Source organism: Heterodontus francisci, chromosome 25 (genome assembly GCF_036365525.1).
Source record: "Heterodontus francisci isolate sHetFra1 chromosome 25, sHetFra1.hap1, whole genome shotgun sequence".
In the NCBI taxonomy this organism is placed as follows: Eukaryota; Metazoa; Chordata; class Chondrichthyes; order Heterodontiformes; family Heterodontidae; genus Heterodontus; species Heterodontus francisci.
This window is the reverse complement of record NC_090395.1, coordinates 58,748,657-58,890,221: the sequence shown is the minus strand read 5'-3', so window position 1 is coordinate 58,890,221 and position 141,565 is coordinate 58,748,657. Positions and strand designations below refer to the sequence as shown.

At 43.0% G+C, this 141,565-nt stretch overlaps 5 protein-coding genes across 10 annotated transcripts; 4 read left to right on the top strand and 1 right to left on the bottom strand.

Moving 5' to 3' along the window:
• Positions 1–2,776: 2,776 nt before the first annotated feature.
• LOC137384106 (coagulation factor X-like) lies at positions 2,777–12,443 on the top strand. The gene is made up of 4 exons (XM_068057713.1): positions 2,777–2,951; positions 5,880–6,031; positions 8,908–8,938; positions 12,164–12,443. Exons 1-4 carry the CDS (start codon positions 2,888–2,890, stop codon positions 12,325–12,327), a joined length of 411 nt encoding a protein of 136 aa, XP_067913814.1. The 5' UTR covers positions 2,777–2,887; the 3' UTR covers positions 12,328–12,443.
• A 10,950-nt stretch (positions 12,444–23,393) lies between these two features.
• On the top strand, positions 23,394–32,293 carry LOC137383894 (coagulation factor X-like). Its single transcript, XM_068057267.1, has 6 exons — positions 23,394–23,550; positions 24,837–24,997; positions 26,216–26,240; positions 27,958–28,113; positions 29,573–29,608; positions 31,907–32,293. The coding sequence occupies exons 1-6, from the start codon at positions 23,484–23,486 to the stop codon at positions 32,074–32,076; spliced, it is 615 nt and encodes a 204-aa protein (XP_067913368.1). The 5' UTR covers positions 23,394–23,483; the 3' UTR covers positions 32,077–32,293.
• An 11,871-nt stretch (positions 32,294–44,164) lies between these two features.
• On the top strand, positions 44,165–51,305 carry LOC137384105 (vitamin K-dependent protein Z-like). 2 transcript variants are annotated; one of them, XM_068057711.1, is made up of 5 exons: positions 44,165–44,316; positions 46,034–46,194; positions 47,242–47,266; positions 48,392–48,505; positions 50,783–51,305. In XM_068057711.1, exons 1-5 carry the CDS (start codon positions 44,220–44,222, stop codon positions 50,935–50,937), a joined length of 552 nt encoding a protein of 183 aa, XP_067913812.1. In that variant the 5' UTR covers positions 44,165–44,219; the 3' UTR covers positions 50,938–51,305. The 2 variants fall into 2 exon arrangements, with proteins under 2 accessions (XP_067913812.1, XP_067913813.1); XM_068057712.1 differs by lacking the exon at positions 46,034–46,194.
• A 3,924-nt stretch (positions 51,306–55,229) lies between these two features.
• On the top strand, positions 55,230–59,373 carry c25h1orf74 (chromosome 25 C1orf74 homolog). Its single transcript, XM_068057266.1, has 2 exons — positions 55,230–55,473; positions 56,529–59,373. Exon 2 carries the CDS (start codon positions 56,545–56,547, stop codon positions 57,355–57,357), a length of 813 nt encoding a protein of 270 aa, XP_067913367.1. The 5' UTR covers positions 55,230–55,473; positions 56,529–56,544; the 3' UTR covers positions 57,358–59,373.
• A 617-nt stretch (positions 59,374–59,990) lies between these two features.
• On the bottom strand, positions 59,991–105,053 carry traf3ip3 (TRAF3 interacting protein 3). 5 transcript variants are annotated; one of them, XR_010977484.1, is made up of 16 exons: positions 103,440–105,052; positions 90,300–90,450; positions 88,895–88,967; positions 88,455–88,479; positions 86,894–86,923; positions 86,540–86,635; positions 84,449–84,520; positions 82,147–82,287; positions 81,454–81,591; positions 78,635–78,779; positions 71,762–71,824; positions 70,431–70,490; positions 70,238–70,350; positions 69,054–69,167; positions 64,437–64,621; positions 59,991–60,733 (listed from the first exon to the last, which is right to left on the bottom strand). XR_010977484.1 is itself a non-coding variant. In XM_068057264.1 (16 exons), the coding sequence occupies exons 1-15, from the start codon at positions 103,845–103,847 to the stop codon at positions 68,240–68,242; spliced, it is 1,704 nt and encodes a 567-aa protein (XP_067913365.1). In that variant the 5' UTR covers positions 103,848–105,053; the 3' UTR covers positions 64,315–64,376; positions 68,193–68,239. The 5 variants fall into 5 exon arrangements, 3 of the variants coding, with proteins under 3 accessions (XP_067913364.1, XP_067913366.1, XP_067913365.1); XR_010977483.1 differs by having other exon boundaries at positions 64,437–64,618; XM_068057264.1 differs by lacking the exons at positions 59,991–60,733; positions 64,437–64,621 and adding exons at positions 64,315–64,376; positions 68,193–68,314 and having other exon boundaries at positions 103,440–105,053.
• Positions 105,054–141,565: the final 36,512 nt, after the last annotated feature.

The window sequence follows — 141,565 nt, the reverse complement described above, 5'->3', positions numbered from 1 at the left end:
TCTGAGTCACCAGATTCTGGGTTCAAATCCCACTCCAGGGCTTGAGCACAAAAATCAAATCTGACACTCTAGTTTCAGATTAGACGTTAAACCCTATCTGCCTGCTTGGGTGGATGTAAAAGATCCCAAGGCACTACATTGAAGAGCAGTCATTAACACATTGCTGCTTGTGAATGTTTGCTGTGCGCAAATCGGCTGCTGCATATCTTACATTACGGCAGTGACTAGCATTCATAAGTACTTAAATAAAAGCAAAATACTGCAGATGCTGAAAATCTGAAATAAAAACAAGAAATGCTGGAAATACTCAGCAGGTCTGGCAGCATCTGTGGAGAGAGAAGCAGAGTTAACGTTTCAGGTCAGTGACCCTTCATCAGAACTTCTGAAGCCTTCTTGAACTGCTGCAGTCTGTGTGGTATTGGTACACCCACAGTGCGCAGAGTTAACGTTTCAGGTCTGTGACCTTTCATCAGGGTTCTGATGAAAGGTCACTGACCTGAAACGTTAACTCTGCTTCTCTCACCACAGATACTGCCAGACCTGCTGAATATTTCCAGCATTTCTTGTTTTTATTTCAAAAGCACTTCATTGGCTGTAAAACACTTTGAGACGTCTGTTGGTTGTGAAAAGTGCGATATAAATGTAAGTCTTTCTAACGTGTTTTTTTAAGTTATTGAACGTTTCCGAGGATACAAAATTATTGATAATTTCCCAGGAATTAGTGTATGAGTCTTATAAATATTTCTAAAAGAAACTGTAAACTGCATGTAAATAATCCATGATATAGGTTAGGTGCAGAGCTGCAACAGTGTCAGTGTCTATACTTGAATCTCAGTCTTTGGTGCTTCCAGGGCTGAGGGCAGCCTGGACTGCTCTTCTGCTCCACCTGGTGGACAGTTATAGCATAGGATTGATTGAAGCCTGGGATAATGCTTGTATAGAGCAAAAGATACCAAATTAATGGACTGAATCTGTTGGAAAACTAATGTGCAAACTAATGTGTTTATTAATGTGCAAATTGACTTGCAAAGCTCCAGAACTTGCTGATTAACCTTATGCTGTTGTACTGCTTGCTTCACATCAATGGCATCTCACCCTTAGCACCCTTCCCCCTGTTATTTCGAAGAACTTTCTGCATTTCCTCGAGAAGTCCTCGAGGCGGCCAACATCCCCAGCTTATACACACTACTGAGTCAGCGGCGCTTGAGATGGCTCGGCCATGTGAGCCGCATGGAAGATGGCAGGATCCCCAAAGACACATTGTACAGCGAGCTCGCCACTGGTATCAGACCCACCGGCCATCCATGTCTCCGCTTTAAAGACGTCTGCAAACGCGACATGAAATCCTGTGACATTGATCACAAGTCGTGGGAGTCAGTTGCCAGCGTTCGCCAGAGCTGGCGGGCAGCCATAAAGACAGGACTAAAATGTGGCGAGTCAAAGAGACTTAGTAGTTGGCAGGAAAAATGACAGAGGTGCAAGAGGAGAGCCAACTGTGCAACAGCCCCGACAAACACATTTCTCTGCAGCACCTGTGGAAGAGTCTGTCACTCTAGAATTGGTCTTTATCGCCACTCCAGGCGCTGCTTCACAAACCACTGACCACCTCCAGGCACGTATCCATTGTCTCTCGAGATAAGGAGGCCCAAAAGAAGAAGCTGCATGTGTACATTAATTGCCCATTAGACATGCTGCAAAGTTAAGCCTGGTAATTAAGAGTGCAAATACCTTTAACAATGTGATAATTGTTAATGCAATGCCAATCAATGCCTCTCGCTTAGAATGTCAACAATTTAAACTGTGACGTCTCATTCATTCAGGTAGTAAATTGTCCTGGGAAATTTTAAAAATGTCAAATTTAATTTTTTTCGAAATTTTCCTGTTGCTGTTTCTCTCTCCAACCTTTCTTTCCCTTTGTTTCTTTTTCTGTACCTGATTTCACTCTGGTTCACCCTCCTCAATCATTCCCGTTTCTTTCTCGCTCCTTAAATCTTATTGGTTCAGAAGATGCACTGATACATGGCTCACTGAGGTTCTAGATACTCTGTTGCCCTCCCCATGCCATTATTGGCTCGCACTTCCAGCAATTTGCTGTGTAAAAACAATGTTGAGCTGAAGGATGTAGAAAAAAACAAACTAGTGTTGTATGTTGCAAGATCTGGCAAAGTGGAATATATGCTACAATCACATTCTATGTAGAAAACAGATGGTGGTATCACAGAGCAATGTGAACAGTGACCAGAACTCTAAGTCTTCTACGTGGCGACATATACAAACATCTTAATTGGACGGCGAGCCCGCCCTCTGGCCACTAATTGGTCAATTTGGGGAAAATCACTTGGGTGACTGTTTCCCACACAGTGCAGGGTTGTGACCCCCATTTGACCCAATGTCAGGGTCCTGACCCAAAACCCAAAAGCCTGCCCATGCAGTTACATCGCTGATCAGCCATGATCTCATTGAATGGGGGAACAGGTTTGAGGGGCTAAATCGCTAATTCCTGTTCCAATATTTCTAAAACAGCTACAAAGAACATTCAACCTAATAGATAGTTATTGACTCATTCAGTTAGTTACGTGGGGGTCCAGTGCAATTGTGTGCCACGCAGCGCAATTAAATCACCAAAAAATATAACAGTGGTTTACTGATGCCTGCAGTATTGATGATATTGTGGCAGAATTGAGGTTTCCCTCATTTTGTCCCCAATGCAGCTTCAGAACATACATTGTTATTTATTAACTAAAGTATTGGGAATTAAAGCCAAAAACACGGCTAAATAAAGAATGAAAAAGCAGACAGAGAAGGGCTGGAATCACTTCATACAGCTTTGGTCTTCACTCTCTCTGTGGTTCCTTTTTATATAAAAACAGTTTGAATCTTAACCATTATGGCCATTTTCAAGAGTGCAATTATCCTGTTGGTTTTCTCTGGCTGCTGTTCAGCAAATAAGGGTAAGTTTTATAACTAACATTTTAACTGTTTGAGAGGGATTCTGAGGATAATGTTTCTGTATCAGTGCAATTCATTAAGAGTAACTACTATTTATTTTATAAGTCCGAATTCTAAGCAATTATCTTATTCGTAACTTAAATTCAGCACTAGAACAATGGTCGGAGCACAGGTATTGTGTTACTAACTAGGCAATAGGACTGGATCGAAAACCCCAAATTTCAGTGAAATTTAGTAGAGAGTGGCTCATTTAGGATTTTTTAAAAGCTTAATTGAAAGTCATAGAAAAAAAAAGTTATGTTCTTTGAGCACATGCGCAACACAGGAGTGCTCCTGGCTCATGTAATACCAAGGATTAAATTACCAATAGGAAACTGAGGGTGGTGGAATGGGACCAATGAATATTCAGGGCCAATTCAAAAATGTCTTCAAGACAAAACTTGCACTTACAATATCTTTCACTTCTTCAAGATGTCCCGAAGTGTTTCACTGCCATTGATATACTTTCAAACTTCAGTCACTCTTGTAATGTTGACAAATGAGGCAGCCAATTTGTGCACAGCAAAGTCCCACCTATAATATTAAGATAAATGACCAGGTTATCTGCTCTTTGTGGTGTTGCTTTGGCCAGTCATAGCCAGATCTGGTTGGAACACATCAAGTACTGTCAGGCCCTGCTGTCCGATGACCAAACTGCTCATTACTCCAGGATCATCCTGGAATTCAAAGATAACCCCTGGCTTCTTTTCTCCATTAGCAACCCGATACCCTTGCCCCCTCACCTAGCCTCCAATAACAAGTGCGAGTAGCTGAATGACTCCTTTGTCGGTGAGATTAGGCTGTCTCTGCCCCTTGCCCATCTAGCCCTAAGCTTGCATCCTTTTCCAGTTTCTCTTCTTTCTCTCCTCATGCTCTCTCCAAGTGCATCTTGTCCATGAGACCAACCCCCTGATCGCTTGACCCTATTCCCACTGAACTGCTGACCACCCATCTCCCCTTCCTGACCCCCATACAAGCTGCACAACCAAATTTTAAACAGTTTTAGCCGAGTTGCCATCTTCAAAATAGCTTCAGCCTGTGTACGCTGAGAAATTGGCCGACTGTCCCAGCCAAAGTTATGGCGGAAGATCAAGGGAATCATAGGGAAATTCTTACCACGTATTGACATGAGGAAAAACAATGACCCAAATGCGAGAAAGACCTTGCATGTCTCAGCTGGTAATGACTTAATGTCACAATCTGTTCAGGTCAATCGTAGCTTGAAGGCTCTTTTCTGTTCTCCCACCTAGCCTTCAACAGGCTTTTTGTACATCGTAAACAGCTGAAGACCATTATGAGGTCGGTGTTGGGACCCTTGCTACTTCTGATATATATTAATGACCTAGACCTTGGTGTTCACAGGGCACAATTTCAAATTTGCAGATGATACAAAACTTGGAAACATTGTGAACTATGAGGGAGATAGGGTAGAGTCATAGAGTTATACAGCACAGAAACAGGCCCTTTGGCCCATCGTGTCTGTGCCGGCCATCAAACACCTAACTATTCTAATCCTATTTTCCAGCACTTGACCAGTAGCCTTGTATGCTATGGCGTTTCAAGTGTTCATCTAAATACTTCTTAAATGTTGAGGATTCCTGCCTCTACCACCTCTTCAGGCAATATGTTCCAGATTCCAACCACCCTCTGACTAAAATTTTTTTCCCCTCATATCCCCTCTAAACCTCCTGCCCCTTAGCTTAAATCTATGCCCCCTGGTTATTGACCCCTCCGCTAAGGGAAAAAGTTTCTTCCTATCTAAATGCCCCTCATAATTTTAAATACCTCAATCAGGTCCCCCCTCAGCCTTCTCTGCTCTAAGGAAAACAACCCTCGCCTTTTCAGTCTCTCTTCAGAGCTGAAATGCTCCAGCCCAGGCAACATCCTGGTGAATCTCCTCTGCACCCTCTCCAGTGCAATCACATCCTTCCTGTAGTGTGGCGAGCAGAACTGTACACAGTACTCCAGCTGTGGCCTAACTAGCGTTTTATACAGCTCCATCATAACCTCCCTGCTCTTATATTCTATGCCTCGGCTAATAAAGGCATGTATCCCATATGTCTTCTTAACCAACTTATCGACTTGTGCTGCTGCCTTCAGTGATCTGTGGACAAGTACACCAAGGTCCCTCTGACCCTCTCTACTTCCTAGGGTCCTACCATCCATTGTATATTCCCGTGCCTTGTTAGTCCTCCCAAAATGCATCACCTCAGACTTCTCAGGATTAAATTCCATAAGCTACTGCTCTGCCCATCTTATCGGCCCATCTATATTGTCCTGTGAGCTAAGGCTTTCCTCCTCACTATTTAAGATGCCACCAATTTTGGTGTCATCTGCGAACTTACTGATCATACCTCCTATATTCACGTCTAAATCATTAATGTACACTGCAAACAGCAAGGGTCCCAGCACCGATCCCTGCGGTACACCACTGGTCACAGGCCTCCACTCGCAAAAACAACCCTCGACCATCACACTCTGCCTCCTGCCACTAAGCCAATTTTGGATCCAATTTGCCAAACTGCCCTGGATCCCATGGGCTCATACCTTCTTAACCAATCTCCCATGAGGGACCTTATGAAGTCCATGCAGACTACATCAACTGCTTTACCCTCATCTACACATCTAGTCACCTCCTCGAAAAATTCAATCAAGTTAATTAGACACGATCTCCCCCTGACAAAGCCATGCTGAGTATCCCTGATTAATCCCTGCCTCTCCAAGTGGAGATTAATCCTGTCCCTCAGAAATTTTTCCAGGAGTTTCCCAACCACTGATGTTAGACTCACCGGCCTGTAATTACCTGGTTTACCCTTGCTACCCTTCTTGAATAATGGTACCACATTCACTGAATGCTGAGGGGTAAAATTGTTTTTATGGTTCTTCTTTAGTCTTTTTACAGAAAGCGGCTGCTGATGGAGTCCTGGCCAAGTTTATTTCTTTTACCTCTGAGATTAGGGAAGGAAATCTGCAAAGGGAGTGTATTGAAGAAAGATGTAACTATGAGGAGGCGCGAGAGATTTTTGAAGATGGCAAGAAGACAGTAAGGACTGGGATTTAAAGTTTATTCTCATGTACTTTTTTCATATGAAATGTAATTTTATACAAGTCAAGGAGATACTATGTAAGATTTTTGGGATGTTCCCTGTAACAAAACCAAACTAAACCGGAGCTGATAGGATTAATTTCAAGTTGAACCTCCTGTGCCTTCCTTCCTGGTGAATTAGTTCATGATAGCGTATTGGATAGGCTAGTGATTTGTCTCGGCAGTACTGAGTCGAGACCTATACCTGACAGCGGGACACTGAAGCATCCCGACAAGAGAAAATTCTTTTGCCATTGATGTGCAAGAATATTATCTGTTTACTGTAGGTAGAAAAATTGGCATTTGTGGGAGGAGCAATCGGGTAAATTTTGCACTGGCAAATGCACACTGTTCATGTCATCGACATGGGTCACAGACCTCCTGGTAATGAGTGAGTCCTGCTAGTTTAAATATTATCCATGCATCCCTTGAGTGAACTGAGCAATGTGCAGGAAGCAGGGACTGGGATGTCACCAACGTGAGTAGGCACAGGGATGAGGCAGAGAACCAGGTTATTTTGTGCCCTGATTTTCGCTAGGCCTGAGCTGTCCAATGGAGCCAAGCTGGAAGTGGAGGAGCCTTCTGGTGTTTCAAAGTGCAGGCCTTATTGGTACATTCATTTGGGGACATGCTGGAGGTGTGTTTTCACCGACCTGGCATTCCATCTGTTACCCCTTTGGCAGGAGCCCCACACTGGGCATCACTAAGAGTTGCAGGAAATTGTTTTCGAACGGTCAAGGACTTGATGATATTAGTCCTTGTTTTGTTATTGCTGTTTTTAGTTTCTTGTTGTTGCACCATTTCTTCGGTTTGGATTTTTTACCTGTTTGATTGCACCTTTACTGCCGGAACCCCACTGTGGAAAACTTTTCACCTGATATAGGTTGTCCTCACTGCCTCTGGAATTAGCAGTGTCCTGTCTCACCTCAGCAAAATGCACAGCAGAAAATGGCCTGCTTTAAAGAGTTGCACTGGCACATTTTTGCTGCTACCCAAGAAATCCCAATCTCTGCATTTCCAGTCTGTGGCATGAAATGCCCTGGAAGTGCATGGCCCAGTTGCATTTAAATGAGGATTGCTGACCAATGTATAACTAACCTAGAATACCGTCATTTATAATATGATGCAGCTAAGTGCTAAGTTGCCACATTTGACAGAAGAGGGACATGGACTGAAGGTATGCAAGTGCCCAAGGCTGAAGGGGACCTGCAGGTGATGCTGTAGGAGATGCTTCAAAGGAGGGTTGTCACGTTTGAACAACAGGGCACCCTTTACAAAAGTGGGGCATGTGTGGGATGAGGTCACCTAGCAAATCAATGTGATGTCAGTGGGTGAGGAGGCCAGCCAATCAGCTGCTGAAGAAGTTTTCCACCCTTGGACGTTTTCAAAAATAATTGTATTCCGAATTTGGCTGCATCAAATGAAATGTTACGCCTTATTACTAACAGGCATTTTCACCTCCAGGAGCTGCACCGCGACTTTGTATGTATTATGGAATGCAGCCTTAATCACACTATCACAAGATACCCCATAGTCACGTATGGCATGCTTAACATCACTCAAAGAAACCTTGTGAAGTTGTAGCTCACCTATGAGAAAACATGGGGCTATTAATGTTTGCATTATGCATGCTACATACAGGGGTCACGAATATGTAGAAAAGCAGGATGGTGATATGCATTGCTACATCAGGGCTTTTAAACCTTGCAGCACTTTGTTTGTGATTGCAGGAATAAAAAGTCCATAAGAGATGCAAGTGTGCCACCACCTGTATACTCCAGTGTTGGGTCACTGGCAAGGGTGGCTGATGAGGGCTTCTGGTTCAGACCAATCTGTTGGGCATCCCCACTGTTGGTCTTTCTTCAAAAGACAATGACACAAGAGAATGTCCAATGGAAAATCCATTGTGGCATCATGAGAATGGATGTAAAGACAGCACCACCGAAATAGTTCCAACAGTTCTACACAACAACACAGTGGCAACAGAGGAAAAAGAAACAACAGAAAAGCTTTAGCAATGACCTGATAATGTTGCAATCTCACTGCTGGCCTCTTTAAACTAATTTCATTATGGGTGTCCACCTGGCAAAGCTGGAACATCCAGCTCACTTGAGCAGATAAATGGACAGAAATTATGGACATGCAAGAAATGTATCATGGTGCCTTCGTGTACACTTTCACAAACATCCACCTACAAATTACTGATGGTTTCCTACATTTAGTGTAACCCAAATTGAAGACACAAAGGACAGCGATCTAAACCCAGTCTTTCAATTCACAGAATCCAATTTACAACCAAAGAATAGGTGTTCCCAGTCACATAATCTATCCTTTTGAGTCTAATTTATTTTATATCAGGCTGGTAAACAGGATTTGGCAATAAAAGATTTCCCTGGTTTTAGGGGGTGATTTTGTAATCCGGTGCTCTGGAGTGGGGAACAATGTTCACAGTGAGTGTATCTCACTGTTCCACCAGCTTAATCTTAGAGGACAGAAAATCATGGGCTGTAACATCTGCCCAAGTACCGCTCCAACTTTTAGCAACAGATTGAAGAATCACTCCCTTTGGAATTTCCTCCCTAACCACTAGCATCTTTCCATCATCTTCTCCTTTTTAAGACCTCACTCCTTCTTAATATATTTCTCCTTCTTTGGCTTGGCATCCATTTTGCATTCATCTCTGTGAAATTCCTTGAGATGTTTTTCAACCTTAAAGAAGCTATATAAATGTAAATTGTTGATATCATGGTTGTTAACGTGTTTCCAGGTATGTTTTTATTTGTGATTTACATTTCCTAAAGCTCTGGAATTAAAAATCTATCTTTCCTTTGTAGGAAATCTTCTGGGAGAACTATATTCATGGAAGTATGTATGATTATTTTGGTTCACTAATTTAACATAACTGGGGAAAGATTGAATGTGGACACGCTAGAGAAATTGTGTGATTTCCCCCAAATGTTTTTAGTTTAGCAATGATTCCAGAATAATCTAGTTTTAAAAGTATGGACTAAATGAAACTTGCTTCTAAATAATACTTGAAGATGGAATAATGACAGAGACAGCAAAATCTTAGCAGCCAAGAAACTTCCAGTCACTGTGCTGTGTAAACATATTAACAAACAAGCTTAATAGCACAGCGAATTACAGGAAGGTGTCTTTAATTTAAGCAATGAAGTAATTGCTTGGTTTTGGGTTTCAAATATGATATCTGATCCAAAGGCTTGGATTTTAGCCTGAAGGTGAGTTCCACGCAGAAGGGGCTGCTGTTGTGAGGCCAAGAAACTGTGAACAATGGGTTTCTTGAATATTCTGTGGAATTTAACTGCTGGGTTCCTTTAGGTGGGGCTCCAGCCCACAGGCAGCCTGATTGACATGCTGAAGGCCTGTCTAGTGCCTGCTTCATGGAGAGTCAAAGCCTACAACACTGCATATAGGTGAGGGAGTGAGAGAGCGAGCACGGGGAGCAGTCCAGATCGTGGGAAGGGGAGGGGGAGGGTGAAGCAGACGTATTGTGGTGATGGGGGGAGGGAGGGAAGGATTTACTGGCCTAGAAGGCCACAAGCAGTGCTGTAAAGGCATGCCTCATGGATTCAGCCTCTTACGCCTCCTTTTAAGTTGCTGAGGAAATCTGGCTATCTGTGGTTTAAAAATAGAATGACTGTTAAATTGAAGGCGCACAGACACATTATAATATTTAAATGATCAATCCACTTCCCGCAAGCAGGTTGTTTGTCCACCCCTCGTCCTGCCTACGTTAAAACCGAAAGTGGGCAGGCTCGGTTCCTGTTCCTGTTCCAGATTATTTCCATTTTAATGTCTGACACAGACCCAACCAACCTGTTTTATGAGTTAAGATTCAACCCAAATAGTGACAAATTGTAAATACTCTTGTGCCAGATTTATGTCCCAGTTACAGAGTAGGAAGTGTTTACCTTCAACGATGATAATTCCTAATTAGAATACTTACTTCAAAGTTGAACATCTTTAGAGCCTTTCTATGAACTTAATGGGGAAAACAGAGCACTAAATCTTTATTCTCTGTGCTTCCAACTAATGGGAGTACCTCAATCAATCAGCAGTTACTTATTTTGTCCCAAATGATAAACTGGGTAAACACTGTTGTTATAGAGTCATAGTGCTGGATTTTTCCATTGGCGGACGGGACTTCGCCACCAATGTAAATGTCAGTGGCGAACCCATTTCTGCCTAGCTCAGGGATCCAACACGCATTTTACAGATCCCTGAACTTTAATTGTCCCGAGGTGGGATTTCCACCCGCTTGAGGGAGGAAGTCCCGCCTCAGAGCTGCGGGCCAGCAGCTCTTAGTTCCAGCAGCACCACCAGGAGCGGTGGCCAGTGCTAGGACTGCAGCCCAGCTGATGCCATGGAGCCAGGACCTCAGGTAAGTTGGGCTTGCCTCGTCGGGGGAAGGTGGTCAGTCATGGCGGTGAGGCAAGGATAGTCATTTGGGGGGAGTGGGGGGGGGGGGGCGTCTTGGGTCCCGGGGGTGGGTTGGGAGGCGGGGGCTCTCAATCGGGCACGCTGTGCCCGACTGCCATGGCACCCTCCCCGGCATGCGGAAAGGCCAGCAGCTATCACTGGGCCGTTTCCACCCTCCCGGCCCCCCGCTGACCGCCGTAAAGTTGACCGGAGGTGGGAGAGGGGCGGAAAGGCCTCTTGAAGCCTCCCGCTCAATTTTATGTCGCGCACCCCCCCCCCCCCCCACCATCTGCCCCCATGCAACCATCCGACCTGCTGGGGCGGCGTAAAATTCAGCCCATAGATTCATAGAGTTATACAGCACAGAAACAGGCCCTTCGGCCCACCATGTCCATGCCGGCCATCAAGCACCTATCTATTCTCATCCCATTTTCCAGCACTTGGCCCGTAGCCTTGTATGCTATGGCATTTCAAGTGTTCATCTAAATACTTCTTAAATGTTGTGAGGGTTCCTGCCTCTACCACCCCTTCAGGCAGTGTGTTCCAGATTCCAACCACCCTCTGGGTGAAAATTTTTTCCTCAAATCCCCTCTAAACCTCCTGTCCCTTACCTTAAATCTATGCCTCCTGGTTATTGACACTTCTGGTAAGGGAAAGAGTTTCTTGCTATCTATCCTATCTATGCCCCTCATAATTTTGTATATCTCAATCATGTCCCCCCTCAGCCTTCTCTGCTCTAAGGAAAACAACCCTAGCCTATTCAGTCTCTCTTCATAGCTGAAATGCTCCAGCCCAGGTAACATCCTGGTGAATCTCCTCTGCACCAGTTCTATTCCTGAACACCGCTGTAGCCTCTTTTTCAGATGGGCAGGAATGAAGTGCATCATCCACTCACAGTTCTGCTCTAACTGATATTTGTGCCCAATACATTTGTAGTGCAGCTCCTTGGAACAGCAGTCTTGAAGGTTGCTGGGACCTTTTTAATAAATTCATCATGGAATTAAACCATTATAAATCAATTCACTTTCCCTAGAGTTTATGGATGCAAGAACTGAAAATGGCTTCCATATACCAGAAATATTTTCGAGATATGCATGCGAGATGTATGCAATTATATAATCTACACACATGCTCAGACAGTGATGAGAACATAGTGCAATGGGTAGTAGAGGGGTATATGGCAGTTGGTATGGGGCAACTCATGTTGTCTGACCACTGCCAGTTTATACTGGTGTCTGAATCATCACCATCCGTAAGAAGCTTGAAAGATTTGAGTTTGAGCTTTCATGCTTTCAGCTTTGGGTAATATAGTTTATGAAGGTGGTCATTTGACTTAGATGGTCATCAAAGCATGTGAAATAGCACAAAACGTAGGTATAGCTTCTAATGCACTACCAGTGATGAGATGTAAGGCATAGCATACGTCCCTAGATTATAACAGTAGACATTTAGGTTTGGATTCCTGCAGTTTTACTTTCAGTATCTGCATATATTTCTTTATTTATACATATATTCATTTTACATCACAACTAGATCACTGTCATTATACAAAATTCAATTAAAACTTCACACCACTATTGTAAATTCATTCTATTGACAGTAACTGTGCCTTTGGTCTGACTAACAGTAATGTTCTGCTTCTATTTTCAGGGAATTCAGAGCTAGTTCCCCTTCTAAAAACTGCAAAGCAAATCCTTGAAGATCAAAGTAAAATTAATGAACTTAAAAAGAAGCTCACAGCAAAGAAACAGGAAATCAGTGCCTTGGAAGATAAATTATTAGCAAAGTTAAAAGATTGTATTGATGGTAAATAGAGGAAAGGCTTTTTATTTTCACTGTTGCAATTTGTTAAGGTTGAATGAAACTATTATGTTTATGTTGATTTTGTTCTGAAAAGTTTTATCGATCAATAAAATTTTGATTAACCCTGTTGGATGTGACAAGTGATATTCATGCCACACAAATGCCAGGCAAAGACCATCTCCAAAAAAAAGAGACTCTAACCATCTACCCTTGACATCAGAGGCTGGGAATTCTGCGGCAAGCCTGTACACCATCTACAAAGCACAAGTGTGATGGAATACTCTCCACTTGCCCGGATGAGTACAGCTCCAACAACACACAAGAAGCCCGACATCATCCAAGACAAAGCAGTCCACTTGATCTGCATCCCATCTACCCCCTTAAACAGTTACTCCCTCCACCACCTATGCACAGTGGCAGCAGTGTGTACCATATACAAGATACACTGCAGCAACTCACCACGCTTCCTTCATCAGCACCTTCCAAGCCCACGACCTCTACCCCCTAACAGGACAAGGGCAGCAGACACATGGGAACACTACCAACTACCAAATTCCCCTCCAAGTCACTCACTATTCTGACTTGGATCTATATCAGCATTCCTTCATTGTTTCTGAGTCAAAATCCTGAAATCCCTAACAGGCCTGTGGTTCTGGATAACATTGTTCTTCTAGATAATTGTATACACCATATGGGCTGAAGTGGTTCAAGAAGGTGGCTTGCCACCACCTTCTCAAGGGGAAATTAGGGATGGGCAATAAATGCTGGCCTTGCCAGGATGCTCACATCCCAAGTATGAATAAATAAATATTGGAGAAGGAATGTGTTTGGGCCTATTTCACTTGTGGCTTTGCAAGTGTAGCTTTAGGAATCGGTGCAGGCTGAAGCTAAGATTTCATTGATGGAATTTTCAAAGATTCTGTATTGATGGAATTGTAAAAAATATCAACCAGAATATTATTTTTTACTCATGCTTTTTCTTGAACATTCTAGTCTGAGTTCCCTATTTAACAGTTATATATGTGCTTTTTTATAACATGTATTACTGACCTCTACATGTGTTAAATTTCTGAATCAATTTGAGTAGAGATGCGATTTGTCCAAAGACTTCATTTATGAAGTGAATATGTAATATGTGAAAATACAATTATCCATCAGATCAATGCTAACCAGTGCAAATAAATTTAGAATACATTTATTCTAGTCAATTGCCTTACTTATTCCTACATTACAACAATCAGAGCACAAAGTAATTCATTGGTTGTAAAAGTAGTTGGGGACATCTTGAGGTTGTGAAAGGGATTATATAAATTCCAATCTTTCCTCCTTTCATTAATCTAAGTGGCATTCAAACACCATGCCTCCTGCTCTTTAATGTTGCTAAAGTTGACTTGTAAATAAGGTTGCGGCAGATCATATCAGTCTCCAAGCCTAATTCTGGAAGCTCCAGCACCTGAACTGCAGATCTGAAAATGAGCGTTATCTTAGTCTTCTGTAGTTAGGTTCCAAAGGGCAAGGATAAACAATGCTAGTGAGGAACATGTTTATAAAATGTCTAAAATCAGGGCAATACACTCTAAATGTACCTGCTGGTCTGTTAAAGTATCAGCAGATAATACTAGAGGCAACCAGATTATTAGATTATTTAAATGACAACTATTCTATTCTTGATTTTGAAAACTTTGGTAGCAGAACAATTCACAGTTGATACTAGGTTCATAGTCCTCATGGTTCAACACACTTTTACAGAGTTTAAAAAACGCTACATAAAACATAAGAAACTGTGAATGTGACGAGGTAAGGTCTGGGTCCAAGTAACCAAGTATAAACAACAAAAAACACATTTGCAAGTTTAAACAATATGAAAGACATGCAACCTATTTTTTTTAAAGAAAAAAATCTTCATTAACAGGTTAAAATTACAGCTTTAACAATTAATAATTTACAAAAGCATTGGGTTCTGGTAATAGCATTGAATGGCACAAAGCACAAATATTGATCAAGTAAATATTTATCAATAGGAGCAATTGACATTGACTCAATATGCTCAGATTGATCCTAATGCATTGCATAAAATATTACTTGCTCAAGGGCACAACACAATATCTAAGAGCCTAAAATGATAGGAAAAGTGAAAACAAGCCATCTGTCTAAGAAGGTAATTAATATAGATTACTTTCATCTCCTTTCTGTATCACTGCCATGTTTAGATCCTTCTACTCCTTGCATATCCAATTGGTCTCTGATAACTTAGCCAGTTGGATATGCATCCATGTATTGCCTATACTCTGGAAATAAAAACTGATGACACAAATGCTCATGTTTCTGTACCAACAGCCAAGTGAACCATGCAGCAAAATGAGTGTGCATGTGCTTGTGATAACCAGCTGAAAGGTTGCCAGATTGCTTTGCATTCTCCCTCAGTTCAGGAGCACCAAGGTGTGAATGAAGTCTTATGAACATTCATTGTAAGACCAAATACTAACTATAGACGATGTGTGGGGACCCATACCTTGCCAATTTTTATGAGTCTGCATCTGCATCCACAATCAAAGGACTTGGGAGACAAAGAAAGAATGCAAGCATGAAAGGAAATTTATATAGTGCCTTTCATGACTCCAGGGTGTCCCAAGGCACTTTACAACGAATGAAGTACTTTTAACACAAGAACATAAGAATTAGGAGCAAGAGTAGGCCATTTGGCCCCTCAAGCCTGCCCCACCATTCAATAAGATCATGGCTGATCTGCCCCAGACTTCAACTCCTCTTTCTTGCCAGCTCCTCATAGCCCTCAACTCCCCGATATTTCAAAAATCTATCTATCTTCTCTTTAAATACTTTCAGTGATCTAGCCTCCACAACTGTTTGGGGTAGAGAATTCCAGACATTCACTACCCTCTGAGAGAAGAAATTCCTTTGCATCTCAGTTTTAAATGAGTGTCGCCTTATTCTGTAACTATGTCCGCTAGTTCGAGATTCCCCCCACTAGTAGAAACATCATAGAACGAAGAACAAAGAACAGTACAGCACAGGAACAGGCCATTTGGTCCTCCAAGCCTGCGCCGATCTTGATGCCTGCCAAAACTAACACCTTCTGCACTTCCGGGGACCATATCCCTCTATTCCCTTCCTATTCATATATTTGTCAAGATGTCTCTTAAACGTCGCTATCGTTTCTGCTTCCACCACCTCCCCTGGCAGCAAGTTCCAGGCACTCACCACCCTCTGTGTAAAAAACGTGCCTCGCACATCCCCTCTAAACTTTGCCCCTCGCACCTTAAACCTATGTCCCCTAGCAACTGACTCTTCCACCCTTGGAGAAATCTTCTGACTATCCGCTCTGTCCATGCCGCTCATAACTTTGTAAACCTCTATCATGTTGCCCCTCCACCTCCGTCGTTCCAGTGAAAACAATCCGAGTTTTTCCAATCCCTTCTCATAGCTAATGCCCTCCAGACCAGGCAACATCCTGGTAAACCTCCTCTGTACCCTCTCCAAAGCCTCCACGTCTTTCTGGTAGTGTGGCGACCAGAATTGCACGCAATATTCTAAGTGTGGCCTAACTAAGGTTCTGTACAGCTGCAACATGATTTGCCAATTTCCATACTCTATGCCCCGACCGATGAAAGCAAGCATGCCGAATGCCTTCTTGACTACCTTATCCACCTGCGTTGCCACTTTCAGTGACCTGTGGACCTGTACACCCAGATCTCTCTGCCTGTCAATACTCCTAAGGGTTCTGCCATTTACTGTATACCTCCCACCTGCATTAGACCTTCCAAAATGCATTACCTCACATTTGTCCGGATTAAACTCCATCTGCCATTTCTCCGCCCAAGTCTCCAACCGATCTATATCCTGCTGTATCCTCTGACAATCCTCATCATTATCTGCAACTCCACCAACCTTTGTGTCATCCGCAAACTTACTAATCAGACCAGCTACATTTTCCTCCAAATCATTTATATATACTACAAACAGCAAAGGTCCCAGCACTGATCCCTGCGGAACACCACTAGTCACATCCCTCCATTCAGAAAAACACCCATCCACTGTTACCCTCTGTCTTCTATGACCGAGCCAGTTCTGTATCCATCTTGCCAGCTCACCTCTGATCCCGTGTGACTTCACCTTTTGCACCAGTCTGCCATGCGGGACCTTGTCAAAGGCTTTACTAAAGTCCATATAGACAACATCCACCGCCCTTCCCTCATCAATCATCTTCGTTACTTCCTCAAAAAACTCAATCAAATTAGTAAGACACGACCTCCCCTTCACAAAACCATGCTGTCTCTCGCTAATAAGTTCGTTTGTTTCCAAATGGGAGTAAATCCTGTCCCGAAAAATCCTCTCTAATAGTTTCCCTACCACTGATGTAAGGCTCACTGGCCTATAATTTCCTGGATTATCCTTGCCACCCTTCTTAAACAAAAGAACAACATTGGCTATTCTCCAGTCCTCTGGGACCTCACCTGTAGCCAATGAGGATGCAAAGATTTCTGTCAAGGCCCCAGCAATTTCTTCCCTTGCCTCCCTCAGTATTCTAGGGTAGATCCCATCAGGCCCTGGGGACTTATCTACCTTAATGCTTTGCAAGACACCCAATACCTCCTCCTTTTTGATAATGAGATGACTGAGACTATCTGCACTCCCTTCCCTAGGCTCATCATCCACCAAGTCCTTCTCCTTGGTGAATACTGATGCAAAGTACTCATTTAGCACCTCGCCCATTTCCTCTGGCTCCACGCATAGATTCCCATCTCTGTCCTTAAGTGGGCCAACCCTTTCCCTGGTTACCCTCTTGCTCTTTATATATGTATAAAAAGCCTTGGGATTTTCCTTAATTCTGTTTGCCAATGACTTTGCATGACCCCTTTTAGCCCTCCTAACTCCTTGCTTAAGTTCCTTCCTACTGTCTTTATATTCCTCAAGTGCTTCATCTGTTCCTAGCCTTCCAGCCCTTACAAATGCTTCCTTTTTCTTTTTGACTAGGCTCACAATATCCCTTGTTATCCAAGCTTCCCGAAACTTGCCAAACTTGTCTTTCTTCCTCACAGGAACATGCTGGTCCTGGATTCTAATCATCTCAACATCTACCCTGTCAAGCCCCCTCAGAATCTTGTACATTTCAATATGATCACCCCTCATTCTTCTAAACTCTAATGAATAAAGGCCTAACCTGTTTAACTGTTCTTGATGTCAACCCCTTCTTCCCAGGAATCAGCCCAGTGAATCTATTTTGAACTGCCTCCAATGCTGGTATATCCTTTCTTAAATACGGGGACCAAAACTATACACAGTACTCCAGGTGCGGCCTCCCCAACACCCTGTACAGTTGTAACAAGACTTCCCTATTTTTAAACTCCAACCCCTTAGCAATAAAGGCCAAAATCCCATTTGCCTTCTTAATTACTTGCTGCACCTGCATGCTAACTTTTTGTGTTTCATGCACAAGAACACCCAGATCCCTCTGTGCTGCACTTTTTTTGAGTCTCTCTCCATTTAAATAATAGTCTGCCTTTTGATTCTTCCTACCAAAGTGCATGATCTCTCACTTTCCCACATTAAACTCCATCTGCCAAGTTTTTGCCCACTCACTCAACCTATCTATAATCCCCTTGCAGATTCCTTATGTCCTCATCACAACGTGCCCTCCCACCTATTTTCATATGGTCATCAAATTTGGATATGTTACACTCTGCTCCCTCCTCCAAGTCATTAATATAGACAGTAAATGATTGAGGCCCTAGGACCGATCCTTGTGGCACTCCACCAGTTACATCTTTCCAAACTGAAAAAGACCCATTAATCCCAACTCTCTGGCTTCTGTGAGTTAACCATTCCTCAATCCATGCTAATACATCACCTCCAATACTGTGAGCTCCTATCTTCTGCAATAATCTTTTATGTGGCACCTTATCAAATGCCTTCTGGAAATCCAAATACACTACATCTACCGGTTCCCCTTTATCAACTCTGCTTGCTATATCCTCAAAGAACTCGAGCAAATTTGTCAAACATGATTTCCCTTTCACAAAACCCTGTTGACTCTGTTTGATTGTGTTAAGCTTTTCTAAATGTCCTGCTATTTCTTCCTTATTAATGGACTCTAGCATTTTCCCAACAACTGATGTTAGGCTGACTGGCCTATAGTTTCCTACTTTTTGTCTCCCTCCCTTCTTGAACAGGGGTGGCATATTAACAGTTTTCCAATCCGCTGGGATCCTCCCGGAATCCAGAGAGTTCTGGAATATTTTGACCAATGCCTCCACTCCCTCTGCAGCCATTTCCTTTAAAACCCTTGGATGTAGGCCATCAGGTCCTGGTGACTTGTTTGCCTTTAGTCCCATTAGTTTGTCAAATACTTTGTCCCTCATGACAGAGACTGTTACAAGATTTTTCCTCCCATTAACTCCTTGCTTATCTGATATTTGTGGGATGTTTATAATGTCCTCCACCGTGCAGACCGATGCATAATATTTATTTAAATTATCTGCCATTTCCCTGTTCCCCATTATTAATTCTCCAGTCACATCCTCCAAGGGTCCCACGCTCACTTTAGCTACTCTCTTTCTTTTTATATACCTGTAGACGCTCATGCTGTTTGTTTTTATATTTTTTGCCAATTTACTTTCATTATCAATTTTCTCCCTCTTAATTAGCTTTTTAGTCATCCGCTGCTGGTTCCTAAACAATTCCCAATCCTCTCGCCTACCAGTAGTTTTTGCCGCTTTGTATGCCTTAGTTTTGATTGGATACTCTCTTTGATTGCGTTTGTTAACCAAGGGTGGTTCATCCTTCTTATCGAGTCCTTCTTCAGAGTCATAGAGTTATATAGCACAGAAACAGGCCCTTCGGCCCAGTGTGTCTGTGCCGGCCATCAAACATCTAACTATTCTAATCCCATTTTCCAGCACTTGGCCCATAGCTTTGTATGCTATGGCGTTTCAAGTGCTCATCTAAATACTCCTTAAATGTTGTGAGGGTTCCTGCCTCTACCACCCCTTCAGGCAGTGTGTTCCAGATTCCAACCACCCTCTGGGTGAAATTTTTTTTCCTCAAATCCCCTCTAAACCTCCTATCCCTTACCTTAAATCTATGCCTCCTGGTTATTGACACCTCTGGTAAGGGAAAGAGTTTCTTGCTATCTACCCTGTCTATGCCCCTCATAATTTTCTATACCTCAATCAGGTCCCCCCTCAGCCTTCTCTCCTCTATGGAAAACAACCCTAGCCTTTTCAGTCTCTCTTCATAGCTGAAATGCTCCAGCCCAGGCAACATCCTGGTGAATCTCCTCTGTACCCTCTCCAATGCAATCACATGTTTCCTCTAGTGTGGTGCCCAGAACTGTACACAGTATTCCAGCTGTGGCCGAAATAGTGTTTTATACAGCTCCATCATAACCTCCCTGCTCTAATATTCTATGCCTCAGCTAATAAAGGCAAGTATCCCACATGCCTTCCTAACCACCTTATCTACCTGTGCTGCTGCCTTCGGAGATCTATGGACAACTACACCAAGGTCCCTCTGACCTTCTGTACTTCCTAGGGTTCTACCATCCATTGTATATTCCATTGCCTTGTTAGTCCTCCCAAAATGCATCACCTCACACTTTTCAGGAAAAATTCCATTTGCCACTGCTCTGCCCATCTTACCAACCCATCTATATCGTCCTGTAATCTAAGGCTTTCCTCCTCATTATTAACGACGCCACCAATTTTCGTGTCATCTGCAAACTTACTTATCATAACTCCTATATTCACGTCTAAATCATTAATGTACACTACAAACAGCAAGGGTCCCAGCACCGATCCCTGCGGTACACCACTGGTCACAGGCTTCCACTCGCAAAAACAACCCTCCACCATCACCCTCTGCCTCCTGCCACTAAGCCAATTTTGGATCCAATTTGCCAAATTGCCCTGGATCCCATGGGCTCTTACCTTCTTAACCAATCGCCCATTCATTTACACATTTAGTCACTGCCTCGAAAAATTCAATCAAGTTAGTTAGACACGATCTCCCCTATCAAAGCCATGCTGACTATGCCTGATTAATCCCTGCCTCTCCAAGTGGAGATTAGTCCTGTCCCTCAGAATTTTTTCCAATAGTTTCACAGCACTGACGTTAGACTCACTGGCCTGTAATTACCTGGTTTATCCCTGCTATCCTTCTTGAATAATGGTACCACATTTGCTGTCCTCCAGTCCTCTGGTACTTCTCCTGTGGCCAGAGAGGATTTGAAAATTTGTGTCAGAGCCCCTGTTATCTCCTCCCTTGCCTCACGTAACAGCCTGGGATACATCTCATCTGGGCCTGGGGTTTTATCCACATTTATCCCCCTAAGACAGCTAATATTTCCTCCCTTTCAATGCTAATATGTTCAAGTATATCACAATCCCCCTCCCTGATCTCTACACCTACATCGTCCTTCTCCATAGAGAACACAGATGAAAAGTAATCATTTAAATCCTCACCTATGTCCTCCAGCTCCATACACAGATTGCCACTTTGGTTCCTAATGGGCCCTACTCTTCCCCTGGTTATCACCTTGCCCTTAATTTACTTATAAAATGCCTTGGGATTTTCCTTTACCTTGCCCGACTTTATCTTTTTGACCAGGATAAATTTTTGCTGAGCGTTAAGAAATATTTGCTTAAAAGTCTGCCACTGTTCATCCACTGCCCTTCCTCTTAGTCTATTTTCCCAGCCCGCTTCAGCCAACTCTTTCTTCATACTTCCGTAATTGCCCTTGTTTAAGTTAAGGACACTGGTTTGAGACCCGAGTTGCTCGCCCTCAAACTGATTTTGAAATTCATAACCATTTTGTGATCACTAACCCCCCCAGAGGATCCTTAACTACGATATCACTTATTAATCCGACCTCATTACACATTACTCGATCTATGTTCCCGGGTAGGTTCTGCAACATATTGCTCTAAGTAACAATCCCTGATGCACTCTACAAATTTGTCTAACGTATATTACATGTAGGAATCCCAGCAGCCAAATTTTGCCCAGCAAGGTCTCTCAAACAACAATAACATATATGATCAGATAATCTGTTTTAGGTAAAAACAAAATACTGCAGATGCTGGAAATCTGAAATTAATACAGAAAGTGCTGGAAATACTCAGCAGCTCTGGCAGCATCTGTGGAGAGAGAAAGAGAGTTAACGTTTCAGGTCTGTGACCTTTTAGCAGAACTGGCAAAGGTTAGAAATATAATAGGCTTTGAGCAAGTGAAAAGCCTATTGTACTTCTTTCAATTTAGTATACTGTATTCGCTGCTCACAACACAGTTGCCTCTACATCAGGGTGACCAAATGGAAACTGGGTGATCACTTTACAGAATACCTCCGCTCAGTCTGTAAGCGTGCTCCTGAGCTTCTGGTTGCTTGCCATTTTAATTCACTATCCTGCTCACGCACCAATATTTCTGTCCTTGGCTTGCTGCAGTGTTCCAGTGAACCTCAACGCAAGCTCGAGGAACAGCACTCATCTTCTGATTAGGCACTCTACAGCCTTCCGGAATCAATGTTGACTCAATAATTTCAGAGCATGACTGCCTTCATTATTTTATTTTATTTTGTTTTAATCCTTTTTTAACCATGGGCCTGCCTTAAACTTGTTTTTCAGGTTTTTGCTTTTGGACAGAGCTGTTCATTATTCTGCCATTAACACTCTCTCTGGACTAATGCTTTGTCTTTTCCTACAACTATTAGCACTCCCTTTGCCTTTGTTCCATGACATCTTGGTTATTTAATCTCCCCTGCCCTCTGCCCTATCACACACCTTCCCTTTTGTTCTTCTCCCCCCACCTCCTTTTCATTTGCTGAAAGTCTATTACACTTCTAACCTTTGCCAGTTCTGATGAAAGGTCACAGACCTGAAACATTAACTCTGTTTCGCTCTCCACAGATGTTGCCAGACCTGCATTTCCAGCACTTTCTGTTTTTAAATCTGTTTTAGGTCTTGGTTTTATACCTCCATAGCTGCATCTTCAAAAGGAGCAATAATGTGCCTCGCCCTTCTTACTTTCATGCTTATGTGCCAAAAGGAAAACATGAGTTTGGACAACATGCAGGTCACATTTAATTGCAAACAGCAGCTCTTTAAAAACTACTGATTGACTGGATAACCCTCCCTGTGAGCCCGGGACATTTCCTGCACAGGGAGATGTGGAAATTAATAAAATGAGCCAGCATTGTGAAATGGCAGGAAGTGAGTTGTACAAGCTATATGTGTGCTATGTCCAGAATGTGCAGGAATCCTACCAGCACCGTAACAGGACTTTGTAGTTAGTCCCACAAACCTGCCTAGAAGGACAAGGACAGCCGGCACATGGGAACACCACCATCTGCAAGATCCCTTCCAAGTCTCACATTGTCTGGACTTGGAAATATATCGCCGTTCCTTCATCATCACTGAGGCAACATCTTGGATCTCCCTCCCTAACAGCACTGTGGGTGTACCAATACCACACAGACTGCAGCAGTTCAGGAAGGCAGCTCACTACCACCTTCTCAAGGACAGTTAGGGATGGGCAATAAATTTTGCCCTTGCCAACAATGCTTTGCAGCCTCTTATTAAATTCAGATTGGTAAAATCAAATAAAGTCAAAATAAATGTAAATGCCTTAAAAAAATCAATTGTGTTGCACAGAAAGAACAGACATCAGGACCAATAATAAAGAGGAGAAATGCTGGAAGTACTCAGCAGGTCTGGCAGGATCTGTGGTGAGAGAAGCAGAGTTAACATTTTAGGTCAGTGACCCTTCATCAGTTCTTTTGCTTTTACTTTAGACTTCAGGACAAGTTTGCTTTATTGTACCTGAACCATTACAATTCACAGGACATGCAAAAGTTAATAATCAACAGCACACCATTGCTCCTAACCTCTACCCTCAATTCAAACAAGAAAAACAGGAAGTGAGTTGCTGACATCCCAGTGTCCATAATATTGAAGAGGCTTTTACCAGAATTAGGGTTTTGTCAACTTAATGCTGAAGTGACCTTATGAAATACTGTGTTATTTATTAACTAGATATTTGCAATAAGTAAAAGCCTGAGCGACATTGCAAATAATGAGAGATAATTGTGCAAATCATCTTGTTTAACACGGGTTCTCAGTTATTCTCAGACTTCAGAAAGCATTTTGAAATTAACATGAATGTCATTTTGAAGTCCGAAAAAATCTTTTTGCTTCTAATTTGGTCCTGTCAGGTGAACTGCTGTAAGTAATTATAATTGTGACTTATTAACACTTACTGAGATGATTTCTTAAGATAGAAGGTTTTTGTAACTACTTTTCACCAAAAATATCTCACTATTAATTGATTAGTTAAATGTATTGCTGAAAGTAATTTTTGGGGTCCTAGATATAGTGTGCGACTTATTGTAACTCTTACTCTCACCGACCGTATGTGGTACTGGAGCATTTACAGTCCTGTAAGCAGGAAGCAAACTGGAGGCCAGTTATACTACACATTTTACATAAACAGCCAATTGAATTTAGGCAAGTGACATGAAACCATCTGTAAGAATTAATCTCACACCACTTTGGCTTCATACTAGTTGCAATAATATTGAATCAAAATGATGTTAAAAAATTCTCAGGTAGCCCAAAGAACTTACTAACATCAGAAAAAAAAAACTTCCTTTTTGACTTTTGTTTAAGGAAAGGTATTCAGCTCCATTTTCCATTACTGGAGAATAATGAAGAGTAATTATATACTTTGGGTCTGACACCTCCCCATCTCAGTGGGCACTGGCCTCAAACTGGAACCTGTGGTATGACAACACCCTTTTAAACCTTTGGTATCTGACCAGCATTTCAGTAAAAACTGAAGATAAAATGAGTTGCTTGGATATTTCCTAAAGCTTCATTTTGCTGTACAGCATCATATGTATAAAATGACAATATTTATGTTGCAACCAGAATCTGCCTCCTGAAGCATCTTAGAACCCATCTCTTTTGGTGGTTCCCAGATTCTGTGAAGTCAGAAGTGGCATCTCATTGATTTGACGACAATGTTGGCATTGGTGACAGTAAAGTAAATGTGCTTTTATATACTCATTCATGGTATAGTAGGATTTTGGTCTCTGCCCATAATATCTCACATGGGGACTTTCTTGTGTTGGCTGGCAAGGGATATGGGGTTAGGGCAGAACAGTGGAATTGAGGTAGAAGAACAGCCATCATCTTATTTTATGGTGGAGCAGGCTCGGGAGGCTATATGACCTATTCTTGTTTTGATTTCTTCTTTTTATGAAGGCACAAGGAGGGCACATTGATAACTAATTGGTTCATTTCCAGTTCCTCTTGTGGACCTCCTACTGGCTAGTTACAGAATAGCATAGGAACAGCCCTGAGTCACATGGCTCACTGGAATTCTGTGTATGGTTAATTTCACAGTTACATTTGCGATAGAAACAGCAAAGAGAAGACATTTTTGCATATGTAGTTACAATGTTGCCACATATTGCAACCTGAGGAATGTTCATCCCACTATGATTTAGTGTTTTTGCAGAAATCACATGCCAGTACCTTCCTGTCCCGGACCCGGAGGGCTAATGTTGGCCTGGAGGAAGTAATGCAGAACAACCAGGAAAGAGAGTGCTTTGAGGAAAAGTGTTCTCCAGAAGAAGCTCAAGAGATTGCTAGAGATAATCTGAAAACTGTAAGGATGGCCACTAAAATGATTCTACACAAATTATCTACTCCAGAGAGTCGGTTCCATCAGTGTTTGAAAGCATAAAACACATGCACCTAGAAATTGGGCCATGTAACACCCATTTCTTGGACACTAGGTTGCCCATTAAGGCCCCCAAAAGGCAGGCAAATGCACCATTGTAGGTTGCTCCCAGGGAAAGCAGCCTACCTGCAAATGGAGCCTGTGCCTGCTTCTCCAAATCCTACATCAAAGAACCTGACTGTCACTCTCAACCCTTGCCCCCACTCCCCATGATTGCCCCGACCAGACCAGACTGTGGCCCTGATCAGACTCGAGCACCAACTTACCTGACAGCTGTTGTGCTGTTAGCAACGGCCCGATTTTTCTTTACACTTCCCTGGCTTTATGACAATGAAGTTCAAGTCTCAATATCTTAAAAGGCTCAGATCTCACCAGGCCGGACCAGGGTACTTACCCTTTGCTTCCAGACTTCCTCAGCATGCCCAAATAGGCAGTCCTGAATTTCGAGACCATAAACAAAGGATGTTGGAGAGGTACCAGTAAGCACACTAATATTTGTCATAAAATCTAAGTCTAGAAATTACTGTTGCTGATATTAGTGAACAAACGTATGACATGTTTGTATAGATCCCTTTCTATTTTATTTTGGCCAAGGCATTAACTCATTTAAAACAGATGGATTATCCTTACATTAAAGTAGTGGGCAAAGGAACGTCAGAGGACATTTGCCTGCTAACATCTAAGTGTGATCTCTAGGATATAATTAGATGACAATTCGGGGAATATATATAAATGTTATCATATTCTGACTTTATTTCCAATATGTCCTCACATCCTCACTGTTTAATATATTCTGTTGCTGATGGGTTACTTTTATTGTCATTTGTTTCAGGAGCTTCTTAATAATCTACTGCTGGACGATTTATCTCTTAGAGCAGATTCATACATGGAGCCTCTTAATAAGAGGGTCTACTGTACATAAGGGGACCAATTTTATGAATTCAGGGAGCTATACCCATTAGCCACACATACTGGCAATTGGAGGGAAAATCATTGACGATGAACCCATAGTTTCCTAATATGTGGGACCAGTGGGGAAGACTCCCAAACAATACAGCACATTCGTAACATCCCTCCTAAGATATTAAGAAGCATGCATCCATTTGTTGGCTGCACATATTAAATTCAATTTTTTTTTTGCAGGAACAGTTTCGGAAAACACATAACGGTATGACTTTTTTTCTGTAATAGTTCAGTGCATGGATCAGACATTGAATATATTTATTATTTGAAATATCTTTGCGAAAATAACAGGCAGAGAAATTTCATACGAAAATATTAATATGTTCATTCCTAAATATCACACTGCCAGATTTTGACCCTTTTAGATTTGTTAGTGAGGAGAAAACGATTGCTAATTTAACCAATTATTTGGGATTAACTTTCTGATTGGATATTTCAAATTTTCTGCATTGTTAAACAAAGGAGTTTCTTTTTACTGTTAGATTTAATATTATTTTTAATATTTAATGGATACTCAATTTATTAAATTATTTGCCGCAAGGGAATTTCAGCAAGTTAATTTTTTTTTCTATTTTAGAAACTTGTTTCAAAAATGTGTTCTTTGGTGGCATTCATGGATCACAAGGTTTGATTGGAGGAGTTACATCAATGATGATGGAAAGTTTGTCAACGAGTGATTGAAATAACTTGCATGTAGCTGAACTTTATAGCGATCCACACTGTGCCCCCTAATTTAAGTAAAGGTTGGGAATAGAGCATGCGATAGCAGAATAAGGGGGTGGGTGAGTCTGCAACTTTGTGAGACGTGGAGGCCTGGTCAATTTGAATGGCCTGTTGCCACTTCCATGTTTGTGGGTTTCCTGGCCCATTGATATATATGTGGGTCTCTCACCCACCCAAATGATGCAACTTCCAGTCCAAGATCTGACCACTATTGAAAGCCCACCTCTTCACAAGAGACTGCATTCAATGAGGTATTACATTTCAGCAATTGTTTGCCATTAGAACTAAGTCTGGAGATGGCTGTAAAGTGGGGAGATGTTCTCTGATGCCTTCCTGGAGGTCATGATATCTGTTGTGAGAGCCAGGAAAGATGTGCTTTTCGCTACAAGCAAAAAGAAACCTGGTGCCATATCTAAGGTGGTGAGGCTTGAGGTAGCTCAGGAAGTCAACAGCAGAGTGTGATGCTGAAGACGTGGATCCAGTGCAGAAAATGTGTCCATAAACTCACTAGTTCAAGACAGGTCAAAACAGGTCCTTCTTTGCCCAACGCTTGAAATGCACCTACTTACACTCTCTCTTGTCCCTCCTACACCATTCACACCCATTCTTTCCCCACTACCAATAACAAGGGTCCACTGTACCACCTCTCATCCTTGCTTATCTCTCACTTCCTTCCATCACTGCTGTCACTCTTGCCATCCTCATCTTGTCTCCTCCAGTTTGCTCAATCTGCACTCCCTCTCAGCAAATCAGCTCAATTCATGCAGGTAGCCACCTCCGGCAAACACATTACATCCCTGTTCCTTTAAAATCTGCCTGATTTTCCCTTTCAGCTTATGCACTGCATCCAGAAGTAAACATCCTTGTTAACCACTCAGAAGGCTGTCCTACCCTTTTTGCAGGAGAAGAGAGTGCAGAACATGAGGGAGAGGACCAGAACAGGTGGAGGTCCACAGGATTGTGTGGAAGTGTGCCTGGCGGTAGAGGAGTCACTAGTGATAAAGCAACATTGGTGATGGTGAGGTTGACAGCTCAGCAGAACAGGGTGACCGATTTTAGCTGAGTTCCTTTCATTTGCAATGACCAATGCATCTTCAACCAATTTCAGCAACTCAACCAGTATGGCCAAGTGATTCATGTTTAAATTTACTTTTCCTTGTCACCATTATTAAATCTTCACCCTTTCTTCTTTTCTCCAGGTACTTCAGATGAAGACCAAGATCCCCTGCCTAGAGGGGTAGAAGATGGATTGGGGAAACACATCCCTCCTGAGGAAGTACTGTCAAATGTTACAGCCAGTGTAGACAATGACACATTGAGTGCGCTTGTTTATGCGACAGCTGGGCTGGCAACTGGTGAGTTTCACAGCTCAAGTGAGCATCTGCAGATAGTGGTGGTAGGGACAGCCAAGGGCGGAGTTTAATTGCACCCTAGGAAGGGCCCTGATTTGCATTTCCTTCACGTGCCTCTCGCCTGTCTGCAGTGGGAGCATCGTCGCTGCGATGAGTTGCAATCTTTAAAATTACGACGGTCGGGAATGCGGCAGGTTAGGGTCAGGAGACAGACTTTTAAAATTTTAACCCCTTGTCACTCCATTTCCTGCCTGTCAATTGAGGGGGTGGTGGGGGTGTGGTTAAAATTGAGGCCACAAAATTCCATCATTAGTAACTTTTAAGTACTGGAAAGAGAAGCATATGATCTTGTTGATACTCAAAACCCAAAACCTTAAAAGCAACTTCTAGGCTTATGAATTTCACATCTATATTCATATTTAAAAGACAAAAAAGGTATGATTTATATCCTCCTTTTATTCATTCTTGGGATGTGAGCATCACTGGCAAGGCCAGTATTTATTGCATATCCCGAATTGCCCCTTGAGAAGGTGGCGGTGTGCCACCTCCTGAACACGGCAATCCATATGGTGCAGGCACATCCACAGTGCTTTTTCCTGTGGTGGTTTGATATAACTGAGTGGCTCACCAGGCCATTTTAGAGGGTGTATAAGAATCAATCACACTGTTGTGGAGGAGCTGGAGTCACATGTAGGCTAGACCAGATGAGACTGGATGATTTCCTTCCCTGAAGGACATTAGTGATGGGTTTTTACAACAATCTGGTATCTTCATGATCACTATTAATGAGACTAGCATTTTAATTCCAAATTAATTAATTAATTATATTTAAATTCACACAGTTGCTCTGGTGGGATTTGAATTCATGTCTCCAGAGCGTTATGTCAGGCCCCTAGATTACTGGTCAAGTAATATTACCACCACACTACCAGAGAATTGCTTTAGAAATCTATTCCTTTTGACTAAAGAAATCAATGCTTAGTCCTTCCCTTCTAAAGAATATTGTAGTAACAGCTAGTACACATGCTGTAGTAATGGATAATAAAGAAAAGTTTCCTGCTTAGTGGCCGTGACAGTATGGATATTACTGACTGACTAGGAGCCACTCCCACAGTTCAAATCAGTTCTGTATATTATCCTTACACCAAAATGTTAAAATCTTCAAAAGGGGCAAACATTTCAAAGTGCCAGGTATTGGCAATTGGATTTTTGGAAGTTTATTATTGAACATGGTGCAGTGGAATAAAGGATGAATGGCAGCATTAAAGAGAATTCTTTGTCATTTTATGTAGAGACAACCCGCAATAGTCAGGTGTTGCATGATGTCTTATACTAACCCGATTTTCATTGCATGAATGGCGTGTTCATGATTTGCATGTTTTTCAGTTAAAGCAAAAACAAAAACTTTCTTATAATTTTGCTGAAATGACAACGTTCCTTTAACATAATTTTTTTTGTACAGGTAGCATTGAACATCTCCCCTGTATCCTGAACCAAAGTAAGTTTAGAATATGATTCATCAATCAGATAGATCTGTCTCTTTGCAGGATGCAGTTCAAATCAAAATGCATTTCTCCAAAGGCTGTATTATTTTAATTAGAATGGAATTTGCAATAGTGCAAGTGATTTCAACCATTAAAATAACAGCAAGTAACCACATTGAATTTAACCACATTGCCTACTACTTTTCAGGGAAAAAAGACCCAGATAATAACAGGGAGGCAGGAAGTAAGTTGGCGGGGTGGGGGTGGTGGTGAGGGACTGGTGCGGTGACAATGTTGAAAATGCTGGTGCCTTTAATTAACCAGGACTTATTTCAGAGTTAATAGAGAGCAGGTGATGGTCATTACAGCTTGTATTTAAGGGCTGGGATCTCCCCTCTTTCCCCCCCCCCCCCCCCCACCCCACCCCGCAAAGTCAGGAAAGTTACCCCTGGATTGGGAGTGAGTTGAGAAGGAAAGAGTGGAAACTGGTATTTGTGCTGAATTGTGGATTGAGAATAAAATAGTTGTGAATCACAGACTATCTCCTACTTCCTGATTTTGGTGAATGGATATCTTCTAATTGATCGGGGGTGGGAGTGGGGGGAGTTGGGGAAGGGATTTGGTGGCTGGGAAATCTGGAAATATGAGTTTCAACAGGACCAACGTCCCTCCGGTTTCTCCTTGTTGTGCACGGCCGGCTTGTCACACTCTGTGATCCCTTTAAGATCGCCACACAAATGCATGTCTGGTGCATCTTAAAGGAACCATCCGTTGTGTATGGTCTGATTGTTCCCTGCACAGTAGGTTCTGTATTGCTGTGTGGCTACGTAGCTAGAGGAACATTGATCAGGACCTGATTTAAAAATCACTTTCCCGGCTGCAGCCAGTTGAATAAAAAGCTGTTGGTTGGGTGGGTGGAAATCCGGGAACCAGAGTGAAGGTGAGCCGGACATGGGGCTGAGGGGTGGTAATGTTGAACATCAGAGGGACAAGGAGTTGGATATCGTGGTGGCGGGTAGGTGGACATTTGGTGGGTGGGTGTTGGTTGGATATCGCTGATCAAATTGTGGAGAGGCAGGAGGACAGTTTACAAGGGCAGTTTGCAAGGATAGCTGAGTAACCCAGAGAAAGCACACCTTGCCCACAAACAGTGTTGGAAATGCATTTAACCGTTCCATTCAGCTGTTCTCACTGCGCTTTTTATTTTTAATTCCACCCCCACCGTCCATCCTGGGGGTTTAAAATTGACCCCCGAGTGTCCCTTTAAATCTGAGTTTAAAAATGTAATACATGAATATTTTTGAAACACTGGCATTTTACTAACGCATATTAAAATGGTTTACGATATATAAATCCAGCCAAAAATGCATGGTGAGTTTGAATGAATGAGCATGTGATCGTGTACTGAAGCTTTTCCGTTTAGGTGTCTCTTGATTAGCATCAAGAATAATCCAACATACCAATTTTCATTACAGCTAACTGATTCAATCACTGATAGGCATCACGGTTTACCACAGGTGATGTTCTCCACTGATCCGAGCCCTGAAATAAATGATCTTTCTGCAATAGAAATAAATACCTCATACCATGCCCTTTCTCCTCTCTCTCTTTCCAAAAGCCTTGCCTCCCAATAAAACATGATTCTATGGTTGTAGCCAGCCCTCCAGTTCTTTGCTGAATCAGCCATTCTTCATGTGGGAGTCTGGACAGTGATTAACAGGCTGTTGTTTATAACCATGAAACTCATAATCGAGCTGATCCTATCCTTACCTGATATCAAATTTCCACTCGGAGTCACAAAAGAGCATCCAGAGTGGGAATTCTGCCCATTTCCCCCCTCCCCCGGCAGCAGTGTTGCTTGCAACTCCAACTGATGATCAGCAGACAGCAGCATTCAAACTTACGGCCTGTTTGGCATACGCACACTCGTATGGAGCTCATTATTTGCGTTGACATCCAGTGCAAATTCTCTGGGCCTTTGTGGTTCATTTGGTGAGCACCAGAGTACATTTCAAGAGACATTGCCCCTTGTTACAATTGCCTTTGCCTATTCCCTATTGCTTGTGACTTAATATGCAAATATATTCAAATTTTAATTGTGCAAACACTATCCCATTAATAATTGCAAATAAGTGAATAATTGGGATATTTACAAGCTGAGAATAGTATTTCATTGTCAAGGAAAATGCAGGAAGGAATATAAATGAAATGTGAATTTTAACATTGAGTTAGTTTGAAGTCTGCAGTATGTTCTCATCCTGCACCCTAAGTGGTCCTTCTGTTTCAACTCTTATTTCTTATTGCACCACAAGCCTTAAGAGAGGACAGTCTGAAAACCATCTTTAACATAGGAAAGGAAATCCTTGAAAGGCGAAAGGAAGCTGTTCAATTTCATCTGGAACTGCTCAATTGCAAACAGAATATTTTGGAAAGGGTAAAGAGAGTACTCGAACAAGAAAAATATTTACCTTGGCCAAAGTAATATAAGCTTTAAACAATTCCTGTATTGTTTATTTTGAATGCAATATATTATTAGTGGTTGTATGCTGAATAATTTTAGAAAACATCAGAATCTCAACTTTGCAATGAAAGAATGACACTTTGTAAAACCCTTTGCACTTTTCTGTAGTGCTATGTCATAGGATTGCAGCAATTCCAAACATTCTAACTGTAATACTAGAATAAAATCTTTGCAATAATTTGTGTACAGCATATTCTTTGCTACAGAAGTTAAACCAAAATAATTTTACATAGAATTACATGGAATGTACAGCACAGAAATAGGCCATTCACTCCCAAATGTTCCATGCCATGTATATGCTCCACACAAGCCTCCTCGCACCCAATTTCATCAAATACTATCAGCATAACGACAACTACTTGCATTTATATAGCACCTTTAACATAGTAAAACATCCCAAGGCACTTCACAGGAGCATTGTCAAACAAAATGTGATACCAAGCCACATCAGGAGATATTAGGACAGGTGACCAAAAGCTTGGTCAAAGAGGTAGGTTTTAAGGAGTGTCCTAAAGGGGGATAGAGAGAATTAGGGAGGGAATTCCAAGGGTTAGGACTTTGACAGCTGAAGGCATAGCTGCCAGTTATGGAGTGATCAAAATTGGGATTGTGCAAGAGGCCAGAATTGGATGAGTGCAGATGTCTCAGAGGGTTGTAGAGCTGGAGGAGGTTACAGAAATAGAGAGGGATGAAGCCATGGAGGAATTTGAAAACAAGGATGGGAATTTTAAAATCAAGGTGTTGCTTAACCGGGAGCCACTGTAGGTCAGCGAGCACAAGAGGGATGGGTGAGCAGAACCTAGTGCGAGTTAAACTTCTATTCCTCTCTCCCTCATGTTGATCTAGTTTCAGTTTAAATGCACCCATGTTATTCACCTTAACTAATTCATGTGGTAGCGAGTTCGACAATCTAACAACATTCTGGGAAGAAGTGCCTCCTGTATTTCCTATTGGATTTATAGGTTACTATCTTATATTTATGGCCTCCACTTTTGGACTCCCCTGTAAGTGGAAACATTTTCTCTACATCTACCTTATCAAACTCTTAATTTCAAGAACCTCTATGACATCACCTCTCAGATTTCTCTTTTCCAGAGGAAAAAAGCCCCAGTCTTTCCTGATAAGTATAACCTTTTAGTTCTGGTATCATCCTTGTAAATCATTTTGCACCCTCTCCCATGCCTCTATATACTTTTTATAATAAGGAGACAGAACTTGCAACTGGACGCGCCTTCCTGGAGCTATCTAAAACGTGCATTATACAAACATACAAATATAGGAATTAGGAGCAGGAGTAGGCCACTCGGCCCCTAGAGCTTTCTCCACCATTCAATAAGATCATGGCTGATCTGATTGTAACCTCAACTCCACATTCCCGCCTACCCCTCATAACCTTTCACTCACTTGCTTATCAAGTGTCTATCCACTTGTGCCTTAAAAATATTCAAAGACTCTACTTCCCACTGCCTTTTGAGGAAGAGAGTTCCAAAGACTCATGACCCACTGAGAAAAAAGGTTTCTCCTCATCTCTGTCTTAATTGGGCTACCCCTTATTTTTAAACAGTGACCCCTAGTTCTAGATTCTCCTGCAAGGGGAAACATCCTTTCCACGTCCACCCTGTCAAGAGCCCTCAGGATCTTATGTGATTCAATCAAGTTGCCTCTTACTCTTCTAAACTCCAGTGGATACAAGCCCAGCCTGTCCAACCTTTCCTCATAAGACAACCCGCCCATTCCAGGTATCAGTCTAGTAAACCTTTTCTGAACTGCTTCCAACACATTTACATCCTTCCTTAAATAAGGAGAACAATACTGTACACAGTACTCCAGATGTGGTCTCACCAATGTCCTGTATAACTGAAGCATAACCTCCCTATTTTTGTATTCAATTCCCCTCACAATAACCGATAACATTCTATTAGCTTTCCTAATTACCTGCGGGACCTGCATACTAACCTTTTGCAATTCATGCACTAGGACACCCAGATCCCTCTGCACCTCAGAGATCTGCAATCTCTCACCATTTAGATAATATGCTTCTTTTTATTCTTCCTGCCAAAATGTACAATTGCACATTTTTCAACATTATACTCCATTTGCTAGATCTTTGCCCACTCACTTAACCTATCTATATCCCTTTGTAGCCTCCTTACGTCCTCTTCACAACTTACTTTCCTACCTATCTTTGTGTAATCAGCAAATATGGCAACCATACCTTCTGTCCTTTCATCATATTTATATAAATTGTAAAACATTGAGGCCCCAGCGCAGATCACTCGTTACATCTTGCCAACCAGAAAATGAGCCATTAATGCTTACTCTCTGTTTCCAGTTAGCTAGACAATCTTCTATCCATGCCAATATGTTAACCCCAACACCATGAGCTTATATTTTCTGCAATAACCTTTGATGTGGCACCTTACCAAATGCCTTCTGGAAAGCTAAGTACAGTACATGCACCGGTTCCCCTTTAACCACAGCACATGTTATTTCTTCAAAGAACTCCAATAAATTGGTTAAACATGATTTCCCTTTCACAAAACCGTGTTGACTCTGCCTGATTACCTTGAATTTTTTAAGTGCTCTGCGATAACATCTTTAATAATAGCTTCTAATATTTTCCCAAAGACAGATGTTAAGCTAAAGGGCATATGTTATGAGAAAGTGAGTTATGTGCAATGTTCTTCGTTATGATCAGGAGGTTGTGATTTACAGGCTTCCTCATGGTGCAGGCTTCCATTGACTGCACGCACATTGTTTTGTAGGTGATGCATATCAACTCTGCCATGTACGGGAAACAAAACGGATTCCACTCCCTCAATGTCCAGCGACGCGTGCCTGGTATCCTGACAGCAGTCATGATGCCGTCATTCTGCGGCAGTCCATTGTGCCAGCTGTATTTCAGCTACCAGGGAAAACTGAAGGGTGACTATTGGGCAACAATCGCCTGTCAACATGGCTCATGACTTCATTTAGCAAGCCCAGTGCACGTGCACAGCATACAATGACAGCAATGCTGCCACAGCAAATGTGATAAAGCAGACCATTGACATGCTGAAGCTTTGATTCCAATGCTTGGATTACTCTGGAAGAGCCCTGCAGTATTCTGCTGAATGGGTCTCACGATTTGTGATGGTATGCTGCATACTGCACAAGCTTGCCATCACTTGGGTACAGCCTTGCCAGCATCTCTCAGGCAAGAAGCTGATGAGTAGGAGGTGAAGAGGAGGATGGGGAGAGTTAGGAGGAAATGGAAGGGAGGCTGCAATCTAGGTAGCACCTTTCTGCCTGGTCTAGACATGAAGAACAAATTCAAGTGCGATACCAGTAACCACAACCCCAATTTCCCATTCACCAACAGACCCACACTCCTCACCTTCCCCCGTCTCTCATCATCACATCGTTCTCTTGGACACAATGCGAAAATAAAATGCAACACAAAATACACATTCCAAATCAAATTTATAAATGAAACCATGCCACATTGCATGCAAAATGAAACTAATCACCCATGTGCACTGCTCAGTGCCTGTCTTGTGGGTGTCTTTGCTTGTCCTATTTCTCCTATGCAGTGCTACCCAGTCACTGCAGTATGGCTGTTGGCTTTCAGTGCGGGTGACTGCAGATGGCCTTGCAGGACCTCCTCAAGCAGCTCTGGGCCTAGGAGGCCTGGCTTCAAACTGCAGCCTCTCGGCATTGGGGGGGAGCAGTCTGGGATGGCTGGTTGACAGGCAACAGCAAGGGCAGGGGTGGTACCACGAATCCTGTCATCCCGAAAGACGACAACAGGTTTGCGTTTCAAGGAACCACTGCCCTCCCTTGGGTCGGCACCTCAGCAATCCTAGTAATCTGTTGGTGGACAGATTGCTGGACCTCTAGGACATCTTGCACACCCCTTTGAGCACTGGCATCCGTAGCCACAATGGCAGTAGACTGAGCTGGCAGGACAGCGCTCAACCTGTTGATGGAAGTAGCTTGTGCTGCAATGGAATGGGAGAAATCAGCCATCAGACCCTGCCTTATGCTTGGCTTCACAAGTATGTTGTTGGAGTTGGTCATGCTGGAAAGGATGGGCTTCAAGCTCTAAGCATAGCCTTGCACCAAGTTGGTGCCAGATTCCTCCATTCTCCTTGACACTGACCGCAGGCTTTCTGGCTGGCTTCCCAATGCATCAAGTATTTCAGTGTGAACACTCATCAGCCTTCTTCTGTAGCCTGGTCCATCCAAGTCCTCATCTGAGTCTTTTGCAGCAGAAATCATGTGTGAGCTCACCCTCTGGCGAGTTGGCATTTGTGCTATCATTGACCCTGGCTGCAACGGACTTGTGCTCAGTGTCTCCCCACTTACAGATCCCACCTCTATGCTATCCTGTAAGATAGGTGCAGTGAGCTGGTGACTGCGAGTGTGAAATCAAGTGACAGCACTTCGCCACTACTCTCTTCTTGCTGTTCCTCCACTGCCTGGCCAGGTAGCAGTCTTGGCTATCTGAAAGGAGAAAGCCACACAGGTAAGGTTGTGCGGGGAGGGTAGCTGGGGAGGGGTTAAGTAACAAGTGCATGCTTACATCATCTGCAACTTGTAAATCAGAAGAGAGTATGGGGTAAGGGGGAAGTGAGAAAGAGGTTTAGGTATGAAGTTATCTTCAATGGATTCATCCCTGCTGCTGGTTACAGCCTCAGCAATAGCCATTCCAATGATGGCCAACACCGTCTCCTCCTTGGGGTTTAGGACAAGCAGACAAGCCTCTCCCTCTCTGGTTAGGTCCTGCTGCTTCTGGTTGTGTGCCACCGCCTCCTGCAAAAGAGAGGGAAGTGTGTCAGTGAGTGTCGTGCAATCAGTTTGGATGATGTGGCCATCATAGTTGAATAGCTGGAAGTGTATGCAAGCTGTGAGATGTGGGTGTGAGGCTTGAAACAGTCTAAGTGAGTGAGAGTGAGGTGAAGCATATCATATAAGCCCTGTCAAGTCCCCTCAGGATCTTCTATGTTTCAATAAGATCACCTCTCATTCTTCTAAACTCTAATGGGTATTAGTCCAACCTGCTCAACCTTTCCTCATAAGATAACCCCTGATCTGTTAATTAATTGAATGCCAAAAGTTTACATTTTCTGGAGGATGCCCCAGAAAATTAAAGCCCATGTCCCAATGCCCTTTCAGTGTAATTATTTACTTTCACAGGTCATAGGCTTATATTCAGGGTTCCTTTGAGCTGTCAGTGTGTTTAGAGCTGTGTCACATTTTCGAGGTGGGAATATTTATGCATAGCATTCAAGTGGATTTTCCGCTGAATAACATTCTCAACCCAAGAGTACATATACTGGAGTTTATATACTTGCGATTCTGTTTCACTTAAGAAATTTGGAACTAACTTTAACATGAAATAAATAGCTGAATTTTAGATACAAAAGACATTTTTCCAGATTTATTTGCTGCACGGATTCATTTTCTCTGCAGCTTTTCTCACCAAAGTACAGTTGGGTATGAATGAAAACCATTAAAAATATTGAAGGTTTTGGCATTATTTGCAGCAAGTTGGAGGAAATATTATTTGATGAGGTTGGAGCATAACACCAGGCAAACATGGAATATTCTGCTTCCAAAATAGAACGATATTCCTTCAAGAACACAAAGTCCAATTCCTTTGAACAGACATGTTTCAAGGTCAAATAAATAGTAGTTCTTCATAGGTGCATCCCTATGTCAATAATTTTTTTTTGTAGACGGTAGCTGGTTACTTATCCATGGCATTCCCCCAAGGTCTACAAAAACAATTTTGTTTTTTTTAAGTCTGGTTTACATCTGTAACAAAACGTGATGTTGGAAATTTGGGCCTAGAAATTCGATGGTACCACACCCAATTTATAGGCGTTAAAACAGGCTCCTAAGCACATAATTATGGTGAGCAACGCATGTGCACTTATTCCTTGCTGAAAATGTGCCACCGTCATACTGGTAAAGATTCTTGCATAGGCATCCAGGTTCTTGCCTAAAACAGGCATTAAGCCCTTTGCATATGCAAATAGGGGACATAACACTTGGTCAGTGTCTATTTACAAAATGTATTTCTGACTAACTGCAGTCTGCTGCCGTCAGTATTCCAGACATTTGATAGCCAATCAGGGGTCCTTAAAGTGCTCCTCCCAAATTCATAGGCCTCTGCCGGCCTTCACTTGCTCTCTTCCTGATGCCTCCCCCACAGCCGCATCCCTCACTCTACATGCGACCTTGGCCAGCATCTGAGTAGGCCAATCTCGGGGCCTCTGGGATGAGCTGCTTCTGGGTCCACAACTGGCACCTGCAGCTCACCATAAATAAACAAATGAGGCCGTCAGACCAATTTCCTATGGTCTTGCCACTGGCCTCATTAAATATGTATAGTTTGTGTAGCAGTGGGATTGTGCCCTGATTTCGAGTCATGGAACATGAGGTGTAATCTCTAAAGTGTTTAAGACACGAAACTTTAATATATATTATTATTAGAAAGATTTTACAAAGCCTACATTTATGCAAGTATCATATTTGCCTTTTGTTCACCTCCCTTGACATGATTAGCCTTCATGCTAATTCCACAACTCTGTGGCTGGGATTTTATTCTGGCGATGGTGGTCTTGACATCCGGAAAAAGTGGCCCTGAGATCCCGCATCACCTCATCTCTAGAAGGCCCACCAAATCTAGTGCCAATCAGGCACTTAAGTGGCCAGTGGTGGGCCTTCCAAAGGATCAAGGACCCCATCACCAGAAGTCCTGCCCTTGGAGAGCTGCCAGCCAATCAGAGGCCGGCAGCTGCAGCGCCACCGTGGAGGTGGTAGCTGCTGCTGGAGGAGCACCTACTGGAGGCTGAGGAGTGTTGCTGGACCCAGGCCACAGGTAGGTCAGGACAGGAGGGGTCGTGTGGGGTGGAGGTCATGGGCGAGGGGGTGTAGGGGGGTTGGTAGCAAGGGCAGGGGGGCAGCTCTCAGCAGGCACCCCTTTCCCAATGCCGGGTCCCTTGTTCAGGCACTAAGTGCCTTTTAACGAGGATGACCCCCCCACACCTCCCACCAGAGCTGGGAAGCAGCCCGCATGGTTTCTCGTGTCATGCTTCCCATGTGGTGACAGGGCTGCCTGCTGCACGGCTAAATACAGAAAGAGGCTCTTAATTGGAGTTAATTGTCCAGTTAAGGGTCTCAATTGGTGGCGGGCTGGGAAGGCCTGTAAACGGCCTTCCTGCCCCAGACTAAATTTTGGCAGAGGCGGGATGTGGCAGGAATCTCCCACCACCACCATCCCACCTGATTTTATGCTCACCCCGCCTCCAAACCCAACATGGAGAGAGCATAAATTTCCCCCCAGTGTGTCACTGTTAAATTTTCCCATTTAGGTGAAATTTTCTATTTACTGAGTTCTGACTGAATCGTCCTATCTTCATCTTCAACCTAGGCATAACTTGACACAATATTTACCCATGATTTAATATTCCCCCATGTAACTTGGAAATATATGACCCAAATGTGCCTGTCAAGTTCATTTTTTTTTCAATAAACAGAAACCTTGCTCTTTCTCACCAAGCTAGGAATTTTGTCAGGACCAGGAAGTTTTCAAATTTCCAAGGCCCAATAGTCATTGATTTTATTTGGCGGTCAAATGGGGAAGAGTTCTATCATAGGAGATGAAAATTAGGTATGGCAGAGTTATGGCTCTTCTAAAATACAAAATAAATGCCAGTGGAAGTGGTGCTGACAAAAGATGCATTTTCCTCATAATCCTGTCATTTGAATACATCTATCAGCATCCAGGAAAACCTGCTCTGCTAGAAATTCTGCTGCTGAAGCCAAAATTGCACATGACTTAACTGAAGCCTGCAAAACAGAGGGGTAAATTACCTGCAGGACTTGTTAAACCAGGAGGTGGTTGTGTTCACAGGTTTTGACTTTGACCTGAATTTTAAGCGGCCAGTAGGCGTGGAATCGGAGGCATGCGGGGCAGAAAAATCGGAGTGGGGGAGGTGCTCCCTGGAACCCCGTCATGACACGGTTCTGGATTTTGTCAGCAGCAAGAAAGGTCCAAAGTAGGGTTGCCACTATGATGCAGTGGGACTGCGATTAACCTTGCTGATCAGGTAGTTATCATGCATTTGCATGGACCTAACCCTGATTTTATGGGTGGTTTGGAATTTAGCAAACGTGCACGGGAATCACAGGCCTTCAGATCCCCGAACATTTAAAGGTGATGGTACCGAGGCAAGGCCTCAGTGTCACCACAGGAAGGCATCTATGGTGACCGTCGGATGACTCTTGGAAGGGAAAGATGGGGGAGTGGAGGCCATTGTTGGCCTGCAGCATAACTTTCTTTGATAGGGTGGGCGCTGTCTCGGGTGGTGGGCTGTCTGCAAGCGTGGGCGCTGAGGGGCATCAGCGTATATTCACAGGGGAATAGCAAGGGAAAGGTCCCAAGGGAAGGTCATCTCCCAGGAAACTGCATGGGAGGGGGAGAGACCACCTTGCATGGGACTCATACATCCAGTATTTGTGCTGAAGCAATGGCTCAGAGGGAGCTAGGATGAGGCACCAGCAGGGCATGACAATGGCATAGAGAAGCAACAGTAGCTGGCCATGCCAAGAAGAGCCTATCCACAGCTGAAAGTTACCTGACCCACCTCAACTACCTGCAAATGTCCAAGTAGCAGCATCAGTGAAGATTATGGCACACCAGGGAGGTCACCACCAACTTAAGCGCCATGCTGCAGGATGAGCTGCAAGCCATGGGCCTCAGTGGACACCAAAATCCCATGGCCCTGAAGATCACCATGGCACTCAACTTGTAACACAGGAGTTTGTGCAGGAACGCACACCGAAATAAACATCAACTGCTGCTGGAGGACCATCAATTCGGTGAAAGATGCTCTTTGGTCTGCCCGAAACTTGCTGGTCTTTCAGCGCAAAGAGTTGTCCACGACTGAGTGTTGCAGACTGGCACATTCCAAAGTCCAGGACTACGTGCTGAGGGACGCACTAAAGCTTGGGGCAACCGCAGCAAAGGCTCAATGGGGAATGACCACTATGCAAGGTCCCCACGCCAAAGTGAACTGAGGGGCTAGATCCATGGGAAACCCCTCGGGCTGTATCCAGAAAATATGGGTTTGTTGCAAAATGTAAATGACATGTAAAATGAAATGGAAGTGTTATGAGGCAACTCACTCCTGTATTGAAGGAAACTGATCTTCTTTGCACTTTTTGTATTGTCAACTTGGTGCTGTTTTAAACTGTTTTGTAATGTATCTTTTACAGATTTTTATGAATAAAGTATATTTTGGGGAAAAAAAACTTGTACATGACAAGCTCTTTCCAGGGATCCACTGGGAACATGTGTGGAGACTGTCATACAGCAGCTTTTGGGACCTTCTCCTTGATACATCGAGGAGGTGACCAATTTCCTATTCAAGAGGGCCAGCGACTATGTGTGCTACTGAACTGACCCTGACAGTCAGGCCGAGAGGGCCATCTGCTTTAGAGCCATCGCTGGATTCTCCCAGGTGCAAGGCGTCATCAATTGCATGTATGTGGCCAGCAAGGCTCCCAATGACCAGCTAGCGGCCTTCATCAACAGTAAGGGCTTCCATTCTATTGTCATGAAGACCCCACCTGCTACGAATGAGGCATATTAATTTCATCATATGAATATTAATTTTTAACTTGCTGGACTGAAGAGATGAATTGTTTAAAGAGATCAGCAGTGGCTGAAAAACTTGCATACTAAGAGACAATTGCCCATAGAGGCAATAGAACTGCTAGCTGATCAAATTAACCCAACTGGATTTTGATCACCAGACATTGAATGTGTAAGAAAGCCAGCATTCCAGGGTGTCTGCTAAGATGGAGAATCCACAAATGCAGGAGTTTGTTAAAAAAAAAACCAACTAGTCACATGACTAACCTGCTGGCCCAGCTTTGGTTTTGAACTGCTCACAGACCAGTTTGGGTCAGATTACAACTGAACTTGGAAGAAAAGAGCCTCTCTCCTGGCTAGCTCACTCTCTCTCTCTCTCTCACAAATCTATGGATCCACTGAAATCACTTAAACCAGAAGAGAGAAAAGACTCCTACATCAAAACAAGTTTTAAAGTGTGCACTGTGCCCCAACGAAACGGCAAGACGTACCGGCGATCAAAGACTCTGCATCGAACTCAAAGGACCATAAATCAATCCCAGCAATTGCCTTGAACATTTCCCCTTTATTCTATCTACTTTTCTGTCTCTATCTGCATGTGTGTTTATTGCGTATGCATGCTGGCGTGGTCGCATTGCATATTCGTAGTCGTTAACCAGATTAGAGTTTAAGGTTAATAAACTTCCACCTTTCTTTCTCTGGCAGGTGTGTGGTGTTCTCACCAGTTTGTGATCCTACATCTAAGCCCGAGCGTGTACCCACCAATATGAGAGTTTCTGCACTGGTGGAGGGTGTGGGGGAAAAACGTGATGGTGGACCCTCTGAGTATTTCTCCTCCTCAGAGGTCAACACCAGGCCCCCAGTCCCAGTGGATGAACGCCACTCTGCACTGTCATGACCTGCATGAGAGAACACAAGCATTTAGGCATCAGGGTATTCAGATCTCCTCATGTCGACCATGTGTGATGTGGATCTCCAGAAGTGTAGTGACGGACACATGAGCACAATGCCTCCTCACTCTCTTGGGTTGAGACTCCAGTCTCCCCATAAGCAATTGATTGGCTGTCCTGGGATCCAGCCAGTTCCAAGGTCCCCTCCTCTATTGGCAAAAGAGTTCTGAGGCTCAGGATCCCACCTCCAGTCCTTGACATCTCCCTGCTGCTGTGGGCTCTTTTCTCCTGCAAGCAGAAAGAGGGACACTGTTAGTCTTCCCACGATGACCAGCAGGACACTTATGCTGGTGGCAGCCCTCGTCCCCTGATTAGGGGGTCTCAAATGCCTCCTCCTCACCTCTGCTTCTAAGGACGTTTTGAGGGTAAATTAAGACACAGTTGGCTATGCCCGAGCTGCAGCCATGCATCTGACAGGATATGCAACTGCCTCAACCCCTTTCCACTACCTGGTTGGTCACTCCCTCCCCATGTAGCCCACCCTCCCACATTCCAGCCCCAAAGTGGAGATCAGGATGGAGGAGAGAAGGAGGTCATTAACCCTTTTGTGGCACTGCACCCAGTCTCAGTGGGCGACCCCACGGCTGCTGATCTCCTCTGCAATCTCCATCCAGGCTTGCTTCTCAGGTGAGTGGATCGCCTCTTGTCATCCCTTGTGAAGAGGACCTCCTGCCTCTCCCTTGCAGCTAGGAGAAGAATCTGCGGGCGAGGTATCACCAAGATATGGGGCCACCCGGTGCCTTCGCTCAGACATATTTGCAGCTGCCTTCCAGTCAGCTTCCTGCATCCTCACTCCTGGTGGACTGCTGCAGGGGTCTTCAGCACTGCTCCTGAAGCAAGGGTTAAAACCAAGGCAATACTACATGTAGGGCTGACACCACATTAAATATGGCGCCAGCACCTGCCTTTGTGTCAGCTGACACCACCATTTGCACCTTGTTGCCCACCCCCATCCTGCGATAGGACGGGCTGCACACCTCATGCCTGCTAATTGGCCGGTTGGCGCATGAACGCGTTGGCTGGCTGCATACATGATGTGCAGCGACGGCATCTGCTTCCGGTGCCACCGTCAGGATCCGCGCTGGGCTGACTAAATTGAACCTTTCGTCTGAAATATCAGGAGGAAACTGATTAGAACATACGTGTTTCTTTGGGGTTTCCTCCAACCTTCTGCTTGCATTTATGGCAGGAAACTGGGACATCCCCAGTGGAACATTCTACTCCAGAAAACTAAAACAGGTGATAAAAATGATTCTATGTACACTGTGTGATGCAGTTACAATGCACGTCTACACTGAGAAGAAAGAAGTAATATTCCTTGCTGATGTCAAGGACACTGGACCCCCCTAAGTGCTCTGTGAACTCTTGTGATAACCTTTCAAAGTCGTTGATCATTTATTAACTGAACACTTCAACATCGAAAAAAACACTGACTATATAAACAGTGAAATATCAATTCGAGTGAGGTAGAATTGTCTTGTACAATACTGCATGTTGTTTTTCCTGTGATGATAAATTTGAGCAGGCATTTTGGAAGTAACATGACAATCATTTTGAACTATGGGATAATATCATTGCTTCTCTTTGGCTGTCAGGCAAATGATGGTAAGTATCAACTATTTTAATGATAATTTTTGGAGGAATCTGTTTCCCATGTTATAACACATATTTTCCCTGGCTCCCTCTGTTCCGCCCATATGTGGTGAGTCAGTCCCTGGCTGAGAACAGATTGGTCATCTGATTCGTTCTCTGCCATTTTGACTCTTGTACTCACTGCCTGTTAACCACTGGCTATTAACCACTCTCAGCTGTCATTCTTTATCATGAACTGTGCGCCTACCACCGAGTCATAGTTGAAATTAAGGAACAGAGTAACAGTTTTGTTACTTACATTTTTGTCTAAATATGTTGATGATATCAAATTTAGCTTGCAATTTTTGCTGGCTTTACGTGATACTGCAACAATAGTATTTGGAATGGTTTCCGTTAGGGTAATTAAGCATTTTGGATGGATCAATAACAATTTTAACCCTTCCCAGCTGGTGGAAACTGGGTGGATGTGCAGTTGAAATGCTTCAGGTTATTTACCCGTCCTGGAGCTGCCCAAATGCCGCTGCTTGTGATTTTGACTCAGTCTTCTGGATGGGCAGCTGAGCAGCCCATACAAAGCATACAGTGTCCTTGCTGACATATGCAGATTGGGGTCAAATGAAGTCATCGGCTTCCGACTGTTAATTGAATCCTGGCCTGTGTGGGAAAACTGCTGTGTCTTTCCCGCCAGGTAAAGTCGAGCGAGAATTGGATCCTCGACCAGACGAGACCATTTAAGATGAGTTCTTTTACTTTCCTTATGAGACCATGAGGAGCAGGAGTGCTCCTACGGGTCCTGGAAAGTTGAGGCCTCCCCTGCCCCTGCCTTTCTCCCTTTTCCTTCCCATGAGATCCTCCCGGAATCCCCCTCGCTACGCCTGTGTGCATGCAATGGGCAAGCATGCACGACTTATTTCTCCCCAGAGACAGATGGGAAATGAACTGGCAGCATGTTAGTGAGCCCCAAGGGTTAAAATTGCCTGGGCCTGTTTCCTGCTGCAACAGGTGAGTTTCTAACTTGCCCAGGCACCCACCCATTAGAAACCCACCCGGAGTTAAAATGGGGACCTGAATATGTAAATACTGGTATCAGGCCAACACCCATCCTGACTACAGCACAGTCTGCAGGAACCAAGCATTTTGTGTTAAAATGCGTAATGTGTTAAATGAAAATGTCATATCATACAGATAAAATTAACATACAACATAAAATTAGATAAAAGCCCACAGGCCAAACTTCTGGAGCTTTGTAACAAAGTTTGTGTTGTAACTGAGCAGATAATAGCTAGCGTGGGTATATTTGACTGGATTGTGAGGAAGGTGGTTACTTGTTTCTTTTGTTGATTTTAAACTGTCTCTATAGCTAACCTAAGCTGAGTAAATAAATAACTACTGGTTTAGTCATTTTATTTAACCTTATGAGGCCATAGTACTTTAGCACCAAAATAATTTTTGAAATGAATTTTAGACAGTTCTTCCCTCGATATTTTCAGAGATTCCCTATCACAGCCCTATATCCTGTGAGATTTTAAACCACAGTCTTAGCATATCCAGTGAAATTCCAGCCAAGAGTCCTGACTTTTGTCATTCTTTAAAGAAATAAAGAACTTGTCTTTACATAGCACCTTTCACAACTTCAGGATATCACAAAACGCTTTACAGCCGACAGTGACACAATATACATTAAATGCTTACAGCACACGATTTATAATAATATGGATGCATTATTAAGTATTTTTACAGAAATCAGCTGCTGCACGATTCCTGTCTCGGTTTCGTAGAGCTAACCATTTTACAGAGGAAATTAGACAAGGGAATTTGGAAAGAGAGTGTATAGAAGAAATCTGTTCCAAAGAAGAGGTCCGAGAGATTTTTGAAAATGACGCGAGAACAGTAAGGACTAAGTCTTAACGTTCATTTTAGCCTTTTTGTCCTTTTCTCTTTGTCATTTTCTCATTTTCATTCTTTCCCTGATCACATAACTGGGAAGATCTCAGGTGCTCAGGATAATGAGGCGGCTGGAAAATGAAAGTTGCTGTTTACAAGGTGTGGCTGTCTCCTCTTACCTTAGCTAGCTTGGTAAGGTCACTGAACTACTTATGGCACTGAACTGCCATATGGAAATTGTTAGAGATGGCATTGACTGACAAGGGAGTCTTTTTTCTTTGCTGTGCTTGGACCATTGCTTTAGTTGGCTTCCTCTCCTCAGTTCCAGATGGCTGATCCCTCCTTTACTTATTTTGGGCAATAAAATTTCTACATCAAAGTATGAAAATTTGGTAGTTCTGTGCACTGTTGCAGTGCTCTCAGATCTACTTCTTTGGATCTCAGTTAATTATGTTGTTACTCACCATTTTTAAAATTGCTTTCTCCTTTAATCTGCTGAAGAGTTTCCTGGGGCAAGCTCCCAATGATAGTATTGGGAACCTGCCCTACACATGATAATAATCCACGAAAACTGGCTGGGGTCAGGGTAAGACTGCACAGGCTAGAAGTGCTGTGTGCATGTGCTTCTGATTGGAAAATTCTGGCCTGAATTCCGACCAGAGAAATAACTGATATGGGATTGAACTGAAACTTTATACAAGGAACCCAGTATTTTCAGAGAAAGAGTTAATTTTAAAGATGTCAACTTCAGTAAGGCATGGAAAATGAATGTGATTATTTGACTAGTTGCTGTTTGGATTGTGCAGACTGGGCTCTCATCTGATTAATGGCGACTTCAGCAATGTACCTGAGGATATCTAGCATTTTCAGCACATGCAGACATTGTACTTCGTCACAGATGCAAAACAATCTTAAAAAGTGCTGGGTAATTCTGAGCTGTAGACCATGCAACAATTAAAACCTAGTTGGCCTGTGCCTGGGTTTAATTAGGATCAATTGATTTGTGGCGTCAAAAGTACACAGCTATTAATGTGCTTTTTTTCCCTCTTCAAGGAATTATTCTGGGATTTCTACACAGGTATGCCTTCTCTAATTTATCACACTACCAAAGTACCTAGAATCTTTCATTAAAAGAACGAAAGCAGGTTCCAACATCAAAAAGCTACTTTCCTGACTATGCAATTATTTCAAAATAAATAATTGATGTAAATTAAAAATGGATAAAAGATCACATCATTCCTGAAAGAAAAATGAGAAACTTGCATTTATATAGTGCTTATCACAACTTTAGATGTCCAAAATGCCCAACAGTTGGTGAAGTTCTTTTGATGTGTTGTTTGCTCATGGCAATGTGGTAATGACCAGATAATCTGTTTCAGTGATGTTAATTGAGGGCTAAATATTGGCCAGGACACCAGGGAGAATTCCTCTGTCCTTCGAAATAGTGACATGAGATATTTTACGTTCACCTTAGAGAAGAGATGAGGTCTCAGTTTAATGTCTCAGCTGAAAGCTGCATCTCTGACAGTGCAGCAGTCCCTCACTTCTGCACTGGTGCTCAGGTCTCTGGAGTGAGTGATGCAGAAAATCCTCTTTGCTGGATTCTAATCATCTACTAGGTATTATTTGGCCTACCAAACCAAGACTGTACTTCTACTGAGAGGGAGTCAAGGCTCCATCCAGCAATACTCTGAGGAACATCTGGCTGGAATGCTTAGTTAGTTCTCGCCCCTAACAACAAAGATACCTAAAACTGGCAAAAAACTGCGATTTGACATTTCCCAAGTGACCTACAGAGCACTACATTAATTTATGGGAGAAGTGGTTTAATTGATGTGTGTAACTTAAATACTTGACAAAATAAATAACTTTTAGTCCTTTTAATTGTAAAATGAAGTAGCAGAATGTACAAGAGAACAGGTGATCAAAGGTTAAGAAACACTAGACTATCAACGACAGTGCCAAGATCAGTTGCAAGACAAATGCGCAACCCATTTAAATCAATTCCTCTACCTAGCACTTTAGTGGAGGAGTTATATCTGCTGGTATTGGCAGCAGTAATTTCCAGGCTTTTAAAATAGCTGTGTGTAGGGAAATCTATCCAAATAAAGTGTCAGAATAATGTGTGTTAAATGTAGAAACCGCCATGCTGCACTTGATGTCAGAGAGATATAAAAACTCCAATTTCATTTTCCTTTCTCAGGAGGGACTAGGTGTGTTTCATCTCCTTGTAAAAATAATGCCACTTGTGTGGATGACTATGGTAAAACTGCCTGCAAATGTCTTGGAGGATTTGATGGAACATTCTGTGAAACAGGTCAGAGGATTTTCATTACAAAATTTAATTCTATCGAGAGAAATATCTACAGTGCAGTTACTTTCAATAGGATGTGTTTTGTCTTGGAATTCCCATTGACCTGTTCCCCACCCCACTGCCAGACACAGAGTGCACCAGTGGTGTACTGCACCTGTGAGGGGGAGAGTGCCCTCAATTTTCCTGTCCTGAGCTATTTGCGTGGCTCAAGATAAATCCTCATGTAGACCTGTCCCCTAATGGGGTCTTTCACTGGAATCAGGGCAGATGGGTGAGGTGGGGAGCAGAAGTCACAACAGGAGGGTAGCGATACAGCTTGCGGTCACTGGCACTAGCGCCCTCTGGCTGCTGTTGGAGAGCAGCAACCAAAAGGGCTGGAGGATATAAGATCATCGTGGGAGAAGGGGAGAGAAGATTTGTAAAATGAATGGCTGAACTTGGCTCTTGAATCGTTAAGCTATCCCCCGCACCCCCAGACCCTCTGCAGATCCTTTTGTCTTTGGCGCAAGCTCTACTGCCTGGTTTCTTTGGGTGCCCCTCCATTGGAGTGCACCAAGGCCTGATGAAGAGGAAATTGAGGTGAAAAGGCCTGAAATATTCCCTTTCCCCCTGATTACAATGCCCACGCTGGGCTTGTGACTCCAGGTGCAGGTTGAGTGAATTTGTTGAAGCCCCATGAAATCCTGCTAGAACGCTGTGATAGCAGAGGCCTGATGCAATCGGCTTCACCCTTCCCCCATTTCCTCTTTGCTGTTCCTGATAACTGAGTTCACTCCAAGCACAACAAAGAGGAAAATCTCCCTTGATGACTTTCGTATATTTTCAGTACAACTTATAATATAAAAAGCACTCCAATATCATGATATAATTTTTCACCTGTTTTCGTACTGCATTTCTTCACACTCTGAGAGAAACTGCTAGATTGATAAATGAAAATGGTTGCTGCTATAAATCTGTACAAGCTTTGGGGGCTTATTAACTAGCACAGCAGTATGGGGCAGATATCTGCCAAGTGCACAGTGCGGCCATTGGTAAATAGGCCATGTGTTTGCCTGTACAAAATGGCTAATCTTGCCAGATAATGCAAGGTCATTAATTAAAAAATGAATGTCTGCTGTTTTGGGCAGGTCATTCATGATGTGTGGGACTGCTTTGGACAGAATGCAGAATGTCAGGAATCTAGCAACTAGTAAAGGGCTGCTGGCTGCTCCCTTTGCACCAGGCAGCTTTTCAATGTGAGGAGTAATAGCACTGGCCATAAAGTAAGGAACAGATGGAGTGTTGGGCAGGAGGACACAGGGCACCAGGCATGGAGCAGGGGTGCTGGGGACCCAAGGCAAGGGTACCAGGGATTGCTTTCATAATGTAGTCCTGCCTCACCTTAAGTGCCCATTCCTTATGAGCTGCTCCAGGAGCAAATGAGCCTAGCATCTGCCTTGTGTGGAAGATCCCAGCCCACTTTGTGCTTGATACTGGGGAATGCTTGGCATCTTGCACATTGTAGGCCTCTGCGCCCATAAACAGAAGAAATGGGTGGCCAATGTGCTGCAACACATCGGCCACCTGCCTTTTGATTACCTGTCCATATATTTAACCTACTAATATCACAGGACAGAAGTTTTCAGGGGTGGCATGGCTGACCAAGTCATATAAACCTGATGTCTATGGTAATTGAAAGTGGTAGTTAATACACAACAAAAATAACCATTACCAGAATATGTTGTAGTTACGTACCAATAGGAGACCATTTTTGTTTGGGAAATATTTTTGTATTTATTAAAATGACGGGTGTTAATGCTGGGCAATGGAATATTTTCCATTTCAGGGACCCAGGTTAGGTATAACATCACTAGAAGCAGAGTAAAGCTTCCTCTGTTCCATTGCAATGCCATGTCACAGCCTCACCATAAGGAGTGCACCCTGCACTGCACCTGTGTCTCATTTTTGTCCATTTCCCACAAATGTCATCCTGTGGCCTTTCTGAGCGAGGCAGATTTTGTGCTGTTGGCCTGTGTCTACTAGGAATTGGATTTAGCTCTTTCAAAGAGCCAGCATAGGCATGATGGGCCAAATGGCCTCCTATTGTGCTGTATGATTCAATGAAGCCTGCACAAAGGGTCCCGAGCAGAGACTTTATTCTGGGTTTGAATCTGGGTCTCAGCAGTTAAAGGCAAGTGTCTGCACCACTGATGTTCCACTTATGCTCAAAATGGTAAAATGTTTATTACAGAAACAGGAAATAATGTGTTTGATAATTAACACATATTCATATTATTTCAGATATCAATGAGTGTGAGCTTATGCACCCTTGCCCACCAGGAACCACGTGTGTAGATGGAATTAATAAGTTCACCTGCAATTGCCCAGCTGATGGGTGCAATGTAGAAATCTTGACAAACATGACAGAATTGCAACTAGCTTTCAACTTGAATTAAGCATACAGATTTACTTGGACTCCATGAAGATTAGACATGTGTTTCCTAATTGGCAAAGACAAACATTGCCTGTGATTACTGATCTCTTATGATTCTGGTGATTATAGGGTGATATATATAATGTTTGTGATAAGTATAGTTGGATAATACTTAAGTCAGTTGTCAGTGCAATAATTTTTAATATAATTCCAGGAATAAGAATATATATGCAACATGCTTCATATTCATAATCAGTATCAACACTTTATATCTTCCATGTTCCTGATTTAAGTAAAATAACAACTTCTGTTTAAAATGTAGCACAGTGTGATGGACCATTGTTATTCTACCATACTCAAGAAACATTGTCTACTAAATGCCGAAAATGATTACACTTTACAACTATAATTTCATCTACTTCAGAAGATTAAATAAATTGAGTAGGATGCATAATAATGTGAATTGTATTTGGTCTATTAGAAAAATCCTGCTTTGACTTCTTTCATATTTTAAAAAAATATATTTTCAGGTCCATTCAAAGGACAATACTAAGTTTGGGGGAAGAGGGTGGGAAAGTCTAATGAGGCAGCCATGGAACTACAATGGGTGAAATATGTATTATGTAGATGTGCTGGACAGATTACGATGGGAAGGCTAGTTGACGTTACACTTGAAATCTTCAGTTCTGGTGTAGCAGAGGAACTGCGGGAGTCTTTTTAGAAAAATCAATTTTGTGTGCTATGACTGGGATATCTATGTAGGATCTATTTCACTTGCTAGTTCAGTTTACTGCAAAGTTCAACTCATTGCACCACCGAGATTTCCTAGGTATCATAAAGGAAGTGAACTCAAGACAAATAGACAATACTTGAGGGGGTAATTTCCCAGTTGGGGAAGACACTTACTTTTGTTTAGGCTCCCTAAAGAAGTGTAATTGATTGCAGGTCAATCCATTACACCTCTAGCCCTGAAAATGTAAACTTGTTCCAATAAAGCTAAACCTCCTCTTCAGCTGTCCCACAGGTAGTTAGAACTGCTGAACCAGGTGATAAAGGACAAAATAAGCAGTCTGACATTCAACCTATAGGACAGAGTGTCAGCTTTGGCTTACTGGTAGCACTCTCACCTCCCGAGTCAAAAATCATTGATTCAAGCCCCATTTCAGAAACTTAAAGCACAGAAACTAGATTAACACTTCGGTGCAGAACCGAGGGAGTGGTGGAATGTTGGAAGTACTATCTTTCAGATGAAATTGTAGCTTTGTCTGCCCTTTCAGGTGGATGCAAAAGACTCAATGGCAGTTTTTGAAGATGAACAGGGAGTCCTAGCCACTGTTTATTACTCAATTAACATCACTAGGATAGATTATCTGGTCATTTATCTCAGTGTTGTTTATGGGGCCTTGCTCTACATATTGGCTTCCACATTTCTCTATATTACAACAATGGCGAAACTTGAAAAGGATTTCATTATCTGTAAAGCATTTTGAGACATCCTGAGATTGTGAAGGGTGCTATATTAAAGCAAGTTATTTCTTTCTTTAACAAAAATTCCAGTTTATGAATTTGCACCGCATTATTCACAGTGAACAAACACTTGAACTTTACACATACAGTTTGTACTGTGGGAGTGTTCCATAATTCCAATTCTTAGAATAATATGGAACTTTTAATTTATATATTAGGTAATATATCATTAAAACAACCCTGAGTAACATCTCTTACCACTGTTAACTGCAACAACTCATGGATATCAGAATTATATTTGAGTTGTTATGTGCTTGAAACCTTTAAGTCTTATGGCAGAAATGTTCTTTTTAAAGCAAATTCTGCGAAGATCGACAAGGTAAGTGAAAAGAAAAGTCTGCACAGTCTCTTCATAAACTAATCGATGGAAGGGTTATCAACAGTGCTATCAAACGACACTTGCTCAGCAATAACCTGCTCACTGATGCCCAGTTTGGGTTCCGCCAGGGCCACTCAGCTCCTGACCTCATTATAGCCTTGGTCCAAACATAGATAAAAGAGCCGAACTCCAGAGGTGAAGTGAGAGTGACTGCCCTTGACATCAAGGCAGCATTTGACCGAGTATGGCATCAAGGAACCCGAGGAAACCGGAGTCAATGGGAATCAGGGGGGAAACTCTCCACTGGTTGGAGTCATACCCAGCACAAAGGAAGATGGTTGTGGTTGTTGGAGGTCAATCATCTCAGTCCCAGGATGGTACCGCAGGAGTTCCTCAGGGTAGTATCCTAGACCCAACCATCTTCAGCTGCTTCATCAATGATCTTCCCTCCAACATGAAGTCAGAAGTGAGGATGTTCACTGATGATTGCAAATGTTCACCACCATTTGCGACTCCTCAGATACTGAAGCAGCTGTGTCCATGTGCAGCAAGACCTGGACAACATCCAGGGCTGATAAGTGGCAAGTGACATTCGTGCGCACAAATGCCAGGCAATGACCATCTCAAAAAAAGAGAGATTTAACCATCTCCCCTTGACATTCAATGGTAGTACCATCACTGAATCCCCCACTATCAACATCTTGGGGGTCACCATTGGTCAGAAACTGAACTGGAGTAGCCACATAAATGCTGTCACAACAAGAGCAGGTGAGAGGCTGGGAATTCTGCGGCAAGTAACTCACCTCCTGTCTCCCCAATGCCTGTCCACCATCTACAAGGCACAAGTCAGGAGTGTAATGGAATACTCTCCACATGCCTGGATGGGTGCAGCTCCAACAACACTCTAGAAGCTCGACACCATCCAGGACAAAGCAGCCTGCTTGATTGACACCCCATCTACAAACATTCACTCCCTCCACTACCGTGCACAGTGGCAGCAGCGTGTACCATCTACAAGATGCACTGCAGCAACTCGTCAAGGCTCCTTCAACAGCACCTTCCAAACTTGCAACCTCTACCGCCTAGAAGGACAAGGGCTGCAGATGCATGGGAACACCACCACCTGCAAGTTCCCCTCCAAGTCACACACCATCCTGACTTGGAACTATATCGCCGTTCCTTCACTGCCACTGGGTCATAATCCTGGATCTCTCTTCCTAACAGCACTGTGGGTGTACCTACACCACATGGACTGCAGCAGTTCAAGAAGGCAGCTCACCACCACCTTCTCAAGGGCAATTCGGGTTGGGCAATAAATGCTAGCATAGCCTGCCATGTCCACAACCCCCGAACGAGTAAAATTATATTTATTAGATCAAATCAGTTATCAAATTAATGAACTTAATAAAGCAAAAGGATTGCCATAGTTAAACATTATAATAAGAGTTCCAAGGATTATCTGCACATGATTTCTAGCAAGTCAAGATGACCAATTTGGGAGAATGCATTTCAAGGGGGAAGGGGGAAATGCTAGATAAAGTTTTTTTATTCTTTCATGGGATGTGGTCAGCCCTGCACGGTCAACATTTGTTGCCCATCCCTAATTTCCCTTAACAAAGGAGTGGTTTACTTGGCCATTTCAGAGGGCAATTAAGAGTCAATCACATTGCTGTGGGTCTGGAGTCACATATAGGCAAGATCAAGTAAGAACAGCAGATTTCCTTCCATAAAGCACATTAGTGAGCCAGATGGGTTGTTATGATAATCAATGATAGTTTCATGCTTTCTATTATTTCTTTTAACTTCTGATTTTTTTTATTAATTGAATTTAAAGTACACCAGCTGGATGGTGAGAGTTGAACCCTTGTCCCCATGGCATTAGCAATAGCCTCTGGATTACTAGTTTAGTGACATTGCCACTACACCACCCTCTCCCTCACCATACAAAAAAGTGAAGGGAATAGAATGTTATGCTGATAGGGTGAGATGAAGAGAGGGTGGAAAGGAATCATGTGGAGCTTAAACATTGGCATAGGCGATCAAATGGCCTGTTTCTGAGCTGTACATTCCATGTAACATATTGAAAACATGGTCGGGGGTAGCTTACATTTCATTAACCAATGTTAAATGCAGTACCAACATTCGGCAGACAGCAGGATCAGTTTTATATCATACTTGTCCCATTATTATCTTCATTTGCCTTATACCATCATCTTTTTAGTTATTTAATCTCTCCTGCCTTCCACCCGATGACAGGCCTTCCATTTTGTTCTTCGCCACCACCTTTTCCCTGCCAACGGACTTGCTTCAAACCTGTCACAGCCCTAACTTTTCCTAGTTCTCTTGGAAGGTCATGGACCTGCTGGGTTGCTCTCTGCACAGATGGTGCCGGACCTGTTGAGTATTTTTGCTTTGGTGCTGTTGCAGTGTCTGTGCCCTAGGGGGCTCTCTTCCCACAATGCCCCGGGGTGGGATTTCCAAGATGGCCGCTGTGAAAGTGCCTAATGTGAGGGAGAGGGAGTGAAGCGGGAAACCGGCCGGCGGGGCCCCGAGTCTCTCCTCCAGGTGACTGGGGCGCGACACATCAGAAAGACGGGCTATAATAGTACGATGTACGGCCGTGCTGTTCGTGTATTCAGTTGTTTCACTGAATTGTGTGTGCTTTTTGTGAATTGCTAGCTGATATTGTGACTTGGGCTGCAGGACATAACGGTGAGTTCCCGGTAATATTGGTCTTAAAATGTCGATGCTGTTTTCCTATATGCATTTATGAATGAATGAAATTGCAGACACTTCCAACATATGGTATTTGATATGGAGAGATAGGAACAGGCGGCCTTCCCAGGACAGATATATCCCCCCCCGGGTTGATATTCCCTCTCCCGGGGCTGAATTTCCAACACCCGCCCCCCTCACCCCCGGCTCATCAACCATCACTGCAGCACGGACCATGAGGATTAAATCTTGGAAAGCATGGGCTTTATTTGCAGCTTCTTCATAATGTTAGGGATGTGGATGTTGTAAAGAAGCAGAGCTGTCAGACAGCACTTTAAAAAAGGAATTAAAATCTGATAAGTAATTATACTTAAGTGTACCTCATTATGTGACATTGAACCCGCAGAGCAGGAAGGACCTAGTTTCAGCCACTGGCTTCTGAGTTGCCAGAGTCGCTGCAGGAGGGAAACACTGGCTGCTGTAAAATCGTCATTGTGTGGGAGTCAGAAAGGGCCAAACAGTAATGCCCCTCTGTCATATTTCCCGCTGATCCCTCTTGAAGGAGAGCCTCTTGGTTAAGGTTCCAGAGAGCTGCCAGTGCATGTGGGATTGCATGCTGGTGCAAATCACTGCCTTCAGATAGGAGTGAGGGGGAAGAATTATAGGCTTTCGAATATTGGAGTGCCAGAGGGAACGTCAGCATGGATATCAAGAAAACCTAGGCCTGTCTGTTCAAATTTTTAGAAATATTTTCCAATATCTTAACGCTTCCCTTTATCAGTACTAAATGGTTATGAAGGAGAGGAGACAATAACAGTGGGCTTGGGTGGCACTCCATTCTCCGTAAAAATAAAAATCAGTGGAGTGATACCAGAGTATAAATACACAGGAATTACATAATGTTCCAACAGTTATTAGTACCACTGTTGAGACTACTCATTGTGTCACTCACCATGTACGTGAGATATTTTTCTGCAAAAATATCACATTTCTACTACGGTTCCTGTGAGTCGCTGGAACTATTTTATCTGCAAACATGTTTTGTGTTTCAGTGTGATTGTTACCATAATGGAGGCTGTACAGAAGGAGCAACTGATCTTTGCTGCACAGAAAACTTTAAGGATAAAGCAAAGGAAAAAATTATCTGAATCACGTTGCTTGAATCTCTCTGCTGAGATCCTAGCTGTAGATTCAGAATTAAAGCCCACTTTCCTGTTTGATTACAGTCTAGCAAAAGCAGAACAGATCCAGGAATATGTCCAGGAGATACAGAAAATTGGCCTTCTTTCTCAAGATTTACACATCCTCAGCATAGAGGACAATGTACTGATAATAAACTTAAACAAAACCATCAGGCACTTGGAAAGAGCATTGCAAGAAAATGGTGTTCCAGTCATTGATGTTTCTGTGCATAGAGCCAGCCCAAGACTAGCTGAGGCATGTGTTACTAAACAGGTGAAGGCCCACTTGGATCTTATTTTGAAGCACTTGAAATCCCAAGTAGTTCAAAGGGGAAGGAGTGAATCAGGTTTGGTTAGTGCAAGTGAAATCTTCTCTTCAGATTGGAACCTGTGCACGCTGTTTGGATTTCTCCTTGGGTTCCCAGTTTCATACTGGTTTGATTTTAATAAGAGTTTTGAGAATTGCTTGAGCATGACTGAGCTTCGGGTTTTCTCTGTCTCTGTCTTTTGTCCCAGAATTGCTAAAAACCTCAAACATCAAATGTACTCGTTCAGTGTCCCTGAAATCCTCTACTTGGATTTACAGAGCACCATAGAGACTTGGAACAGGGATCTGCAGTCAGACTTTAGCAAGCAATCCAATTTCTCTGAACTCAGGATTTCCACAGAGATCACCTGTCAACCTGCGATTACACTTTAAATATTGTGTCAACGGGGAATGTTGTGTAATTTGGGAAGCATCTATTTAACTGTAAGAAGAAAAATACTGCAGATGCTGGAAATCTGAAATCAAAACAGAAAATGCTGGAAACAAACAGCTGTAGAGTTCTGACGAAACATCATAAGATCTGCAACGTTGATCCGATCTTCCTCTCCACAGATGCTGTGTGACCTGCTCAGTATTTATTTCAATTTCACGACACCTTATTTGCATGGAAGTGCAGCACTGCTTTGTACCAGTCACTAAGCCTGTTCTGTGATCTGTTGATAATCTGTGAAGTCAGAGGGACCCTGGAAAGTTATCAATGTCTTCTGAAGTCAATTAAAAACTATTATGCAATTCATCAATGAATTTCACAAGGATCCCTGACTTTATGAATTCTACTCAACCTGTGCAACTAACGCACAGCATGCAGCCTGTCTGATAACTAGTAAATGCCATAAAGCAGTAGGTTAAGGGGCATTTCCGTATCTTTGTCTTTGGCATATACTGATATCATTTTAAATGTATTTCTTAAATTTTGGGTATATGTTTTCACAAAATAACATACAGATGAAGCAGGCTATCTAGTATTAATTTTCTTAGATCATCCATCTGGGTAATACATTACCTGATACCTCTCAGGTCTTTTCACTGGTTCTTGAATGGTTCTAACATCATTCCTAGAACAGCCTTACTCCAGTTTTAGCCAAAGTCCTATTATTCTGAAGTGGTTCTCTGGATTTTATTTTGACTTGTTCTCAGGGTCTGGGCAACATTGTCAAGGCCCGATTTATTGCCTATCCTTAGTTGCCTTGAGAAGGTGGTGGGCCTTCTTGAACCTCTGCAATTTTGAAGTGGTTCTGTGGAATTACCTTTTTTAAAATCAGTTAATAGCCGATGTAGTTCTTGCAAAGACCCCTTCTACTTTCTTTCAAGGTTTCTAGCAGTTCATTCATGGAAAGGTCAAGAGGAGGTCAATTCAGAAACACAGACTGCTTCCATGTTGACTGTTATTTTCTCTGCAGAAGATGCTGTAACACTACATTTACAATGTGATTTTTTTTTTAGTTTAAACTCTAAAATAAAAGAGGCAACCCATTCTAGGATGTCATGGCACCCATTGTGCTATCAATCACTCTGTTGTCGCTGTGGCAACTTCTGTATTGAGAAACCAAAGCCACTGGTGCAGATACTACCAAAACCAAAAAAGAGTAAAATATAAGACAAGTTAAAACAGGAAGTCATGATTATATTAAAAAATCTGTGTCTCGTCCATGTAACAACTTCCGTATGTAATGGTGGGCGTTTAAATGGAAGACTACAATCTATTTTGACTTCAACATAATGGGAATGCTGGAAGGAGAAATTGTGAACAGTCTATTTGGATCTTTCATGGATCAAAACAGACGTTCAGAGGAGTGCTTACTGTATTGATAAAAGAGAGGATATTGTATACTGGACAACAAGACCTTTGGTATACATTTGCTTAACTACATATTTGTAATTGGAACAAATTATCATTTAGTGAAAAAGACAGTTGCTGATATCATGCTTTTAGATCTTCGTTTACACAAAGAAGTATCATACAACCTATTTGATATTGATTAGGAGAACTGGACTATAAAGATTACGCCATTGAGTTTTCTCAGTAGTAATGATACATGTAATAATTCATAATTTTTGAATAAAGATTTGTGTTTTACACAATCCAGTATTGTTGGAGGATTTGTGAGCTATAGGAAATCTGCAACATACCTATTAATATCCCATTACAATTTGAACAAATATCTTGTCCAGCAATCTCCAGGGCCAACATTATCTCTCGGTACAGTTACCAATAGCTTTTGGACTTACTGGACTCTAGAACAGTGGACAGGTGCATCAAAAATAAAAACACTTGCATGTGTCTGGTTATCTATCAATATCTGTCCAGTATTTTTGACAAATGTAGCAAAATATGAATATATGTAAAACCAGTTTTACAGAAACGCATTAGAGATTAAAACTTCTGTATAATACCACTATTTTGTCTGGTTGTGTTTCTTTTGTTGCTGTGACGTAGAATGATTCTGTTTCCAGATCGTGAAGCAGGAATTGGGATTTCACAATCCACTTAGAAGTGAGCAGAGTTTTATCTAATACATGTTCATCTAATGCATTGAAAGTATTATGGAACATAGTTAGCTCTGAACGTGCAACAAAAGCTTAGCAATTCACTGCAGGCATGCATTTATAAATGAGAACTATTAAGAGATATGTGAAAGGTAGGGCAGATATATTCACGTGATGCTTTTCTGATTTATTCTTGAACCAGGGAGGGTAACATTCCTCAGGTGTCTTATCAATAGACAACCCAAGTGCAACTGCAGATGAATGCCTATTTGTGTCCCTTATCTTTTTTTGAGGTTGGAAGTGTTTACATCATCTTCCTGTCCTTTTTTATTGTTGTCACAGGTAGTTTTGAAAGATTGGAGCATGGCTCAAAAGGTAGTACTATAATTAGGGTTGATTTTGCAACCCATGTTCCTCCATAGTGAGACTTCATGCTGGGATCCTTGCTTTGCAAAATGACCCATTATCATTATGTTCCCTTTGGAATAATCCACAAAAAAAGGCATAATAATTGTATCCTGCTCCAGGCAATTTATTTTTAACAGCTGTCCAATGTCCTACAATAGCAAAGACACTAATATTTTACACATTGTATGTATCCATATATTTTCACAATATAAATATTTAAGGGAGAAAGTTAAACTAAATGAAAATCTAGGTAATATTCATAATCATTTATTTTGTGCTTGCTGCTTTCACACCAAGTTCAAATAAGCTCAGTATAGAGCAATAGTTCTATGTATTAAATTATGAGCACAGTGATTGTGTTCTTGGAATTACAAGTAATTCACAGCATCATGAATGCCACAGTTAGTGTGCAAATATTTGCGGGTTTATTTTGACCACATGAGCAACCTCTTCGAAATTCTACTTTGCCATGTCCTTCTTCTTGGATTATTTTACAATATTCATCTGTGTGGGTTAGCAGTTCTAGCTGTCATGTACAGACCAAGACAGGACCTTCGTCATCGTCAGGGTAAACAAACCTCACTAGGAAGGGATGCGCCATTTTTTATCTTCAGCATAAGTGTAGATTGGCTTTGCAGTCTGGCTCATTCTTTTTGAAAGTACTTAGTCATATTTTCCCCCCTCCCTGTTTTCTTTCATTACCTGTCCCTCCTGGATCATTCACCTGCTACAGCTGAGAGAATGCTGTAGGCATCCTCCTTCCAGGCCATTCTCAGTGTCTTTGTTGGCCAGCTACTAGGATGTGCATGATAAAGGTCCAATGAAGGCTCCATTTGATTTCCTTCCCCCATTCCTGCAACAACATGGTCAAGATTGGATACTCAGCAGAGTGGGAAAATGAGCATGGATCTTGTCATCACGGTGCCCAAAGATGCTGTACCATTCTGCACCCCCTACACCAGCTAGTTTGTGTATAATTTAAAATGTTTATGAAAATTAAACATCCCTGGAGATTAGCATCATAGTGAAATAATTTTTTTAGTTAGAGATACAGCACTGAAACAGGCCCTTCGGCCCCCCAAGTCTGTGCTGACCATCAACCACCCATTTATACTAATCCTACACTAACTCCATATTCCTACCTCATCCCCACCTGTCCCTATATTTCCCTACCACCTACCTATACTAGGTGCAATTTATAATGGCCAGTTTACCTATCAACTTGCAAGTCTTTTGGCATATGGGAGGAAACCGGAGCACCCGGAGGAAACCCACGCAGACACAGGGAGAACTTGCAAACTCCACACAGGCAGTACCCAGAATTGAACCCGGGTCGCTGGAGCTGTGAGGCTGCGGTGCTAACCACTGCGCTGCCCTACCACTGCGCCACCTATATATATTTTGTATATTTTATTGACAATATACAAAGAAAAATACTGCATTTTCAGCTGCCATTTTTGAAGTCAGTAAATAATACTCAATGTGAATGCAGTTTTCATTCCCCTTTATATCTTAAAAATGAACATGACAATGAAGTAATGAGGGAGTTTTAACCACATAGATAGTAAAGCGGATTGTGCTGAAATGGAATTTGTCATCCATGGTTTCTCTCATCTTCCCTTTCCCTAAATAGTAGTTTAAAAATAACACACTCAAAAATAAGAATCACCGACAGACAAGAAATCTGGTTCACTGCCTTTGAAGGAAACAAAGTATTTTTGACATACAGATTACAAAGTTCATCTGGCCCCAGAGCACATCATGCCAACAGTCTGCATGAATTGCTCATCAATTGAGTTTGTTGGACCATCTTGTTATGTAAATAATGTATTTGTTCTGTAAATTCATCAGTGAGCTGCTGAAAATTACCTAACAGAAAGCTGCATTTAGGCAAAAGTGGAATTCTGAGCTTAAATATTACAGAACTGTGAACTTTAGTTCAACTTACCATGTCACATGGGGTAGGGGTGGGTGTGAAACATTTAATTCTAATTAAACATGGTATTCTATTTTCATTGAGGAGTAAAGTTGTTTATTTTCTTCTGTTAAACAGATCATCTCTGATTTCTGTCAGAATGCAAAGGGGCTTGCTGAGTGATGTGTTTGATATGTCACAGCTCTGGTTCCAGACTTGTTCTGTATTGAACACTATTCAAAATCTCACCAATTGTTTGCATTTTAAAATAACTCTGTACCTGAATAATCCTATTTAATAATTTACCATTACAAAAAATGTCAGCCATGGCTGATATTTGTCTTCTGAAGTGACATAAGATGTATTGGAATCCTACATGCTAAGTAAAAACAAGAGACACCATAGCCATTTGATTCAGAGGTTGTAAAATGGGCAAAATGGATTTCAAAACTGATAAAACAAATAAGAGCTATGACAATTATTTGACTATGGTAGTATTTATTATATGATTACTTTTAAGCAAATTCTCAAATGAGCTTTAATGCAAAGTGCTAAAACACTTTGTTTTAGGGCAAGTGCTGTACCTGTGTTAAACAAGAAGGTGCATCACAGCTTCACGAAACATTTTGAATTGTTCTTTTAAATGTAAATGTTCACATTGGAGGGAGAAATACAGATCATGAACAGTGGACCTGTACAGAGATTAGTGAGCTTCTGTTCAGTTAATCATCACATTAATTGCATCAATCACCAGGATTATTTTATCAGGAATAAAAATCTCTCTGAAATCAGTTATAAGAACACAAGAAATAGGAGCAGATAGAGACCATATGACCCATCGAGCCTGCTCCACCATTCAATACGATCATGGCTGATCCTGGGCTTCAATTCCACTTTCCTGCCCGCTCCTCATATCTCGATTCCCCGCGAGACCAAAAATCTATCTATCCCAGCCTTAAATGTATTCGATGATGGAGCATCCACAGCCCTTAGGGTAGAGAATTCCAAAGATTCACAACCCTTTGAGTGAAGTAATTTCTCCTCATCTCAGTCCTGAATGATTGGCCCCTTATCCTGAGACTGTGTTCCCGTGTTCTAGATTCCTTGACCAGTGGGAACAATCTCTCAGCTTCTACCCTATCAAGCCCTTTCAGAATCTTGTATCTCTCAATTAGATCGCCTGTCATTGTTCTAAACACGAGAATATAGGCCCAATTTACTCAGCCTCTCATCATAAAACCCCCTCATCCCAGGGACCAATTTAGTAAATCTTCGCTGCACTGCCTCCAGTGAAAGGATATACTTTCTTAAATGTGGAGACCAAAGCTGCACACAGTATTCCAGGTGCTGTCTCACCAAAGCCCTGTACAATTTTAGTAAAACTTCTTTATTCCTGTACTCCAATCCCCTTGCAATAAAGGCCAACATGCCATTTGCCTTCCTGATAGCCTGCTGCACCGGCATGTTAACTGTGCGTTCCTTGTATAAGTACCCCCAAGTCTCTTACAACAGAACTAACCTCTTACTACTTGATCCTCTAGTGCAAATGAGCTCTGCATTCAAAATGGTGAGTTACAGGTTTTCTATAATAGAAAATTATGCTGCATTTTCCTCAATAAAATCCACCATTCTCTCCCAAAACAGTGACACTATTTTTGTTATTTTTCTTACTATTCCACAGTAAGTGGTTTCATTAGCCTGAGTTTGATTCATTATACTTGAGACATTTGGGCAGCCCTGATGCCTCGTGCAAATCCCTGGCCTTTCACTAATTAGGGACTGGTGTATTTAATATTCAAACATATATCCAACTACTCCCAATCCCTTTTCAAATGCTGATTTTGAAACTCTAATATAAGTGGGAGGTTACTGTGGAAATTTCAAGGACTAAAGTTTTGAAGTTAGGCAGACATTGAGCATGAATGGCACGATCCATGTTTCATCACCATTGGTTTAGATATATTTACTGGAAATGTTGCACTTGCTTACAAGTAGGCTGATTCTCTCCACAAACAATAAAATGTGATGCAGTTACTGTAAACAATTGTCCCCTTTTCTCCCAATTTAAGGGAGCCTCATCACTGGGGGGGGGGGTGTCCAAAGGGCAGTCAGGAAGGCTGCTGCATAACCTGCGCTGATACTTCTCCGTAATCAGTCAGTACGAGATGTATGAATGCAAATCCGATATAAAATATCTCATTGATTTCACTTTCTCCAACTTAAGTGGTGAACCCTCTGCTTTGGGCTGCCATTTGATAACTGAAGTATGTTACATAGGTAAGTAGTCAGAATTACACGCATGATAAGTTACTGATCTCAGTCAGGTTGGCAAGCTTTTGTTCTGTGAGCCTATGCATTTGTCTAATTCTTTTGTATAACATTCATCATGTCCAGTAAATTATTTTTGCAAATGCTAAAATAAAAGTTTTTTTTTTTGGGTGTTCAAAGACTATGCTGGTGGTAAATTGTGCTTTGTACCAACTTCTTAGAAACGGATTTTGTCCAGATTTGCCCAAAGTACAGCAAACCCTGCTACCACTGCAGCCAGCAAGAGGAAGGATAAACATCGACAGCATCGCCTCTATAAGGGACAAAAACATACAGTCAATAAATTACTGGATAAAATCACCCAAGAATCTACCTGAATTGACGGGCTGGATTCTCTAGATCCGCCATCGAAATTGGCAGCTCGCGATAAAAATGTCGGCCCACCCACGCGGGTGCGCGCTGAATTGCCGCCATAATTCCAAGCACAACGGCTCATTTTAAATAGCCATCACGTGGTGGGGGCGCGGCCGTCCGTCCCTAGCAGTGGCGTTAGTCCTACTGGCAAATTTAAATAGATTAAATGAAATAAAATAAATACATTTCTTTTGCCCCTCTCTCACCCCCCCCCGCCATAACAATTAAATTAATTATTTACCCTTCTCCCCACCCCTCACCCCAAAACACTTACATTTACCATCTGAACTCCAACCCCCCAACTGCACAACGTTTATACTATAACCCTTCCCAGTTCCTACCCCCTTGACACTAATTTGACCCCGTTTCCCCCCCACCCCCCCCGCCCCCCCCCCCCCCCCCCCCCATTGAGGAAACTTACCTCCCCTCCCCACCAGTGTTGTGCCTCATTTCCCCAGACGTGGATCCGAAGGCAATGGCAGTGCTGGCCACTGGGGTGAAGATTGCGGCGGGACATTAGAAGGCGACGGGACAGTAATTAATTAAGGTGTTTTAATTTATTTAAATATTTAAGTTGCAGTCCCGTCACCGAGTGGGGGTGGTGGGGATGGTGGTGGTCGCCACGAGGCCTCACCGCCGCTGGCAATATCGGGCTGGGCCCTGCCAGCATCAAGGTCCATGGCGGGCCTCATCCGGGGCCGTCTTCATACCCCCCCCCCCCCCGCCACGGATCTCGATGTCGAGGGCTCTATAGAATCCAGCCCTATGTGTGTATTGTTATGACCAGGTGAGAAAGGTGTCTGGGGGTCTTTTACTGTCTTCACCTTGTCTTACTGTAATAGGGTTTAATTTTTAAACACACTGTGTTTTGAGCTCCCCCCAGTGAATCCTTGTTCACCACTTTCCAATTATAAGGCAAAGAAATGAGCATACATTGGCTTTCTTAGATTTAAAGAAGAAAAATGAAATTTATTATACCTTAAACTTAAACTCTAATTTGGTTAATGCCTACGGATACACGCCGTGCCCCATGCTAGTATGCATACATGATATGCACATGCAAATAGGGACAGAAAAGAGCAGAAGAAAAATAAAGTGAAAAGGTTTGAGGCAATCTCAGTAGAGGGGTTTTTACTGTGCTTCGAACTCGCTGTCTTCCTTGATTGTAGGTTGTCTTGCTTTTCGTTGGGGCCCAGTATTCTTCTTAAACCTTGTTCACTGTAGGAGGCTTTTCTCTCTTGGGTTTCATATATCTTCAATGGTTTTCAGTTCCATGAGACAAAGATAGGAGCAGACAGGAGAGAGATCTTTTCGATCCAGGAGAAAAGAGTTTTCAACACTCTGTGGCAAGTTCAAATTCAAACAGCCAGTTAGTCATGTGACTAAACTGGTCTGACCAGGTCTTCTGTGTATTAGAGACGCAGGAACTGGGTCCTTTGTTCCAACACTGTCTGTTAGTATGCAAAAAAGCTCTTTCCGGCGAGGGACCTGGCAACTCCTTGTGATAGGCCCTCTTCCCAGCAACATTTTAAAGTTTTTAATGTTCATGTGGCAAAATAATGTGATGAAAATTGATAAGCAATATAAGGGAAGAACTCCTGTTTTCCCCAAATATCCTTCACATGCTTGGAAAAATTCTGAATATTTATTTTGTCTGCACATTAAATATATGAGTGACTTCAAGAACATATGAAATAGGAACAGGAGTAGACCATTCGGCCTCTTGAGCTTACTCCACCATTCATTACGATCATGTATGATCTTCTACCTCAAGTCCACTTTCCTGCCCGCTCCGCATAACCCTTGATTCTCTGACAGATCAAAAATTTATCAATTTCAGTCTTGAATATGCTCAACGATGGAGCAACCACAACCCTCTGGGGTTGATAATTCCAAAGATTCACAACCCTCTGAGTGAAGAAATGTCTCCACATCTCAGTCCTCAACGATTGATGCATTATCCTGAGCCTGTGCCGTTGTGTTCTAGATTCCCCAGACAGCAAAAACAAGCTCTCAGTGTCTGCCCTGTCAAGCCCCTTCAGAATCTTGTATGTTTCAATGGGCTGGGTTTTAACAAGCCCTCGACGTCATGATCCGTGGCGGGGGGAACCTGACGATGGCGCCAGATGAAGCCCGCCGCGGACCTCCGCCAGCAGGGCCCACCCAGATCCTTCCGGTGGCGGCAAGGCTCTGTGGCGGCCCCCTGCCGCTGGGCGACGGGACAATTTAAATATGCAAATCAATACAATTAATACATTTAAATACACTTGCCTCCAATCTTGAAGGCCGGCGTGGCAGCCAGCACTGCCACGCCTTCAGATCCCCGTCTGGGGAAACGAGGCACCACACTAGTGGGGAGGGGGGAGGAGGTAAGTTTGTCAGTGTGGGGGGGACGGGGTCAAATAAACGTGTAGGGGATGGTGGGAAGGGTTGAACCTTAAACTTTGTGCAGTTTGGAGAGGGGAAGGTCAGATGTAAAAGGTAAGTGTTTTGGAGGGGAAAAAGTGCAAATAATTATTGTAATTGTTATGGTGGGGTATGGGAAAGGGGCTTAAGAAATTTATTTATTTAATTTTGGGGGATCGTTCTTTAAAATTTAAAAATGTCGGAAGGGCTGGCTCTCCTTTAAAAACGGTGCCAGTACGTGCGCACGGGCAGCTGATGCCATTGCCAGGGACAGACAGCTTACCCTCTCCACGTGATTGGGGGGGCGCGGGCTGCCTGGCTATTTAAATGAGCTGTCACACTTAAGATCACGGCGGCTCTTTGGCGTACGGCCTGCATGGGCGAGCTGCCATTTTCTGAGCTCATCCCCGGCTCTTAAAATCCAGCCCAATAAGATCACCTCTTGTTCTTCTAAACTCCAGGTAGTATAGGCTCAATTTACTCAGCCTCTTATCATAGGACAACCATCTCATCCCAGGAACCAATCTAGTGAACTTTCACTATGCCACCTTCAAGGCAAGTATATCCTTCCATAGATATGGAGACCAAAACTGTGCACAGTAGTCCAGGTGTAGTCTCACCAAAGCCCTAAACAATTGTAACAAGACTTCCTCATTCATGTACTCCAAACCCCTTGCAGTAAAGGCCAACATGCAATTTGCCTTCCTAATTGCTTGCTGCACCTGCATGCTAATTTTCTATGCTCCTTGTATGAGTCTGCGCAAGTATCTGAATATCATCATTTATAAGTTTCATGCCTTTAAAAAAAATTCTGTTTTTCTATTCTTACTCCTAAACCATATTATGGAACTTAACATATTGGCAGCTTCAATGTTATTCTGTGCAGCATTACACATAGTTCATGTCTATGTGATATCTAGTTGTATGTTGAATTCTAGATGAATGATAGAATTGCTGTTCTAGATGAATGGCATGTTCCACTTTGATATATTCTAGATTAATCCAATACAAGGCAACATGACCTAGTCCAAACCAAAGTGATATCATGCAGTATATTGTACCGCTCTATATCTATGTGATAACTTTAAGAATAACAAAAGAATTCTCAAAATGTTCTATGCAGGAATATTTAGTGCATCGATCTTTCGGGCCCAATTTTATCTCATTCAAAACCCATTCACTTACGGTTAAAATCGAGCCCCTAGTTTCTGTCAAATCTGCAGTTTAGCTGGCCATAAGGTCATGTTACGTTGTGAGTGAATAATATATTTCATAATGTTTAATGCAGCATCTTTTTGCTAGTGCTTACCTAACGTTCCTATTCTTCAGTGTATTATCCTGGTCTTCCAGTCTCCCTTACTCACTGCACTTTCCCAGCTTCTCCCCCTCACCGGCCTGCTGCACAAAGTTTGTTCTTGGATTTTCTTCCTCCTGAATTGTGGGTCACAAATACTGTTTCTCGTCTTTCCCTTTCTTATCAGCACTATAATATTCTGTTTGTGAAAATTGGTCACACCCTCTATTTTTCTCTACCTTATGATAATAAATTGTGACATGACCAAGATGCAGCTAGATAACAATGTGGCCCCTTCTCATTCCTCTAAATTCATTACCATTATCTCCCTGTTCACAAACTACTGAGAAGCTTCTACTTAACATACTGGATATGTATCAGCTTCCTCTCATGTTATTCCCAAACCATAAAGACACTAACTTATTACTCTACTGTGAAGCTCATAAGAAGCATCGTTTCCCCTGATTTAGAGTTGAGGGGGGCAATCTTCTTGATGGTTGGCCCAAAAGCTCTCTTAATGCCATCATACATTCCTCTGATGTTTCCGGTGTCGGAGGCCAGCTGAATACGACTGTATAGGTGTTGCATCAAGGTCACGGACCTGAGACATAACTCTGTTTCTCTCTCCACAGATGCTGCCAGACCTCCTGAGTAATTCCAGCACTTTCTGTTTTTATTCCAAAAAGTATATTATTTGACAACCAAATCGATTTACAAAATGTAGTTTAGTGAATTCATGAAAAAGGAGCTCTTGTGTTTGATTTCAGGCCTTGAAATAAAATCTGGTAATTTATTGCCTGCTATCTGTTAAACTCTGGTATTTGTTTAGCCAGTTCTCACCTTGCGTTGTGACTGCAGATGATTTCAGAACCTCACCTGCACATGTTTCTTCTGAAACCTCTTTGACTCAATCCGGGGTTGCTGCGGGTTTTTAAAACAGGCACGATGCTCATTTTGCGCAATGCTGAGCTTTGAGTGAAGTTCGGTGCACTGTAGGGTTGATGGGAAACAGCAGATTACACAAGTGAGGAAAATAAAAGGGCCCCGAAACAGAATCAAGAGGCAATAATCCTTACTAATGGTCCCCAATACAGATGAAATCTAAATAAGCTAACAGAGATTTCCACCTCCAATAAAGAACATGGTTAAGACTATTTATCATTTTGAACTGCATATAGAGATTGAACAGTCCAAGTATTGTGATGATCATGCACTGTGCTATGTTCTGTGGTGTATCCCAGAAATACATCACACGATGACTATGAAATCATCACAGCATCAACAGTCAGAATGGACTATCTTCAGCTGAAAAACTGAACATGCCTTTTTGCTCACTTAGCTTTCAGTAGAATACATACCTAGAATGAACAAAGCCGTGCTTATGTGTGTAAAATATGAATTTTTAAATTTATTTTAAAATTCTCATTGTGTAAAAACAGTTCTGTTGCAGCAATGAGCTGTAATTGAAATCTCTATTTGAATGAACATGTCATTTCATGCCATTATAGACAAGCATTAAACCAACAAGCACTGGAATGTGCACCTTAGTTTCTGAGAGGAAATTTGATGTGACGCGAAACTTCTAAATCCATCGCTTTATTTTTCATTTAACTTAATTTAAAGCTCTTGCCATGTAAAACATGTTGTTTCAAAATCAGTCAGCCTAACTTCTAGGGACTGAGCACTACAAGGAGTGAAATATACTTCTCTTTATTTCAGTATTAGATTGGTATGAAATACTTATGAAGATTAATTTAAGATGCCTTTTACAGTCCTACCGTGTTATTAGTATTACAGAAAAAGCACCTCGTTCCTGGCTGTATGAATAAATTAAAATACTTGAGCCAAATTTTTCCAACCCAGGTACTACTTTAGTTTCTAAAAGGGAGCCTCAGTATTAATGCTCTTTAAAAAAAAACTCTTACAAAGAATTATTATAAATGAACACTTTGCTTTCCACAGGTTTTGGTTTTTATTTTTGCACATTTGGGGCTGTACACATAATATTTATATTTAACATTGAGTGTGGGGTCACTTGAGTCAATGATTAGTTTTCTCACCTCCTTCTCTTTGGTGTGGAGCAGGGCTGACTGTCTTTCCAATTGGTTGGTCAGCTCGCTGATCTTCAGCTGAAGAGCCTGAAGATGGTGCTCACTCCTGGTGCTAAACACATCTAGAATGAATCAAATCCAAGCTTAACATTGATACTCAAATGTTGAATTAATTGGGAGTTACTGTGATCTCTCTACTAACCCTTCTGCTGCATAATTTTCTCTTGCGCTGTTGTCTGGATGGTTTTCTTCTGTAACATGTCTGCAATTTGAAGGAAAAAAAAGTATTGAAAAAGATTACTGTCAGGCACATAGTTAATGCCTCATCTCAGCTGCATTTCATCTCTACTCGAGAACAAATCTACGTTCGTGCACGAACATAGGAAATAGGACCAGAGGTAAGCCATTCGGCCTCTTGAGCCTGCTCCGCTATTCAACTAGATCATGGTTGATCGTCTCCCTCAACCCATTTTCCCCCAACTATTACTGGTTTGTTCCATAACTTTTGCAGCTCTCTGTGGCAGTTGTCAGGTTCTGCCATGAGCTGGAGACTTCTCCAAAACTGCTGACATCATGGAGTTGGCAGGGTGTGCAGTAAGGCAGGAAATCTAGATCTGCAATCTCCCGGGCTGCTGGAGGCAAGCTCCGATTCCGCAAAGCTCCTGGTCATTCCAGGAGGTTTGGGAACTCTATCACAACTACCCACTGCTGCCTCATCTGAAACACTTATGCAAAGGCCTAGATCATTCTTTCAGGCCTGTGGTGACATCCTGCTGCTGCCCAAAATCTCACTCCCGTCTATAGGATAGCGATCACTTCCCACCAGGTGAGGCCGGGAGACAGGCGAGACCCATGAAGACGAGGCCTGGGAGTTTAAGTGTCCTGGGCCTTATGTGCTCTGGAAGGCTGGATAGATCCCATGCACCTCGGTCCCCATGTGCAGAACTCATGCCAGGAGTCAAAGCATAGGCTTATGTCTCCGGAATTTGGTATTATTCTGATGGACTTGCCTTAATTTAAACTTGAAAGCATCCTTTGTTAGTTGAAACTTTATGGCCCACGTTTTCATCTGAGCAGGAGATTGAAAAAAAATTCCCTTTGGCTTACAGCGACAATTTAATAAAAATACATTCTCTTTAAATTTACACGCAGAGGAAAGGTTCCCCCCAGTCCAACATCCTGGCTTTTGATGGATTCTTGAAGTAACATCCAACCTTTGGAATTGTTCTCACAGCAAGTTGAACTGTCCTGGCCTTTCAGGTAATGGATCAGTAAGTTTTAGCTTTCGATCCAAATTTGGCGTGTCACAGAACAGGCAACATTCTCATTCACGTCCAAACTACTTCATCCAATCAACAGTGTCGTACTAATTAAATAAAACAGAGGAAACTATATTGTCTATAGTAGGAGTACACACTGCACTGTATATTTAATGTGGGCTGCGTTGTCCACTTCAGGTCATGTTGGCACATTTTCTATTGTAATACGAATCTACAGTGACATCAACACTACAGAAGAAGGTCACACACTTACCCTGTAGGCTGCTGATTGTAGATGCCATCATCCATTTCTGCTCCTCTGTATTTTGTAGTTTAGCTGGAAGAAAAAGCCATCTAGAGTTATTCCCAGCTCACAATATAGCTGGACATGGTGAAAGTTTCAACCCCTTCCAAGGTCAGATAGCACATAACCTGAGCAGAAGCACTGCATGTCTCTGAACTATCTGACTGTACAATTTGACCTTCAGTTTCAGAAGATAATCCTTGAATAATGCTGTGGCAGCAAATTTTAAACAGTACACTCTTTTATCAAATGCTTACCTTTGCCTTCCTCCAGACACCAGCGCTGCTTCCTTGTTTGCAGCTGGTTGGCTGTATTGACTTGGTTGATGTCCACTCAATATGCAACTTATATCAGTTCTTTTAATGGAGGATGGGGGAACCTTCAGTCCAAAATATGGCCACCTTCCTTTGGCACACCAGCTGCAGCAGAACCATTGGCTGGAATTTTATGTGGAGCCTGCAGACGTGGCTTCTTCCTCTTTGAGGCTGAATGTCCCGCCTCCAGGAGCTGCTGGCCAATCAGAGGACTGGTAGCTCTTCAGTCCCAGCAGCACCACTGGGAGTGGAGGCCATTGCTAGGACTGTACCCAGCAAGAGGAGCCATGATGGACTCCAGCCTCGGAACAGGTAAGTGGAGTTGGGCCTCGCCGGGGACAATCGGCCAAGCCCCGGTGAACAGTTGGGGGGGGGGGGGGGAGGGGTGCGTGTTTCAGTAGGGTGGCCTGCGCTGCTGGCGGGGCCCTCCATGGAGCTTTAATTGGCAACTCAAGGGCCTCAATTGGCCTAAGGACAGGCAGGATGCCTGTCACCTCCCCTGCCACTAAAAAGATAGCAGCGGGGGTGGGTAGGCGATGGGCAGGGCACTCACACCATCTTACACAATTTTACGACCCCCGAACCTGCCTCTAGCTTGCTCCCAGGGGGTGAGCATTAACTCTTGGTATCAAAGACAGTTTTCTCCTTTTATGGGGGCTGCATGTATTTAAGAGCTGCTTGCTCACTGTGATGTAGTTTTTTGGGGCCACTTACTCACAGCTAGGTTTGGTACCGACCAACTCTCAGCTTTTCCTGTGCATATTGCCTATTTAAATTGGGGATCTGGTCATAAGTCGCAGAATTCATTGCAGCCCACCCACTACCGGAGCTGAGGAGTCTGGACCATGGGGCAACAGACCCAATTTCCATGTCTAAGTTCACAGGTGAGAATTGTGTCTTGTGCAACGTACCAGAGATCAGTGTGCAAGAATTCTACTCCTGCAGGAATCAGCAGCCCTGCAAATCCACAGGGACAACACTGCAGCATAAGTGCATGGATGTGCCCACTGGTAGTTTCTAGTAAGGGGGAAGATTCCCTGATTTTCACATCAACAATGGGCATCCATGCCACTAGAATTGCCACTCTCAGAGGGGCTGGTGCCAGGATTAAAGGCGTGAACACCCAGGTAGGCTTCACATTTGCCGGCCAGCAGACTTGCATGCTTGCTTTCACGGGGCATACGATTCACTGCTACTTCTCCAGGCCAGGAGCAAAGAGACCCCCTCTCGCGCTACACCTCTTCTGCCACATGTGACCTTGTTTGAGGTGGGCAGAGGCTCAGTAAAAACTGGCAGCAATACTTTGTATTCAAGGCCAAATTCCTCATTCTTCTGCCACTCTCACAGCAGGAGTGCACCAGAAGGGCTGCAGACTTGCATTCCCAGTGTCATAGGAAGGGTGTGAAGGAAACTGGAGAGGCAAACAATGTCTGAAATTAACTTTCCCTGCAGTAGTAGTGTCATGTTTCAACAGATGCAAAATTAAACTATAAACAAGTTGGATTATCGCCAGGCCACAAAGAGGCTATTCTGTTACTTTAGCTCTCTGTCCCTCCACATTTTATATTACATTGTCACGCTGATGTGAAATAGTTTGGATGCAAATCAATGCTATAGCAGAGTCAGGACATTGATCTGGATCCTGTGTACATTTAAAAAGTATGAGATCCACCTCTGGACTGTAGTCTCACACCACTTGAGCTTTCCACTAAATGACATATAACACCAGACTCTTCCGAAGCCAAGTTTAAAAAAAGTTCCCAAGTGGTTCATTGGACAGGTAGTTGTTTTAATGTTTTCAGTGTTATCAAGTAACACTGCCCACATTAACAGTAAAATTTAAGCAGCTGACGAGTAGAGTTACTGATCTCAGAGTCCCATATCTGCGGATAACACCACCCTCACTTTAGCTGCTCTTTGAGTCCTTACTGCAGTTTGTGTCTGTCTTCTTGTGTTGCTGTCTGTCTTGATCTCACTCTTTCAGCGCTGTATTGCTACATGCCAGAAATGAACTAAATGCCTTGTTCACAATTGGTTCCCCAACAGGCACATTAGTTCATTTGATGCTGTATCCATTCTCACTGGCAATGGTGCACTATTTACGTACAACTAAAACTTTGCTCATTATTCCGATAAAAATAAATTTCAGGGTCTTAATTGCAACATTCCAACACAGAGATAAGTTTACTTGCCAATGAGCTTACTTGACACTATTGTAGACACAATGGTACACCGCCAAGGGCAGTTTTGCTCCATTGAAAGTGATAATGCCTTCATCTCAAATTCCTCTCTCTAATTGAGGTGTCAACCCATTTTATCATAAACAGCAGAATGCGGAATTTCAGATACATATTCATGCCACCTTATGTAATAATTTCAAGGCCCAAAGATTACTTTTTTTAAGAACAATGTTCCATACTTAAATTTTAAAAGATAGCATTTGACTAGCATATTTTCAGTTGTGCATGGGAGTTTTAAAAAATGCTTATAAGTCTAACAAGAATGTTGAGTAAGTAATTCTATATTTACGCTACTAAATTACGTCAGATTTCTTATACAGTGTAAGCTACAACTATCATCAGTGAACCGGCCATTAAGTTGGATCAATAGGGGATTCAGTTCCAAAAAATCACTTTCAAATGATGGTCACAGATACCAACCCTTCCGATTAAAAAAAAAACGCACACATTCAGAAATCACACACAAATAGTAACTGATGGGTTTCACTGCAATATCAGCTCTTGGCCAACTACTTGCTTCTCCCTGCAGACCACAATGAGACTGAAAATAACACCAAATGTTTTTAAAATGCATCAAATTCAGGAAGTTCATTCTGCAGATTTATTTTTAATTGCATTTTCTAAATTTTTCAAGTTATTTTGACCACTGCAGGTCTGACCTTTATTTTCATTCGTTCATGAGATGTGGGTGTTGCTGGTCAGGACAGCATTTAGAGTCTTAGAGTCATACAGTTATACAGCAGACAAACAGGCCATTCGGCCCATCGTGTCTGTGCTGGCCATCAAGCACCTAGCTATTCTAATCCCATTTTCCAGCACTTGGCCCGTAACCTTGTATGCTATGGCATTTCAAGTGCTCACCTAAATACTTCTTAAATGTTGAGGGTTCCTGCCACTACCACCGCTTCAGGCAGTGTGTTCCAAATTCCAATCGTCCTCTGGGTGAAAAACTTTTTCCTCAAATCCCCTCTAAACCTCCGGCCCCTTGCCTTAAATCTATGCCCCCTGGTTATTGACTCCTCCGCTAAGGGAAAACATGCCTTCCTATCTATCCTATCAATGGCCCTCATAATTTTGTATAAAAAATTATGCCCATCCCTAATTGCCCTTGAGAAGGTGGTGGTGAGCTGCCTTCTTGAACCATTGCAGTCCATGTTAGGAAGGGAGTTCCAGGATTTTGCTGATTCCTGTAGCAACCTCTAGTGTGAGACTTGAGAGTGTCTCTCCAGTCTGGTCTATTCAATTAGTAATATTTGTTTAGTGTTTAGAATATTTTGGCTTGCTATGTAAAACTTTATATGAAGATATTTTGTGACTTGTCTTTTTCAGGTTGAATATTAGCTTGTCTTAGGTTCTGGAACTTTTGTTTCTAAAGCCAATTGCCAGGTCTTGAGCTCATACAGTACAGTACAGAGGGATCCCAGGTAAGATATTAAACCATGACTTCATCTCTCTACTCAGTTGGATGTTAAAGATCTATTTGAAGAAGAGTATGGCGTTCTCCTCGTGGCCTTGGGATATTTACCTACATTACAGGCGCTATGCAAGTGCAGGTTGTTGTACTGGCAACATTCTTCCCTCAAACAACATCGTCAAAAATAGTTTCAACTGGTTATTCATAGAATGTTGTACTAAAGCCTTGTACAAGTTCAACATAGGAATCTGTATTTTCTGCAATCTCCCCGCCCCTCTCCCAGTGCTTTTTGACAGATCTATGGAACAAGGGGCCAGTAAGTTGTTCCAGAGTGCTCTGTGTCCCCACTTCCTACCACCTCCTCAAAGGCAGCCAGGACATAACATGATCCCAGCTATATGTGGGCAGGAACATGCAAATAACATCAGAATTACAGGGAACGCTATCCTGGCCGTGCTTTCCAACTGCCAGGGCCACCAACTAACCTCAGGAATCAGCATTTTCGAGGGACTAAGCCGATGATGGTATCAGAGAGAGCTGAAGAAATTTATGATTTTTATTTTGTTAAATACTTTTTAACAGGCAGTCTCACTATGCTGTATGGCCCTCTGTGATCTACTGCTACAGACTCCTGTCTCAGTTCTGATGGGCTTCCCCAACAGAGCTCAGTGAAGGCTGCATCTAGCTTGCAAACGTGCGCAGACTGATGAACATCTGCGACCAGTTCGAACTGGCCGCGGGAGCCAAAGTTAACCACGGCAAGAGCGAGGCCATGTTCTTTGGGAACTGAGCTGACCGATCCTTTGTCCCCTTCACCGTCAGGTCAGACTACCTGAAGGTGCTGGGGATATGGTTCAGAAGGGCCGGGGTGTGCACCAAAACCTGGGAGGAGCGAGTAGCCAAGGTACAACAAACGTTGAGCATGTGGGGGCAGCGATCTCTCTCCATTGTGGGTAAGAACCTAGTCATCAGGTGCGAGGCGCTCGTGTTGTTGCTGCACGTGGTGCAGGTCTGGCCCATACCCCACTCCTGCGCTGTGGCGGTCACCCGAGCCATTTTCCGCTTCACCTGGGGATCTAAAATGGACCGAGTCCGGAGGGACACGATGTTCAAATCACTGGATGGGGGCGGGAAAAATGTACCCAACGTGGCCCTCATCCTGATGACCACCTTCGTGTGCGGCTGCATCAAGCTGTATGTAGACCTCCAGTATGCAAACTCCAAGTGTCACTACGTGCTGAGGTTCTATCTGTCCCCGGCGTTGCGAAGGATGGGCCTGGTCACATTGCCGCGGAACGCTCCATGCAGTTGGACCGTGCCGTACCACCTATCTTTCGTGGAGCAGTTTCTGCGGGAAAACACCTTTGACCACCGGTCCATTAGGCAGTGGTCTGCATGGAATGTCCTCAAGGCCCTACGGGAAAAGGAGACGGGGGATCCTGTCGGATGGTTCCCCGAGCAGACCGCCAAAGTCATTTGGCAGAATGCCTCATCACCAGAACTTTCAAACAAGCACCAAGATGTAGCTTGGCTGGTGATGAGAAGGGCCCTCCACGTCAGATCCTTCCTGCACGCCCGAAGTCTTGCCCCCTCCGCGCAATGCCCCCGCGGTGGCTGTGGTGTGGAAGAGATGGTTGCCCACCTCCTCCTGGAATGTGTCTTTGCAAAGCAGGTGTGGAAAGAGATACAGTGGTTTTTGTCGAGGTTCATCCCAAGCAGCAAGAGTCTGTGCTCTACGGGCTGTTCCCAGGGACGCACACCGAGACAAACATCAACTGCTGCTGGAGGACTATCAATTCGGTGAAAGACGCCCTTTGGTCTGCCCGAAACTTGCTGGTGTTCCAGCGCAAAGAGTTGTCCACGACCGAATGTTGCAGACTGGCACATTCCAAGGTCCAGGACTACGTGCTGAGGGACGCACTAAAGCTTGGGGCAGCCGCAGCAAAGGCTCAATGGGGAAAGACCACTGTGTAAGGTCCCCCCACCAAGCTGAACTGAGGGGCTGGATCCATGGGAAAGCCCTCTAAACTGTATCGGGAAAATTTTGTGTGCTGTAAATGTAAAAATGTATATGGCATGACAATGAAATGGAAGGGTTGTGAGACAACTCATGATTGTATAGAAGGAAACTGATCACCTTGGCACTGTTTGTATTTTTTGACTTGGTGCTGTTTTAAACTGTTTGGGAATGTAATTTTTACAGATTTTTATGAATAAAGTATATTTTGGAAAAAAAAAATCTAGCTTGCAAATGGTCCCAGGGACCAGGGGTATCACCGTAGCGGCTGAAGTCCAGCGCTGCCAGAGCTGTGCTTCCAACAGAAAGTCCGGGCTAAATAATTAATGCTCCTGTGAAGCACCTTGGGACATTTTACTACATTAAATGCATTACATAAATGTAAATTGATGTTTTCATTGTTAAAGTGATGCAAAATGGGGCTACCAAAATTGAAGGAACGAGCTTGTATATAGGACGGATATTGACTGAGAAAATTTTAAGACAAGAAAATTAAGATGTTCAAGCATCCAGAAATTGGGTGATTGAAAGATTTGATTATTTTGCTTTAAATTCAAGCAACCTGAATTCAATCCGAAAAATTTGATACATCATAGTTATCATAGTACTTCATATTGACTAGATTATAATAGCTTTTACACAAGTATTTTCAGCAGTAACATTTGTGTCACTCAAAGTTGGCAGTTTCAATTTGTTTATGAGCCAAATTATCGGGAAAACCGTTTGTTGCATTATTGTTTGCTATTTAAATATACAGTACTAAATTGTACATCACAGAAAATTATTAACTGCTGAACTCCCTCCCACCAGCCACCCCCCACACCCACCACCCACCCCACGCCCAGATGGAAACAATACCTTTGTTGGTTAGAAGTTGCTCTTGTTTGAGTTCATTGTCTTCTCTTAATACATCAATTTGATCCAAAAGTTTCTGTGTTTCACTTTCTACAACTTCCAATTTGGTCTGTAAATTTCTGAGCAACACATTCTCATTTTCTGCTCCCTGAAAAAAGGAGGGAATAAAGGGATGGAGGCACAAAGCACAAGAGTGACAGAAAGAGGGTTAAAAAAAAGCTATACTATGAAAAAAGGTGGGCCAACATTTTTCTTGATATAAAGTGTTTTGTTGAGCTGACGTATCGAGCACTTCCTTTTGTTACTTTAATTTCCAAATACTTCCCTTTTCAATATGGATTTTAACAGGAAATAATCTGCAAAACACTCATTCAAACAATCCATTGTGATCATTAAACCCATTATAATCAGCCAGTACACAGGGTACATCCTCAACTGTGTTCAGCCAATGTAATGGATACTCCCCCTTAACCAACTAGTTTGTGGAATACTCCCTCTGCAGCCAACAAATATATGAGATACTCTCTCTGTAACCTGCTAGGTAGTGGAGTACCTCCACTGTAACTAACCAATGTATGGATTACTCCCTTTGTAGCAAACCAATTGTATGGATTACAGAATCACAAAATTGTTAGTGCAGAAGGAGGCCATTCGGCCCATCATGTCCACACTGGCTCTCTGAAAGAGCAACTCCCTCAGTTCCATTCCCCTGCCTTCTCCCCATAACCCTGCACATTCTTCCTTTTCATATAACTATCTAAATCCTTTTTGAATGCTTCAATTGAACAAACTCTCTCTGTAGCCAGCCAATCTACCTATTACTCTCTCTGTAACCTGTCAAAATGTGTGTTACTCCTTCTAACCAGCCAGTAGATGCAGAGAGTCCCTTAGGGGACATCCATGATTTTGCTTGCCCTATTCCCCCATACCTTCACTTGAGAATGGGAACTGACAATGAAGAGAGACTCAAGCATAAATGTGACTCTCCAACTCCACCGCTAGTGTGCCTGGTTGCATAATACTGAACTATTTTATAAGGCCAAAAGACATCAAATTATTGCACATTCATGAACAAAAGCAGTAAAAGTGTCCGCAGATGTGGAAATAGGTGTTTCGTTCAAACCTGAATCATCATGATTATGAAACTTATTTGACGAGTTCCCAAACATCATTAGTCAGTGTGCAGAAGGAGGGAATTCATGCACATCCTGGTGGTCTGTTTCTGAGGGGTTTTATTGGATGACTGGGACTGGGTGTCTACCTAATCACCCCAGTCAGAGTCCCCTCAGCATGCTACAGAGTCAGAGGGGAATTACTCTACAATCTGAGATTTGTTTTTAATGAACTCGTTATTGGATCAACCCAATTGAAAGATTGAGACGGTTGTGATTTTCCGCTGGGGCAGTTTCACTGACAGAGGGGCGTTGAGGTGATTCTTCCCTCACTGCCCCGGCCTCAACACGACACTGACCCATTTACCTGTGCTGGAAGTTATTACCAATGCAGTTCAGGCTCCTGGGAGGCAAGCCTGCTATATGGATGGACCCCACCATTGCTAATAAGGGAAATACTGCAGTGCTGCAGCTAGACACTCACAATATGACCAGAAGAGGGAGGATCCAAGATTAAAGGGGGAAAGCAACCCTGGAAGATTACATTTTAATTTACCTCAAATGGCTTGGAGGAGCCAAAATAGCAGAATCAACCAGGAGCTACACATAGGAGAGGGAGAGATGGCCTCTCCTTTCTCTTTCATTGATAATCTTCCTGCTGCCCACTCTGGTCTTACCTGAGGAAGGCAGGGAAATTGGTCTGTTTTTCTTGCCCCACCATCGTATAAATATGGAAGCTTTCAGTTAAGGTTCAAAAACTGCAACAACTCCACAAACGCTGCTACCACTGTACTGTATTGGACATTATGACTAGTTTGTGCTGAAAAAGAATATTGAATTTGCTCCTGTTTGAACTTTTACATAGTGTTCTAAAGTTATTTTTAGGTTTTCTCCCTTTGCCCTTTTAAAGTATACCCTTGCTATGGGGATGAGTAAGACACCATTAGATTCCTGGTTCCTAGGTTGGTCGTCGGCTGTCACTTGATTCGAGGATGACGTTCTCAGGGTCGCAAGTTTCTGCCATGGATTTGCATGTGACTGAGCAAGCCGATTTTCAACCTGCAGATCTTTGGGCACATGGGGCAGGACCTACCACAAGATAGTGGGATCCGGAGTGCAGGATTTGCTTCCTTTTTGTTCTCTGCCGTTACTCTGCCTCGTCATTAAGGCATTGGGACTCGAAGCGTGCGGCAGCTCGGTGGACAAGTTGTCACCATTCAGAGCGACTGGTAGCAAGCTCCTCCCATTCATTAAGGTCAATGCAGCTGCACTCCAAGAAAAGCTTTAGAGTGTCTGTGAAACATTTTCTTTGTCCTCCCTTGGAATGTTGGCCATTTGAGAGTTGAGAGAACAGGACCTGGCAGGGGAGGTGATTTTCAGCCATGCAGACACAGTGGCCAGTCCATCGGAGTTGATCTTGCAGGAGTTTGCCTGGTTGGTAACCAAATGTTAGGAGGTGCATGGGAGTGACTGGAGTGACTTTCTTCCATCTCTGTGGTCTTGACTTCCACCCCGGATCTCTCCTCTTTGTCAAAGCCGAGTAAGGCAACCACAGATATGCAGCAACAGCATATAGAGCATTTCCATTTCATCAAGCAGTGCAATTTTATCACTTTTAATTTTTGTTTTTTTTTAAAATTAGGCTAGCACTTTAAGTATACTTGTACTTTTAAAATCAATGAATCAATGTGCATAATGGCATTAAATTACCTGCAGTTTGCTCTGGACTATGTGTAGTTGATCTGTGGTCTCCAAATGTCTGATTGTCAGTTCAGCACAATCTGCCAGCGCTCTATTATATGACTCTTTCCAGTGAGCACACTCCTGCTCTGCTACACTCAGTGATCTCTGCAAAAACAAACATGTAGGATTGATGCATTTTCTCAAATCATCTCTTTTGCAGAGACATCACAAGGTATGATATGCTAGGTACTTATAAACTCTGTCTCTCTTTGCGACACGTTGACCTTGTTACTCTCTCTTCTGACACCTTGCTGATTTGAAGATGTGGAAGAAGCAATTGAACATATTGTCCTGTATCAATGAATCGACTATAAATCTTTAGGTTTTATTATGTTATTAAAATTATCTGAAAATTAAATGACAGGAGAACCACTGAACAATGCATGACATTAACTCACCAAACATACAGTCACAGGATATTTTTCAAAAAGAAAATCATTTCAGATCACAATTGTTACAAATCGAATCTTACACTATACTCAGACCATTTTGTGGCTGGTTTAGAAATGCAAGCTATTTTGATACTTCTAACTCAAAAAAATCAATGCAACTCCATGAATTGGCTTGTGACCTGCCTCACTATTTTTGATCATACTCTCACTCCAGGCATTTCCCCAGTGTTGACAGCTGTGACTGAGCTCTCTCCGAACTTTAACTTACCTGGACATTGGCCAAAGTTTGTTCAGTGGCTGTTTTCTCCTTGATTGCTCTCTGGAGTGATTCCTTAGCAGCGAGCTCATACTTGATTTTCTGCTCCTGCATTTCAACCATGCTTTCCTTCATAGTGTCTCGTGAGTGATTCTATGGGACAAACAACAGAGGCTGCTATTCCCCAGCAGTTTCAGGCAACACATGTCTGAAGGTCAGTATTAACGTCCAGGGAGGGTATATATATATTTATGATCGGATGCGCGGTGCAGAATTATTGGTAACTTCAATAGTTTACTGTTAAAAATTCAAATCTCTTCATTCTGGATCTGAATATTCATTTTCTTTTAATATCAAAGAAAGGGGTGACAACTGTATAGATTAGGGAGCCATCTGTCTGCAGAGTTTTCTTTTATTCCCGCAACTTTGGAACTTAATTATTTCAAAATATTTGGTACAAAATGTTGTTTTGAGGGCAATTATTAAAGGGCTGATTTAAATACTTAATCTGTTATAATTTGCATTAGAATGCAATGCTCTAGAAAGAAATTTTGTTAAGATGTCTTACTCTAAATGTTAGAATTTAATAAAGAATAAATGAGTATTTATTTCTAAATTAGTGGGGAAAAATTTAACCCCAAGTGGATTTCGGGTGGGCGGGGGTTGGGGCAAATGCAAAATGCATTCAATGGTCTCAGTTTCAGGCCTGAGGTATTTTAACTCCCACGCTGCATTTAAATGTGACCAGTCCACTTTCCACTCTCAATGGCTGGGAAGAGGGTACAGAGTAGCAGCAGCTGGGAAAGACTGGGCTTCCCTCAGCCACCTGCCAGCCTGAAGGTAGATGGCAGGGAGAGGGTTTGAAGAGGGCCTCGCAGGAGGAAGGTGGGGCAAAGGAAGGGCAGGAATGGCTGCAACTTTCTTTTGGGGCCTGGAGGAGCACTCCTGCCCCTCCTGGCCACAAACAGCATATTATTTCACTTACCTGGAGGCCCTCTTTATCCTTTCCATCAGATGCGGACCTGCTTTAGCCTGTTGGGTAGCCACGGTGGTTTCTTTGCTCAGGCCTCAGTTAAAATGCCTTCAAGGTCCTATTGACATCATTGAACCCTGATTACCATTCATGCATGAGGCTCCCACTGAGTCCAGTGGTCTCCTCATCCTCCATCAAAACCAGCAGCATTCAAGTTGGAACTCAGAGGGAACGGAGTGGGGAAATCGAGCTCCATTTTAACTGCTGACTGGCTCTGTTCCCACTGAGCAGGGAGAATTAAACTACCCATCATGTTTTTGGATCAAAGCAATCTGCGTGGATCTCGGAGTACTTCCTAGTTCTGCAATTTTTGATCTTCATTTTGCTGAGCTTGACTAACAAACAAAAACAAAGGAAAGAAAGTGGAAGTGGATCCATCCAGCCTGTTCCACACTGTTATGGGGTAATTTCTGCACAACACGATGCCTATCTATATTCCTCACCCCCAGTCACCACCTGCCAGACACACAATATCCTGAGGAAAGGCAAAAAAAAAGCATAGTACAATGTGGACAAAAATCATATCTCCTGACAAAAATTGTATTTCCTCTGCTCACATTCCTTGTAAAACATTTCATCTTCTGACAACCATCTGTGAAAATAATTAATTTAACTTTCCCTTTCATTCTTCCAGTTTATCAGATAATCCTGAGTTTATGCCCTCTGATTCACCAACGAGTGGAAACAATCTTTCGCTATTTACGCTCTCAAGACTTTTCATAATTTTGAAAACCCTCATTAGATTCCTCCAACCTTTTCTGTTTCAGTGAAAAAATAGCCCTGGTGATTCAAGCCTTTAGAAGCTCTTTCCTGGTGCCATTGCAGTAAATTTTCGCTGTACTCTTTTAGTAACTCTAATATCCTTCCTATAATGGGTGCCCAACTCCAACTTTGATATAATTAGTGTCTTGTACACGTCCAACATTACTTCTTAGCTGTTTTATGTATTGCCCCCTGTATAAAGCCCACAATTTACCATTTGCTTTATTTTGCCTTCTGTAACTGCACTTTGTGTATCTGCATCCTCAGATCCTCCACTCTAAGGATCTGACTGCTCAGGATCCATTTCCTTTCACTGCTCCTTTTTTGAATAAATAATATTTCACATTTTCCTTGTTAAATTGCATTTGTTAACAACACTACACTGCAAAACTTAATTGCCTTAATCTTTGTGGTATTTTTGCTTTTAAACATACATTAAAGACATTTTTAACTCCACGATTTGTAGGAATTAGCTCAGTTAAAAATTTACTTCTTTAAATGTGTTTTTCTTTCTGTTACCTGTGCCCAGGTGTGCAACTGACTCTCAAGTGACTGCAGTTTACAACGCATTGAGTCTTCATCCAATTGCACCTAAAATACCAGAAATAAAGATTCAACTCAGAGTCAGCATCAGATATGGAAGACTCCACATGTTGCCGATCTACAATACGTTCATCCTTAGAAAATTAGCCTCACCTGTAGGCAGGCGACAGTCTTATTTAAATGTTAAAGTTGGCCTGATGATGTCATTGGGGTTCCAACGGCTTTTTAGCTCCTGCATTCGGGAGGCCCACGTGCAGCCAACCCCAACACAAACATGGCGGGATTCCGCAGTGTCCGGAAAAGCCCAAGGTAACTTTGACTAATTTTTATTTTGAATCCTTGTGCTCCTCCTGCACCCACCGCGGCCGGGCACCCCCACCCTGCCACCCCGGCCCTAAGGTACCTTGGTCCATTTTGAGTTATTGGTTTTTTGGGGCTGTTGATCAGCTTTTGCTGGTTTTCTAAGTTACCCCATATATCTACTTGCTTTCTAGGTTATGGAACTGTGTTATGTGGGAGAATGTAAAGAAACATGGGAGGGAGAGGGGAACGGAGTCTAAATAAGACAACTCCAAGGACTAACCTCTTTTATTATATCTTCCTGTGCCATGTCATGTCAGTACCAGCTATCCTGAGATTGAATTGCAGCATGGAAAGAGTATTTGATAGTGCAAAAAATATCAAGCATTGGGCACAGGAAATGATATTATGAGGCCATTGAATTTACATTTATATTTTCTTTTAAATGCAGGGTGATATGCCCGGGGTGACCTCTGGATTTTATTCGTTAAAGGGTCAGCATCTTAATGTATCCATCTTGCTATTAAAATGTTATCAATAGCTATTGTAAAAAAAAACAACACAAACGAACCCGGTATGTGTTGTGATATAATTGTACAGCAAATTCCTTTTTTAGTGTAGTCGGTATAATTACCATTAGCCCAATTAATAAAAATAGAATACACTGCACCTTAAAATAAATACTGACGCAAACTGAAAATATTGAATTTTCTTGAACACGTATAGTTAAAGAAATACCACTTTGAGCTAGAACCTGGGTTAAAGCCCACATACTGGTCTTCTATCACATTAAATCTAGCCTTCTGTCTGCTGGATTATTTTTCACTTCCATTCCAGGAAATTTGTTTAGCTGGAAGTATATGATCCTAAAGTACAGTCCCCTCAAACAAAATGAAACCCATAAATACATATAGATATAACTTGCACACCATTGTCTCTTCAGTCAATAACACAATGACAATCTGCTTACATTCAGCTTGTCAATGCGAACATTTTTTTATTCATTCTTGGGATGTGAGCATTGCTGGTGAGGTCAGCATTTATTGCCCATCCCTAACTGCCCTTGAGAAGCACTGAAGTCCATGCGGTGTAGGTACACCCACAGTGCTGTTTGGAAGGGAGTTCCAGGTTGTTGACCTTGCAACCGTGAAGGAGCAACAATATAGTTCCAAGTCATGATGGTGAGTGACTTGGAGGGGAATATGCAGGTGGTGGTGTTCCCATGCATCTACTGCCCTTGTCCTTCTAGGTGATAGAGGTCGCGGGTTTGGAAGGTGCTATTGAAGGAGCCTTGACGAGGTGCTGCAGCGCATCTTGTAGATGTTATACTCTGCTACCACTGTGCGCTGGTGGTGGAGGGATTGACTGTTAAGGTGGTGGATATGGTGCCAATAAAGCAGGCTGCTTTTTCTTGGATGGTGTCAGTTTCTTGAGTGTTGTTGGAGCTACACTCATCCAGGCAAGTGGAGAACATTCCATCACACTCCTGACTTGTTTCTTATAGATAGTGGACTGGCTTGGGGGAGTCAGGTAGTGAGTTACTTGGCACAGCATTCCCAGCCTACTATCGAGGGGTAAACCGTGACAACAAGGACTGCGGAAGTTCAAGAAGGCCCACCACCGCTTCTCAGAGAAACTAGGGATGGGCAATAAATGCTAACCTTGTCAGCACTTTCAACATCCTTTGAGTAAACGTACAAAGAAATGGAAGCTTTTGGATTCAATAACCAGTAGTAATTGGCAGCAGAATTCCCACTCCCTTCGTACCTTCCACGATTTCTCTGCCGCCTGCAAGACTGTTGCAAGTAGCTGCTGGAGAATTGTGAGCTTCTTTTTTAGCATCAGCTCCCGATGTAGTGCTTCCTACAAAAGAAATATGCATTCAGTGTCAAAAAAGACTCTAACAATCTGATAAACACACATTTATGCTTGTTTATTAAAACTACATTAAATCAATAAATCTACACGTTGGATTATAGTTATCTAATTTTAAAGGTGCAAATCTTAAAGAAGACATATATAAAATGACAAAACCCATTTACTTTGGTGAGTTTGAATTGCATGTTTTTATGAGACTAAATGGTCATTGCTGTCCTTGAATAAGGAATACTGAGGTATTACCTTTAGGTATTCAGAAAGCTGCTGGATCTCCTGCAAGACATGAATTACAGGTAAAACCAATTTAAAGAAACAAAATTAAACATAGATGAAGGCCATTCAGCACATCAAGCTTCTTCTTCCATAGAAACCTCAATTCCTCCACCATCATGTCTCTTGATTAGATTAGAGATACAGCACTGAAACAGGCCCTTCGGCCCACCGAGTCTGTGCCGAGCATCAACCACCCATTTATACTAATCCTACACTAATCCCATATTCCTACCAAACATCCCCACCTGTTTCCCTACCACCAACCTATACTAGTGACAATTTATAATGGCCAATTTACCTATCAACCTGCAAGTCTTTTGGCTTGTGGGAGGAAACCGGAGCACCCGGAGAAAACCCACGCAGACACAGGGAGAACTTGCAAACTCCACACAGGCAGTACCCGGAATCGAACCCAGGTCCCTGGAGCTGTGAGGCTGCGGTGCTAACCACTGCACCACTGTGCCGCCCAGATCGCTGTGATCGACCACAGATTTTGCTTGCACTATCCTATCCTATTCTACCCTACCCAGAAAATCATTGCAGGTATTAATCACCATCTGTGAGGTGTTTCCTGACATCAGTTTAGAGCTTGCTTTTTTAAAATCAGTTTTACCAGTCACCTTGACCTACAAGCATGAAAACGTGTTTAAGAGTGCTTTCAACTTTTTCTACTCTAATGAGTATCTTAAATATCTCTCATTCATTTCCTTTCGAGGCTGAAACATCCAAGTGTTTCTAGCTTTTCCTCATAATTCAGTTTTTGGATACAAGGGATTAGCCTCATTTCCCTTCTTTGAACCTCTGTTAGGGCTTGGAAATTTCCATTGTACATTGGTGAGCAATACTAAATGCAGCATTCAAAACTTGGCTTGACCAGAGCACCATACAGCATCAGCATAACTCCTTCAGACTTAAATGCTACTGATAACTGAGGACAAAAGCAACATACTGCTGCAAATGTGAACCAAAAAGAGAAAATGACTGAAACAACTAAGCATGATGGGCAGCATCTGTGGAGAGATGAATAGAGTTAACATTTCAGATTGATGATCTTTCATCAGAACTGGTGAGAGGTCATTGACCTGAACTGTTAACTCTGTTTCTCTGTCCACAATGCTTCCTGACCTGTTGAATTTTTCTAGCATTTTCTGATAACTGAGTCTTCTGTTTGCTTTGTTAATTGTTGCTCTGTAGTAATTGAGCAGTCTTCTGCTTTTTCAGATCGTTTTCAGCCTCTCCCCAAGCTAGTTCAAGATCATTCATTAGCTATGTTCTCCATTTTTCCCCCAATGTGTAAATGAGGTCAAGGTTGTGAATACTGATGTCAGGTAGTTGTTGCTCTACATGTTTAAAAAAAAAATGATCATTTGGTTTAATAGGTGAATGAGATGTTCTTAATGTCAGACTTTGTGATTATTGCTATAATGCTGCTGCTTACTTGTCATCAGTGACACCCAGTAGGAATTACTGCATTGTGAAAAGACTGAAATACAGAGCATGCCAGGGAGACCATTGGTATTTTTTTTTTTACCTTGTCTAGAACAGCTACACCACATCTGTAAAGAAAAAATATGAAAAAAAATTCATTAGGAACATTCACTGGGCAATGGACTCCAGCTAAAATGGTGTGATTCTTCTTTGTAAATGCTATACTGCTCTGATAGGATATGTATATGATCGACATGTGATTCATATACCAATGTCAGTTTTCATTCTGCATGAACTGCGTATTGTTTTATATTTGGACAGTTTCACGGGGTAGCAGTCAGAGCAAAAATGGACACCATTGCCCAGATCGCTCTTCCCCTCCCTTACAGTAGTTTGATGTTATCTACTTTGATTAGGAACCAGATAAAAAAAATTTTTTTAATTAGCAAGATAATAAAAACTGGACAAGGCATAAGATAATTGAGTACTGGTAAGAATTAAATCTCAGAATAACAGTCCAAGCAATGACAAGTCTACACATACTCTGTTTGTTGGCTTGCTTCTTTCCTGATGAGCTCACCAATTTCACCAGGAGTGCCTGAAGACGTCTGTGTGGCTGTTCAAAAAAAAAGAGAAACTTTAGTTGCATAAGTACAGTGACGGCTAAAATTCCCCCTAAAAACAAGCTCAGAAGCAACTAGCAGATTAAAATTGACTTGTTTCTGTAACAATGCGTGACATTTGCCTCTATTACTTTAGTACATTTATAGATAGGCATTATACATAAATAAATAGAATATATATTGGTATGGACTTTCCTCTCAGCAGTGAAGGAACTTCCTTCGCTGTTCACCTGGCTATCAGCTGTCCATCGAGTGTTTGTAGTCTTATTTTTCCTAATCTCTAATTTCCCCTAATCCAGCATCTGTTTTAGTGCAGTGCCCTTCTACAGTGGACCTGTGGCATCTGTGAGCAGCACAAGAAACAAGACTTTCCAACTAATCAGATTGAGGAGTCCTCACTGAAGTGCAAACCAGGAAGTATAAATTAGATTTAAATCATGTACAGACAGCCAAATAAGATTGGAAAATGACAGATGGGATTAAGAGAGAGACTGAAAGAAAAAGCAGAAAAAAAAGTTTTTAAAAATCTCCATCATTAGTTTTCTTCTAAGGGAATGAGATTCCACATTTATAAAATAAAACATCCCAGGCCACAGAGGTTGTTCAGTGGTAATTATTACTTATTACACTGTTATAAACTCATTTACTCCAGAATGCACCAGGCCTAACTTTTTTCAGCTATTTTTAGTGTGGAACAAGTGAGCAACTGCAACAAGTGCATATCTCTGCAGTCATTTCAGTGCCAAATCGATCAACGTGGATTGCAGCAGTGCACCCTGTGAAGCGGCAGGGTATCTCTGACAGCAGCTTCTGGGTTTCCACATTTAACTGCGCATTTGCAGTCCAGAAGTTGTGTATTATAGCAAAATCTGAGCCAACATATATTTAAAAATTATATACATGTCCCAGATCCAGGAAGAAGATAATTTAATTCAAATGTTTTCTCTGTATTCGCAGAGCTATGCAATATGTTGCAGGCCATCAAAAACCGTCAAACACAAATATGGATATTTAGAAAATCTAGTTGTTCCAAACCATAATAAAGTGAAGAACAAGAGTCATAATAACTCAAAATTAATGTATGATGCCAACTTAATTTTAAATGTTTAATCTCTTTCTTGTTTGTAATCTCTGCCAAAATCTCATGCGGCTCAATATAAACCCAGAGCATGGCAGTCAGTTAGGACAAGCATTTCATGCACTTCAGCTCCAGGGGATCCTGAATCTTCCTTAATAAATACAATATTAAGGCCTAAATGCATCCTACCAATGTAAGTAAACTATCTTTAGCTAGACTATTATTGTACTCAGGTGTAAACTCTCACCTTTATTCCGTTTAGAAATCTTCTTGATGGGTGTGTCATAATGGAGTGGTGCACTGGTGCGGAAACTGAAATTTGCATCCTTTGGTCCCCAATGAGAGGGTTTGTTAGTTAACGGGGTGCCATTGCTGCACAACATGAACTGTGGAGACATCTGTAAACAGGAAAAGAGAGCTTACTTAAAAATGTCAAGCAACAACAAAGCATTCTTCTACGGATTTGACCTAAATAGGGCCGGAACAATTCCTTCTCGTACATCAAAAATAAAACATTTCTCCTGTGCAACTGTGAGCTTTTACACAATATTTATATTAACATGGCACGTTCTTTGGAGGACCAGGCTTTGTTGGACACATACCAATGCTACTGGTTTGAAGGGATTTTTAAATGCAACTCAGTAGAAAATTAGTCTTGCTTTTTGCTTAAGTAAGTGACTTTCCGGTTTCTAATATCTCTTGATAAGAATCTGCAAACAGATAATAACGATGTACAGTCTAATTAATCTTCCCATTGGTAAACATTTCCGGTTTAACTTGTTTTTGTTAGATAGTAAGGAATGGTAAATACCACTGATATTGAAAGCTATGAGGTACTGTTAATTTTAATTTTAGCAGTAAATGACTTCCACCTGCATTATATGGATGAACATAATGTTCAAAATTGTAAACTGTAATTTTTTAAAATTTCCTTTTTGCAAATCTGGAAACTAGTGCTGTTAGAGAAAAAATATTATGTGCCATTTTCAGTAGACTGATATGTCTTAGCTGAAAGAAGATTCATCTTCAGATTAAGAAACAAAATGTCAAAACTCCCACAGGGCAGTGGAATTTTTGTGAAATGCCTCCATTTTTCTGTTATGTGAAAACAACTTTGCAGATACGAATCACCATATCAAAAGTCTAGTGAGTCAAATTGAAAGTCTATTCACCCTAACGGAAAGTTCTCAAGACTATTTTACAGCCCAGCTACTGCATTTAGAGATGAAATATATAAAACAAGTGTGGGTGGAACACCACGAGAGATAACAGTGAGTGGGCTGCTTTCTTCTGCTGTGTGCCTCACTCTCAGAGCCTCTTATCTCTGCGAATATGTTAAAAAGGGCGGTACACTGCACTTATGCAAGAATTCCCAGGAAATTTGGAATGATATATAATGTGATCTCACCTTATCGCAAACATTTTTCCATACAACTGACATCCAGCATGATATTTTTTCTTCATAGACTGTCATACCCCACATCCAATCACATGATATAACAACGAACATCTTGGGAAAACTGTCAGGAGGGTTATAACATCATAGCTGCCCATAAATATTGCAAATTACAGATCTACTATGTACTTTAAGAACTGGTTAGGGACTGAAGGCACAGTTTAGAATCTGGTCCTTGCACCTTTAGGACCTCACTTCAAATTGGAGTACAACTACATGAAATAAATTTGCCAATCTAACCTTTTAGTTTTACTAGGTGTGATTGACGGCGCAAATCCTACACAAATTCACAAACTTAGATGCAAATCATAGGATGTGGAAAATGAAAAGCCTCACAGTGGTGCAATAGAGGTGCTCTTTTGAGGATCACATTATGGCACATTGTTCAGGAAAAATAGAGGAAGCCAACATACAGAGAAAAGGGTGGTTAGTATTTCAAGAGTAGACTTTTATCAGAACTGCTGTTCCCATAAAGGGTCTATATCCAAATCATTAAACTATTTTTTTCCCTTTACAAATATGTTAGACCTGCTGTGTATTGCAGCAATGCTTGCTTCAACCTAAGATCATGCGTTTGCTCCATTTTAAAGATTGTAGTTAAATTAATTTTCAATCCTCTGATTCCACTTTGATGTGCAATGATGTTCACAGAATCGTTGCCCTATAATTTGTATTGCTTGTCTTGTTTTCCTTCGTACTTAAGCTGTATTGCAGCTGTGTATCATGTGTTATGAAAGTGCTTCTGTTTTTTGTTAAAAATATTTTTTGAGGAATTCATAGTTAAACTGAAAAAATGTTGCACCAGTTATTTTTCCAAGAGGGTCATCAAGAGGACACTGAAAGGACTTGTTTGGCAACAACATTTACTGCTTGTCACATGACTCAAGTTAAAAATAGAACAGAAACCCTGGTAACTGGGTGAAGATGTGTGCGGAGAAGTGACAGGTCACAAGGTGAACTTTCTGTTTCCGGTTGCACTTTTGAATTGTTTGGAGTTGGGAATGAACTGTTTAAAAGAGGTCGGTGTTTTAAAAAGTAAAACTGAAGGACAGAACCCGTGCCCTGCCCAGCCTGTTCCATCGCTTTAAAAAACCTGCAGAAGGAAAGAATTCCCATGGAAGGAGAGAAGACCACAACCCAGCTCAGCTTTCCAGCACCTCACTAAAAGACCCTGAGAAGTCCACTGTGTCAACTCATCTCGTCTCCTGTCTTTGAAGAAAAGACTGATAAATTAATTCTCAACACCACCTGATAAGAACTGTTCTGAAAGATCCCAGTGACCTGCCTACGTGCACTTGGAGGCAAGACTGTATGCCAGATTTGAAACACAACATATCTCATCTGCTGTTTCTTCAAGAATGAGAAAGTATTCAGCCCAACTGCTTTTTTTGTCTGTAACAGAGCTCTAAACAAAAATCCCTTTTATTTTTCTGGTTAACTGTATATGTATGTGTGTGAGTGAGTGTAAGGGGCTAAGGTAAAAAGGGAACTGCAATATTTCAATCTGTGTGTTGATGATTTACTTCATTACTGGTTAAGACTTGTTTTATAATAAACTGATAATTTTGTTGTTTATTAAAGAAACCTGGTTAGTGTCTTTTATTCTGGGAAAAATAAAGTATATGATTGACCGTATCGGTAAGTGGGAAAATTTAAATATATATTGTGACCTGTGGAGAAGTGGGACTAGAATAAACAGTGCACTCCTCCCACCTCAGTCGTAACACATGCTAGATGAAATGTTCAGCTGCTCAAGTCCTCCATTATTCCATTGTTGACCATTCATTTCTGTATAAACATGGGTGCACCACCACTAATTAAGTTTCTTCTATTGGATTACAAGTCTTCTGCAGTGAATGTTAGCATGAAAATGTATTCATTGTGATATATAGAGTTTTACAGCACAGAAGCAGGTCAATCTGCCCAGCAGGTCTATGCTGGTGGTTATGCTCCACATTAGCCTCCTCCTATAACATTGTATATGGGGCATCTAGACAAAATATAGTATTTAGATGTATTCAGAATTTCAGCAAGGCTAACAAATATCTTACCTTGTTTGTCTTTGAGAGTTACCATTTATTTTTATACACTTTGCTTATTACAAATATACCCTAAAATCTGTTTTAATTTCTTATTATGATTGATTACTTTGTACTTTTTTTTTGCTCCCAATTGTCAATAATATTTTTGAATTTTCTTTGATATATTTTCCCATAGTTCTTAAATTATTTAAAATAGTAATTGATCTCCCTTGGCATTGTACACGGGACATCAAGCCAAAGTGTAGTCTTCAGGTGAATTGATGTGTCGCTGGGGATAATTGGACCAGGGTGCACAGACGTAGTTCAGTCCCCATTGAATATCACACATTTTGTTCTGACTTCTATATAATACTTTTATGCTATTTATATTTCATTAGCAAAACTTGCTGCAATTAGGAAGCAGGAAAGTAGAGCTTCTTGAAGTAGAGGAGTTTACAGTACAGATGGAGAAGCTGGGAGATGCTAAACTGAGGTGACACCACCGGTGGGAGGTTGCAATTACAACATGACATGCTAATAAAAGCAGTTTTAATATAAGCTTACCAAATTCACGGCTGTGAAAAATGAATCACGGACTGTGAAATCTCGGGTCCTCTATGAAATCGTCCATTTTGCGAACTTCACGTGTTTTATTTTTTTAATTTATTTTATTTTATTTAGAGATACAGCAATGAAATAGGCCCTTCGGCCCACCGAGTCTGTGCTAACCATCAACCACCCATTTATACTAATCCTACACTAATCCCATATTCCTACCACATCCCCACCTGCCCCTATATTCCCCTACCACCTACCTATACTAGGGGCAATTTATAATGGCCAATTTACCTATCAACCTGCAAGTCTTTTGGTGGGAGGAAACCGGAGCATCCGGCGAAAACCTACGCAGACACAGGGAGAACTTGCAAACTCCACACAGGCAGTACCCAGAATTGAACCCGGGTCGCTGGAGCTGTGAGGCTGCGGTGCTAACCACTGCGTTATTGTGCCGCCCCTACGCCACTGTGCCACATTGACACAAGGCTCACGTTGTTGATTGCTGGGCATATTGTGAACATCGCACATTTCAGTGATTGACACAAGGCTCACTTTGCTGATTGCTAGGCATGTTGTGAACATAGGGCACTTTAGTGATTGACAGAAGGCGGAACTCTCTTATTGGTCGATGAGGGAGGGCTTCTGGTGCAATTTTGAGAGAAGTTTCAAGTATTAGTAGACAAGTGAGAACGCCAGAATGAGAAAATCAAAAACTGCAGCACGTTAAGTGAAAGAATCTGGAAGCCAGATTCTGCATGCCAATGATGGAATACTGTTTTGTTGGATCACACACAATGGGCAGCAGTTCAGTGTCCACTTAGAGTCCGAATGCCAACAGAGCAGAAAGAGAGCATCCGACACCACACTACTGGAAAATGAACATGCAAAAAATAAGCAATGATTTAATCCCCTTTTAAGTAGTCGACAGAGAGCTCAGACAATCGTCAGGTTCTTACAAAGGAACTTGTGGATGCTTTTGCAATGCCAAAATACCATTGGAAAAACCTGATCATCCAAAGCTGCGGATATTCATTCAACATAATGTGAAAAATGGTGGTTGCTTGCCAAGTGCAAATAAACTACAACGGGACTATCTCCAAAGGTATTTGTTACACATTATGAGGAGATGAAGTCTCAGATTAGCCCATGTGAGTCTTTTGCAATTATTTGTTATGAGTCCACTGATGAGCAAGACAACTGTGTCCTGCACGTTTTGTTTGATTTTATGTCTGGTATGGCCGAAGATGTATAGTCAGGAAAGCTAACAACAGTGCTTGCAAACTCCATCTACTTAGAAGCTGTTAATTACACCACAGTTTTCCAAGTGATAATCAAAACCGTTTCAAAATATGGTGTAGATTTCAACAAAGTGTCTGCTTTCATTAGTGACAATGCAACTTACATGACAAAGTCTTTGAATTCTGTGCTCCAAGATCTAATGCCTAATGCTGTCCATATTACATGTAATGCACATATACTTTCTCTTCTCAGTCAACTATGGAAAAGTGTGTTCGGTAAAGTGGACAAACTGGTCAGCTACATTAAAAAGATCTTCAAACACTGCCCTAGCCACAAGCTTCGATACAGGCAACACATTGCAAATGCAGCTGAAATGGCTGAAATTGGGGAATGAAACATCACCCTTCCTCCAGAGTCAATAATTACATGTTGGAATTCTTGGTTTCAGGCAGTACAGTATCAGGCAGCTCACCTGAAATACCCTACTCAGACCTCATCTCAGAAGAGCTCACACTGACACCAAAAACACTGGTTTTAACAGACATTGTAATCCTTCAAAATGATGCTCAGCTTAATGAGGAGGTTCAGTTTGTTGCCAAGAATGTTACACAATTGATGGAATTAATCACTTGATTTGAATCTTGAAATGTAACAATCCACAAATCTTACAGTAAAGTAATGGATGTACTGTTCAGGCTGAATTAAACGAACAACACTCTGATGACACTGAATTAAATTAAATTCATGGCAAAGAAGCTCAAACATTATTACTGCTACAGGGAAGAGCCAAGTGGTGAAGAAAAAGCAGCTCAGAGGTTTCAGCCTTCTGCTGCATTCCTGAAAGCTGTGTGTATCTTTGACCCTGCACAAATGCACCTGATGTTGGTGAATTTAAACTCGTTTGATGTGATTCCTGGCTTTGACAAGAAAAGTAGCCTGGAGATTCTTGCTTATAAAAGCATTGCAAAAGAAGCAGATTGTACTTTGCCTGTGCTGCAGTTTTGGAACTCTGTGGAATGCAGAATCCCCCACCTTGCAAGGCGAGCACAGTGCTATCTGACAATCCCAACAAACTCTGTGGACACGGCAAGAGCTGTGTCTAAACACGGACAGGTATTCATAGTGCAGAGATAGGGACTGAAGAAAGAGACAGTTGTAGGCTATTCCATGCTCGCATTCAACCACTGACTTAAGTGAGTAAAGAATGTGACCTGTTTATTGTCAGCTTTTTACAATAAATGCCATTTAAAACCAGAAACCTCCCTTGTCTTTCTACTATTTTAAATAGATAATTTTCATGGTTTGTTGTCACACCGTGAAATTTATAATTTAAATATGTGAAATCATGAAATTCACTATTCTTAAAATACTGTGACTGTGAGATTTATTAAATTAGACCGTGAATTTGGTAGGGCCTAAACATATGCATAGGAATTTGTAATGGAAAAATAGACTTCAAAGAGTGACAAAAATTTGGTAACAGAAATTAAGGTTTTGTAGACAGGAAGTGCACGTAGATGTAGAATATATTATGTAGATATATCTGGTTTTCTCAGTACTTCCTCAACCTCTATAATTAACTATTTTGGTCTTGGTTGATATCTTCCTATTTTTATGTGGTATGCATTTAATTTATAGCCTTTCCAGTTTTTCATTAAAAAATTCAATTTTTGTTTATTATTACCACCTCCCAGTTTTATTTCCCAATTTGTTTTAGCCAGTTTTACCCATTTTGCCTGAAACCCAACCCTTTTGAAATGTTGACCAGGGTTTTACTGACAGCAACCAAGTCCCAACATCGAGATTAAAAGAGGGTTACGCGGCTGCCCGGGGGGACTGGGGGGTGGGGGGGTTGGGTGCGCGCTGAGTTGCGAACATGATATACTCAAGGCTGGTCAATTAATGGCCAACAAGCATGGGAGCCGTCCAGTTAGGCTGCATGGTGGGGTAAGTCCTGGCTCAGGCAGTGCTAATGCTATCTTTAAAAGTCAGCCAGCAGTATTCGTTAAGGCAGCAGCCCCGGAGAGAACAGCGAGGGATCCCTGGCAACTGTACAAATTGCTGAAGTGGCTGAAGGCAGATCAAGGGTCACTACACGATTTTTTGCTGCCTCCCTGGAAGTGCTCCTCCAGGCTGCATGGGCACAGAGGGAAGTCCAGTTCCCTCGGGACAGGAGGAGGAGACTGGCTTATCAAACCAAGCAGACCTGGATGGAGATAGCTGAGGAGGTGAGCAGCCATGGTGTGGTTCCAGGCATGTGGCTGCAGTGTCGCAAGAGGATCAATGACCAGATGTGTTCTGGAAAGGTGAGTGCAGTGCATAACATTAAGCATACAGCCTTATATGTGACTAAGGATGAATGCAAAATTGGTAGAAAGGGATTGCCCACCCAGTCACTGGCAATGCCCAGGCATCAGCATTGGCTGTTAGAGGCATGTAAACCTCTTTGTAGAGGTTCCCAGTCAGTCAGAGTTGACTCCTACACTGCCACTGCTGAGTCGCCCCATGCAGGAGGCATCCCAGGGGAGCTGTGGTGGACGGTTAGGCACCCATCAGCATAGGTGGAGTGTGTGTTTTTGATGGGTGACTAATAATGGAAATTTATGTGCTTGAAGTAGAAGCGAACTCACACTGCAAGGGAAAGATCCAAAATGGGCAGTGGCGTCCCATATTTTGCCATTCTAACGTCCGTGGAAGAAGACATGCTGGAGCTAGGAGGCCTGGAAGCAGGGCGAGCAATTGCTGGGTGAGATGGGTGTGGAGCCCCGAGAGAGTGAGTGACTTAACGGATAGGCACAAGGGACTCGCTGGCGGGAATGAAGCATACTGCTCATGTGTGCACCACTGGTCATATGGAGCTCCAGGTTATGAGTAGTAAGAAGGATTTGTTGGAATGCGTATTGCCTTCTAATCACTCTTTTCTCTCTTGCAGGTCATGGACAAGAGCAGCCAGCTGCTGAGCCTGCAGGTCAGCCGTCCACCTCTGAAAAGGAGGAGACCTCAGTGGGTGCACGGTCATATCATTCCCCCACAGCCTCCCACCAGTGCAGATATTCGTATGTTGGTGGATAGTCACTTGTGAGTAGCAACAAGGTCACAATCTGGTAAGCACAGCATAGACGCTCCTGAGCAACTGGCGTAAGAAGTAACGGCCGAGGTCACTCTCAGAGGATGGTGGGAGGGTACGTTGATGCTGAGCTTCAGGCTAATGAGTCATCAAAAAAGCGACACATTCTGGACCTGCAGTGTGAGTGAACATCTGGCGGAGCTTCCAGAGGCTATTCACACCCGTGCGTAAATGATGGATGAGTTCATCCAGGCCATGAGTGCAGCCATGACTCTGGCATGTGCACAAATAGCATCCTCCATTAAGACAGAGTGGCGACCCTCATGGAGAGCCACATCCAGCATACCCACCCAGTAGCTGCTGGAGATATGTGCGGACCTGCATGCCATCGCCACCTCCATGAGCTCTATGGAGCAATGCCTGGGCAAAAGGGATCGAGATGTCTGGAGACATTGCCAGGTCCTCGGACTCCTCAGGTAAGCAGGGACGGCCAAGTGTGCCCTGAGAGGAGTGATCATCTGCACCATCTGGGGGCTCTTCTCGGGGTGCTCCTGGTGTGGACGGTGGGTCTTTGTCCCCTCTGACGGTGACAGCAGTGCCTCACAAAGCTGTGGAGACAGAGGCAGCTTCTGCATCTGTGCAGGAGGCCTTCAGTATTCTGGGGTCCTCCAGGCCTCAGGCAATTCAAGGACGACCGCCATGATCATTGAAAGCCACAGAGCAGAAAGGTCAGCAGCTTGTCTCCACCTCAGCTGACAGAGCAGGGGGAGCACCAAGTAGGGACAGCATTTGGGTTTCACAGAGTTATATTTTATTATTTGATGTCACCTTGCTCTGTGTGTCTCTTTAATGAATTCAGAAATGGTGCATCACAAAAAGAATCGTTTATTTTATACACTACTGAGACATTTTAATAGTTCGCTGACTCCTGCAAAAGATGTGATGGGAAGGACCACATCTGATGAGGTCAATGCAATTCCCATGCTGTTGCCTCATGTGATTACGTGTCCAGGAAAATGGTAAGGGCATTCAAGGAAACAACAGGTCTGCGGAAGATAAAAGATTTATTGGATTAACTGGTGCATATGTAAGGCTCATGTGAAACATACCTGTATTAGCGGGTTGCGAGCCTCCCTTGCATGTATCTCATGGTGCCTTGCCTGCTGTCCCTTGGGGTTTTCATCCTGTTGCGCCTGGTCACCATCCCCCTCCATATCCTCATCCTCGGAGGAGGCATTGCGCTCCAGGACGTCCTCATTGTTCAAAGCTTCTCCCCTCTGTAGCGCTAGGTTGTGCAGAGCACAGCACACCACCACAATACACAAGACCCTTGCTGGGGCATATTGAAGAGCTCCACCAGATCTTTCCATGCATCTGAACCTCATCTTCAGAAGACCTGTGGCCTGCTCGATGGTTGCTCGAGCTGTCCCATGGCAGCTGTTGCATCTCTCCACTGCATCTGTGCTTGGATTCCGCACAGGCATAAGTAGTCGTCTCTTCAGTGGGTAGCCCTTGTCACCCAGTATCCATCCTTGAAGACACGCAGGGGTCCTGAAAATGTCTGGCACTTGGGACTGCCTTAGTATTTCAGCATCGTGGCAGCTTCCCGGGAATCTTGCTCAGACCTGAAGGATCCATTTGCGGTGGTCGAAGACCAATTGTACATTGAGCGAGTGGAAGCCTTTCCTGTTGGTGAAGGCTATTGCCTTGCCTGTGGCAGTCTTGATGGTCACATGCGTGCAGTTGATGACACCCAGCAACTGGGGGAATCCGGCAAAGGATTCGCGAATGCTACAGCCCTCTCAGCTTGACTGTCCGGATCTGTGCGAAAGCACACGTATTAGCTCGTCCTCGAACACGGCATTGGTGCCTATCTTGATGCAGTTATGAGCCGCAAACTGAGGGATCCCACAGATATCTCCAGAAGATCCCTGGAATGATCCTGAGGTGCAGGAATTCAGTGCCATGGTGACCTTCAATGCCATGGGAATTGGGTGGCCACCACTTCCCATAGTGCTCAGCTCCTCCTCCAACAACACAACTCGGTGATGGCCTCCCTGGAGAGGCGCAGCCTTCGGCGACACTGCTAGCGTGACATTTGCAGGAAGCGGAGCCTCTGACAGTAGACCCTTTCTGGTGGGTGGCATCATCTGCATGCAAGAGGCTGGTTGCGTGCCACTCTGTACCCTTCTTGTCTCTCCCCCCTTGCAGCCTCATGATCCTGGTGTCCCTCTGGGTGTTGCAGCCCCACTTCCAGTGGCTGCAGCTCTTTCCCTCTCTGATGTTCCTCCTCACTGGAGGTCTCAAAGCCCATAGCAAATAGCTGCACTCAATCTCTGGGCCTCCAACCTCCTTGTTCTGTACATACAAGTGCCAAGTCAGAGATGACATTCAACCAGAATGCCTCCCCGTGCTAGCTAAGTTTGTGTTTGCTTCAGATTGCTACTGCTGTTGTGCACCCAGTATAATCTCCCTGACTCAAGCCACACTAGCTCTTGCAATGGCTGGTGACCGCAGCCAACAATGACCTTGCACTGAGCTTCTGCCTCGTTGTAGCTGGTGAGGCTCTGAAGCTCTGTTGTTCCTGTGCGCCTCTCGTAAAATGTTAAAAACCTGCCTGGTAAAATCGCAGTTAATTGACTGTTTAACAGGCTTAATTACCTTGGTGCCACATTCATGCATGACCTCCTTCCAACAGCCTGCTATCTCTGGTAATATGCGCTCACGACATAAACACATTGGGGTTCCCTCCTGACGCCTTTTGCCACCATTTTTCCACTCCTCCCGTCTCCCAGCCCGTCTCCAAAGCGGTGAGAAAATCCTGGCCATTGGCCCTCATTTTGAAATATTTTGTTCCAACCAATGCTGCTGAGTCAAATTTAATGGTATTACGGTTATTGGCACTCAACTGTTCCTCAACCTCGAAATGTTCCACCACCTCAGACTAATCAGTAAGTACAAGTTCAAGTATGTCTGTTTTTCTGGGGCACTTTTGATATCTTCCAGGGACAATATTCCTTTGCTTTGTGGCTCATGGGCACTTATTTTCTTGGGCAGGCAAAGAAAAGGATAAGAAAGCAGAGATCTGTTATACTGGGTGTCTGCTCTATTGCACCTCTCGTGCATTTCTGGGGCTATCTCCTAGTGTGGGCACAGCCCCTGCCCTGAAACAGTTCGGAACATTTTAAAGTAGTGCAAATGATGCGAGATTGATGTCAAAGCATCTTGGCTCACATGTGAAGACTGGCTACTTGGGGAACTTGTTTGGAACTATCATATCAGAGCAGCTTCAGTGGAGGGAAGGGGGAAGTTAGAATGCAATTTGTTTGGGGAAAAACTCAGTTGTGTCGATAATTGCTGTCGATTACCTCATGGGTGTTTGGTATAACTGTTCGAACAGTTTCAATCTTTGACAATACAGTATTGGGGTAATATTGCATGACTTCTCTCTCAGTGTGAAGCCTCATTAGCAGTCAGCACAGAACCAGTTACTGCAATGGGAAAGTAGATCACGGGCTCACTGATGATTCTCCCCTGGGTAAAGTTTAAGGTTAACAGACTGATGTTAATCCACGCTGTGAGTATTCCTAAAGTGATATAGTTAAGCAATTATATATTATGGCAGCACTGTTGATCTTGTATGGGTCATATATTTCATGCAATATTTAAAGCTGTATTATTGAGGCATATTAAATGAGGGCTCCAATCAGGATAATTACACCAATTAAAGTTCTTTCAACTGATTTCATAAAGCCCCTTAAGTGCCCAAATAATTTTAATCTATCTTAGTTTGAAAATTGGCTTATTCCCCCAAGTAATCGAGCACCTTTTGTGCTCAGTTAGCCTTAGTGGAACCTTTGCCGTTATAAAATGACAAATATCATTCATTATATTCAGCCTGCTGGGCTTAATCTTGAAACACTCCTGCTCATTACATAGAAACATAGAAAACAGGAGCAGGAGTAGGCCATTCAGCCCTTCGGGCCTGCTCCGCCATTCAAAAAAGATCATGGCTGGCAGGGGTCTAACATAAAAAATGCCAAGGTTATTCCTGACAGTTAGCCTGCCATAATAGCTTTAATGGAAAACTAAGATAGCAGAATAAAGATTCATTCTATCATCTTCCAAGGTTTGTGTGTCTGTTGCATACAGAACTTGCAAGCATGATAGATCAGAGTTTCTAGTCAGGGTAAGTGGATTGGGTAAAGGAATTGGGCACGGAGGCCAGAACACCGGTCTTTCATCTCTGAGTCATAGGTTTGAATTCACTTCAGAATGAAGGAATGATAATTTGCTGTTCTTGAAAACTGAGATGAACTTTGAAAGTCCAGTTCTGAGTTGGCACGAACACAAAAGAACTACCAACCACATGAAATAAATTGATCATCTCACTCTGAGAGGCCTCAAAGATGGCTGGTTTGGAAAACTGAAGTGCAGCAATGTTGGCATAGAGTGATTGTGCTTAAGGCACATTGCCAAGGTAGTGTAAAGGGAGCCCTTTTGGCATCTAACCCTTGCTGTATATGACCAGGACAGCAAGTGGGTGCAAAAGTGTTCAATTTCCACCACATCAGCATCTTTCAGCCTGAAGATCATAAATGTAATTTAAAAATACAATAATTATTGCTGTGATCCTGATTGAATAACAAAATGCTGTGATTTTAAAAAAAACTTTTATGAGCTCATGTATCAAAAATCCTCATAAGTTTGAATATATTTGTCATCAGTATTAGACAGCAGTAGCACAGCCAAGACAATGAACTAAAAGGCAAACCGCAAGGACACATAGCACCAGATAATGCATTGGTTGGTGATGAGCAGCAAAGGGACATTGAGGAAAATAATGCGGTCTTGCTTAGTCTAATGAGTAATTATTTGCTACTGTGCTTTTTCTAAAATAATGCAGAAAATCAGCTTTTGCTCTCAGAATCAATTTCTGTTTGAACAGTTGCACTGAATTTGCATAATACTATCCATCTTTAACTTTTAGAAGACAACAGTTATTGTATTTTCTGTTGCCACATCTATTAAAACAGATAGTCTCACCTGATTGATTGCAGTTAAATTCTGCTGTGGTAGCTTCAAACCCACTTCCGGGGGTGTAACAACGAGTGCAGCAGTAGTTGCAGCTGTTGCTGTCTTTTCTACTCTGCAGCGCCTTACTTTGGAAGACTTTTGTTTAATATCTTCTGCATCTATTGTTAAATTCCTTCGTTTCAGGAACTGCACTTGTCTTGAGTTCTGTTCCACGTTCCGCTCCCTTGGCAAACTGCGGCAGGTTGTGATGTTATTTCGCCCAATGAGATTTAGACGGTTTTCATGTCTCCGCTCGAGTTTCTCATCATAGCTTTCAGCAAAGAGTCTCCTCTTCTTGGATGAGTCAAACCCTCCTGGGCTGAGGCCTCGCTTTGGACTGCTCCCTGTCATTCTGAAGCACGTTATATCACTACTCATTTCTTGTGATACTTGCAGAACACTTGTAGGAACAAAACGTGTAACCTACTTGTACCTCAGCGTTTGATAGTGGTGCCAAAAACACTACACAGCTTTCTCAAGATCTCCTGAAGTCCTTACAGTTTAGTATAGTCCTGATGCTTGCAAAATGAAATAAAGATGGTAAAATTATCCGAGAATATTTCAGGTTATTTGGACTCATAAATTAGCTCCAAAAGCAGGTATATCCACAACCAAAGTAATAAATATTCTGATTAGGAACTGTTTTATAACAGACAAATGTAGATGAAAAATAAGAGTTCCTTCAGGCCAATATGATCACTTTGGAACTATTTCTTTCTCCACTTGCACATTTTACTGTGTTCTTGATGAGTGAAGCACAATTCATTTATCCACTATTTTGATTCCAGTCTTTCTTGGTCTTTCCTGGCAGACTGACAGCTTGTTGCTGTCTGGATACACTTGCCACAACTGGGGAGATACATGCAGCAAATTAAAGGTCAACTAGGCCCCACTGTGCAAATTCTACACGTTGTTTGTTACCCATATATAAAACAGATCTGAACTTACTAAGCCAGAGACTGAGAGACACATAGGCAATGCGAACAGTCAGGAGAAGGTATTAGTCCTCGAGTGCTGCTTACAGCCTTGGGATCTGCAGGTGGATTAGTTTCTCTTCTTGATACACTTAAGCTCCAATTCCAGCAAAATTCTTCAGCAATATCAAACTTCACTTCATACCGGCTGGAAAGTTACTCTGAACGTGACACTTATGGCTAGTTTGAGCCATGGATCAAATCGGGTGCCTGCAAACCAGTCATTTACTTCCACTGTGTTCACGCTTCTTTGCAATTTAAAACAGGAAATAATTTTTTTTTTAAATAAACCACTACGCTTCTAACCTTCTTCCTGTCCCTGTCTCTCACACTCAACTCAGAACGTGTGGTTTCCTTACTGTGATGTCAGTTAGTTCGGTCCGTTAACTGCTCTACAAAAGGTTGCTTTGTTTACCTGTACACCTGGCAAGCACTTTTGCACCATGCGGAGTATTTGTTGTATTGTAAGAAGAGCCTGTGTCTGCCTGTGCACACTACATAAGGTCCAACATTGCTCCTGTAATGTTCAGTTTCTCCTTCTTTCGTGTTCTCTCTTTAACTCTGCGACAGCCTGCCTGCTGACTGGCTGTATCTCAACTGCACATTGACTAAGATAACCCAGTCACACAGGATATGGTGTGTTTTAGGCTCTGAGCTGACAGATGTTTATCAGATTTTGGGAGGGGAGAAAGAGATGTGAGGGAGAAAATATTTAAAAACACCCACAAATTAAAAAAAATAATTTGCCACTCATGTTCCTTTTCTGACAGCAGCACTGGTCCTGGTCGCTGATTACACACGACATCGTGGAACATCAAACTGTAAATTGTTTCTGCTGCACGTTGGTATATTTTGTTTTTAATTGCAGCCTGTAGAGGCTGATCTGGTTTCACATCTTAAAATGTGCGACTTCTTGTGAAATAAGTTAAAAAAAAACTCTTTTTAAAAAAAGGGTGTCGATGAGTGACATCATCTCCTATTAAAGGGGAACTTGACATGAATTAAATTTGTCAGTCAGATGGTCTGCTAGCTTTTGTAGTACCACTCAGGTTTACCACTAAAATAAAAGCAATTATTTATAAATTCAACACATTACAAAATACACTAACAGGTATATTTCCTTCTGGTCACTAACTTGAGTGAGAAAGTCAGAGCGAGTACTTTTGCTTAATACTCACACTGATTATCCAAAGCAAGCCAGCACTCACTTACCCCCAACATCAGACAGAGACTTGCATTATTTTTAATCAAAGGATTGTAGTAGCTCACAAAACACTACTTCACATCTTTTTATTCTCGAGTTTCCAAGCAGATGAATAGGCCTGCTTTTAAGCACCTTTGACTAGGCCATTGAATCCCATAGCATAAAACCACCAGGACAAATGCATTCATTATTTGTGAAGAAAAACGGATTGCATCAACTATCAGCAGTAACATGCCACCAGCTTCCAGGGATATTGTCTTGGTATTGGTTAAAATGTAAAATCAGATGGATTAATTTCTTAAGCCAGTGGTCAACACAAATCACAAATGGAACACTCTTACTGCAAAGTACTCAGCAGATCCAGATTACTTTTCAGGGCAATGGAGCATTGGAGTATTGCAAGTTTTGCAAATATAGATTCATGACTAGTGTCAAAATAGTGGAGTCAGGGGACAAGTAGCAGAATGGACAGCAAGCTGGATACAAAACAGAGAATAGTGGTTGAAGATAGTTACTCAGACTGACAAATGGTGGGAAGTGGTGTCCCACAAGGATCAGTGCTAATACCACTGTTGTTCACAATTTACATAAACGATTTGGACTCGGGAATGGGAAGTACAATTTCAAAATTTGCGGATGACACCAAATTGCAGGTGTAGTTAATACAGAGGAGAACTGTGGCAAGATGCAGGAAGACAGTAAAAAACCTGCAGAATGGATGTGTAATTGGCAAATGAACTTCAATGGAGATCAGTGTGAGGTGGTACATTTTGGTGGGAAGAGTAAGGAGGACACCTGTTTTTTAATGATCCTACTTTAAATATACTGATCAGAGTCTGAAGATATCATTGGGCACCAACTACAATATTTACCTCATGCCTGAGTGGAGAAGCTGTCGTGGCTTCCCCAGCAGGCCAACCTGGAAGCAATCTGGAGCTAGAGGAGTAAGTTATTTAAAAAAAAAGTTTCCTTGTAGGTCAGAACGAGCATCTTTGGGTTCCCACAAGGTAATATTGGGACTCTCTACCTAGGATTTGCTCCCCCACCTCTGAATGCGAGGCCTTTCTCATCCTACCTCCTAAGCGTTCCTTTGAGACCCAAACAGCATCCTTCTGTTGCTTGAAAACCTGAAGAAAGTGAAAGGAACTCAATTTCTTTTTAATCCTCCTTGGACTTTTATCCTGGATTGCTTGAAGTAGAGGGCAGAAGATTCCAGGACAATCCTGGAACCCTAGTTCTTTGAAAGTCAGTTTAAAAGTATCATTGGTAGAGATCTTGGAGCAAATTCTTTGTTAGCTTGTCCACGAGGCCTTTGGAGTTGCATAAGGCAGTGATACCATGAAGAAGAAGAAAACAGAGGACTCAGATGTTTTCAACTTGCACCCCACACTCCCACCATTTCAAATAAAAACTTTAATTAAAACTTGGTAGACATAGTTTGGGAGTTTTCATTTGACCTATCCAATATGTGTGTCCACAAAAGTAAAAAAAGAACTCCGCAAAGTTTTCATCTCTTCAGAATCAATTAGATGAATGGACCAGCTCGCTATCAATTCTGCTACTTGTCCCCTTACTCCACATGTTTTGACCTTAGTTGTGACTCCACTATGCGGTATCTTATCAAAGGCTTTTTTGGAAATCCAAATACATTATGTATACAGCATTACCATTATCTACTCTTTCAGTTACTTCTTTAAAGAATTCCATTTCGTGGATGTTTGTGTTGTCACTTCTATTTCATGCTGAGGGCTGTTATTATCTTTGTAATATAGTGAAGCTCAATTATCTTCCATAATGCTGGAGGCCACCCTCCCTGTAGATGATAGGAATGTAGATATTAAAAAGTTTCACTGTTCCATAATATTCAGTAAATGAAAAGAAATAAAACTCACAGATCCTATTTTTTAAAGAAACTAAAATAAATAACCTGTCAGGCACTTACAGTTTACAATATTTGCCCAAAGGGCACAGCCAATCAAATGATGCACAGGAAAACAAGGCTAAGGAGCAATAAATGGAAATGTCAAAGCGTAGTGTATTTCACAAAGAGGACTAAATTCAAATGTGAATTACTCCAGGTTAAGATGATGCAACACATATTCTTAAAACAGCAAAAAATAATTAGTTGTCATGGTTATGGCTGCAGGAACCGTTTTAATTGCTTATTGACATCTGTGTGGTTACCAAAGGAACAGCTGTTGATCATAAAAGGGTAAATATTTGTTTTTAGTGCACCAGAGTGCAGTTTGAGAACTTGGGTATATGGCCCTCCATACTATTTCATCCATTAAAATGTTTGTTAGCAAAATTAAACAGACAGTAGCTGCATGGATACAAATTAGATAAAGGACAGTGGTGAACTGTTGTTTTTCAGACTGGAGGGAGGCATACAGTGGTGTTCTCCAGGGGTCAGTATTAGGGCCATTGCATTTTTGATATATATTAATAACCTGGACTTGAGTATACAGGGTATAATTTCAAAGTTTGCAGATGACGCAAAACTCAGAAATGTAGTGAACAACAAAGAGGATGGTGACAGATGTCAAGAGGGCATAGGAGGCTGGTGAAATGGGCAGATACATGGCAGATGAAATTTAACATAGTGATGTGTGAAGTGATACATTTTGGTAGGAAAAATGAGGAGAGGCAATATGATACAATTTTAAAGGAGGTGCAGAAACAAACCTGGGTGTGTATGAACACAAATCTTCGAAGGTAACAGGATAGTTGAATTACCATATGGGATCCTTGGTTTTGTTAATAGAGGAATGGAGTATAAAAGCAAGGAAATTATGCTAAACTTCAGCTGGAGAATTGTGCTAAGCAGGCGCAGAAGAGATTTACTGGAATGGTACCAGAGACGATGGACTTCAGTTATATGGAGAGACTGGAGAAGCTGAGTTTGTTCTCCTTAGAGCAGAGAAGGTTAAAGAGGTGATTTGATAGAGATGTTTAAAATTATGGATAAGGAGAAATTGTTTCCAGTGGCAGAAGGGACGGTAACCAGAGGACACAGATTTAAGGTGATTGGCAAAAGAACCAGAGGTAACATGAGGAACCATTTTTTTTTTACACAGCAAGTTGTTGTGATCTGAAATGCACTGCCTCAAAGGGTGGTGGAAAAAGTTTCAATAATAACTTTCAACGGGGAATTGGATAAATACTCAAAGGGGAAAAATTTACAGGGTTATGGGGAAAGAGCAGAGGATTAATTAGTTAACTCTATCAAAGAGCCGGCATGGGTAGGTGGACTGAATGGCCGCCTCCTGTGTAGTATAATTCTTTGATTTAAAATGATAGAAGAGAAAATCCATGAGGTTGTACACCCACCTTCTTGATGTGCACTCTCATCCACAAAGTCTGCACCAGAAGATACATTTAGCTTGCACCCCCTTGTAGTATGCAAATGAAAGGGAATGTACAGAGCTCTTTGCCAACAACATTAAAGATAATAAAGGTCCAACAAGCCTTTTCTGGTTGAACAAGTTTGTTAAATTCCTGTGTGTGTTTACTGAATTAGTGAGTGATTATGTTAGTAGCATACTTTACAACCTATCTGCACGTGGGAGTTATTATTGTGTGTTGTCTGAACCATGGGGAGTGTTAAGCAGAGCGCACTCAATACTCTTCCATCCCACTGGCCTCAAGCTCCTTTCCCAGCCTTCCTTTCATTCTCAAAGGCGCCTAGCCCTTCTCTCCTGCCCCATTCCACTCTTACACTAGATCTCAAGCTCCACCTACTTTAGGCCCCTGGCCTTGCTCCCTGCTGACTGGTTTCACAAAATACATTTCTTCTTTTGGGCCAACAGCATTTGTCACTGATTCATTTTGTGCAGCTGGTCCCAGCCCTGCCTTCCCATGGGTTTTCCCAATACTACCCTCACTCCAGGGTCTACTGATGCTTCCTGCCAACTAGATTAGCTTCACATTCAAACCTGCCTCACTAGGCCTCCCCTCCCAAAAAAATTGTTTCTGATCCTTTAAATTTAAACTTTTAACTATTCCCAGATAAGATTTGTTTTACATGACACATTAGCCATTAGCTCTTGACGTGTTGTTGTCAACGTTGAAGGCACCACATGGGATAACACCAAGCTGACCCTCAGGACCAAGCTGATGGTTTATAAGGCCTGTGTTCTCAGCACCTTGCTATATGGCTGTGAAACATGGGTGACTTACAGCTACCAGGAAAAGAAGCTCAATAATTTCAATCTTCACTGTCTGCAACGCATTATGGGTATATCCTGGCAGGACAAAATCACAAATGAGTCAGTTCTCTCAAAGACAGAGCTCCCAAGTGTGTTGGCAGCAATCATACAGAGGTGGTTTCGGTGATCAGACATGTCTGCAGGATGGAAGACGGTCGCATACACAAGGACCTTCTGTACGGTGAGGTAGCCGGGGCCAGACGACCAGTGGGGCGCCCAAAGTTCTGCTTCAAGAATGCTTGCAAGCATGACATGAAGGCCTTAAATGTTGACTACCGCACCTGTGAGTCACGAGCTGGCGAAAGAGGGAAATGGCTATACATCCTGTGGGCTGGTGTGCACTACCACGATGACCAATTACTACAGCAGCTTGGTAACAGATGCCAATGCCAAAAACAACACTCACAGCGTCACTTGGCAGCTTCATGTGCAGCACATGTGGCAGAACCTGCCTTTCAAGGATTGGCCTTTACAGCCATCAACTAAAGTGCACCAAGAGAGGACACTCCACCTAAATGGATTGTTTGCTGTGTGTCCATCACCTTCGTAGATGGAAGGATGCCAACCCCTACATGAATGACACAGGTCATTCAGCCCAACAGGTCTGTGTTGGTGTTAGTGCTCCACATGAGCCTTCTCCCATCCTACTTTATCTAAGTTATCAACACATCACTACTTTTAAATTAAACAACAATTACCAAGAACGAATTCAAATTTTAAATGACCCCACCACTGTTAAATTTTTACTTTTACTGGCCCTGACATTAATCTGATGTCACCTTCCATGTGGGTGGGGGGGTGGTTAGTTAAATTGGCTGAGGAAACCCCGAGGTCAAGTGAGCCGGTCAGAATCTGCGATCTCAACTCAATTGTACCAAATAATTTTGAACTTTGGGTTTTGCATCTCCAAATTGTGCAGCGGGCTTTATTCATACCCGCATGGCACAATCCTAGCTGCAGTTAAAGCGAAATGCACAATTGGAAATTAGAGATGTTCAGGACATTGTGCTCTGGTCTTGAATACAATGTAGGAAGCAGTTTAATGACCTAACCAGGTCAGGAAAAGTGAGTACATTTGCTGATTCAACTTCAAGCTATGGTTTAAGCCCCCACCCCCTTTCACTATGTCTTGCCAAATGTACCCCATCGTCGACTCAATTTTCGCAGCACCCAGCCATCAGTTTCTATATACTTCATCACCTCCCCATTATCCATCCACCATTGCCACTCCTCCAATCCTTATGCAATATGATGCATTCCGTCTCATAGTCACCCTCTATGTATTATCCTTGTATTGACCTTGGTTAGGCCTCACAATCCAGTGTCAGCCATTCGGAGCACCCTCCCGCTGAACCACAGCTCTGTCAATTAACCTTTAAAGACGGGGATCCTGCCTCCAAGAACTGCCGGCCAATCAGAGTGCCGGCAGTTCAGTACTAGCAGCAGCACCATAGAGAGTGGTGGCCTCTGCCGGTGCTACAGGAGGTCTGGGAACCAGGCCCAGCGCTGGAGACCCGGACCTCAGGTAAGTGAGGCAGTGTCGCCGGAGCCATTCTGGCAGGCCCCGGCAATGGGGAGAAGGAGGGGGGAGCGAATGAGTAGAGATGGAGGGTGTTCTGCCAGGGATCCTCCATAGGCTACAGATTGCCCACAGAGGAGATCCCCCCACCCCCAAGCCCACAGGGAGGTCACCTCATTTTACTCAGTTACCTCCAAACATGGCAGAGGATACCCACTGCCACCCCCCACCCACTGCTAGCTTATTTCCAGCGGTGGTGGGAAGAGACCCTTAAGTGGCTAATAATAGGCCTGCTAAGGGCCTCAATTGGCCACTGGACAGGAAGGCCGTCCTCGGCTTTTCCCACACCCGACTTAATTGCAGTGCGACAGGAAGACGATGGGCACTCCGTCCCTGCCGGCCACTGCAATTCTATGGGAGCCCCCATCCCCACCTCCTAGCCCATCTCTGGGGGGCCCATTAAATCCAGCCCAATGTGTGCAGCTTTGGCCCCTGCATTATATTTAGGTATTTACGCTGCCGGTTGCTTTTAAAAGGACAAATCTTTTAAAAGCATATGTAGCTACTTTCCTTCCGAGTGCAAAAAGAATCACAATAGGGGATAACAGAAAATGGCCACAATAATATGTTAGAAGTAGAATGGTGAAAGTATACAAGTGATCAGTCAGCTGAGAGAAAATATAGATAGCGTTTTGACTGTGATCCTTCAGGTTAATGTTTCTGATGAGAGGTTTTACATCCAACCTTGATATAACTTATCTTTCTCTTTTCAGATGCTGACCTGTCTACATGCATTGAGCATTGTGCTTTGGTTTTCCAGTATTTACAATTCTTCTTCCTTTAGCTCCACAATATAATCTTGTTCTATTTCGTGGTAAGCAGTGTTTTTCCTAGATCTGAAAGTTTTACTGTGCAGCAGATTTTGTAGTAAAATGAAATAAAAGAATCTTTTCTTGTTTACTGGTATAAAACTTTGAATTGCATTTATTAGTGTTATGGCATGGCACATAAGAGGGCGTTTTTTGTCTCCTTCCTGTCGTATTTGCACTCAAAAACGGGCAAAACTTAAGATGTCTGTAGCTCCCGCTCACGTACCATTGTTTTTACAGCTGGCCTGATTTTCTGGGTGACATTAATCAAAGCTGCAGGAGTTTCATGAATAAATTTAAATTGTGGTTACGTGATGTCATTACAATACTGACTGCATTTTCCAATCCCGCTGTCTAACTAACCCCACATCCTGCTTCCCTCCATCAAGGCCAAATCTTGAGGTGGCCATTTCTAACGATATTTAAAGGCATTTTCAGCCGCTCTCGGGTAAAGCTCTATGGAGCTCCTGGTCCATTTTTCTTGCAGTAGCTTGTGAGCCTTTTGGCTTTAAAGGAATTGGAAGTACTTATTGTTGCAACTGTAGATTTCACCTATTAAGAGACTCCGGGGATCACAGTTGTCTCTTGATGGGGGCCCTTCCAGGAATCTCACTGAGGAGGAGGAGTAGGAAGAAGAGAAAAACAGAGCCGTGGCTGAAGCAAGTAGAACAAGATGGACTTGGAGGAATCCTTACCCTTCCAATACTGTTTATGAGGGCAGAACAACATAACTGCAGTTCTCTGAAGTGCAATGCATAAGGTGGCTTCAATTCTCTATGGATTGCACCTCATTGTGCCCCATCCTGCAAGAAGACAAGCAACCAACTGTTGTCACTTAGCGCAGCACTGCTCGTTTCAGTCAAGCTCACTGCACACCTGAACTTCTTTGCTGTCGGCCCCTTCCAGGCTGCCAGCCCCAAGTTACCTGTTTGTACTAAACAGGCGACTGATGCCTTGTTTGTTAGAGCAAATGCATTCATTAGTTCAATCGTAGACATCCGGAACAAGCAGGATAGGGCTCTGGGGTTCACACAGAATATAGGTTCCCCCCATGTCCAGGTTGTCATTTATTGTGCCCATGTCATTTCACACAATTACAAATATTTCTACCCAATATATATGTGCAACTGGTATATGAATACAAACAGAGCATCATGCAAGTCTTTACTTACTTTCCTGGCAGTTACAATGAAGCTTTTACATTGTGTCAATCATCTATATTCCACTGTTTGCTCTTGCACGACACATTTTAAGGCTGGCTGCTGGGACGAAGGGCTATCCCCTGCGCACTTGGCTTATGACTCCACTTAGGAACCCTCATTTCAGCTGTGGACCATTAGGAGATCAGTGAGCTGAGTGACGGCCCTATCTCTGCCTGTTCAAAGCACATAAGATAGTTGAGTCAAAAGCCTGCATTCTGAGCATCTGTGAGATGTTATTACTAGTGTCACAGTTTCCTGCAGGGCGACTCAGTGATTGCAGAGTGTTGCAGCCATTTGTGGAAATGACACACAAGTTGGTAATGCATTTCACCATGTTTTGGAAGCTCCGTGGCAGGCCATCCGATGCATTTCAGAATTGCTAATGCATATGTACACAAAGGTAGTCTGCTGTATTTAAGGATATTCACCTGTACTAGAAAATTCACAATTTTGTGGTGAGAGCAATGTAACGTAGGAAGCATCAGAGTCTTTTAGTGAAAAGCTATTTGTGATAAAAATAAACTTTCTATTCCAGATGAAGTCCTTCCCACACAGCAAACTACCTCGAGGAGCTTGTGCACATTTAGGGATGCAACAGCTGTTTAAAGTGCTTAAATGTGAAAGGGAAGCTGATTGAAGATGTGCTTTATCGCTGTGCAGCAAAGGGTTCCAGACACCAACAACTACACTTGCGAATGTCATGATTGAGGTGCTGCTAGGTGCAGCATGTGAAGGAGGCTTGGTTTTTTTGACAATCAAGGGCTCTGTTCCCAATGAAGAGTTATCCAAAACATCTGGGAGAAGAAAGCTGACAGGGGGAATGATCTCCACAATACCTAGAGGGCTGTTTTTGCAAAAGGCAAAGAAAAGAGCTGCTTGAGGAAAATCCCAAACAGCAGGTTCTTAAAGCTAGTAATTTCTTTAGGCACGCGTGCAGTCCTATAGTCCTTTGAATGCTTGGCATGCAAACCCATACTGCAGCATAGTACACATACAGGCTATAACCTGATCAGCTTCTAACACGCAGGATGGGCTGTAGACTTGGCAAATGCCTGCCACTTCTTCGTAAACTTCTTAAATTAAAGTCAATGGAAATAGGGTGAAAGCTCTAAGGCCCTTAAAATGTCTATTACAGGCACAGTGCAGTACCAACTGGAATTTTCCAGTCGGCAGTCAGATCCCCCACTGAGGCTGAAACAAGGCCCAGGGATGGAGGTGGCTCCCCGGTGGCAGACCAGGGGCCAATGTTCCATCTAATATTTTTGATCCTCACCCCCCCCCCCCCCCACCTCCCCCTGGCCGCGATCGTAAGATAGCTACATCTGTGGCTGCAGGGGCATCTGTGGCCAGACTTATTCTCACCTTTTATCAAAGTATTCAAAGGGCACCTCCATTTTGCCGTGCCCTCTTTCACTATCCTACATGCATTGGCAGCTCCCACTTCTGACAGTGGGGCTGCCGATCTCTTAGGGCTGCAGGGCCTCCTATTGGCCCTCCAGCCTCGGGAGCACATCTGCCATCCTTAATTGGACGGCAAGCACTTTCCCTCATCACTAATTGGCCGTCCCCAGAAAAAAATCACATCAGGCTCCTGACGCTGACGCGACACGGGTTCAGAACCTGGAAATGCACCAAACATCGGGGTCCTGACCCCAGAACAAAGATTCTGCCCATGAAGACTGCAGTCCATTAGCCTCAGCAGTACTGGGAACAGGTTTCCTGAGCTTTACCCTTTGAAATTCAGACCTGGGTGAGTTGGCAGGACATCAATAAGGTGTTGTATCCAGATCACATGACTGCCTCACCAAAGATCGTGGAGACAACAGCTTCCCAGGCACCATCTCCAAATGATAACCCTATGATTTACTGGATTCAACAGACTGATTATTATCTAAAGAGGAAATATTTCCAAAAGCAGGCCATCTCCGACTTAATTACCTCTGTATACAAATCCTTTTGTCTCCTAGTTATACGTCTCATTGGCATCTCCACAGAACCAAGCAAACAAGGTTGCAATTAAAATTTTAATATATTAACATATGTAACAGAGAGTTCTGCTCATTGTTCAGGAGCTCTTACGTACTTAGCCAGACTAGCATTCCGGTAAGCCAAATTTAGAGACAATCTCATTTTCACAGATAATGTTCTAAAAAACTGTGGAGATTTTGGGTGGAATTTTGTGCTGGAAGCGGGGGTCTCAACATTGGGGGAAACCGATGCCGAGATCCCCATGCTGACTCTTGTCCGGAAGGCCTTCCAAACTTAGTGCCAATTAGGCACTTAACTGGGCAGCTGCGGGTCTTCCATATGATTTAGGATCCTGCCACCGGAAGTTTTTTTTAATATATTCGTTCATGGGATGTGGGCGCCACTGGCTAGGCCAGAATTTATTGCCCATCCCTAATTGTCCTTGAACTGAGTGGCTTGCGAGGCACTTCAGAAGGCATTTAGGAGTCAACCACATTGCTGTGGGTCTGGAGTCACATGTAGTCCAGACCAGGTAAGCACGGCAGATTTCCTTCCCTAAAGGGCATTAGTGAACCAGATGGGTTTTTACAACAATCGACAATGGTTTCATGGTCACTGCTAGACTAGCTTTTAATTCCAGACTTATTGATTGAATTCAAATTTCACCATCTGCCATGGTGGGATTTGAACCCATGTCTCCAGAGTATTAGCCTGGGGTCTGGATTGCTAGTCCAGTGACATTACCACTGCGCTACCGCCTCCCCAAGTCCCAGCCTTGTAGAGCTGCCGACCAATCAGAGACCAGCAGCTGCAGCACCACTGCGGAGGCGGTGGCTGTCGCTGTAGCTGCAGTGACCAGACACCAAGGAGCGGCACTGGAACCAGGCTCAAGGTGGGTCAGGGCTGAAGGGTCTCGCAGGGTGGGGGCCCTCAATGGTCACCCCCTTCCCAATGCTGGGTCCCTCATTCAGGCACTAAGTACTTTGAACGAGGGGACCCCCCCCCCCCCCACCTCCACTTCCTCTACTCCCCCCCCACCCCCCCCACAGCCGGGAAGCAGCCCGCAAGGTTTTTTGTGCCGTGCTTCCCATGCGGCAATAGGGCTGCCTGCCGCACAGGTTATTGCAGCTGCGGCAGGAAGAGGTTCTTAATTAGGGGCTAATTACCAGTTAAAGGCCTCAATTGGCGGCAGGGTGGAAAGGCCATTCACAGGCCTTTCTGCCCCGGACTAAATTTCAGCAGGATCCCCCCCAACCCCACCACCATCCCACCCGATTATATGCTCTCCCTGCCTTCAAACCCGCCATAGGGGAGAGCATAAAATTCCACCCTTTGTTACCCAAAATGTAATCAAACTTTCTATTTGGCACACAAAGTATTGGACTATGAAGAATATCACCTCACGGTGCTATTGTCTACACTGGAGAAATCTTGGTTCAGGGAAATTTTAGCAATGCTTTCAAGGTCCTAGGGGAATTGAGATAAACAGAGTCTAATAAATATTTTGAAATAGCCACACCCTTTAGCCAGGGGTACTGACTTCCATTTAGAGGACAAGGTGAACAGGCAGTTTCGATTTAACTATTACGCAATGATTTCTGAATAAGTAGAACAGACTGTTGGGCAGATACTGGAGCTGGACAGTGTCACAAAGTGCAAGAGAACAGGATAGTTTTCTTAGCAAAAGAAGTGATTGAAGGGTAGGAGTGATAGAGTGTCACTTGGTATATTTTAAGTCTTGGGACTATTCAGATAAATGACAATAGTCTTTTCCAGTCTCGTACATCCTTATGTTTCTAACTAAAAGGGAAACAAAGCATGCATAATGTTTTGGAGACTAAAATGATCATAAAGCACCATAAGTCTTTGGAATTCTTACCATCAAAACAATTTTGAGATCTGGCTGCTTTTATACAGAACAGCGATGACTGATTATCTTGCAAAAACTAGACTGAACTGGCAATATAAACAGACTGATAGACATTATTACAGGGTGTTTATGCTTTTATACTTAGTATTTCAACATGGTCCCAGGGAAGGTCAGTGAAAGAAACTGTGCATCTCCCATTTCACAGCAAAATGCAACTTTCCACAGTGTTAATGAAAGTTAATATTTCACTTTGTTCCCCCCAAACATGAAATATGTTTCACAAATTCATTATATAATGAATAAATTCACTAATGTACATCTTACGATGAGAAAAAAATTCTTGAAAATATCTTGAAAAAACTCCTACCTAGCCCTAGTATCATTAATGTAGTTCTTTAATTCTGAGTTTTAGACCTCTGGCCTGACCAGATGAATCACAGTGGTTCAGTAGGCAGACTTCGACATGATTTTACTGGGAAATGCAATTTATTTTTTCATTAGATTACTTTGTGGTACTATGATGAGGAGAGATCCAGATAATACTACAACTGTTACTACAACTATTCAGCACTCCCTTTGTCTTCTATTCCATGACTCTCTGTCATTTAATCTCTCCTGCCCTCCATCTTATCACAGACCTTCCCATTTGTTCTTCTTCCCCCCACCACCCGTCCCCCCTTTCACTTGCTCAAAGACTGTTACATTTCTAATGTTTGCCAGTTCTGATGAAGGGTCACAGACCTGAACTGCTAACTCTGTTTCTCTCGACACAGATGCTGCCAGACCTGCTGTGTATTTCCAGCAGTTTCTGTTCTCATTCCACTTAGTACAAATTGAGTCAAATGGATTAGTTCTTGGACAAAAGAAAGCTCTGTGGATGCTAGAAGTCTGAAATAAAAGCAGAAAATGCGGAAAACACTCAACAGGTCAGGCAACATCTGTTGAGAGAGGAACAGAGTTAGCATTTCAAGTTGATGACCTTTCATCAGAACTGGTCATCATCAAACCTAAAATGTTGGCTGAATTATATGGGCCCCCTTGGAATAGGAAAGGATGTGCAGGGGATCCCATAAAATTGCATTGGAAGGCAGGGGGCAGAGTGTCCGTTGCCTTTCCAACGCCTTCCAATTTAGTCCAGGGCAGGGAAGGCCAAAGATGGCCTTCCTGCCCCAGGCCAATTGAAGCCCTTAAGTGGCCAATTAATGGCCACTTAAGGGCATTGGCCACTGTAGGGCCTCTTCCCTCCTCCACCTAAATTTAATAGAAGGCGAAGGAAACCACTGCTGCAGGGAGGCGCCACCTGGTAAAAGCTGGCGGCCTCCTAATGGGATCGGGGTTTCCTCCTCTGGGGGCAATTTAGGGCCCCAAAAGGGCTCCCCTGGCAATGATTGCTGCCCCCCACCCCCACCCCGGGAGGACACTCCTACCCTCACTGACATCACCCCCCACCCCATTGCCGGGGCCTGCCTGAATGGCCCCAGCGCGCCAACCCCATTTACCCCTCCTGGGGTCTTCGGACTCTTTGATATGGCAGGGTTTCCTTCAGTGGCCACCACTCCCAGTGACGCTGCCTGAACTGCAGAGCTGCCCGCCTTTCTGACAGCTCATGGAGTTGGGAGCTCATCCCTGAAAGGGACGGTGTCCAGGGCAGTGGGCAGTTAATTGCCTGCCCACTGTGGAATTGCAATGGGGGTCCAACAGAGGTGTCTCCCTCCCCACCTTCTGGCCCCCTGCCAGGTCCCCGTCATCCAAAACAAAATTCAGCCCGTTAACTCTGTTCCTCTCCAATTAGTTCTGGGTCTCAATTCTCATAAAACGATGGAGTTCTCAAAAGTGAAATCTGAAAGTGAGCTACCTGAATATTTTGAAGTTGAGCAACACTTTCCAGGCACTACTTTCTGATCTGTCACAGTTGAAGAACAAGGAAGGTTGAAATGTAATGAGAATAGGATAGTATTTCCTGAACAGTCTGGTTTAAAAGTGCTATCTTTTAAATTGAGCTGGTTATTTGGTCTCAAGATCCATTACCTTCCCACAATTAATTTCCCACATTTTCCACTGATAGGCCAGATCCATAGGTAAGGAGAGAAACTGCACAACTCTCCAGGGGCACCTGTTTTCTGCAACAAAGGGCTGCTGATTGACTTATGTGACATATATTCCCAAAGTTTGCCTGAAATTATTCCTTTCATTAAAAACTGCGCCAGTGTTATTTTGATGCTTGGGTTTGCATTGGGTGAGCAGGACAGAGAAAAATCACAAATCCCTTTGGAAACAGAGGAAAGTTTAGCCATTAGTGTGCCTAAAATATGAAATGAGCAGTTGTGGGCCTTGGGGAGAAGTATACATTAGAATAACCATACATGGTCTCTGAATGGAGTGGGCTGGATTGGTTGAAAGGCCCTGTCACACTCTGGACTTTTACAGGTATTTTCAAGACATAATTTTTTCAAAGTAAGTGATCCAAAACATCAGCCATGAAGTCTCTGGTCAGTAAAGCAAATTTAATGTTATTATATTTGCAATGGTCATCTTGCTTCCTCAGCGCTCCTCCATTAATGATCTCCAGTGCACAATCTTCTTTTGGGGCCAGCAGAATCTGACAGCACTGGAAATGGGTTTCATTGCAATAACTGGACAGAATTTTGTGCAGCCATAAGGGGCAAGTGGGGAAGCAGTGGAGGGATGAAAAAGTGGCGGGAAAGCTCCAAGGCGACGATGTCGCCACGATGCAGCGGGACTACAATTAGACTTGATGATCAGACACTCACCATGCATTTGCATGGACCTCACCTCAATTTTATGAGGGGTTTTGAACTTAATGAATGGCGCATGGGGATCACGTGCCTTCTGATCCCCGCCCGTTTAAAGGTGGTGGTACCGAGGCGAGGCCTTGGGAAGACATCCATGGGGAGCGTTGGATGAATGTAGGAAGGGGAAGAGGGGGGAGCGGCAGCCATTGCTCAATAGCGGCACTGGCCTGATGGCAAGGGTGGGCGCTGACTCGGATGGTGGGCTCTCTGCAAGGGTGAGCACTGAGGGGCATAAGCGCGTGTTCAGATTGGAGTGGCAAGGGCAGAATTCCAAATGCAAGGCCTTCTTTTTAGGGACAGCACACAGGAGGGGGGTGAGACCAGTTGACATGGATCTCATATACCTAGTCTTTGTAGATCCCTGCGCTGCACAGCAGAGGCTCAGAGGGAGACAGGGCCAGGCACCAGTTTGGCAAGCTGGTGAACCTCAACTAGGGGAGCGATGGCAACCGGCCATGCCATTAAGAGCAGACAGTGTACCGGACTTGACTCAACTACCTGCAAATGTCCGAGCAGCACTGTCAGCGAAGACTATTGCCCTCCAGGGAGGCCGTCACCAACTTATGTGCCATGCTGCAGGATGAGCTGTTGCCCATGGGATTCATGGCCATGGCCCTGAAGATCACCATGGCACTCAACCTTTATGCATCTGGGTCTTTCCAGGCATCCACTGGGAACATGTATGGGGTCTCCCAGGCAGCAGCCCACTGCTGCATCAAGGAGGTGACAAATGCCTTGTGCGCTACCGGACTGACCCTGACAGTCAGGTGGAGAGGGCCATCGGCTTTGGACCCATTGCTGGTTTCCCCCAGGTGCAATTTGTCATCGAATGCATGTTTGTGGCCATCAAGGCTCCCACGGAGCAGCCAGTGGCCTTCATCAACAGGAAGGACTGCTTTACCTATATGTTACCTAAATGTTGTCAGTTTTCTCAGCAGTCCACGTAGACTTTCCAAGATGTACCTGCCTACAGAAGAGTCCTTTATCTAATTAAAGCAACTTTTCATAAAATCAAAATAATCCAAATTTGTAGAGCATTCGTCTGGTCCAATTAAGAAGCTCCTCACTGCTATTGTTCAACTGTTACCATAATAGACCTACATCCCCATATTATGCATCTGACATGCACAGTGGTGCAGTGGTTAGCACCGCAGCCTCACAGCTCCAGGGACACGGGTTCGATTCCGGGTACTGCCTGTGTGGAGTTTGCAAGTTGTCCCTGTGTCTGCGTGGGTTTTCTCCGGGTGCTCCGGTTTCCTCCCACAAGCCAAAAGACTTGCAGGTTGATAGGTAAATTGGCCATTATAAATTGTCACTAGTATAGGTAGGTGGTAGGGAAATATAGGGACAGGTGGGGAAGTTTGGTAGGAATATGGGATTAGTGTAGGATTAGTATAAATGGGTGGTTGATGTTCGGCACAGACTCGGTGGGCCGAAGGGCCTGTTTCAGTGTTGTATCTCTAATCATACATGCCCATCTTAATTAAACGTCATCCATTATATCTTCTGTGCTGAGGCTTTAGTCATATTCAATGTAATAGTGCACATCGCATTGATCAGAATAGCTCAGTTAAAAGGGGTACTTGCTCAGGTACGGTTCATTACATTACATTCAAATACAAATTAGCTGGTTAATAAGAACAATTAAACCAAGGTGACTATTGCGAGGGAGAATTTACTAGTGTCAACACAACAATGTGATCGGCACATTATGATTCAGTCGGAAGGATCAGTTCTGGCCACAGTGAACGGAACGATCTATCCAGAGTGTGATGGAAACCACACCTGCCAAATGGAAACATATTAATTTCGTCAGATGGAATGACTACTTGAACCCTTTTGCACAGAACTTGTTTAAAAAAGACCACAGAGTTGGACAGCTGAAACATGGCTGCACATTTGCATTCTGAAAGACAGTTGAATAGAGAGACAATGGGAGTGCTCACTGATTCAATTAACTAGATTGGTCTGGGCAATCATAATAATTAACCTTCTTTGTCTGTGTAAGAGCCAGAGTTCAGACCCCACCGAGTGTGACTGGAGAACTTTGAGAATCAACAACCTTCGCAGAAGATGCTGGTTCAAACAAAGAGCTGTTCACATGATATCCTGTTGGCCAGACGGGGAACCTGTTTGAATTGTGCCTCACAGAAAGGTTTGGGCAGACTGCAATTTGAAGACCAAAGACAAGGAAGGTCCCTCTCCCTCTCTCTGTCTCTGTCTCTCTCAAGCAAAGTCCCAGGGACCCACAGAAGCAGCTTAAGCCTCAAGACAGAGGACCTCTTCAGTCTTCTGGTACCAGAGAAGCAAGTTTGAAAGTGTGCATTGGGCCCCAGTGAGAACTACAAGATCGCAATTTCAACAAAGGACTTTACAGCAAAACTAAAGACAGTAACTGAATTCCATTTACTACTCCAAACCTTTAATTCTTTCTTCCCCTCTGTATCTATTTGTGTGTGTGTGTTTATTTCATTTGCATGCTTGCATGGTGGCGCGTGTATTTGAGTAATTTTAACCAAGTTAGCGCGATAAGGTTAATAAACTTACATCTGTCTTGTTTAAACCTAAGAATACGTGTCTGGTTGGTTCCTTTGCAATTACAATTAGACAGCAGAGAGCAATGACTCACTGAGGTGTTAAGCTAAAAACACTGTTTTAAAAGTTATACCCTGTTACAGTCAAACAAGGAAGGGGGCCAGAGCGGAAACTGAGACCCCTTCCTCACCCGGTCGCAACAGAAATTTGGGGGCAAACATCCAGATTGGATCCACAGACAAATGAGAAATTGGAAGTGGGAAATCAAATTGATCCCAATCAAAAAAAGAGAAAAACCATCAATATAGGTTTTCATGTGGTTTATGTGCTAGAATACTAACATGTCCGCGACCGCAGTCAGTAACTCCCCAAGCCAGGGTGAAATAACTTGGGATAAGTTAAAGGCACTGTCTATGGAAGAGTTGAGGAATACGGCTGTGCAGTGTGGGATCACTGTCCATGCCGAAGCTAGGAAATCGGACCTCCTAAGCCTAGTGGCCAACCATTTTTCACTCAAACCTGAAGAAGCAGAGACAGGGAAATACAATCCAACAGGGTACTGCTAGCAAAGATACAATTGGAACAAAGAAAACTTGAATTAGAAGACAGGGAAAGAGAGAGACAAAGAAAGAGAGAAGAGAAAGAAAAAGAGAGGCAAAGCGAGAGAGAAGAGAAAGAAAAAGAGAGAGGTGAGTGAAAAAGAAAGACAGGAGAGAGAGAGAAATTTCCAGAAGAAACAGGAGGAAAGGGAGCTATGGCGGCTTGAGTTCGCTAGGGGGCGACAGAGTAACCCCAGTGAAAGCATGGTGAATACAAGTAATGCGGGGCTGTGTGCTGGTTTTTAAAATTTTCCCAATTGATTCCAAAATTCAGTGAGGGAGACGTGGAAGCATTTTTTGTATCTTTTGAGAAACTTGCAAGGCAATTAAAATGGCTGGCTGGGAACTGGACTCTACTGCTACAAAGCAAGCTCCCAAGAAAAGCCCACGGGTTTACTCCCTATTGCCAGATGAGAGTTCATCAATTTATGAACTGACAAAAAATGCTATCCTCGGGGCAAATGAGGTAGTACCGGAAGCGTACCACCAGAAGCGTACTGCCAGAAGTTCCAAAGCCTCCGGAAACAAGCTGATAAAACGTACTTGGAGTTTGAGAGAAGTAGGCGTTTGACCAGTGGTTGAGGGCTCTTCAAGTGCAGCCCAGCAATGAAAACCTCAGAGAGGTAATTCTCCTTGAGGAATTTAAAAACTCTCTCCCCTTCTCCATAAAGACTCATGTGGAGGAACAAAAGTACACAGAGTGAGGCAACCTGCAGTTCTGACTGATGAGTTTGCTCTAATATACAAGATGGTTCCCCAGGGGAAAACCTTTCCTAGTCATGCCTATAAATCCGAAAAATAGAAAGGGTGGGAGGGTGATAGGAAACCAAGCAGTCCTGGGAGAGAGAAAAAAAGCAGGACACACGGGGGGCCATCCTCCAGCCCGAAAGAGACAGTGCTGAAAGTAGGAGTGAGACCCGAAGACCTGTGTGCTTCCATTGTAATAAGACAGGTCCTCTAAGAGCTGGCTGCTGAAAACTACAGGGAAAGCCTGTAGGGTTAATCAGCGCACACCTGTTCAGTGCAGGAGAAGGGACCCTGATGGAAAGCACAGCAGCAGCAAGACCGAGTAAAAATACTGCTGTGGGTGCAGGAAAATTTAATAGGATCCCTGAAGGTTATCAGGATTTTGTGTCCGAAAGGAGAGTAACCCCCATATCATTGAGTGGGGGCAGGCCAGCCCATAGTAATACTGAGGGATACAGGGTCCACCAGATCCCTTTTGCTGGGAAAAGGCATGACCTTTCCCCCAGAGAGTGCAGTAAATACCAGAATGGTGGTGAATGGTATTGGAGGGCACTGTATGCCCGTACCTTTACACCAGGTGCACTTGGAGTGCGACCTAGTTTTGGGAGCGGTGACCATAGAAATTGTCCCTAGTTTGCCTGTGGATGGGGTTGACCTGCTCCTAGGTAATGACCCGCCATGGGCGAAGGTGGTAGCTTCACCAGTAGTGAAAGAGAGACCGAAGGAGGTCAGAGAGACAGGGCAGTGGCAGGAGACGGTCCCTTGCAGTTCCCCTGAATGTGAAGTGAATCAGGCCATGATCAAACCAGCTCCCCCAGAGGAGATTGAATTGGCACCGCAGTCAGATTACCAGGTCTGTCTGTCTGAAAATTTCTTTGGAAGGTTGGAGGGCCCTGGGAATGGAATATATGAATCTTCCCTAGCTGAGGCTCAGCGAGCTGACCCAGTGTTGAGAAAGTTAGCACAGGCTGTCCAGTCTGAAATTGAAGCAGAGGGAGTCCCTGATTGCTATTATTTAAAGAATGAGGTACTGATGAGGAAATGGAGTTCTCCTCACAGACCTAAGGACAAAGAGTGGACAGTGGCTCACCAGTTAGTGGTGCTGCAGAGGTACTGGAAAGAAATATTAAGAATGGCCCAAGAATTGACAGTGGCTGTACATGTCGGTATACGAGAAACCAAAGCCCGCATAAGACAGCAGTTTGACTGGCCAAAACTCCACAAAGATGTGGTGAATTACTGTAGGAGTTGCCACATGTGCCAGGTTGAGGGGAAACCCCAACCTGCAGTGAAATCTGCACCCCTAATTCCTGTACCGGCGTTTGGAGGACACTCCAGCAGAGGGCTGGTGAAATGTAAGGGACCCTTGCCGAGAACAAAAGTGGACAGACAGGCATAGGGCTGGCAAAAGTTAGAGAGGAAAAGGGAAAAAGGGACAAAGAGGACAAGTTAAAGGAGATCATGGAGGATTCCCAAATGAAAACCCCTACTGTCTGGGCAGCCAACCCTGAAATATCTGAAAAATTAGATCCCACATTCTCCTACTTAAATGCAGACACCATAAGTGCCCCACCAGGGTTGCTAACAGCATTTACAGAAACCTGCAGGGACAAAGAATATCCTCAAGAGGGCAGATAAACCATGAGGGTGATGCCTCACCTAGTCAAAGAGCTGCAGGGAAATGCAATAGAATCTGGACAAATACCTGCAAGCAGGAATATCCCAGAGGACAAAGGGAAGATTAGCAAAGAATCCACCCCCACAGTCAGGAGAAAAGGGAACCAACAATACCCTGAAGCACTTGCATGACTCACCAGAGCACTGAAAGTGAGGTCAGAGTGGATCCAGCCACTGCCAACTCCCATGATCAGAGCTCCAAACCAGGACTAATTAAATCTAACCATCCCCCTGCAGACCCCAACACAATTATGTAAATGTGCAAACCTGAAACCTCCCCAAAAATCACATGTTTATTGGGATGCCCATTCCCAGCATATTGCAGACTTAGTGAAGAAACTTTAAACCTCTTGGGCAACACAAACTATCTCAGACCCGCCTCAAGGAAAAGGGGCAGTTTAAAACAGCAATACTACAAAGGAAAGACAGGCTGAAACAATTTTAAGATTTCTGAATGAATGAGAATGAATGAGAGAAATGCATATGTGCTTTCCTGTATGTTCCCTTTCTTCTAATTTATAATGAAATGCTCCGCTATGTCGCATTTCATTTGGCGAGAGGTGTAGGTGTGACGGTAACCACACCTGCCAAATGGAAACATATTAATTTTGTCAGATGGAACACGACTTGAACCCTTTTACTGGACATTGCACAGAACCTGCTTAAAAAAGACCACAGAGTTGGACAGCTGAAACATGGCTGCACATTTGCATTCTGAAAGACAGTTGAATACAGAGACAATGGGAGTGCTCACTGATTCAATTAACTACAACAAGAAATGCTGGATTCACTCAGCAGGTCTGGCAGCATCTGTGGAAAGAGAAGCAGAGTTAACGTTTCGGGTCAGTGACCCTTCTTCGGAGTTCCGAAGAAGGGTCACTGACCCGAAACGTTAACTCTGCTTCTCTTTCCACAGATGCTGCCAGACCTGCTGAGTGAATCCAGCATTTCTTGTTTTTGTTTCAGATTTCCAGCATCCGCAGTATTTTGCTTTTATTTTGATTCAATTAACTAGATTGGTCTGGGCAATCATAATAATCAATCTTCTTCGTCTGTATAAGAGTCAGAGTTCCAGACCCCACCGAGTGTGACTGGAGAACTTTGAGAATCAACAACCTTCGCAGAAGATGCTGGTTCAAACAAAGAGCTGGTCACATGACTTTCCTGTTGGCCAGACTGGGGACTGTTTGAATTGTGCCTCACAGAAAGGTTTGGGCAGACTGCAATTTGAAGACCAAAGACAAGGAAGGTCCCTCTCTCTCTGTCTCTCTCTCTCTCTCAAGCAAAGTCCCAGGGACCCACAGAAGCAGCTTAAGCCTCAAGACAGAGGACCTCTTCAGCCTTCTGGTACCAGAGAAGCAAATTTGAAAGTATGCATTGGGCCCCAGTGAGAACTACAAGACCGCAATTCCAACCAAGCACATTACAGCAAAACTAAAGACAGTAACTGAATTCCATTTACTACTCCAAACCTTTAATTCTTTCTTCTCCTCAGTATCTATTTGTGTGTGTGTGTTTATTTCATTTGCATGCTAGCATGGTGGCGTCACGTATTTTAGTAATTTTAACCAAGTTAGCGTGATAAGGTTAATAAACTTACATCTGTCTTGTTTAAACCTAAGAATAAGTGTCTGGTTGGTTCCTTTGCAATTACAATTAGAAAACAGTGAGCAATGACTCACTGAGGTGTTAAGCTAAAAACACTGTGTTTTAAAATTTATACCCTGTTACAGTCAAACCAGGAAGGGGGTCAGAGGGGAACCTGAGACTCCTTCCTCACCCGGTCATAACAAGAGCAAATTTGGCAGCAGAATAAGAAGTAACAACTTTCCCTACAAGTATAAATCATTACAAGCGAATCCTAAGGCGAAACTTACCTGAACAATGAAAAGACTAACATTATCTCGACCCCAAGATAACTCCCTTACCTCCTCTCCCAAAACCTCCAACTCTTATGCAAAAGCAAAATACAGTGACTGCTGGAAATCGGAAATAAAAACAGAAAGTGCTGGAAATACTCAGTAGATCTGGCAGCATCTGTGGAAAGTGAAACAGAGTTAACGGGCTGGATTTTATAGAGGCCTCGACGACGGGATCCGTGGTGGGGTGGCATGAAGATTGCCCCAGATGATGTCTGCCATGGACCTCGATGCCAGCAGGGCCCGTCCCAATATTGCCGGCGGCGGTGAGGCCTAGTCGTGGACCCCACGCCACTCGGCGACAGGACCATAATTTAAATATTCAAATTCATTAACTTACCTGAATTAATGACGTTCCCGTCGCCTCCTGAAGTGCCACCGCGATCTTCATCCCGGTGACCGGCAGTGCTGCGCCTTCAGGTCCCTGTCCGGGGAAATGAGGTGCAACACCCGTGAGGAGAGGGGAGGAGGTAAGTTCCTCCGTGCAGGAGCGGGGTAATGGGGTCAAACTATTCTGATTGGTGGAGGGGATGGTGGGAAGTGGTAAAGTTAAAAGTTTGTGAACTTTTGGGGGTGAAGGTCAGGTACACAAGGTAAGTATTTTGGGGGGGGGGAGAGGGCAAGGAATGAGTGTAATGTTAATGGGGGGGGGTGGGTGGGAGAGGGTCTGGAAACATGTACGTAATTCTTTAAAATCAGTTTTATTAAACTTTCCCTTTAAACATTTTAATTAAATGTAAGGGCTGGAAGCCCTTTTAAAATGGTGCCGACGCCAGCGCAGTGGCGCCATTGACGCTGTTGCCGGGGATGGCTTGCTCGCCCCCTCCATGTCATCGGGGTGGGGGCGGTCCGCCCCAGCCATGTAATTGAGCCACCGCATATAATGTCACGGCGGCTAAGTAAAACCCACGCGTTTGGTCCGCCATCTGTCACGGCCAGCGGCAACACAAAATTCAGCCCGACGTTTCAGGTTGATGACCTTTCACAGAACATACCATTATCTGCAGCCTCTATCAGAATCACATGTCGTATTGAGAAGATTCAAATTGACACCTGTGCTGTAATGCAACACACCCCACAGAACAAAACAAACATGGATAAAGTACCTGTGTCTGATATTAGGCAACTGTGTGGAGGAATGTCCTAGCTTCCTAAAATAGTTTCACCTGAAAATTCATTAATTCCTCTTTGAATCGATATCGTAAATAAATGGTTAAAACTAAATATGTAATAAAGATATATTTTAATTAGAGACCTGACTGACTACCACCATAGGTTCCTGAATTTAATCAGCATTGATTGTCAAAAGTTGGAAACATAACTGGGACCAAATTAATGGCTGAACAATCTGACTTCCTGAGTCTGGGTCACTTACCAGGGTCAGAGTCATCTCTGTTTTAGAAATAAAGAGCCAAGAAAAATCCAAGGAAAAATGCCATCATTTGAATACAAAACTACCTACTCCACAAAAAAGAAGCACTGGATACAGAATACACTTGTTGAGCAATTAGACCAGGTTCAGACTTTATTTCAACTGCAGCAAAATCTCTTAGCCCATATTCTGAGGTCAGTGGTGATTCCATTACACTGACAACTATTCTCAAAGTTGTGAACAGAGTCTTCCTTTAATCCAGTGCAGCAGTCTGTACACGGCATCTGTGGTGTGTGAGCAGGGCAAGTAATAGTGAGGCTCTTCAACCGATCGGATTGAAGATTCCTCACTGAGCCGTGCAGTTTCTAAATTGGAAAGTATGAAGCTAGAAGATAATATTTAAATCATGTGCAGAAAGCAAAATAAAGATTGGAAGAAATAGATAGGATTGAGAGAGAAATTTTATTATTTAAAAAAAAATCGCTAACACTAACTTCTGAAGGAATGTGTCTCCACACTTGTAAAATTTAATTTTTCAAGACCAGTGAAATTGTTTGGCAGTAATTATCGCTTATCACCCCATTGAAAAAAAAAAATCCTTACTCCTGCATGTACCAGCCCTAACATTTTCTGGTGTGTTTAGTAGGTAACTAATGGGTAAGTGCCCCAACTTTCAATGCCGAGTCTATCAGCAAGGTTCTGTTATAATGGGGAATGCTGTTAGCCTCACCATTCCAAAGCCATGGAAATTTTGGGGCACATAAAGGGTCACTGGCTCACTGCCACATTTTCCCTGACCTTTGTGCCCAGGGAGACTAAGCATTTCCAAAGAAGTAAGAGTTAATAAAATTGACCCTTCTGAGTGCATCCAATACCACGTGTTTTTCTTCATAAACCAAGAAAGTGCTGCGACTTTAACTGATTTAGGAAGCTGCAGCAAGCTTGGTCACAGATGTAAATCCATTGACCTGGATACACACTAAAACAGCTTGTCGTTACTTCCACTATAAAAGTAGACTAATTTGCCACTTAGAATCAGTGTTGGAAATCTGGGGCCCATTATTGATAGAGAATGTGACACAGTGCAGTGATTTGGCCATAAGGTGGTGCTAACATGCCGAGCTAGCTAATCTTTTATATGCTGTCCTAGTCTGGTTGGATAAAAACCTGATCCCTGGTGGTCTAACTCTTTACATGGAAAAACAGGGAAGCACTGGGTTGCCCAGTGTCATCAAACACATGATCTAACAAAAGTGACCATTTCTAGAGGGACACAATGAATAAATACTCAAATCATAAAAAATCAAAAGGAAACTTATCAAATGAAATCATAAGGTTATTTCCCGCATCTACTGCACACTCCAATCCACGCGGTGCCCACCAGTTACAGACGGCCTCAAGCACCACATGATTCTTCTTCAGGCCCACCTTGGTGGGCTCAAGCCCACGTAAGAAATTCAGGCAGCCAAAGAGACCAATCCCAGAGTGATGCCCATCCTACACCTGTGGATGTGTACGGTGGTAGCGGGACAGGGAGAATCTGTTTTTTATTTACAGTCCAATTGAAGCCAATCTCTGTGCAAATGGAGCATTTACCTGTTTTTCCTGGTGATCAGTTAAGGGACTGAACTATTTGGGGTATCTATATCTGACTACAGATAAATAACAGTGAGTACGTATTAATTTTCTCTGACTGTATGGCACGGTAAATGCATCTTTGTTTCCCATATAATCAAATGAGGGGTATAGATCAACTATCCAGTAAGCATAATGTATTTAGATTCAAAGTAATTTGTGAATGACATAAAATACTCTTTTTTTTCTAAAGTAACCTATATACATCTATATATGCAGCACCTAGCATTTAAACATTAGATACATGGTACTAACAGAATGGGTCAAAGATTTGCTGCTGCAGGGCATCTAATGGCATCTATCATTGGTAAGACATGCCTTTGGATATTTAGGTTTTTAAATTTTCTGCCTGGAAGGTGTTTTTTTCATTCCTTCATGGGATGTGGGCATCGCTGGCTAGGACAGTATTTATAGCACATCACTAATTGCCCTTGAGAAGGTGGTGGTGAGTCGCCTTCTTGAACCGCTGCAGTCCATGTCGGGTATTTGGAAGGGAGTTCCAGGATTTTCACCCAGCGACAGTGAAGAAACGGCGATATAGTCAGGATGTTGTGTGGCTTGGAGGGGAACTTGCAGGTGGTTGTGTTCCCATGCAACTGCTGCCCTTGTCCTTCTAGGTGGTAGAGGTTGTGGGTTTGGAAGGTGCTGTCTAAGGAACCTTGGTGCATCTTGTAGATGGTACACACTGCTGCCACTGTGCGTCGGTGATGGAGGGAGTGAATGTTTGTGGATGGGGTGCCAATCAAGCGGGCAGCTTTGTCCTGGATGGTGTTGAGCTTCTTGAGTGTTGCTGGAGCTGCACCCATCTAGGCAAGTGGAGAGTATTCCATCACACTCCTGACTTGTGCCTTGTAGATGGTGGACAGGCTTTGGGGAGTCAGGAGGTGAGTTACTCGCCTCAGGATTCCTAGTCTCTGACCTGCTCTTATAGCCACGCTATTTTTATTGTTACTCCAGTTCAGGTTCTGGTCAATGGTAACCCCCAGGATGTTGATAATGGGGGATTCAGCGGTCGTAATGCCATTGAATGTCAAGGGGAGATGGTTAGATTCTCTTTTGTTGGAGATGGTCATTGCCTGGCACTTGTTTGGCGCGAATGTTACTTGCCACTTATCACCTGGATATTGTCCAGGTCTTGCTGCATTTCTACACGGACCGCTTCAGTATCTGAGGAGTCACGAATGGTGCTGAACTTTGTGCAATCATCAGCAAACATCCTCAATTCTGACCTTATGATTGAAGGAAGGTCATTGATGCAGCAGCTGAAGATGGTTGGGCCTAGGATACTACCCTGAGGAACTCCTGCAGTGATGTCCTGGACCTGAGATGAATGACCTTTAACAACCACAACCACAACCATCTTCCTTTGTGCTAGGTATGACTCCAAAGAGCGAAGTGTTTTCCCCCTGATTCCCATTGACTCCAGTTTTGCTCGGGCTCCTTGATGCCATACTCGGTCAAATGCTGCATTGATGTCAAGGGCAGTCACCTCATGAGTTCAGCTCTTTTGGCCATGTTTGGCCCAAGGCTGTAATGAAGTAAGGAGCTGAGTGGCCCTGGCGGAACCCAAACTGAGCGTCACTGAGCAGGTTACTGCTAAGCAAGTGCTGCTTGATAGTGCTGTCTACGACCCCTTCCATCACTTTACTGATGATCGAGAGTAGACTAATGGGGGCAGTAATTGCAGGGTTGAATTTATCCTGCTTTTTGTGTACAGGACATACTTGGCCAATTTTCCACATTGCTGGGTAGATACCTGTGTTGTACTAGAACAGCTTGGTTAGGGGCGTGGCAAGTTATGGAGCACAGATCTTCAGTACAATTGCTTGAATGTTGTCAGGACCCATAGCCTTTGCAGTATCCAGTGCATTCAGTCATTTCTTGATATCATGGGGTGAATCGAATTGGCTGAAGACTGGCATCTGTAATTCTGGGGACTTCAGGAGGAGGCTAAGATGGATCATCCACTCGGCACTTCTTGCTGAAGATTGCTGCAAATGCTTCAGCCTTATCTTTTGCACTGATGTGCTGGGCTCTCCCATCATTGAGGATGGGGATATTTGTGGAGCCACCTCCTCCTGTTAGTTGTTTAATTGTCCACCACCATTCACGACTGGATGTGGCTGGACTGCAGAGCTTAGATCTGATCCATTGATTGTGGGATCACTTAGCCCTGTCCATCGCATGCTGCTTACACTATTTGGCATGCAAGTAGTCCTGGGTTGTAGCTTCACAAATTGAAACCTCATTTTGAGGTATGCCTGGTGCTGCTCCTGGCATGCACTCCTGCACTCTTCATTGAACCAGGGTTGGTCTCCTGGCTTGATGGTAATGGTAGAGTGGGGGATAAGCCGGGCCATGAGGTTACAGATTGTGGTTGAGTACAATTCTGCTTCTGCTAATGGCCCACAGTGCCTCATGGATGTCCAGTTTTGGGTTGCTAGATCTGTTCGAAATGTATTCTATTTAGCACAGTGGTAGTGCCACACGACACGATAGAGGATATCCTCAGTGAAGATGGGACCTGGTCTCCACATGAAGATGGGACCTTGTCTCCACAAGGAATGCTCAGTGGTCACTCCTACCAATACTGTCATGGACAGATGCATTTGCGATAGGCAGATTGGTGAGGATAAGGTCAAGTATGTTTTTCCCTCTTGTTGGTTCCCTCACCACCTGCAGCAGACCCAGTCTAGCAGCAATGTCCTTTAGGGCTCAGCCCGCTTGATCAGTAATGGTGCTACCGAGCCACTCTTGGCGATGGACATTGAAGTTTCCCACCCAGAGTACATTCTACATCCTTGCCTACCTTAGTGCTTCCTCAAAGTGGTGTTAAACATGGAGGAGTACCAATTCATCAGCTGAGGGGGCGGTGGGTGGGAAGGGGGGTGGTGTTAGGTGGTAATCAACAGGAGGTTTCCTTGCCCATGTTTGACCTGATTTTTAAAACATTTATTTAGAGATACAGCACTGAAACAGGCCCTTCGACCCACCGAGTCTGTGCCGACCATCAACCACCCATTTATGCTAATCCTACACTAAAGCCATATTCCTACCACATCCCCACCTGTCCCTATATTTCCCTACCACCTACCTATACTAGGGGCAATTTATAATGGCCAATTAACCTACCAACCTGCAAGTCTTTTGGCTGTGGGAGGAAACCGGAGCACCCAGAGAAAACCCACGCAGACACAGGGAGAACTTGCAAACTCCACACAGGCAGTACCCAGAATTGAACCCGGGTCGCTGGAGCTGTGAGGCTGCGGTGCTAACCACTGCGCCACCTCATGATGCCAAGAGACTTCATTGGGTCCTGTGTTGATGTTGAGGATTCCTAGGGCACTCTCTTCTGACTGTATATCACTGTGCTGCCATCTCTGGTGGATCTGTCCTGCCAGTGGGACAGGCCTTACCCGGGGATGGTGATGGCAGTGTCTGGGACATTGTAAGTTATGATTCTGTGAGTATGTCTATGTCAGACTGCTGGGACAGCTCTCCCAACTTTGGCACGAGCTCCCAGATGTTAGTATGGAGGACTTTACATGGTCGACAGGGCTGGGTTTGCTTTTGTTGTTTCTGGTTCCTAGATGGATGCCAGGTGGTCCATCTGGTTTCATTCCTTATAGACTTTGTAGCGATTTGATACAACTGAGTGGCTTGCTTGGGCATCTCAGAGGGCATTAAGAGTCATTGATGTGGGTCTGGTGTCACATGTAGGCCAGACTAGGTAAGGACAGCAGATTTCCTTCCCTAAAGGATATTACTGAACCAGATGGGTTATTACGACAATCAACAATGGTTTCATGGTCATTATTAGACTGGCTCTTAATTCCAGTTGAATTGAATTCAAGTTCCACCTTCTGCCCTGGTGGGATTCAAACCCATTTCCCCGGAGCGATATCCTGGGTCTCTAGATTGGGCGGCTAGTTTTTTCAGCTGGCATGGACACGATAGGCTGAATAGCCTCCTTCTGTGCCATAATTTTTCTATGGTTCTACCACTACACCACCGCCTCCCCTGATAATGAGCTGATAATGGGGCAGCAAGGAAAACAAGGCAACTGAGAGAGCAGGGCAAGCAACTGTATATCTCCTTAACCAATCAGATTGAAGGTCTGAGAAATTAACAGTGCAAGGCCTCAGAAGGAAGTGTAAATCAAAGTGGATGAATTTAATGTCAAATTAGGTACAGAAAGAGAAATGGAGAGGGAAAGAAAGATCAAGAGAGAAAAAAAGACAGAAAGGACAAAATAAAAATTTACTGCACAGTGGCGCAGTGGTTAGCACCACAGCTCCAGCGACCCGGGTTCGGTTCTGGGTACTGCCTGTGTGGAGTTTGCAAGTTCTCCCTGTGACTGCGTGGGTTGCTCTGGTTTCCTCCCACAGCCAAAGACTTGCAGGTTGATAGGTAAATTGGCCATTGTAAATTGCCCCTAGTGTTGGTAGGTGGTAGGAGAATGGTGGGGATGTGGTAGGGAATATGGGATTAATGTAGGATTAGTATAAATGGGTGGCTGATGGTCGGCACAGACTCAGTGGGCCGAAGGGCCTGTTTCAGCGCTGTATCATTCTATTACTATTTTCTGGTCTCTATGACTATTTTTACAATCTCCAACAATCAAAATCTGAAGGAATGAGACTCTATAATTGCAATAGTTAACTTTCAGTGCCAGAGAGGTTGTTTGGCGTTAATTAATACTTACATTCTGTTAAAATGGACTTGACTTAACTTTCTGTGTGACTTTAGTTTGTATCTACCTCACAAATGCAGCAATTTCACGCCATCCAATTGTGAGCCAGACAGTGAGATGCTGTTTTCGCAAAGCTAACAGTGGACAGCAACTTTCGGGTAATTGAATTTATTTGCTCATCTGTTGTTTGCCTAATGTTGCTGTACCATTTGTGCATAAATAACAGTCAGCAGCATTAGCCTCACTGGTATTTTGTCAGCAATTTGTCACCCATAAGCTTTTGGCTTGTCTATTTTCCCCCACAGTATAATACATATATGAACAGACTGTCAGAGAAGGTACTTGATGCAAGGTCAACTGACACTTTGTAAAGGGAGCTGAATTAGTCACTGAATGGGGATTGAGGGCTACACTGGTACTCACAGCACTTATTTTGATGAGTATTGTTCCTTAAGCAACACTAACTCACATTTATATAGCACCCTTGATATCGGAAATATTTCATGGTGCTTTACAGAATCAGAATCAAGAAAAGGGAGTTTAAGCCAAAGAAGGAAATATTAGAAGGAGTGGCTAAAAGCTTGGTCAAAGAGGTGCGTTTTAAAAGGGTTCTTTCGTAAGGAAAAAGATGTGGAGAGGTGAACAGGTTTATGGAGGGAATTCCCGAGCATGGACCCATGTAGCTGAAGGTTAAGCCCCCAATGGTGGGGCACAGAGCGGGGCAAGGTGCACGTCAGGCCAGAGACAGGAATGAAGAATTTGAAGGGGTATTTGTAGAGCTGGAGGAAATTGCAGAGAAATAGAGGGGTGAGTTGTAAAGGGATTTAAATATGTGGATAAAAATTTTAAAATTGAAGCATTAGGGGTCCAGTAACCATCATAGGCCAGCGAGGTCAGAGGTGATGGATTGGCGGGACTTTGTGGGGGATGGAATATGGGCAGCAGAGTTTTTGATGAGCTGAGGTTTATGGAGTTTGGAGGATGGGTCACACCCCAGCCTGGATAGCATGTGAATAGTCAAACCTGGATAGCATGTGAATAGTCAAACCTGGGTAGCATGTGAATAGTGAAACCTGGGTAGCATGTGAATAGTCAAACCTGGATAGCATGTGAATAGTTAAACCTGGATAGCATGTGAATAGTGAAACCTGGATAGCATGTGAATAGTCAAACCTGGATATCATGTGAATAGTCAAACCTGGATAGCATGTGAATAGTGAAATCTGGATAGCATGTGAATAGTGAAACCTGGATAGCATGTGAATAGTCAAACCTGGATAGCATGTGAATAGTGAAACCTGGGTAGCATGTGAATAGTGAAACCTGGGTAGCATGTGAATAGTCAAACCTGGATAGCATGTGAATAGTCAAACCTGGATAGCATGTGAATAGTGAAACCTGGGTAGCATGTGAATAGTCAAACCTGGATAGCATGTGAATAGTGAAACCTGGATAGCATGTGAATAGTCAAACCTGGGTAGCATGGGAATAGTCAAACCTGGATAGCATGTGAATAGTCAAACCTGGATAGCATGTGAATAGTCAAACCTGGATAGCATGTGAATAGTCAAACCTGGATAGCATGTGAATAGTGAAACCTGGGTAGCATGTGAATAGTCAAACCTGGATAGCATGTGAATAGTCAAACCTGGATAGCATGTGAATAGTGAAACCTGGGTAGCATGTGAATAGTCAAACCTGGATAGCATGTGAATAGTCAAACCTGGATAGCATGTGAATAGTCAAACCTGGGTAGCATGTGAATAGTCAAACCTGGATAGCATGTGAATAGTCAAACCTGGATAGCATGTGAATAGTCAAACCTGGATTGCATGTGAATAGTCAAACCTGGGTAGCATGTGAATAGTCAAACCTGGATAGCATGTGAATAGTCAAACCAGGATAGCATGTGAATAGTCAAACCTGGATAGCATGTGAATAGTCAAACCTGGATAGCATGTGAATAGTCAAACCGGGATAGCATGTGAATAGTCAAACCTGGGTAGCATGTGAATAGTCAAACCTGGATAGCATGTGAATAGTGAAACCTGGGTAGCATGTGAATAGTCAAACCTGGATAGCATGTGAATAGTCAAACCTGGGTAGCATGTGAATAGTCAAACCTGGATAGCATGTGAATAGTCAAACCTGGATAGCATGTGAATAGTCAAACCTGGGTAGCATGTGAATAGTCAAACCTGGGTAGCATGTGAATAGTCAAACCTGGATAGCATGTGAATAGTCAAACCTGGATAGCATGTGAATAGTGAAACCTGGATAGCATGTGAATAGTCAAACCTGGATAGCATGTGAATAGTGAAACCTGGGTAGCATGTGAATAGTCAAACCTGGATAGCATGTGAATAGTCAAACCTGGATAGCATGTGAATAGTCAAACCTGGGTAGCATGTGAATAGTCAAACCTGGGTAGCATGTGAATAGTCAAACCTGGATAGCATGTGAATAGTCAAACCTGGATAGCATGTGAATAGTCAAACCTGGATAGCATGTGAATAGTGAAACCTGGATAGCATGTGAATAGTCAAACCTGGATAGCATGTGAATAGTGAAACCTGGGTAGCATGTGAATAGTCAAACCTGGATAGCATGTGAATAGTCAAACCTGGGTAGCATGTGAATAGTCAAACCTGGATAGCATGTGAATAGTCAAACCTGGATAGCATGTGAATAGTCAAACCTGGATAGCATGTGAATAGTGAAACCTGGATAGCATGTGAATAGTCAAACCTGGATAGCATGTGAATAGTGAAACCTGGGTAGCATGTGAATAGTCAAACCTGGATAGCATGTGAATAGTCAAACCTGGATAGCATGTGAATAGTCAAACCTGGGTAGCATGTGAATAGTCAAACCTGGATAGCATGTGAATAGTGAAACCTGGATAGCATGTGAATAGTCAAACCTGGATAGCATGTGAATAGTGAAACCTGGGTAGCATGTGAATAGTCAAACCTGGATAGCATGTGAATAGTCAAACCTGGATAGCATGTGAATAGTCAAACCTGGGTAGCATGTGAATAGTCAAACCTGGATAGCATGTGAATAGTGAAACCTGGGTAGCATGTGAATAGTCAAACCTGGATAGCATGTGAATAGTGAAACCTGGGTAGCATGTGAATAGTGAAACCTGGGTAGCATGTGAATAGTCAAACCTGGATAGCATGTGAATAGTCAAACCTGGATAGCATGTGAATAGTGAAACCTGGGTAGCATGTCAATAGTCAAACCTGGATAGCATGTGAATAGTGAAACCTGGATAGCATGTGAATAGTCAAACCTGGATAGCACGTGAATAGTCAAACCTGGATAGCATGTGAATAGTCAAACCTGGATAGCATGTGAATAGTGAAACCTGGGTAGCATGTGAATAGTCAAACCTGGATAGCATGTGAACAGTGAAACCTGGGTAGCATGTGAATAGTCAAACCTGGATAGCATGTGAATAGTGAAACCTGGGTAGCATGTGAATAGTCAAACCTGGATAGCATGTGAATAGTCAAACCTGGATAGCATGTGAATAGTGAAACCTGGATAGCATGTGAATAGTCAAACCTGGATAGCACGTGAATAGTCAAACCTGGATAGCATGTGAATAGTCAAACCTGGATAGCATGTGAATAGTCAAACCTGGGTAGCATGTGAATAGTCAAACCTGGATAGCATGTGAATAGTCAAACCTGGGTAGCATGTGAATAGTCAAACCTGGATAGCATGTGAATAGTGAAACCTGGGTAGCATGTGAATAGTCAAACCTGGATAGCATGTGAATAGTGAAACCTGGATAGCATGTGAATAGTCAAACCTGGATAGCATGTGAATTGTCAAACCTGGGTAGCATGTGAATAGTCAAACCTGGATAGCATGTGAATAGTCAAACCTGGATAGCATGTGAATAGTCAAACCTGGATAGCATGTGAATAGTGAAACCTGGATAGCATGTAAATAGTGAAACCTGGGTAGCATGTGAATAGTCAAACCTGGGTAGCATGTGAATAGTGAAACCTGGATCGCATGTGAATAGTCAAACCTGGATAGCATGTGAATAGTGAAACCTGGGTAGCATGTGAATAGTCAAACCTGGATAGCATGTGAATAGTGAAACCTGTATAGCATGTGAATAGTCAAACCTGGATAGCATGTGAATAGTGAAACCTGGGTAGCATGTGAATAGTCAAACCTGGGTAGCATGTGAATAGTGAAACCTGGATCGCATGTGAATAGTCAAACCTGTATAGCATGTGAATAGTCAAACCTGGATAGCATGTGAATAGTGAAACCTGGGTAGCATGTGAATAGTCAAACCTGGGTAGCATGTGAATAGTCAAACCTGGAGGTGACAAAGGCATGGATGAAGGTTTCAGCAGCAGATGGATAGAGGCAGGCAATGTTAAGGAAGTGGAAATAGGTGATCTTTGGGGTGGAAAGGGTATACGATGGAAACTGAACTCGAATTTAAATAGGAAGTTGTGGTAGCAGTCTGGTTCAGCCTGAAACAGTGGCCGAAAAGGGAAATGGAATTAATGATAAGGGTACAGAGCTTGTGATGAGGGCCCGAGTTCCAAGTTATTGAGAAAATGTTGGGCAGCAGAGAGAGCAACAAAAAAATGCAGTAAACCCACAAAAATTGTTAATACAGCCTGAATGCTTTTTAAAAGGTTGATTTATAAGTGGACTACAACAGTGTGACTTCCTGTATAAATCTGACTCCATTTAAAACCTGGTATTCTCTTCACTAAGTTTCTTCCCTAGATTAATTTATACTAACACAAAATACACTTAAGTTTTAATGGAGTCTCCTGCCAAGTTGATATACATATCTCAGTTGTTGTGGATGCACTGATAGGAGAACAGCCCAATCTGGGCCACTCACATCACTTCAGAAGGCAAATATGATGGAAAAGTGAACTGTCTTGCATGCCAGGTGCTTGGCAGTTATATCTTGCAACCAGATTCATTGAAACTGGCCTGACTGATGTGACGTATTGAGGTGTCTGTGGTTGTGTCTTTCTAGGTGTCAGGGCTACATTTATGAATCAATTAAATTAATAATATTGTTAATCTTAGTATTTATGCAAATTTGAACTGGCACTTACCACCAAATCACTTGATGGTGTCACTCACCCACTGCATCATTCCAGATTGGCACAATTATACCCACTTAGGAGCCAGCTGTGCCCAATGGGCACCATGCCAGGGCAGCAGGCAGAAGAAACACAATCGGTTTCTCTGACGAAGACTAGAAGCAGGTGCCAGTGATTATAAAATGTGAAGGAAGGGGTTAAAAAAGTTCCTCATAAACTTATAACTAGTATGTAAAGATGGTACCCACCTACAGCTCACCAACTTCTCATTACACTTGTCTGAAGTGATAGGAGAGCTGTTGGACTGTATTTTTTTTAAGGTGTAAGATTACATTAATTACAGGAGCCACATAAATCCAGAAACTTAATTGTACTTGAATAGCGCAGCTATGCAAAAGAGCCCTGAGGGGCAGGAACAAGCATAATATTTGCACTGATAAAAAGATTGAGGAAACTTGTATTTAACAAACTAAGTGTGTAAATATACCCAAATGTGCCAAGGTGCAAATTTCCTCAATCTTTTCAGGTCAATAACACCATAACAATGGCATAAATATTGAAGATGATGAGAAAATTCTAAGCCAATCTTTAAATTGCAGAAGTTTTGCTTATAAAAGGATTCCTCAGTGTATTCATTAGATCTGATTTATCGCAAGTGCCATACTTATCTGACACTGAAAAGAATTGCTTTTGGTGCAGTCAGGGGCCTGATAGTAATTTTCCTTCATGCAATGGGTGACGTAGACCTGACTAAATAGTTTACAACTTACGGTCAGCCACTGTTCGGGTGATTAAGAGGATCAAAATGTACCAAGTTCTCTGCTGTACAAAGAGACATGCAGAAAATGAGTGATAGAGGAGGTGAACTTATTGAACCTGTTTCAAATTATCAGTTTCCTTCTGAATCAAATACAGATTTCCATAAGGGCATGAATGTTTAGGAACAATAGTGAACCCAGTGATACAGAATCTACTCCAAACACAGTTGCAGACTGTCTCGAACACAAACTGCTAACTTGTTTCTGATGCAACCTCACACACAAAGACACAGTAAGTCATATTTTCAAGCAGACTCTCCCTTTCCACCTACCTTTTTGGTGCACTCAGCTATCATACAATCATTGAATGATACAAGTTCAGAAGGAGGCCATTTGACCCATCATGCCTGTGCCATATTTTTGAAAGAGCTT

Coding starts and splice junctions, on each gene's coding strand:
- LOC137383894 (XM_068057267.1), top strand. CDS start 23,484: ATGAATGTCATTTTGAAGTCCGAAAAAATCTTTTTGCTTCTAATTTGG. Junction 23,551..24,836: donor GTCCTGTCAGGTGAACTGCT/GTAAGTAATTAT, acceptor ACTATGATTTAG/TGTTTTTGCAGAAATCACAT. Junction 28,114..29,572: donor GACAGCTGGGCTGGCAACTG/GTGAGTTTCACA, acceptor TTTTTTGTACAG/GTAGCATTGAACATCTCCCC.
- LOC137384106 (XM_068057713.1), top strand. CDS start 2,888: ATGGCCATTTTCAAGAGTGCAATTATCCTGTTGGTTTTCTCTGGCTGC. Junction 2,952..5,879: donor CTGCTGTTCAGCAAATAAGG/GTAAGTTTTATA, acceptor GTTCTTCTTTAG/TCTTTTTACAGAAAGCGGCT. Junction 8,939..12,163: donor GGAGAACTATATTCATGGAA/GTATGTATGATT, acceptor TTCTATTTTCAG/GGAATTCAGAGCTAGTTCCC.
- traf3ip3 (XM_068057263.1), bottom strand. CDS start 103,847: ATGAGTAGTGATATAACGTGCTTCAGAATGACAGGGAGCAGTCCAAAG. Junction 88,968..90,299: donor GATTTCTAAACGGAATAAAG/GTGAGAGTTTAC, acceptor TTTTTTGAACAG/CCACACAGACGTCTTCAGGC. Junction 69,168..70,237: donor TCCACACCAAAGAGAAGGAG/GTGAGAAAACTA, acceptor TCAACCCTACAG/TGCACCGAACTTCACTCAAA.
- LOC137384105 (XM_068057711.1), top strand. CDS start 44,220: ATGATAAATTTGAGCAGGCATTTTGGAAGTAACATGACAATCATTTTG. Junction 44,317..46,033: donor TGGCTGTCAGGCAAATGATG/GTAAGTATCAAC, acceptor TGCATTATTAAG/TATTTTTACAGAAATCAGCT. Junction 47,267..48,391: donor ATTCTGGGATTTCTACACAG/GTATGCCTTCTC, acceptor TTCCTTTCTCAG/GAGGGACTAGGTGTGTTTCA.
- c25h1orf74 (XM_068057266.1), top strand. CDS start 56,545: ATGGAGGCTGTACAGAAGGAGCAACTGATCTTTGCTGCACAGAAAACT.